The sequence below is a fragment of the Brachyistius frenatus genome, unplaced genomic scaffold (assembly GCF_029030835.1).
Source record: "Brachyistius frenatus isolate BFR_SWC_R1_liver_20210118 unplaced genomic scaffold, ASM2903083v1 Contig_16, whole genome shotgun sequence".
NCBI classification, from domain to species: domain Eukaryota; kingdom Metazoa; phylum Chordata; class Actinopteri; family Embiotocidae; genus Brachyistius; species Brachyistius frenatus.
Window position 1 is genome coordinate 5,591,535 of NW_027210615.1, and position 144,179 is coordinate 5,735,713.

The 144,179-nt window shown below is 41.0% G+C and overlaps 4 protein-coding genes and 1 pseudogene across 6 annotated transcripts; 2 read left to right on the forward strand and 3 right to left on the reverse strand.

The window, feature by feature from the left end:
- Positions 1-1,561: 1,561 nt before the first annotated feature.
- On the reverse strand, positions 1,562-73,115 carry plxnb1a (plexin b1a). Of its 2 annotated transcripts, XM_069694060.1 has the most exons (39): positions 72,876-73,115; positions 39,917-39,993; positions 38,183-39,062; positions 37,244-37,486; positions 35,806-35,988; positions 33,462-33,590; positions 30,876-30,976; positions 30,638-30,770; positions 30,269-30,425; positions 29,381-29,489; positions 28,917-29,025; positions 27,744-28,526; positions 24,937-25,035; positions 24,027-24,149; positions 23,389-23,482; positions 23,110-23,279; positions 21,633-21,778; positions 21,420-21,531; positions 19,604-19,740; positions 18,925-19,098; positions 17,586-17,820; positions 17,217-17,459; positions 15,998-16,177; positions 15,188-15,336; positions 14,919-15,019; positions 14,618-14,835; positions 14,210-14,388; positions 14,039-14,105; positions 12,969-13,115; positions 12,544-12,718; positions 10,652-10,755; positions 10,432-10,516; positions 9,223-9,395; positions 8,037-8,197; positions 7,136-7,283; positions 6,705-6,769; positions 4,687-4,762; positions 4,411-4,485; positions 1,562-3,884 (listed from the first exon to the last, which is right to left on the reverse strand). In XM_069694060.1, the coding sequence occupies exons 3-39, from the start codon at positions 39,050-39,052 to the stop codon at positions 3,780-3,782; spliced, it is 6,558 nt and encodes a 2,185-aa protein (XP_069550161.1). In that variant the 5' UTR covers positions 39,053-39,062; positions 39,917-39,993; positions 72,876-73,115; the 3' UTR covers positions 1,562-3,779. The 2 variants fall into 2 exon arrangements, with proteins under 2 accessions (XP_069550161.1, XP_069550162.1); XM_069694061.1 differs by lacking the exon at positions 27,744-28,526.
- A 2,446-nt stretch (positions 73,116-75,561) lies between these two features.
- On the forward strand, positions 75,562-87,827 carry LOC138618378 (mitogen-activated protein kinase 14A). Its single transcript, XM_069694105.1, has 12 exons — positions 75,562-75,757; positions 77,006-77,135; positions 78,747-78,805; positions 79,128-79,239; positions 83,638-83,667; positions 84,255-84,302; positions 84,519-84,633; positions 84,725-84,796; positions 85,552-85,631; positions 85,810-85,888; positions 86,247-86,420; positions 87,013-87,827. The coding sequence occupies exons 1-12, from the start codon at positions 75,624-75,626 to the stop codon at positions 87,072-87,074; spliced, it is 1,095 nt and encodes a 364-aa protein (XP_069550206.1). The 5' UTR covers positions 75,562-75,623; the 3' UTR covers positions 87,075-87,827.
- An 8,717-nt stretch (positions 87,828-96,544) lies between these two features.
- krt5 (keratin 5) lies at positions 96,545-101,682 on the reverse strand. Of its 2 annotated transcripts, none has more exons than XM_069694108.1 (9): positions 101,010-101,682; positions 99,083-99,291; positions 98,924-98,984; positions 98,725-98,820; positions 98,465-98,629; positions 98,253-98,378; positions 97,910-98,130; positions 97,743-97,795; positions 96,545-97,576 (listed from the first exon to the last, which is right to left on the reverse strand). In XM_069694108.1, the coding sequence occupies exons 1-9, from the start codon at positions 101,559-101,561 to the stop codon at positions 97,320-97,322; spliced, it is 1,740 nt and encodes a 579-aa protein (XP_069550209.1). In that variant the 5' UTR covers positions 101,562-101,682; the 3' UTR covers positions 96,545-97,319. The 2 variants fall into 2 exon arrangements, with proteins under 2 accessions (XP_069550209.1, XP_069550208.1); XM_069694107.1 differs by having other exon boundaries at positions 97,740-97,795.
- A 9,652-nt stretch (positions 101,683-111,334) lies between these two features.
- LOC138618407 (uncharacterized) lies at positions 111,335-123,228 on the forward strand (annotated as a pseudogene).
- A 10,351-nt stretch (positions 123,229-133,579) lies between these two features.
- LOC138618381 (intermediate filament protein ON3-like) lies at positions 133,580-139,168 on the reverse strand. The gene is made up of 8 exons (XM_069694109.1): positions 138,625-139,168; positions 136,595-136,803; positions 135,934-135,994; positions 135,691-135,786; positions 135,195-135,359; positions 134,957-135,082; positions 134,572-134,836; positions 133,580-134,461 (listed from the first exon to the last, which is right to left on the reverse strand). The coding sequence occupies exons 1-8, from the start codon at positions 139,045-139,047 to the stop codon at positions 134,166-134,168; spliced, it is 1,641 nt and encodes a 546-aa protein (XP_069550210.1). The 5' UTR covers positions 139,048-139,168; the 3' UTR covers positions 133,580-134,165.
- Positions 139,169-144,179: the final 5,011 nt, after the last annotated feature.

Genomic DNA, 144,179 nt, shown 5'->3' on the forward strand with positions numbered 1-144,179 from the left:
TTTGATATCTCCAGCGCATTCAACAACATCCAACCGCTGCTGCTGGGGGAGAAGCTGCGGATAACGGGGGTAGACACGTCCACACACAGACACAGACAGCCTCAACACTGATCACCTGCTTCTGAACGTGGCCAAGACCAGAGAGATGGTGGTCGACTTCAGGAGGAAGACGACGGCTCCACAACCACTGAGTGTTTTGGGAGAGGAGGTGGACATGGTTGAGGAGTACAAGTTCCTGGGTGCCTACATCGACAACAGACTGAACTGGAAGACCAACATCAACGCTGTCTACAAGAAGGTGATGAGTCGACTCTTTTTCTTGAGAAAACTTCGATCCTTCAATGTGTGCAGGGAGATGTTGGAGATGTTCTACCAGTCTGTTGTGGCCAGTGCGGTGTTCTTCTCCGTAGTCTGCTGGGAGAGCAGCATTGGAGACGGCGACACCAACAGACTTAACATTCTGGTTAAGAAGGCCGGCTCCATCATCGGCTGCAAACTTGACAGCCTGGAAAATGTGGTGGAGAGGAGGACGCTGAAGAAACTGTTATCCATATTGGATAAACCGGACCACACTCTCCACCACCTGCTGCAGGGACAGAGGAGCACTTTCTCCCACAGACTCCTCCAGCTCCGCTGCAATCAGACTGTACAATAACTCACTTCTGGCCAAATCCATCACACTTCAACAACACCATTGCACTGTTGTTTTTGTTTAATTTGTTGCACTGTTGTTTAGTTTAGTTAAATTTAACATTATTGTTTTTATTTGTATACAAGTTGAATAAAATGTGCATTTAAAATTTTTTTATATGTAATATCTTTTAATATTTTGTATTACCTCTATTTTATATTTCGTAATGTATTGCTTTGCCCTGTACATGCTGCTGTTATGACACAAATTTCCCCTTGCGGGATTAATAAAGTATCTCTATCTAACACAACTGTAACTCCACTCCTCTACTACTTGCCAGATTTGGTCCCCTTCACATACATTTGATCTTTGCTCAATTTTCTGGTTAATGGTGAAATCCTAAATGTGCACATACAAGTGGTCACAAAATTGCATGAAACACTGGTGCTGCTATGGATCAAGTGACATGATGTGGAGTCTCAACTTTTTGGTGCCTTGGCAAAAAGGTTAGGTTTCAGAAAAGATCATTGTTTGGGTTAAATGTGACACAATTTGGTTAGGTTTGGGACCCAAAACTATCCAGTAGGATAAGGTACAAAAACTACTTGGTTAGTTTCAATAAAGTTTTACTGTTTGGGTTCAAATAAGTAATTTTGTGTGTGTTCCGTAAATTATGTAAGTAACTTGTGTTACTTGAAAGAAATCCACTTTGACTTTTGCTTTCTCATCGAGTCGAACATACCGGTCTCCCGGATGAAAGTAACATGTTTGTTCTATCTTATCTATCTGATAAGTGTATTAAACACACTGTCTGAGTCTTAACAGCTTTGGGATTTTAGGAGTATTACCCCCTTTGTCTGGTGGCTCCTATCTTCGTTTAGACAAACCGAAAGAGGGAAAATTATAATGCAAAATAATTTGAGACATGCGTTTTCATCAGGACCACTTTATTGCATCAAATTAAGCTGTTGTTAGGTTCATCCTATCAGTTAGTTAGAGAATGCTAAAAACAGGATTACTTCAGAACAGTATGTATCTACAGCACAAACATCAGAACTGAGCTTTGCATACATAAGTCAGCCACAAGCAGCACTTATGTGCATGGAAACGATCGATCATTTTTTTTTTTTTTTTTTTTTAATGTACACGGAAATTAGTTGCAACTTTACAAAGCATATTTCCCTATTTATTTTAAAAATGATGCAAAATGTAAAAAGACACTGAAATCATTATTGTTTTAAGACTGCTGATTGTGAATTTGATTCTGAGTTGTAGTAACTACTTAGAGAAACACCGTATGGTACAAAAATGAAAAAGGGTCTGGCTTTTCCTTAACAAAACCACATCTGACTAGGAATGCATAACCATTATCATTTTATATGTCTGAAAGGAATAACCTACAACATATGCAATAAAATAAATAAACAATAAATTAAATTGGAAAACAACTACTTAAAGACTTCCACATATGGCATCACAGCAACAGCCACCTTTGTTTAATGGTCGCACCGTCTGATTTAAGTCTTGAGAGACGAGGGATAATTTGTAAAAGATAAAAAGCCACAACACTGCTCAAATCTGGCAACTCATTTGAAACCAGAAAACATGAATGAAAATTAAAGCTTAAAATAAGGGAAGAGCTGTTTTGTTGTTTTGTGTGAAATGTTTGTGTGGAGAACTGCTCCAACTACTATCCAGTGGAGGCAACAGTTCCCTACGTTTCCCTCAGCTTCACAAAAGATGGGATTTACCAGTGGAACTTGAAATCAATTGAAAAATGGAAGTTAGGTAGCAGAGATAATAATTCACTTGCTGCATGAAAAACTTTGAATATTTAGTGTCAAAAATTGACCAACAAAATGGGAAAGTCTGGAAGATCAAACCTGACTCAAAAAGAAAGAAAATAAACTAGGCAGAGCAAAGCAACACTTTTTTCCATGGGCTTAGAAAATAAATCAAAGTAAAGTATTGGGTGGAGGGAAAAAAGAAGCCACATCCTGAGGTGGCAGAGAAACATAAAACAAATAATGTGTCATTCCTTTATGAGATACTTATAGATGTATTTCTCAATGTATTTGTGCATTATTTATTGTATTTGTGCATTTATTTCCTAAAGGTCAGGCTTGATCTTTCATGGATTTTCTCTAAATGTAGTTAAACATGGTTATTTAATGTTCATTCGTTTAAAAAGGACGGATCGCTTTTTTTTTTTTAAAAAGTTATATCTGCCAAATTGTCCTGGGTAGTACATTTAAAAAAATACTTACAAAATTGATATCAACATTTGTGAAACAATATCTAAGAAAAGAACATTCACAATAACAGTAGGTCACCTAGAAAAAGAAAGCAGGTTGAGAGGTTTGACAACAAAAAAACTGGTCTTCAGTTTGAGACGTACGAGGCAGCAGCTCAAATTTACAGTTAAAGGAGATGTGAAGCTTAAAAATGAAAAGCAATCCAGGTAAACGTAGCTCCAAAACAGAGTAAGACTTGGAAGAATGATTTAAGGAGGCTCAAAGCAGAATGAAAACATCCTTCAGAGTCAATAAGTGGTGACTCAGACCACAGACAGTGTCACCATATGTATGTCCTTTCAGTAAGACTTTGACATAACATGGTAGAAAACTCCACAGCTCTTTTTCCCTTTTACCTCCATGTCCATCACACTTAGATGTTTTTGTTCTTCTGCAGAGGACTAACCCTTACCTTTAAATGTGGGGCAGGAATGTTCTGTACAGCTCCTCAAGAAAATGTCCATCAAGAAAGAGCCAAAATAAAATGATCTCTTTTCAGATTGTAAAATAAACAGGAGATGTCAGAGGAAGTTCCTTTGTTTTGATGTGCTTTGTTTCCCCCTCAGAGTGGTGTCCTTTTACTCCCAAAGTTACAACCTGTGGACATTCTCACAGGGAGTGTTACTGCACTTCCTCGATACCGCCCAGGAAACATGACGAGTCAGTGATCCTCTTTAGGAAATCTTTCCTCTCACTAAAAATCAGTCTGCAAAAGTATGTGCCACATTATTCCTTTGTCATCCTTTATCTAAGAAACCATGTTTTTTTATTTTCTCAAGGAGACATCAAGGAAAAGTTTTCCCAACAATGTTTTCTCTTCAAGCATAATGGACAAATCTATCCGGACCTCGGGGTCATAGGTCTGTCACCTTGTTTTCTACAGCAGCAGCGATCTGTTGGAGCCGGTAACCAAGCTGCATCTTCTGAGCTGTAGAGTCCTCCTCCAGGGCTGTGATAATCTGACAGGAGAGGGGAAGCTTTATATATATTTACTGTAGACGTGCAGAGAATATACATTGTTTTATACCATGAGTGAAAAAGCAGCTGAGGGAATTTAAGAGACAATGAGGCCATGGCTCCACCACCCGATCACTACCGCGCACTACACAAATAATGTTACCAGGTAGAGATGGCAGTTATGGTGGCTTCACTTTTGTACAGTTTTTAAGTCTGTGGCTACAGCTGATCAAAACTGCCAGCAACAGCTGTCAGTTCAGCTAAAAACGGACAGATGCCAACTAGAACTGAGAAGCTTTTGTCTATGTGTGTGTAAAAATAAAGGCGCCGTTGTTAAAAAAAAAAAAAATGACAAGGCTTTATGGTAAAAGTGGTAAATCCACAACTGCTATCAACATGAACTGACAGACAGACATGATTTATAAATACATACTTACCTATTATGGTACTGCAGTGTCAGTACTTTAAAAAAAAAAAAATGTTGTGCTTGAAACATACAATACCAACAGTCATATTTGTGATACTCACTTGATCATAGTATTTGTTGATGTACTTGTACAGCTCATGTAAAGCCACAAGGCAGTTGACCTCAGCAGTGTAATTCTGTTTTGAAAGGAGAAAAAAATAGAGATGGAAGCTGTTAAAAACTGCACTGGTTGCCATTCACATTTTATTTCCCCACATCCAGCTTGTTATGCATCCACCCAGAAGGAAACGTTCAGGTCCTGAAATTATTTATGCGTACAACCTTTGCCTTAAGAAGCTATTTTTGCAAAATGGGAGAACAAGAGCGGAGTAACATACACGGGAGAGTTCTGCTAGAGCGGAGTTCATCTCCTGGTCACTGGCAGAGATGGTCTGACGGATGTCTGCATAGTACCTACGGAAGGAAGAAGAAACAAGGAAGCTAAGGGTTGCATATAGAAAACAAACAATATGCTGCATGGATTCACTTTGTAATCGTTTCAACTATATTATAATTTTACAGTAAATACACTACACTTTAAATCTGTCTGAGGTTTAATGCCATTTGATGGAGAACGTACAGAAAATAGTCAATGAAACTATCGTGAAGATTGTATTTGTACAAGGAGCAGAGGATGTGTTCATCAGGAGCCAAACTCAGGTTAGTGTGACGGAAACATCACTGCATCACGATATTGTCAGTGAAAATTGAGACTAAAGCTAAAAGTTCCTTTTCATGTATCAAGTTTGGATTCTATACGTTTTCCTATAGAACAGCAGCATTTAGTCACATCATTATACATGATGATTGATCACCCAGCGTTTGGGTGGGGACAGCACACAGGGACAGTGCAAGAGGATAAGAATACAAAAGCAACATATGATTACATTAATAATGTCAGACATGTTAGCGAGAAGTGGCTTTTTTCCACGTCAAACATTCACAAAAGTTCGCTGACATAAACAGCTCTGACGCTGTTAACTTTCACTTGACCATTAATTTTCATGCAAATAATTGTTAGTAAAAAATGTTATTGTCTCTTTCCATTCCTTACATGGCACTATTAAAGCATAAGCCTAATTATAATCTAATAATACACTTTATGAAGGAAAAGAGACATTGAATGGCACTGAATAATGAAACATATAAAAAAAAAAAAAAATACATGTTTACCTTTTAGGCTTTGTAAACAAAAATTGCACAGGGCAGATATGACATAAGTAACAAATATACAAAGTCTATTAATGAAATATGCAAAGAAATGACCAATAATAGGAGGTACCGACAAAAAAAAACCACTATATTAAGACGGTGCTCATTTTTCACTCAAGTGCCTGTAAACAATAGCAGGAGGCAGGAAACATTGATGGAAACATGACATGTCTGTTAGTGTCATTGAGGTGTTTTTAAACAGATGAATGGAAATGATTGTAACGATTATGCAAAAAGTCTGCTCAAATAATAGGGATCAGTTGATTAGGCAACAATTGTGACAGACCTACTGATGCAAATTGTCCGATTAAACTAAACAGTAAAGTTGTTGACTGTAAAAACGGTGAGCTGAAAGACACTAAAACAGGTACATTTTGACATTAGGAACAATTTTCAGTTGTTGGTAATATACTCTTTAATTTTTTTTTTCACTTTATTAATCCCTGAGGGGAAATTTCTTTGCTACAGCAGGGGGGGCTCTCAGGGTGGAGATGCTGCAGCAGGCTGCCACTAGCGCGGCGCCAGGTAACCTGACCTGAGGTGCATGTTTTTGGATGATGGGAGGAAGCCGGAGAACCCGGAGAGAACCCACGCAAGCACAGGGAGAACATGCAAACTCCGCACAGAAAGGCCCAGGACCGGATTCGAACCCGGAACCTTTTTGCTGTGAGGCGACAGTGCTAACCACTGCACCACCGTGCCGCCCTAATCCAGCAATCATCAGCCAGTGATGTCCAAAATCATACTTACCGTCCCTGACATATCTTTACTCTCTTCTGATTATTTTCATTTAATTTCAGAAGAGAAAATAGGACGAGTCTCTTTGTAGAGAATGTGTAGGAGATACGACAACTAAGTCTTGTAAAACTTGCTACAGAAAATCTTGTCGAGCTAAGCTTTAATATATCACCAGTGTGATCTGCAGGGTTTAATGTGCAGCAGACAGTAGTAAGTGTAGCAGTCTGCTCCCAGACCATCCATGCATGGAAGCCTCGCAGGCAGTCTACCCTCTTTCTGGCACTGACAGATTGTCCTGGGCCTCAGTCTCTTCCTACCCACCTCTCCCTCCACCCACTCCTCTGCCTTCCAGAGAGTTTTTTTTTAAGCCCGGGGTCAGTGGGGCGGCTGGCTGCCATATTCTTACCTTTCCACCATCTGCTTGTAGCGCGGGATGTCTCTGGCATACAGCAACTTGTTGATGGGTGAGTCCTGTGCAAGGAAGACAAATGGAGAAACGTGTCCTGAATATTATATAAAACAGGTACTAATTGTAGGCTCTTTATGGCCACAGTCTCAGAATGAGAAAAAGAAGATTCAATCTTAAAATATTCATCGCTATTAATGTTAGTTACTGTCACTGAATAAATTCACATTCCCATCACTTCCTTTACACAGTACATCCATGCATGGAGATGTAATGTCCAAATACTGTATCGAGTCAGCATGGTTTTACGTTAAAGTTCAGCATTATCATGACTTCCCTGTAGTGTTTACCTAGTGGTTTTGGATTGTTTATTTTAGTGGTGTACAGTAATAGTGTATCCTCTTGGCAGGGCCTTGGTAGGATAAGCTCACCCGTCCCAGTTTGTGGTCAGCGATGGTGCAGGAATCCATAAATGTCTGGGCAATGACGGACAGGACAGCATCCACATGGTCTGAGGTCTGCACGTCAAAGATGAACTGTGGGTTCTTCAGGATATTGATCCAGAAGCGCAGGGGTAAACTGGCAAGGCAATAAAATGGAGGCACATGTAAGTAGTGATCCAGGGATTATAATAGATATCTAGTAAGCATATTTACATATCCAATAAAAACAATATTATAAATCAGAGAAAAGAAGCATCGGTGGGTCTTTCATGGTGATTTCAGACCTTTAGTTGGAATTCAACATACTCTGGAGCATTTGCCCTTTTAGTTAGGTTTATTTGGAATGGCGTGAAAGCTGTCAGCTGAACTCTGGTGTCTAAAAAACAGCTTCATAGATGACCTGGAGGTTTGTTCATGATGTGGAAGAACAAAGATCAACCATAAGATGTTATGATAGAAGCGTGAAACTGCTGTATGAGACATATATAGCCAATTTAGTCATAGATTTATCCAAGATTATTTAGTAACCATGGTGACACGTGTCAGTACATGAGAGTGGACTTTTCCTGTTCAATTGGAAACTGAAAAGGAGTTTAAAACAGTGGGGAACAGCTTATGTGGGCCGGCCTCGGGATCAGCTGACGTGTGCCAGGCTCGGGAACAGTTGTTGAGCTATCAAGAGAGCTGAGCTTGACTTCGTGGCCTGCCTGAACTAATGCTGTGCTCCATATGTTCTGTGTGGGAAGCCTTTACTGACAGAGGAGCATCTCAAACCTTTGGATAAAATTCCTCTTGAAGAATGTTTACAAATTTTCTCACATGGCGGCCCACCAGATGTTGTTCTATCTCCTAACACCCCGACCTTCTTAAGCGGCTGCTGTCCAGTTACCTGTTGGTTTTCCAGATGTGAATGGTCTCGGGATCCGCGATGTTGTGCTGCAGAGCCTGCTCGTCTAACAAGTCGAAAAAGTATTTGACAGCCAGAGGTACGGGACGGCTGGTGCTGAGGATCGCAGTAAATAAATCATCCACAAACTTCTGCAGAGTGCCCTGAGATAGAGCAGAGAAAGTGACGGAGATAAATAAACCATCAAACAAAGATAAGATACTTTCATTCAAGAAGCAATCCACTTATTTTACACATGAAGCTCAGTTTCCAGGCCTGTGGAAGCAGTTGTACAATATCCTCTGTAGCACTAAAATAGCATACGTCTGAGAAAAAAAAAAAACATGATGTTGTCATAGCGATATCATCAGGGTTTTCTCAGCTTGGGCAGTAGGTAGGTAGGTAGGTAGGTAGGTAGGTATGTACTTTATTAATCCCCGAGGGGAATTTTTTTTAAGTGACAGTTATAATAGAAAGCCTATATCATGAGATGTTTGAAAGCCAAAGGCATTTAAAGGGTAATTTAAAGGATCTCATTTAAAAGACAATATTGTTTATTTCAACCTAGTATATTTCCTATTAATACGGCTATTGTGGCTCAATGTGTCACACGAACTTTGCACTCAGCATCTTGAGCTCCCTGCAGATTTCCCCCCAAAAAAGCATGAAACCTTTTCACAAAATTCCAACTGAAAGTAAACACAGCAATTAGCCACTTTAGTATTTTACTAACTGCCTTAAGGATCTCTATGCGTGACCATTTAGGTCAGCCGGCATGCCAGTTGGTTTATATGTATGAAGCTCAGCTCAGTACAGCACAAGAACAGTGCCATAGAGAGAAAACACATCCAAGAAAATACAGCATTAACTGCACTTTTTGCTGGTGTCTTTTTCTGTGTATTATCTCTCGTTTGCAAATTTCATTCGTGTCTTTGTGTATTCCTCTGTGATAATGTCACCACCCAGGGCCCCACTAATGTGCAATTTATCTTGGTATTTGCAATGTCTCAGGGCATCACACATAAATTACATTCTTGTTGTTGGTGCTCACTCCATATTTTGTATAAATACTGTGGATAATCCACAACCAAACAACTAAACACGTGTTAGATTTAAGTATGCAAAACCCTTTAAGATATGACTGAGTGAGCACCACCTTGATGGATCCCGTTCAGATCATGAAGTTTACCTTCATGGAGAGCAGGCGGGTGAGGTAGATCTCGGGGATGGCCTTGGCTCTCTCCCCACCCCTCTCCCTCACACTGCCTCTCCTGTGCTTGGGCAGCTCCGACTCCTCGCTGGCTTTGACCAGATGCCAGAGCCTCACTCCTCCCTCCTCCCCATCATCCAGCATAGGGGTCTCTGGTGGGAGGGGACAAACAGGAGGATGAGTGTGGCTGCAAATGGAGGAAAAGTTAAACAAGGCCTATTCAAAAGCAAAGGTGATGAATGTAACATCACAATGTAAAGTTTATTTTTGTTAAAATCATTTTTTTAATGATTTGGACCCAAAATTGATTCAAAATATACATTTATTAAGTAGTGCTTGTTGTACAGCTGATTGTCTCTCAGCTTTACATTTCATCCTATTCATAGTAAAATAACACAGTAACACAGTTCTGTATATTTATACACAGTCAAACAGCGACCTCCACTGGTCGTTTAGACTGTTAAGCTGCTCATGACTGCACGAAAGTCTGCGCTGATCATCATCAGCTCATATAATAGTTACAGCCAGACATAGTTGCCGATCCACACATACCGACATGTTGATGTGATAATGGTAAATGCTAGAATTTTTTTTTTTTAATATATTTTCTTTAATTTACGACTCATTATCCTGAATAATAAAACAGATTTTATATATTCACCATATTTATTTTCAATTTCCCTTTCTAATTTGAACTGTGTACAGTCATTTTCCATGTTTGGGTGTGTTCAGGTGAAATTTCATCATCATTTGATATTAACAGAATGAGATTGCACATATAGTGTGAAGAGATAAATGCACAATTTGCCTCGTGCATAAAATGCAATTTAATAAAATTAAATGAAAAACGCTCATTGCTCATTTTGCTTGCACTTTCATGACGGTCTCTACCCTCAGCTCATATTCCTGTCTCTTGTTAAGTTGTGCACAGTGCAGGCTTCAATATCAGACCACGGGGTTAAAACAACACTTATATGCAAGAAATCCTCATCCTGCACTTACCAACCAGTTTTGTTTTCAAGATAAACCACTTATTATCTGAGCAGCTGCACACTATTTGGGGTTCGCTTTTGTGTTTGTAACGTCTTTGTCTGCATTATAGAAAGTCATGAAGTTCCTTTTCACATTTGTTTGTATCAAAATAATATATCTGTTGAAAACTGCTGTGTGGCTACAGAAAACACTCACTCTCTCCAGGCATGTAATCGTGGCTGTCGTGGAGGTGATGTTTGGTGTTTCTGGGGACGAGGGCCACTGTTGCCCCATCAGGGACCTGCATCACACAACCGTATCACAACTTTACAACTTTAACATAGTTTATACATTTTACAGACAAATGGTGGTTTAATCTGCAGCTGCTAGGCTGATGTGCGTGTTTTGTGTGTGAATGTTTGTGACTTGCACTAACCTTGTAGTGTTGCAATGTATTGAGGCGCTTCCATGAGCCTTGTACTACTGATGTCAGGTCCTCATCTGATAGGATTAGGTGACCTGCAACACCTGCACGCCACTCTGGGGGGGGAAACAAAATGTTTATGTGATCTGATACTTCTGCTCATGTTGCAGCTTAGGACTTTCAGTAATACAACAAAACAAACGTGTATAGCATGCTGTTACTCTGCCTGTACCACATATTACTTCTTGCTGGGGTATTGCCTCACCCTAAGTCCAAATCCAATAAGAGATAGTTCAGGTTTTTATCTTTTTGTGATTGTCTAAGTGCACAATGGAATGAGCTGAATGTGTGAAGCCCTCCTGATGTCCTCTTCCACAGCAGAAGTTTCCAGACTTAAGTTAATTTCTTATTACAACAAGCATCATTGGGAACTTTGAACTTAGTGAGCTCATGCAAACAATGTAGGGGTGCAAAGTGTTAACAAACCAAAAACAGTTACGCATCTTTCTCACTCAAAAACAAACACAATAAGCAGTGTGTGGCACCCAGGCTCCTTAGAAATACTGTCGTACTGTAGTGGCCATCTGGAGAACAAATTAGTAAAAACAAGGGCAGGGCTCCACATTTACATATTCACTCATTTTAGGGGTGCTGCAAGCTTGGCTCATGCACAATTACTCAAAGCTTCAGTCTTCTCTGTGATTATTTTGTAAACCCTGTTCGCATTAATGTTTGTTCAGGCACTCTGAAGGGTGGACTAATCAGCCACCTATAGATGTTAAAGGTGTGTTAAAGGCTGATCCAGTCGTTTTTAAATTAACCGCAAGGTCTGAATTGATTAGGATGCAACAACTGAAAACAGTCCTTAATGGTGCATGGCCAGGCCTATATATTCAAACATTGAAATTTAGGTGTTAACATTGGGTCTATGAATTCTTTTTAGACTTTTGAAATTAGATGTAGGATTTTTGCATGTTATCCTAAATAAATCCAGGATTGAATTTGTTAAGTTGTTCAGTGTTTAACTTTTGAAAGGTCCTAAAATTATTAGTAACTAGTTTTTGACTGTCACTGGTGATATTCGCAGCCTGTAGCTTCACACTAAAAATATCACAGCGGAAAATGTGTAAATATCAAGTCGCAACCCACCCGTTGGTTTGTGAACTGCTATTTTAAAGCCTTAAGTCTGTTTTGGTCATTGCCATCTTGTTTTTTTGGAGCCACAATGGACCACAATGGAGCGAAGAGGGATCTGACTGGGAACCCAGGGCCAACTTTTCCTGCCAATCTATATTGGAAACCAAACTGCACCCTCAACATGTCAATCAAACCAGGCACGCCCCCAAATGTATGCCTAATATCTAATTATAGAATTATTTTCAGCAGAACCAGAAAACTGATCAGAGGGAGTGGAATTAGCAAATGATACCATAATGATGTGGAAAAAAAATTGATTTAATGAAAGTTGACACTATGAATGGAACTCTATTGGATGCGGTGATTCTTTGGGGCCAGCTTCTACTGGTCCTCAGTCATATTGCACTTTACAGCTCTTCTGCATTGGCTCCACTTTTCAGACCTGGAGACCGTGCCCATTTCTATATACAGTGTAGGTAAATGCGCCCACTCGCAGATGACCTTGTTAAAAAATGTTTTTTTTGAAATTGACATTATTTACATGGATGACCTATTTGGATATAAAAGCGAAAGAAGTTTGAACCCCTTCAAAAAAAAGATTAATGTACACAAGAGCATATCCAAATATGCAATCACTATAATAAATATAAAAGATAAGCTAAAAACAGGATATATTCTTATGTTTGAACATTTACAATAAGATGAAAGTTAATTTGACCAACTGCTCTATCTGACCAACAGTCATTTATAAAATAAACTCAACTTACCAAGATGTAATGAGTCAATGTGTGGCCTCTGGGAAAAGGAAGTTCCTTTCGAGGTTTGTTCCAGAAGTTTTTCCTTCACTTGGGTGATGGTGTCACAGTCCAGGACCTTGGCGGGTACCGTCTGCGTTGTGGTGCCTCCGCTGGCGCCTGCAGCCGCCATCACGACATTTAAAGTCTAGACAGATGGACAGGGTGGCTGGTTATGGATAGAAGTGTTACACATACACTACTTGCCAGGATTTCAGTACTTTTACTTTAATACTTTTACTTAGGATTTTTTTCATGCAGGACTTTTACTTGTAATGAAGTTATTTTTATATTACTGTAATAGTAATTTTATTGAAGTACAGGATCTGCCTCTTAATCAGTGTTAGACATGGACCAGCATTAACAATCTAACAGCATGTGTGTGTGTGTGTTCGGACCAGCGTTCGGTACTCCACGTCCTCTCGTAGCAGCCGGTTGTCATTCAGTGTGTACTTGGCTTTTCCCGTCACAGCGTCCACAGGTCCTTTGTCCACCTGGTGCTTTATTGCTCTGAACAGCATGTAGAAAGACTCCCCCGCTGATTCCTGGCCAAGCATGAAGAATTAATTCATTTAAGAGTTATTTCAGGGCCGAGGGGTTGTCCTTACTTCTGGGCAGCCAAGACCGAGCACCCTTAATGACTGACAACATTTTATTTACACTAACTTGGATGAAGCTTTTCTGGGAACCTTTTTTTAAATGCAGAATATTTCTGACTTAATTAACATTATTGATTCTTATGGAATAACTGATCAGAAAGGCATTCTAATTTTGTAGAAAAAAACAACAACAACATACGAATAAGACAGCCGTACAGGTGTATTAATTTTAGCACATATTATATAAACATATGACATTTCTAAACTGTGTAAAGTAGTGGTACACATTGTGCTTACAATGTATGGGTGATTTGTTGAGTAGCCAATGAAAAACTTTTCTGAACGAAAATGAGGTAAGGCCACTGTAAGGTGTCGATCACAATTTCAACATTTGAAAAAATGTCTTTGGGGCTGATGCAGTTAAAGATATTAAGAAGTAAAAAACAATATATGATATCACTATATTGGCAGAAATTTGGACATCAAACACTTGTGACGAATATGTAATGCGGGCAGGATATTTTACAGTTTAATAATATGCATCGATTTCCAAAATGACATCAGTGCACTGAAACACTGAGGATGTCATTATTACAATTAACTATAACCCTTACAGATTAATAATGCATGATGTACATGATGCCCATAACACAAAACGAAACTAAAATGTAGTTGGTGTACTAGACAATAAAAAATAATCATTATAACATGGTGTGTTGGAGGGTGTGATTGCTGTGTGTGTGTGTGTGTGTGTGTGTGTGTGTGTGTGTGTGTGTGTGTGTGTGTGTGTGTGTGTGTGTGTGTGTGTGTGTGTGTGTGTGTGTATTTCATTTGCTGATCAGTCAGGTGTAATATACTGCACTACATACCCTCAGAAAGGTGAAGAGACAGATGGACATCCAGTTTGTCAAGAGCTTCTCAACCACTGATTCAGTTCTGTAAAAAAAAAAAAGAAAAAAAAAAAAGGTGTACACATAAACAATCTGTGGATGACAAACGTCCTTAACTCGCTATCAGGGATAACTGAAAAAGCTCCTCACCTCCTCAGCATCAGTTTGGGGTTCTTGGCCACATATTGTTCCACGAGGTCGTTGAGCAGCGTCTTCAGGATGTCTGTAAAGTACTCCAGTTTACCGTGGAGGGCCACGGTCAGCAGAGAGGCCACATAGGCCCGGTCCCTGGGGGAGAATGTCCGCTGGACCTCCAGAGTGTGAATAAACTGGAGACAACAGGGATGAGATGTGAAGTAAAGTTGTTTAGTTTACAAGAAAAAGCACATTTATGTCAAAGATAGCAGTCAAGTCAAATCAGTTTTACTGCTTCTGAAAAGGAGAAAATTATATTACTTTTACTTTATCATCTTTAAACAAACATGATGTTAAAACTCCATCCACATACAACTTGCACACAAATAGTTTATTCAATAAAAGACAACTGTGTTGGCTGACCTTTGTGAGAAAGAGTTTACTGTTGAGCAGATTGGACAACTGAACCAGCCCTTGCTCCACCGTCTGCCTTCGACTCTCTGGGATGTCCAGATCTCGTCTCAGTGGTGACTCCTGGTGGCCAGGGAAGAAAATGCGCTCGGCGTATGCCCGGTAATCCAGGAAGGGGATCCCTGAACCCACCAAATCACTGGACATGTCCATCATCTCTGTCATCAGGTCTAAAAGGGATCAAGATCTCAGTTTTATCTTACGTTGAGAGGATGCGTGATCTACAAGTTGGTAACAAAGAGTGGATTTGTACCTGTGAACTCCTTCTTACAGCGGTCTCTCACACTGGTCTCAAGGTTCTCCAGCTGGATCTGCACCTTCTTATAGTCCCTCATGGCCTGTTTGCTCTTTCTCCTGACAAACAGTTATGCATAGACAACATTGAGACCAAGAAATAAAGTGCATCAACAGAAGAAGAATGGGACAGTTACCGAAAGAAATGCCATGTAGGGCTGAACATCAACTGCAGCCTGCTGAGGCCAATAAGTTAAATCAGTGGAACTGTGGTGTTTATATGTTTACCTGTATATAAGCACTATGATGAGCACAATGAGAGCCACAATGGAGGCTCCCACCCCGACTCCCACCTGAGCCTCCAGAGGAAATGTAGACTGAGCCTGGCTGTCGTACTGCACTCTGCCCAGGGAGAAGTTCAGATTCCCCATTCTCACCTGAGAGAACAATTACAGATTAAAGGGGTTCAATGTTTTGGTGTGGCTACCAAGATCACGTGAGACAAAATTAGACAGTTTAAAAGAAGAATCCTAAATCCTTAGTCTTCCTCTGAAGCCCACAACTTGCCAGTACAATTGAAAGGGATTTTTTTTCTTTTTTTTTATTATTGCAAAAATTGCACCATTTAAGAGAAATTGTAAAATTAGAAATTATTGTTGGATCTTTAAGTTTATGATGATCCTTAACCAAATAGTGCTATTTCATCTCACTTATTTTCCACGTCTCATTTAAATGTTTTGCTACAAATAAAGCATTTGCACAATCTAGATTCTGACCAACAGTCAGATGACAAAGACTGAACTGCAGGCTGGAGCACAGAGGCGATAGGACGAAGAGGACAGAGAGAAGTTTGTAGAGGTTGCAAATAGTTCAATACGTGTAACATATGCATGTATTACATACATTTACTTTCACAGAGGTGCAGGAATTTCTGATAAATGAGCCCACAGTATGTAAATATGTGACTGGAGCAAAAAAAATAAAAATAGAAAAAATGCCCAGACACCGCTCGGGCTTCAACGAGGGTGCTGAGCTACAGTCGGGTCACACTGAAAGTAATGTTCACTGCATTTGGATTCCAGGTTCTGTGGTACTCACAGTGAACTCGGGTAGACTGTCCATGCCATCCATGAGCTTCTTGCTCACTGTGACTGAGGGCTGCTGGGCTGGTGGTTCGCAGTACAGGTGGTTGTGTGTCAGGGTCTTCACCGAACACAAGCCCTCTCCTATCTGAGCCTCCACCTCCTGCTTGTAGATGGCTAGATCCAAGTTCTCTCCCTAGAAGTGAGGACATAAAGGATGACTAATCCGAGTTGAACTGTGATACTATAATATCACTTGCATATGTCTGTGTTGATAATTACAGTACTGTTGCAGAAGCTTTCAGTTTGAGGTAAAAGTTGTTCTTAAATCTAGAGGCCTGATTTATAAGAGAGGGGATTTTTTTTTCATAAATATAATCTGGAGTGGAAAGAAGAAAGTCAAGTCGGTTTAATAATAGTTCCCGTTTATATAACGTGCTTCCCGGGTAATACGATCACAAGTGGCCAACTCCAAGTACATCTGTTGTTATTGTGCGTCTACACGTACATCTCGAGTGATCACTTGTGATCGCATCTCACTTGCCCAAACTATATCTAAATGGATACGTATATTAAGGAAGTAAACAAATGCATGAACATGTGAACACATAGAGACCATTTAACAAGATGAGACATCCTTGCTAACTCCAGTGTCATTTTACTGTGGCGTTTAACACTAGAGTTTGTCATTCTCAACCGTCAGGGCAACCGATCACCTTGATTCGTGCTCAGATTAATTCATTGTAAACTGTGCAAGCAGGCAGCGGGTCTTCCACAGCTTTGGGTCTGATGTGTCAGAAATTCCAGAAAAGGTCAATTAAAAGAACACAACAAAACTAAAGCCATGAAGCTTTGGTGAAACCAGCCTCATGTAGACAGCCGTGTGTATTTAGTAAACAGCTGCTTTATTGCCACCACTTCAGTTTGCAGGAACACTGTAATGTTCCGCTGAGCTCGGCAGAATCACACAGCATAGCGTATTTTTTCTTTTGGATATTTCTATTGCTTTTTCAGAGGACATCAGTTCAGTAGGTGGTCCTTTAATGTGGCCCAGGGTGCATTTACGTTCACACTGCTAGAAGAACGTGCGTCCCAGTCCACCTCCGGACGTGGTCTGAGCGGATCAGATCTCAATGCGTCCCGGAAGCGTTCACGCCTGTACTTGCTGTCCACTTGTGATTGGACTCAGGACGTATGAGAAAGTGTGAACAGGCTAAAAGGTTACGACCACCCACCTCCACAGAGATGATGCTGCCAGGTTTGTGGTGGTACGGCTTGCTGGGGTCATTCTGGTTCAGCGGGTAAAGCTTGGGGTTTGGCTCATAGCTAAAGACTTCGTTACCCACAGTGCTGAAGTCAAAGTGGAGGCTGTCCAACAGGAAGTGAACTTTGACCCTGGCCCTCCTGGCCTCTGGACCCACGGCGGGAGTCGGACACAAGATGAGGGAGGAGCTGTTTACTGTGCAGCGAGACTCGTACTGAACAAAAAAAAAAAAAAAAATGTGTAAAGAGAACATAGGAATATTTTTAGCCTTACATATTTTACAGGTAAAACAAATGCCCACAGTAAATGAGTATCTTTCTGTACAGTCACATAAACGCACCTGTTTGACGTGACAGAGGGTACCCTGTGGGCAGTCCACCTCTGGAACTATCCTCCTCCATCTCCTCAGTGGACCCCGGTGATCCTGTCCTCCTGTCAGGCTTCTGTTCTTCTTCCTGTTGACGCTCCTTCTCCTCCGGGGAGGGAGAGTATCAGGAGGGCTGAGGGTGACCCTCATTTTCGGCTCTTGGACCACATCCAGGTTGTGACCGGAAACTCTGATGATTCTGCCTCCGCTGCATGGGACAGAGGTGGGAAAGAAGAAGAAAAATTACATTAGCCTTCACTTTGAGATTATCCCACTCTTCTACTATGATTCAAACATACAATGTAGCTTAAAATTCACTGTAATATAGGAGTATTTGTTGTGTCCATGCGCATCATCTCTCAAGAGATAACTTAACAAAAAGTCGAGCAATGGAACTTCCAGTTTCTATAGAAACGATTACATGGGACATTTTTTAATCGTCTTGTTGTGGATATATTAAACATTGATTCTGGTATTTTTTAACTTGGTGTTTTTATCTTTAACAAGCTTTAGACTAATCAATAAGTAAATAACAGATTCAGTCATTGTGTTATTTTATGCTTAGCTTTGAAACAGCACAAAACCAACGAATTGAAATATGTTTCAGAATACAGTTTAATAAATTAGATAATTGAGTGAAAATATGGTAAAACCAAATGTCTGAATCTTTATCTAAATATATAAAAATTGTAAACTGATGAAACCCCAAAAAAGACAAAAAAAATATGCATATTTGTTGTTTGTTTTCTCTCTAAGAGATGTTACTGCCTGAGATACTGCCATTAATCAAAACTGATTTTAAATGTTAACCCCCTAAATATTCACATTTTGTTTGTTTTTCCTCCAAAAAAAGACTACAAGGAGCATTTATACCATCTCCAACCTTAGAAATGTCCGGAATCTTTCATTGAATAAAGGTGCTGTGTAACAATGTATTCCACTTTTACTACCAAAGTATCTATTAACCACCACTAGCACTAACACAATGTATAACTGCATTCCTATACAAACTCCTGCATTAAAAATGTTAAGAAAAAGTATGCAAGTATTTTATTTTAAGTGTCCAAAATTAAATAACTCATTTAATTAAGGGTGGCTCCTGTAAGACTTTTATCATCAGATATCATATCATTGTGGATTTCTGTGAACAGATTATTTTAACTGATATTTTTACTGTTGGGTAGCTTAATCTAAGAATGTGGAATATTTTTAATATTTGTATATACAATCTTAATGCGAAAAGTAGTGCAATAAAAAATATATATCAAATAGTAGTTGAGTAAAAGTACAAAGTTACATTACACCACCGCACCTGAGAAAGCTCTTGGATGGTGCAGCCTTTGTGATGTTCGGGTTGGGGGTGTAATGGTACACCAGACCCTGCAGGTGCCGCTCTGCTCCACCAAACCGCACAGTGATGCTGTGTTCTCCTGTTCTGTTGCTGCCTCGGGTCAGACAGCTGATCTGATCCTCCTGGATGTGTAGCCTGTGCCGATAAATACATTTTAAACCACTTTATGAACATAAATTCCACACAATTATTATTATAGATGTAAGATGGCGCCGCAGCCTGTTGCGGCAGCTCCCCTCCCCTTGTTATTAGTATTATCAGTATTTTTTCACTGTTGACTGTGTTTCTTGGTTGCTTGTATATTATATGTATATTATATATATATATATATATATATATGTTGACTGTGTTTATTGGTTTGTTGTATATAATATATATCAATATTTAATGTACTGTATATATACTGTATGTACTGTGCATTTTATATTTATATTTTTTATTTTATTGCTTTTCTATTATATTATTCTATTCTATTATTATTTTTATTCTATTGTTTCTATTATTGCTCCTGTATGTCTGCTGCTGTGGCGAAAAAATTTCCCCTCGGGGATTAATAAAGTATATACCTACCTACCTACCTACCTACCTACCTACCTATTCGGTCACACTTTTTATTTGGTCACCCATTAGAGACACTTACACTTTGCAAGGCACTCCTCCGATCAGGACGCTGACTTCACTGGGATGTCCAGTCCTCAATCTACGGCCTCTGATGGTAAGAGACGAGCCCCCCGCCTTTGGCCCTCTTGGGGGGAATATGCTGCTGAGTAAGGGATCCTGGAGACGGAGACGCAGAAATATAAAACACGAGATGCAAAGATACACAAGACAAAGAAAAAAAGTCAAATCAATAATCTGATACTGGGTGGGTGATTTATTCGGGAGATAAAAAGAAACACCGTGGCATTCTGGGAAACACTGCAGGGTTGTCTCGAAACCAGCGAGTACAACAATTAATCTGCTTGTCACATGGGCCAATTAATTAAGGCTGCAGTCAGACCTACAGTCCTTTTACTGCTATGTAAATAAGCAGACGAGTTGTTACTTTATTTTATTACAGCGGTTCACTTAAATTTATCGTGGCACACTTTCAAATGAAGCCTAATTAACAAAAGCCACGTAGGAGCTGCTGTTTCCTTAAACTGGCATGAATCTGATGTGTGAAAAGCATTTCTTTCTTGGATGAACAGCAGCATTTGTGGATGATTCTTCCTCATGTTGCATCTGATTTCTGACAGATTACATTTACATCACATTCTCCAAATGAAGCATTTCAGAATTTGTTGCGAAAAACACCAACAGCCCGCCCCCCTCCCACTCTGAGGGAGGTTTCAGTTCATCTGTTTTGGTCCACACCCGGGAGCGATTAATGGGTTCTCATATATACAAGTGAAACAAACTCAAGGGGAAACACTCCAGAATTCTAAGTAACTGCTGCCTGTGAACTGGCTGTGAAACACACTGGTATCAATCTCTTCTGATTGGCTGACTCTTGTCTTGAGTGAAGCACGCCCAGGCCAACCACGGCTTTTCTTCAGTTTTGTGATTTGGTAGCTCTTCAATAGACCACTGTGTTTTCTTTCTCATTAAAGGTCGGATGATGGGCCACGCTGAGGGCGAACCTGACCATCGGTTTTTGACATCAGCAGCACAATTGTTGAGTACGGGCTGTGTGCATTTATCTGTATAAATTGTTCTGTATTCACCAATGACTGGACTGTGGGTGGTGCAAACAGTGCAGCCCAGGGGCAGTTAAGGGTCCCATGTGGGTTTTATTGCAATCCTGTTCGCATACAATCATACGATTATGAATTTACCATCTCTCTAAGGACATTTCTAAATGCTAAATTTGCTAAATGTCTAAGTGCTAAATTGTGATAGGAATATATATAATCCTTCCACTTTGTACACTAACAAATGCTCATTTATTTGTCCGATGACTTCACTCCCTGTCACTTGTTATATGTTGTGTTTAAAAAAAACACAACAAAAAAATAAATCTGAATTTACACAATAGTGGTCCATAAGTAATGTCATGTATGGAAGTAGTTTTCCCGTTTCTCTAATCAAGGTAGGGGATTAGAGAAAGCTGATTCCAAAACAAGACTTCTGCATAGAAAGAGATATTTTCTGAAGTGTACATATATTGTATTTGAATATACAAAATGGGAAAGATTCTGACAGCAAAAAAAGTATGTAAAGCAGATAAATTGAATTACTACACACAGAGACAAAGTAGCATCAGAACATCACAATACGTTTAATATTTTACTGAAGTTAAAACTGAAACATATGTATGCTGTTAGAACATGTGGTTGAGTGGAGCAGAGAAATCTGATTCCTCAGATCAGCAGCATTTCTGTATGAATTTACATGAATAGGGTTTCCAGATTTCTCAAGAGTAATCTGGGTTCTTCTAGGTTGAGTGAAAACAGACCCGTCGTTGCTGAATTTACCTGGAAGCTGAAGATCTGAGCCGACAGCCCGAGTCCTCCTCCCGTCACTTTGACTGAAGCCTGGCCGCTCTTCTCCCCTCCGCTGCTCGTAGTCTCACACACTATCCTATAAGTTACAGTCACAAAATTGTCACTGCTGGAATAGATGAGGGAAAGCTGTATTGTACATTGTAATTATGGTTATTCTGAGGTGTACCGGTGACTTGCCTTGAGGAGACTTCATATCTGCTGTGGATGACACTGCAGGGGACACCTGCTACTGTCACTGAGCTCTGGATGTCTTCAGCTCTCTGGCCGAGGTTAGAGCCTGAAATGGTGACGACTGTCCCTCCCTCCACAGGACCAGATACCGGGTCCAGCTGAAATACAAGAATGACAAAAGAATGAGATGTACTGTATATCCTGTGTGATCAAACACAGAGTCAGCCAGTGCACCATGCTGATCTAATGCTTCAGATACCATGGCAGTGAGACATAAAAATGATGTAACGACACATTCAGCGAATTTATGAAACCGGGGTTGTGATTCAGAGTGTTGTTAGGATTTAATTGAAAACTCAGGGTAAATTTTCCCTTATTGATTTGCAAAAATCTCCAATTTCTGACTGGCTAAGAGAAGAACGAGATGGGAAATGAAGAGTGAATCTTATTTTGCTGTTTAGCCTTTCATACAACACAAATCACAGTGGCGGAATGTAAGTGAGAACATTTGCTTTGACTGCTTAAGTACAAAATCGAGGTTTCTGTACTTTACTTCAGTATTTTCTATTTAATGGTACTGTATATCTATATTCCATTATTATTCAGAGGGAAATTTACAAGACTTTACACTTAAAACGTGATGAATTTAATAAATAGAACAAATTTAAATCAATACAACATTAAAATAATGAAATGGCTCTCCCCCATGTTTTCCCCATCATCCCTCTGCCTATCCTATAATAAAAGTGAAAAATGCTTTGACATTTAATATTGGAGGCAGCTTGAACATAAACAATGTCGATGCTGGCCTTTCCTTTGTCATAATATGGACAGTAGATACGTTACTTTGCACTGTTTGCGACAGCATTTGCTGAACGAGGAAATTTTCTCTGTGCTCGCCTTAAGTCTGAGTTCAACACATGTATGCGCAAGCATGACTGTGTGACATAACTACTAGTTTGGAAACCAATCCCAGTCCAGTATGCAACTCACATATATTAGGAGGATGTGAAATCTCAAAACCTAAAAGCTCTGTATTTTTCAATAAAGGAAGAGGAAGTGATGTCATTTCACCATATTTTAACAAATTAATTTGCCTAATTTCCAAACTGAGTATTTTGTGTCTTCCAAGGGTAAAGGAGATATTTGAACCTCATTTTAGGATTAAAAAAAAGAAACAAAAGCAGTTTCTGATAAGTTTGAAAATGAGCCAGTCACACACAGCTGGTGCAGATTGTTGAAGCTAATCTCCACGCTGTCAGAGGGGACAACCGCCGAGTGCAAAAGCAGTCCAAAACACGATGAGAATTCACATTTCAAATTGAATGCACACAACTTGCTTTTCTCAGAATGTACATTTTCAACACAAATGGCCACAAACAAAAAAAATTAAATCACTGCAGTTCTTTCTGTTGTTCTCCTTTCTTTCTCTCTTAAAGCAACAACAATGCACAGAAAGTGTTCAAAAGAAGGTACAAACAAATCTTACAAAGTGGATGACCGGTGCCGGGCAGGTGTGTTTGATCTCATCAGTGCAGGAGTCTTGGTAGACACAGCGGGAGCTGGCAGCACCACCACACCAAACACAGCCATACTTGGTGTCGGCAGTACGACATCGGCTGCAGTCTGACCGACCCACCGAACAATTGAACAGAGTCACTGAAGCCAAGAGGGAAAGGACCGGATTTCATGTTAAACAAATACCCAACACGTACACATTTATTACTATATGTAAACAAACTGTCTCATCTCTGACACAAATACCCACCATACAGATCCTCAGCACTGTCAATGAGGAAGTTGTTTTTTCTCCTCACGTTGATCGTGGCTGGGTATTCTTCCATCGAGACAGAATATGCATACTGAAACACGAGCAGCAGTTAGCAGTCAAAACAGCACAAGCAATACACATGCATGACCTGATGTTATGCGAAGCCATGTTGCAGATTGTGTCAAATTATCTGGTTATTAGAGCTAACAAAACGCATTCATGCAAACGGAAAAACCGACAATCAAAAGACGTCGGCTTATTGATTTGTGTTTACATAGTAAGGCGGTGGTGTATTGGTGTAATATGGGGTTGGTTGTGACTGCTGTGTTTCTTGATTAAAAGTGATTTGCAGACATTATAAATAGTATGAAATGAGTAAGGTTTACTCTATTAGATTGAGACAGACAGTCAGTGTAGTTGTCAATCTCTACAGTTGACAAAGAAAGCAGTACAATACAAACAAATCCAGGGAAAGTCAGTGATGTTGCAATATGGGGCACAACTTGTGTTAAAACTAAACAACATTCTACGAAGAACCATAAAACGAACACACCTAAATTAGGCAAGGATAGTGTGTAAATGAATATATTCAACATCCTTGTCATTATTTCCGGGCAACAGTGATAATTTCTGACCTGGTGCAGTTGACAGGTGATAAAGAAGACCGATGGCTGTGTGGCATCCGGCTCCACGAAGGCATCCACCACCACTGACTGATTCTCAATGTCCAACACACATTCGTAGTCCAAGTTGTCATCCTTAAAGAGCACACCACACATAGCACATTATAATAATTCATATTTTGAATCATCTACTGTCACAGTAGCACACTTTCAAAATATAGTTTTGTGCTTTTTCTGCAGGGATCTCTGGCTCCGGAGCTGCATGTTCTGATTAGTGGTCACAGGCCCCACGAAACTACATGATGTTTAGTGTTTTTTGATTGAATGCTGATCATTTCTTTCTCTGCTCTCTCTTTATCCAAACCTTCAAAGCAGATGTTTGCCCACCTCTGAGTCTGGCTCTGTTACAAGATTTCATCAGTTAAAAGGGAGTTTATTCTTTCCAACTGTCAGACATTTTTTTCTTGTTAAAAGAGAGTTAATCCATCAACATGTAGGGATTGTTCAAATTTGGGTTTCTCTCTACAAAGTTGTAAATTTCTGTAGTAAAGACCTTACTATGTTATAAAAGCCTTGAGATGACTTTTGTTGTGATTTGGCACTATATAAATAGAATAGAATTGAAAATGTATAATATTTTCAACATTATGCCATAATGCTTAAAATGTTTTTGGTAGCATGTTTTTTTTTCCCCCCACTATACCACAGTGGTATAAATTCAGAGTAGGATAACATGCTTCAAAAACATGTAATACATATTTTGTGTTAACAATCTTGACGTATTGTTAGAATGTTTTAGAATGTTTTTAGATAACGTTATCCGACCTGAAGAGGAACATTCCTTGAATATCGCATCTTTTTAGGCGAGTAATCTTGCACTGCAGATAAAAAGAGCAGTTAACCCTGTGGTTGGTTACATTACCTGAAACAGGTTGAGGTGCTGTCCCACCAGAGTGATCTTCCTCTCCACATTGACAGGGAGGAGAGAAGAGTCCTGAACTTTCTCCACACATGGGCATTCCTGATGACACATTACAAAAGATGATGAGAAAGATATATTCATGAGAAAACGTAGCCATACTATACAGACCTACATCAGGATCCTGCTCATTTGGCTGGCCTCCAAGGTTCCTCACAGCTTTGCTGGAGTCATATTTGATGAGGATTTGTCCTTTAGCCACCATATAAAGCAAATCTCCAGAACTGCCTTCTTTCATCTACGTAATATTAATAAAATCAGGAAAATCCTTCAACAGCGTGACGCAGAAAAACTAATTCATGCATTTGTTACTTCTAGGATGGATTATTGTAATTCCTTGCTGTTAGGATGTCCAAATTACTCATTAAAAACCCTGCAGCTGATCCAAAATGCTGCAGCAAAAGTACTGACGGGATTTAGCAAGAGAGATCATATTTCTCCAGTTTTAGCTTCTCTTCACTGGCTTCCTGTGAAATCAAGAATAGAATTTAAAATTCTCTTGATGACTTACAAAGCCCTACATGACCAGGCTCCATCATATCTTAGAGATCTTATAGAACCATATAATCCTAGCAGAGCACTTCGCTCTCAGTACGCTGGTCTACTTGTGGTTCCTAGAGTTTACAGAAGTAGAATGGGAGGCAGAGCCTTCAGTTTTCAGGCTCCTCTCCTGTGGAACCAGCTCCCAGTTTGTGTTCGAGGGGCAGAAACCCTCTCTAGCTTTAAGATGAGACTCAAAACGTTCCTTTTTGATAAAGCCTATAGTTAGGGCTGGCTCAGGTAGACCTGAACCAACCCTTAGTTATGCTGTTATAGGCCGAGGCTGCTGGGGGACCTCGTTACACACTGAGCTTCTTTTCTTTCCTCCTACTCTTTAACTGACTCATACCTCACCATATTTTTCTCTCCCATAGTTTTTGCTTATTATCTGTTATCTCCATTCAGTTCCTTCGCTCGCGTAGTTTATCTTCTTTCTTTTGTAGATGTCCCATCATGGAGCTGCATGTCTCGGCCCTGCGCTTGTTGTCTCCACCAACAGTTCTTCTCTTGTATCTTTATGCTGTCCTTTTCTCTCTATGCTCTCCTCTCACACCAAACCGGTCGAGGCAGATGGCAGCCCACCTCTGAGCCTGGTTCTGTTGGAGGTTTCTTCCTGTTAAGAGGGAGTTTTTCCTTCCCTCTGTTGGAGGATTTTCTCCCTTAAAGAAGAGGGTTTTTTTCCCTCCTTGCTTATGTGGGAATTGTTGAATTGTTGGGTTTCTCTGTATGATGCTGTAAAGTTCTGCTGTAAGGACTTTAATGTGTTAAGTGCCATGAAATAACCTGCATTGTGATTTGGCGCTATATAAATAAAGTTTAATTGAATTGAATTAAATGTGATAATAATGACCACTTGTGGTGGACTTCCACTGCACATCTGTTGTTCCGGGTCTTCCCAAAGATGTCTTAAAATGTTCAGGTTCTTTCACATTGATTTTCATAAAACAAATTTGCTAATTTAATTCACAGGGGCACGGTCATGAGTTTCACTGAATGGTTGCTATTTAGTTTAACTAAGGGGTTAAGCAGCTTGAACCAAGAAAATGTATCTCTGACATTAAATTATCCAAACCAAAACATTACACCAGCCAGCATTCCCCTCCCATGAAATCATGCAAACACACCTTATACCTGAAATCCAAACAAAATGCGTGACAGCCGAAACCAAAAAACATCCCAGCAACAAAATATACGACATACAAGTACAACACAAGAAGGGAATTCACTTCTTACAAAACGTCTGATCAGATGTCCCTTAGCTTGCAGAGGAAATGTCCTGGGTTAGTAAATATAAATATCTATAGCTAACACTGAATGAGGTGAACAGATATGATATGGAGAGGGTAGACAAGTCAATAATAACTGCCAGGTTAATGTCTACATTGCTGAATTGCGTCTTCACATCACATAATTTGCTGGTTTTGTAGACAGTCGAGCCTTTAAGAGGAACTGCATTCGAATCAGTTTAAGTTTACGTCATATTTAGAATATGTTCACATTCATCTTGCGTCAGTTAACTGTTTCTGACAGTGAACTGAAGCTTTTATATCCCTGTCTTGCAAACCACCAAACTCCTTTAACAGACAAGTAATTTTACCTGACAGTTACTGGTCTATTGTGGAAAATGTACTAAAGGTAATACACCCAAAACTCCATCACATAATCACACTTAAAAAAAAAGATATATATACTATCCCATATTTAATCTTCACAGATAAAATAAACAGTATTACTTAAAGTAATCCTTTAAAATATTTAGGAAATGCAACTTAAATATTTTTTTTTGTTGGGAGTTAAGTGAGACAACCATTCTCATATCTGTCTGGTAAATATGCAGGAAGAGAAAACTAGGTTAGCTTAGCATAAATACTAGAAATATGGCGAATAGTTGGCCTGGCTCTCTTCAACAGATGAACCGAAATAGATATCACCTGGTAGTTAAAACAGTTTGAGACATGTTGAGGTATTGAATTTTGTTGTTTGGACAGTCACGCCAGCTACATTCCCCACTGCCTGCAGTCTTTATGTAAAGATAAGGTAACTGCCAGCTAAATGTAGCGTCACATTGAACAGATATTGGTATTAAACCTTTCCTTTTGCTCTCATTGCAAAAAAAGCAAATAAGTGAATAAACTGTTGATTAAAGCAGTGTATTGTGGTGTTCTGAGCAATGTTTCTGCACTGATTCCACACACGGGTTCCAAACTCACCATAAAATAAAAGTCAGTTGAAGAATCAGATTGGACGTTTGTTGCAGATTGAGTGTTGAGGTCAATAACTGTTTCAGGTGATTGTGTAGAGATGAGAACAACAGATGACTCTGTTGCAGAATCTGCCTCAGTCTTTCCCTGTCGTTCCTCCCACCCATTCAGCCACGGAGGTGAGTCATTCTCTTCAGAGGTGGCCAGAGAAACGGCTTCTTTGTCGTCGTCGTCGTCGATAGCACGGTGTGTAAAAAGGGCCACTTCACTGGCAGTAGTCGAACTTATCGCAGAGGAAAAGCCCACCGCTTCACCTGATTGCTCTAAAACTCTCAGGTGAGGGTCTATCTGGCCACTAGTGCTGCTGGGTAATGTAGTGTGGGGAGTTTCATCAGTGATATTTAAGGTGCCCTCATCTTTTGAAAAACCTCTTGTTGTTGTTGTTCCCTCCATATCGGAGAGGGAACCGGCTGTGGTGGGGACGTCGGTGTGTATAGTGGTGGCCTGGGCGGAGGTCCTGACAAAGGGGGAAGTTGTGGGGAGGGTAACTGGTGTGGTGGATTCAGCATTACGGGTGGTGGTGGGTGTCACTGTGGTGTTAGTCGATGGGACAGCTGCTGTGGTGGGGGCAGATGTCTCTGTGGGTGGTGGCTGTGTTGTTGTAGTGGTTGTTGTTGTTGCTGCTGCTGCTGTTGTTGTTGTTGTTGTTGTTGTTGTTGTTGCAGTTGCGACAGTAGATGAAGGGGTCGGTTTGCTGGTGGGTGGGGGGATGGTGGGTGTTGGCTGTTTGAACTTGACGATGGAGTAGCACAAGTGAATGAGCAAGGAAAGGAGGGGACAAGAAAAAAAGCGTGGGGAGACAAAATTAGGATAAAACACAAGGGTATGCAGGAACATTAAAAAGTAACTTATGAGTGACATAAAAAAAAGGGTTCATGGTAAAAAAAAATAATTAAAAAAACACAACTAAGGCAAATAGAAAAACATCAAACATGACAAAACAATGCATGCACAGACTAAATACTGCAGTATGATGCACAAAGCAGTATGATAAATGATCAGCAAGACAGACCCAGTGCTTTTCAGTCACAGTGCTTTCTCCAGCCCCTGAGATCAATTGGCATATAAACATTTCTCAATGCAATTGATAAGCCTTCCTTTTTAGACTTAGTGTGCACTCACATTTTGGTTGTAGATGGTGAATCCTTGGCTGCAGGTGTGTGTGTGTGTGCAGACATGCTGATGGATGCACCAGTTACACCCCCAGCGACTGCTAACGCAACCTTGGCATCTAGCAGCACACAGAGCAGGACAACAAAAGAAATCATGATAATAATTTGTGACAGTAAAACCATGTGAAAGCCCAACAACAATAACCACCACTGTATTATCTATACTCTGATGTTCTGTTCACTTGCACCACAGCAAGAATTAACATGTTTGGGAATCTTGAATTTATTCAAACAATCACAGTAGGTTAGGCACAAGATCTAACCATCATTAGTCTGGCCTCTAATGTACAAACAAGTATTCATTCAGAAGCAATAAGCTCAAAACACTTTGATAAACATGCTTACATGTAATGTATTTCACTAAATTAGATTTAATAATGTGTTGAGTGATGAGATGTGTGTGCGTGTACTTACGGCCTGCGTCCAGAGAGCTGCTGGACCAAGCTGCAGTTGTAGAAGGTGAATTCTGTCTCTGCTACCGTCACGTTTATGAAACGCAGCGACAGGGTCACCATTACAAACTCTGCATAAGAGCAAAATCAGATGTCAGCATGCAAGTCAGCCTCAATACATCTGATGAAAAATGTTATGTCAAATGCTTGTCATTCTTAGGACAAGGAATCATTCCAAAAATGTTTGGTTACTGATATTGATACCTTGACTTTGATAGTAAAAGAGAAAACTATTACAGACTACAGGGCAAATCTTCAGTTTTCCTGCAGTTATTAAATTTAACCCAGATTTTCTGTAGCTACAATTACCTATATCTCCTGAACACCTCACATGCCATCAGTAAATGCTAACTAGCCAGCTGCCCAAAGAAGCCTCAGTTACTACAGCTCATGTACCCCAGATGGGTATGTGGCCAAATATTAGTTTGCAAAATGTGAAATCAGCAATTTTTATGTAAAATTTCCCTCAGCTGACTGATTTGTATCTATGTGGGCGAGCCGCCCAATTCGAGGCTACTATGATAAACACAGTGTGGGCTCACTGACGCTGATGATATTTACTCCTACATAAACAGAGAAAAAGTTATGCGTCATAAATTGGCAACGTGTTGGTGTGAATGTATTATATGTGTCAAATTTTGGTACCGAACGGCAAGGCATTTTTTAATAGTAGATATTATTGAAACAATTTAGTCGATGCCATTAAAAGAATACCCAGCCCTGGTTATTCTTATAAGCATTAAAGTACTGTTTTGGTGTGAATTTAAGTTCAAATGACTTGTCCTGAAGTAAAGATTTAAAAAAGAAAATTTACTGAAACATTTTAAGCAGTTCCTAACTGAACACTCACCATCTCCATGGCCAATTGGGGGCAGATTGCTGGCATCAGGGGTGGAGCATACAACACCAGTGGTAGTGAGAAAGGCAGGAGTTTCTGTGTCCTGGAAAAAGCAAGAGTAGGTCTCTCCTTGATTTAGACTGGGGAGGCCCTCAACTGACACTGTGATCTGAAGAGAAAAGGACACGTAAAGAAAAAGAAGGGAAAAAGACAGAAAAGCGAGAAAAAGAGTTTAAGCATTTAAAGTGGTGCTTTTAAAATCTACCCACTGAGGGTTTAACTCGGAAATCTTCGAGGACTAAAACTCGACTGCAAAAGGCACATAGCAAAATATTCTAGTGCATTGCTCCCATTTGCAACCCACTCTTTCCCCTGTCTTACATCAGTTTTCACCCCGCGGCTGATGTTGTAGAGGCTGAGGTGCTGGATACTGAGGCACTGCTGCATCTGGTTGAAACTCCACAACCACTGACCCTGTACAGACCCTCGCTGGCACTCCCACTGCTGGCCACACCTGAAACCCCACAGAAGTGTTACAGGAGAGGAGCAGTGATGATTCATTATTTACTTATCTATGAACTTTTTTTCTTTTTACAAAAACAAGTGCATACTGACTCACCTTCCCTCCAGGACACACCAACCACAATAGGGGTCTTTGGCAGACAGACAAGACTGACAGTCCATGTGATCTCCACATTCTGCCACTGGACGCTTCTCTACCTGGAAATGACAGATAAGTGAGGGTAAGAACAAAGCCTAATTTTGGTTGATTTGGTCGAGCCTACTGTGTAATAGTTTTCTGTATTTAATTAAGCATCAAATATTCCAAATGGCTTTCAGAAAGAGTAAACCGAGACAGGACTGCTGTATTACTATTTTACATTTCAGAAACTCACTAGCTTGACATCACACAACTCATTCAGTCAGTGTGTCAGTGTGGTTAACAATTTAAAGAAATGTGACTCCCTCATGAATACACAAGCCCTTATAAAAGGACTTTTAACTTCCCATGTGCCATGGATTTTCTATGATTCCCAACCACAACTTCATAACTTACGCTTGACACTAACTAAGTATGCTGAATGATCATTGCTTAATTGTTACTTTGCTTAAATGTCATTATTTATCCTTCACGCCTCATGTAAAGCTCACTTTGTTTATTGCTTTGCAAAATCATAATTATTAGTAAAACAATATTAAATTACCTTTAATCATTATTTCATGACAGTTTCTTTCATGTCAATGCGCTAACTAGGACCAATATTACTTTATTGAAACTTTTTTTTTTTAGATTTGAACTTAACTGAAAGTTAACAGTATGAGCATGTTATTGACAGAATCATTGTTTTAAAATCCCGCATCTCCAAAATATTTGCTTTTCTTCCAAGAAAAAAGTAAGCTTCAACTATTGATGCTTAATCCCCAAAATGTTTGCCCTTCTCTTCCTTCATCTTCTGTATCCTTACCGGGGGCAGGTTGGCACAGCTGGACTTGACCTCGTACTCTATGTAGGCCACCTCTCCTCTTCCCTCCACCCGCCCATCTTACGAGATCAGTACGATAAACTGACAAAGCAGTCCATCCACTTCCAGTTATGTTGTTCGACCGAGGTTGCGTGACATTCACGGTTATCATTCACATTTTTTCAGCCACGAATGGCAAGAGAGTCTATTATATATCCTCTTTATGATACTTTCTTTTTCAGTATTTGAGCTTGTCTGTAACTTAGTGCTTGTGTGTGATGATGCTAGTTCACAGCTACATAGCCGTTGCTTCACAAAGTTAATTTGATTTTTTTCTAGAACTTTCAACTCCTAAATTGATCATGGATGTTTAGTTTTTTCTTTTGGTTATAAATGAGAGAGGTTTCATATTAACATATCTTCTTTATGTGCACTCAGCTAAGTATTATTTAGAAAAAAATTAAATGAAAAAAAGCAGAGGCTACTTGGCTTTGCGCACACATGCAAGTTACGGTATGTGTAGTTCTACACACAGCAATGGCTTTAGTCTGCATCTCGACAGGCTCCATTAATTTGGCAATATGTGCTCAAATTCTTAGGCTTGTTTTTGATTGGTTCTTTTGCTTTAATTTGCACTGCCTCTCGTCTGCCAACCACCCCAAGACGGTTGGCCGTGTCGTCGGATAAAACAAAGAGATATTTAAAAAGACTCATTCAGAACCAGTGTCGACAACTGTGAACAGTACCCAGCCCTGCTGCTAGATGTATCATCACTCAGCATGGAGTTGGCCTGAATGCAGACTTGGTTTGAGGTTATGGGAACATTTTTCCTTGACTGGAGTCAGTTGTGAACTACATACTTGTGATTTATTTTTGTGGCAGTGCTTTAAAATCAAAACATTCCAATCTTAATTCAAATTATATTGAAGAAGTCTAATAGTGTTGTGATGTTTACACCGCCTAGTTAGAATTTATTTTCTTAGGACTTTTCAGATTTATGGTCCAATTTAAAACATTTGTTAGGTAAGTAATCGTGAAGTAATCAAATGTAAGAAGTAACATTACTTTATTAAAGAATTCCAAATAGTTACATTAGCCATTATTTTACCGGGGTAACTATTAACCTGTGACTTATTACATTTTTAAGGTAGCCTTCCCAATACTTGTTAAATGAAACTTGAGGCTGCAGTTCTACATGAGATGAAGGTGTTCAGTGGTTCAGGACTGACACAAGCCATTCGGTGTATAGACTTGTGGTTTCCCACATCCATTTATCAGCATCTATAGCTACCCACACACGCTCTGCAGGGAGTGTGCCAACACAATGCAGGCCACTTTCTCTGATCAATACCATTGTTATGTCCGACCTAACACCTCCTGCTCACTGTTGTACTCATCACAGTGGTGTGTGACCTTTGACCTTGACAGCCAGCTGGCCTCTCTGTTTTCTTTTATACTCTTTGATTCTTATTCTTTTATCCTCTTTTTCAGTGAGAGAGACACAGCTTGAGGAAGTATCAAAGCCTGAAAAACTCTGACAAACGATAAATTGTCTGACGATGAATGACAAGCCATGTTCAGTCTCGTGGATGGAGACATCTGGGTGAGAGGTTGAATGGGGAGACTCACCAAAAAGGCTGCGGCCGGTTTTAGATCTGTTCAGTATTTTGAACATTAAAACACATGAAAAATAAAACCTGCAACTATCCAAAACTGTGTAACAGCATTCTTTGTAGACTTACGGTAGATTTGGACATGACGTAGATGTGTGCTCCATTCTGATCCAGTAAAAGGTCACTGTTAATGGGGGAGTTGGGATGGATTGTTGTGTTCGCGTATACATCCACCATGCCATCTTGACCAAGATATACCTGGAATATTACACCGGAAAAAAACAGATGATACTCCAGAAATTGTGGTACTTATAATATGTAAGAAATATCACTAGCATTGGATTTATATTTCCAGGACAAGCATTTTTAACAGGGCTAAATTCCTCACAATGCAAGACCAAAAGGAAAGGCTGGCAAAAAAGAAAAATAACACAAGAAAAAGAAATACCTTCTTCGTTTTACAACTCAAACACAAATCAAATTACACGTGCGCAGGAGTGCAGCAGAAGTGGCCATGAATGAGATTATCGCACAGTCAAATCTAATATGAAGCACAGGAAGACACCTCTGGCTTAAGTGATTCCCAGGCCTTCAAACTCTCATGTTACCTCATGTTAATGAGATCACTGTGAACAAAATGGAGAATTAGTCGTCCCATTAAGAGGATGCACTCAACACATAACGGCATGGGAAGTTGTTCTGTAATGCTCTGTGACTTCTAAACATTTAGGCAGTATTTTGTTTTGCCCGTCATATTTGCCTATATTAACACTGGGAGTGTTACTGTAATCAGTCCTCCTGTCCATACCGGCCTTGATGTGCATTATGTCGGACTTGAAATAAATATGAACCTATCCTTCAAAGATGCCTTCTTGCCTATACACAAAATGTCTTCAAACAACAATACCTGTGCTCCTCATGTGAGAAGTAGGTTGATAAATATACAGGTATTGATTTGCAGTGATTTCATTAAATACAGCAGATTTATCCTAATCTTAAAAGAATAAATCCAGATTTGGGATAATCAATCTTTCAATCTCAATCTCTTTTTTGCCAAGAGCTAGATTAAATATTCAATTCTATTCATGTCTGTGTCCAACTACGACGCTCGAGCCAGAGGGTGATTGGTTAGCCTGGCTCCCTCCAAAATCTAAAAATAAGAGTACAAATCACTCTCACTTAAGAACATTAGTGAATGAAAAATATTAGTTCCAGCATACATCTCTTCATAAACCCAGAATTAAGCATTTTAACATTTTACTTTGTGTATGACTTAAACAAAGTCCTAAAGTGGTGGTTGGTGTGTTTTCCATGCTTATATGTCCAGTCTTCGTGCTCAGCTAAGATTAACAACTCCAAGCTCAATCTCCATAGTGTACCAACGTGAGAGTGTTATCAATCTCCTCATCTAAATCTAGGCAAGAAAACACACGGGCATAGTTCTAAATATTTTTTTACTACTGGAGTATTACATTTATTATGAGTGGCCACCTTTTGTCTTTGACTTAACCACATGTACACACACTCACAGTCCGGTATCTGGATGCTGTGGAATGTTTCCTGCTGTGAAACAATAATCCTGTTACAATAGCTTAATTCAGATAGCTACATGAAGTGCTGCTTTTATCTGCTACCTAAAAGTATTTAGACTGGTAACCCCCCCACCCTCCCACACACACACACACACACACACACCGCAAAACAGGCTTACTATACGAATACCTCTCAGCAGAGTTATGTCTACAATCCTCTTATCTTGATGCCTTCACGTAACTTATCACATCTATGTAGATGTTCAAAAGGTGGTGATACGCTTCCGTTTTTGGACAACAGTGAAAAGACCTCGACAAACAAGGTGAGACCCCCGTCAGACATCCATTCTGGGCAAAACATTCCATCAGTTTTCTTCCCCCCCAAAAAAAACAACTGGCACTGCTTTAAAGTATTAACTAAAAAATGCATTAAAGTCTCCAACAATCACACGCTGCAGTCCGCAGAACAAAAAGCAAATGCATTAAGGATGGGATCATGGTGGTATGCTGGTCTGTGTATGTTGGAACAGGGTGGGTGTCAGAATGATGGGACTTATCCAGGCTGTAGTCACATAGTGATGCAGAAGTATATGGGAACTTGGCTAATAAAAACATGTCTGAAATTGGATTCAAATGTTTTTAGGTGGTGCAAGGTGTGTTTGCTTTGCTAGGATATGATTCATGGGCCAAGCAGAGAGTTAGAGCCACAAGGGCAGGGCTGTATGGACACAGTATTAGTTAAGCCCTGACGCTTGTGTGCCTGCAGTGACTGGAAAATCAGAACACTGCCCTAATAAGAAGTTTCCCAATGGTCTAAACATGTTTATATTACTGGTGATGAGTCAGGGGTGTCTCCCTGCCTTCCGTCCGGTGCATGCTGGGAGAGGCTCTCCAGGGCCCTACAGAAACTAAAAATAAAAGCATGTTAATGTGTGAGCTACCTTGTGAAGAGTCCCTTTGGAGTCTCCCAGGAAGGCGATGCTGTGTCCCTCTCTGACACTGACTGCCACAGCTGTGAGACGGGCAGATGAGGTGTGCCAAGCGGCTTTAGCTTCCAGTGGTGCTCGGCTTGCCATCGGACTTGGGGTGTGATCAGAGCCACAGGGATACGCCTTCAGGGTATTCTACAACATGTGACAGGATAGAAAGGTTTTTTTTTAGCTGCTTTGTCCTTAGGGAAATGCAAACAGTTTTATCGCTGTCATCTTTTGATTTTTTTTATATCCGTCTTATGTTGATCACAATCCATTTGGAAAGATTTGTTGTGTTCTTTTGTAAACACAAGCTTCAGACTAACAAGTTTAGATTCCTACTATTGCCTCAGAGTCTTTGAATCTTCTTAATTAATTTTAAGAGGATTGCAACATAGATTAAAGCAGGCTCTCTCTAAGACGACCAACATCCTCTTATAGTTTGCTTTTCAGTAGGTCTCTGCGCTTTGACTCCAGATAATTGGCCTTGAAGGAGGAGCATCTTTTTTTAGTCTGCTCAGAGTTTGTTTATTAATAAAATAAGATGGCTTATCATTGTTGGAAGGGGAACTGTGATCTAATACTTCCTCTTCCTTTATTCATCTCTTTCCTCCCCATGTCTCATTTTCTTCCTCTAGATTCTTCTCTTCTTTCTTACTGTCGTTCTCTTCGCTAGTCTTTCTTTTCTCATGTTTCCGTTTCCTCCCCCTTTCCCTCACTCTCTCCGTCAGTGGGTTTCAGGAGAACTCCTATCCTTTCTTGTCAGAGCTCATTAGGCAGCAGCACAGATGATCCGGGGTTAGTTTGCTTTATTGATCCCAAACGAACCCATTAAATGGTTGTGAGGGCTGGGAGGACCTGAGCGGCTACAGGGCGGAGGAGGGGGTGCCTCGATAGCTGCAACTCGGCAAAGCTACTCCTGGGTCATCTGCGAGCTCAGGGCTTTAAGACAAGGGCCTCATTACTAGACTTTTATCCATCCATTATCTGAAGCCACTACTTTTTCCTTTTATTTAGCCAGTCCGGTCATTCCTTGTTATTTGGCTGCACATTGTATCTGTTTTATTTTCCTCAGAAAACTTGAGCCAAATGAGTCAATATACTTGAGGTACAGGTAGACATCAGGGAATACATCCTAAATGATACATAGCTTTAATGTAATGACTGTAAAGCCTGTATCCATGCTATAAAAAGCACAGAGCAATACAAAACTGAAAACACAGTCCTCTCTGGGAGGAAGAGTCATTTAAAGAAGCTCATATGAGCATGTTATTGACAGAATCATTGTTTTAAAATCCCACAATTCCAAAATATTTGCTTTTCTTCCAAGAAAAAAGTAAGCTTCAACTACTGATGCTTAATCCCCAAAATGTTTGCCCTTCTCTTCCTTCATCTTCTGTATCCTTACCGGGGGCAGGTTGGCACAGCTGGACTTGACCTCGTACTCTATGTAGGCCACCTCTCCTCTTCCCTCCACCCGCCCATCTTGGGTGTAGCAGAGATCACGGGTGGAGTCGATGTGTCTGTCGAGCTCATCCAGAGGGAAAATGCACAGAGCTGAGGTATCCAAGGGATTGTTGTTTGTGGAGCTGAGGTGGGTGGAGAAGACTCCCAGCAGATCCTCGCCTTGCAGGCCGACACCTTGTCCCACCTGTTGCAACAAAGGCGTGGGAGAAAAACTCAAGAACGTTAAACACAGCTGGCATCAGTGTAGCCTTGATTTAAACCCATTTATAAAAGCAAGGTTTGAGATTCACGCACGCTGAAATTCAACAACATTATGAGCTGTTGCCTCGACAAAGCGAGCATTTCCAGGTACCCTGATATCATTTAGAGAAACATACACTGATGAGCCAAAACATTATGACCACTCAAAGATGAAGCAAATTGATTCATATTGATTGTCTTGTAACAGAGGCACATGTCAAGGTCAGGGACATCTTACACAGTCAATGAAAAGTTGGATCTTATGGTCAACATGTAAATACAGGAGAAATCGATAAGGGCCAAACCCTCAGGGACAAATGGATGGGTTGAAGCATCTCTGAAAAGACTTGTGGACTGCACTTGGTCAGACATGGTGAGTAGCTACCAACAGTCCTCCAAATAGAGGCAAACCATGAACTAGGGATGTGCTGGAACAAGTCTGATCTGTGGTGGATACACATCACAGTTTCAAAACTTAAAGGATCTGCAGCTACTGTCTCGGTGCCAGATACCACAGAGCATGTTCAGACATCTTGTAATGTCTATTCTTTGGCTGGTTTCAGCTGTTTTTGGTGGCATGAGAAGGACAAACAGGTGGACATGGGTGGTCATGATGTTTTGACTCAACAAACAGAAGTACCTGGGCTGCCTGGAGCAGGTTATAAGTCCTGGAGGGAGAGGATGGCAAACGGCACAAGAGAGGAACTTCCACGTATGAATAGTAGGAGGTGTCTTCCAGGCAGACTCGAGCAGCATACGTCCGGTATTCCCTCGATACGGACTTGATGTCACGGCGGTAAAACAAAAAGTACACATACGAGCGTCGTGTAAACGCAGTCACAAAATGATGGTCATATTCCGACAGACGCCCAGCGACGGCTAGCTTAGCTGTCTCCTCGTAGGAAAAGACAGGTTCTGATGAAAGGTGGCGGGTGGAGATGGGTGGGTGGCTGGCGGTGTATCCCCGGCCCACATACATCACCGTCCTTTCCCCACCACGAAGCCCCACCACCAGCCCCACGGTGGACACAGATGGATCATTGGCCGCCACATACTGCGTATCCACAGGCCTCTCAGTGGAGAAGCGAACCTTTCTGATTGATGCCAGGCTGCGTTTCTGGCAGGTGCCCTGGTGGACGCTGCCGCAGGTGATCAGCTCCAATGCCTTTGGGTCCACCAGCAGTAATTTGTTGTGATTACTGGTTCTTCTGGCCTGGGGACAGTTGAATTCAGTGACCGGGGGGAGGCAGTCTTTGCTGTCGCTCACTGGACCGGTGGTCTCCTCTTGCTCAAGCCGAAGTCCATCTGATCCATCCAGCTGGAAGAGGTGGTCCCTGGCCCCCACATACACTGTCCCCACAGAAGGATCTGGGTGGAGCACCAGATGCTGGAATTCCGTATCATTGCGAGAAAACCGGGGGTAGGAGCGACCGCGGGCTGTGGCAAAGGTGATGACGATGAGGATGAGGAGCAAGACCAGGGTGGAGTTTAGAGCCTTCCCATGTAGCATGGCAAATACTCTGAGGAGAAAAAAGCAGGGTTAGAGGTCTGCACTCGCAGATGCTTGAAGTTAAACACCAATCTTTAATAAGTCTAAAAGCTACATGCATATAGTTGAGCATAGTGCATGTTTAAGAGTTTTAGAGCGCTTAGGTTTAAGCTGAGAATAATGATGTGGTGAGAAACTCTTTAGAGTTTAAGCTAGCAAGGAAAGTGTTTTTTTTTCCTCGCTGGCTCTTATTAATATTCACTTCAGTTTGACATAATTTATTAAAGGATAACTCTCTTTCTTATGTCAGCAAATACAATTAAATGATCAAAACCACCAATGAATGGAGGCTGATATACCTTTTTTTCCTGCACTGTTCAAACATGAATCTATTAAAAACATCAGTCAGCCACACTGCTAAACACTGACTCTGCAGTTTATTTTGAGTCAATCATCTTATTTACACCATCCGGGCGGTGTAAATACTTGCTAGTACAACAAACCCATCTCCAAATGTACTGTCTACTCCTACTTGAGTAACATCTACTTAAAGAAGCAGTGCCCAGTTGTTGTAGAAGTGATATATATATCCAAGGGTCTTTTTCAAGATTCACTAGAAAAGTCAGTTGAAGAAACAAATGCATTGGGCCCGAGGGCCACAGAGAGGTTCGGGCAGTTGGGAAGTATTCAGTTGGACTAACACATTCTTGGTTTTGGTCTTTTATTCAAAATTAATTGACAAAACCATAGCATATTCTTGAAGTGCAGTTTGCAAGGTTCAAATAATACACTTCTGGTAGGTAGGTAGGTAGGTATATACTTTATTAATCCCCGAGGGGAATTTTTTTCCATCCAATACAATGGCAATACAATGTAACATCTTACCATTTATGTTCTTTGTTAAGCTGAAGACTTCCTTTGCCTTTTCACCTGGAATCATATCCCAGTCTGTTCCTCTGTGTCTGCAAATGGAAGTAACACAGGATTATTAATTTGTTTACAAACTAGAGAGCAAGCGAGAGTGAGATGAGTCATAGACAGACAAGCAAGAATCAAGATGAATCTCTTATTATATTAATCTTAAAATGTCACGGCACTTAGTATATGAACACTCGCATAGTGTTTATAACTTCACCACTATGCAGAGTGTATTCATCGGAGTGGAAACACCAGCAGCCACGGTATCCCTTACAGCTGGAACATTCAAAAACAACAACTCTCATTTCCCATTTGCACAGCCATCACTCAACACCTCTGAGGAAAGTGGTTGGTGGACACTGAGAGCCTTCGCTTCAGAGATAAAACCTCTTTAATTATTGAACTGGTTCCTCAGACCTTTCACTGACCTCGCTGAGAAAGGTCACATAGAAATGAATACGTAACTCTTGTGCATCATTGTGTGCGGAGCAAACCTTAAACTGGGGATATGAAGGACACTGACTCTAAGCACTCACAAGTATTATTAATGCCCCAACACTTGGTGTAATGATAGAGAAATAAAATCTTTGTCTCGACAAGAGTGTGATATATAGAAGGGGGAAAAAAAGCAATATTTTGCACCATTACCTTGAAGTGCGAATAGATTGCTAAGACATTAGACATGCAGTGCCATCTCACCTAACTGTCTACCCCCTGGGGCTGCAATCAGAACAAAGAAGAGCGGGGTTCAAAGGACGAGACCGGGAATCTCTGAGTGGGTGTGGTGTGTGTGTGCGCGTGTGCATTTGTACATAACCAGGGGCCATCCAGGAGCAGGTGCATGTGTCTGGAAAGTGGGTGAGTGTGTGTCTCAGGCCTCCTCTTTACTTATTCATGAGCAGAATAAGAAGTATAATAAGAAGTAACCTCCACGCCCACTGTCACAGGATTTGAGTCTAGTGTGTGTGTGTGTGTGTGTGTGTGTGTGTGTGTGTGTGTGTGTGTGTGTGTGTGTGTGTGTGTGTGTGTGTGTGTGTGTGTGTGTGTGTGTGTGTGTGTGTGTGTGTCTCAGCGGAGGAGTGGCCAGTATAGTCTGTTAAACAAGGCTGAAAATGCACACAGTCCTCTGAGACAGGAGAAAGAGTCTTTATGAAATATATATATAAAACAAACAAATTCATGGTGCCTCATGTTTTATTGAGTCAAATCTGCTGACCTGTCACATACAAGTTGTTTTTACCCACTTAAACAGCATAGCTAAAAAGAATGGTGGGCAAGAGGCAATGTCGGAAATTTTGGTGATCCAAACTTAGCTCCAATAGGAAGTTGGCATTTTTTTGTTTTTTTTAGCTAAATGTCTTGACAACTGCTGGATGGATTGCAACACAATTTGGGCCAGACATTAATGTCAACCTTAACACGAATATTCCAATATGACAAAATGACTGTCCCATGAGCCACAGCTGAGCTTGGTGTTTGGTGCTAATTAGCAAAAGTAACATGGAACTAGAGGCAACGGAATTGATAGGTGTTTTTGGACCAAACAGTTCTAAGGACTTTCTTGAGAGAAACTATCCTCTAGAGAGTTCCCCCCCTAGAATGAAATAGGTTCTAAGGGTTTTTTCCAGTTTGCATTCACAACCGTCAGTAAGAACTCTGAAATGATTTGGAACCATAGTTCTGCCGTAGCGCACCGGAATGATGCTCAGACACTTTTTTTTCCTCCCAGTGAGGACAAAGTTTTTAGTTTTCTTGATCTGGTTGAAATCCATGTTCGACGTGTTTGAAGAATCAAAGCGTATGTTATTCATGAGAGCCAATGAAAACAAATTGAATGGTCAAATTTATCCTAATTACATTTAAGATGTACTAACTAATTCACGATATCAACTTGAAGCCTTGTTATAATCTGCTACCATTTGCACTGTCAGTTACTGCATTACGTGTTAATACAAACTCAACATGTCCAAAGCCCCAGAGGCGTTTTTTTAGAGAAACACCTCATTTCCCAAAAAGGCTGTTATTGTGAAACACTTGCAGGAACGTGTTGTGACTGAAGTCTGACTGCTTCAGATGAGTAATCCAGAACAACTATTAAAAACCTCTGAATTCTCTTGCTGATTTTATTAAAAAAAATATACATTATTGACACGTCACCGTGGGAACAGGGGTTACACCCTAGAAAAGAGCTGTGCGCTCGCGCACGTCCAAGGGCCTCACATGTGCCCTTTGGCATTTTAACAAATAGCACTGCATGCCCACTTAGCACGACGTAAACAAGCGACATTTGCTACTTGTCTTCTTCGAATCAAAGTCACGCTGTATTTCCTCCAATGCATACAGACTTAATAAAGCCTGAACTTTGTTATCGGTCCATTTTCAGTTTTGTAAGCCTTCATTTGAAACATTTTCCTCTGTTGTTTTAGACGGCTTCATTCCAGTAGCTTACTGTTTACAAGGTGTTTTAACCTTTTAATCGGTTACCTGTGCTACTGTGTTTGACCAAACACTGCACTTCGGTCACCGCAGTTCCTATTGTATATTGTACCCAGCGGTAGAAGCTGAGAAGTACCACACAATTTACTTAAATAGGTTTAAGTTCCACCTGAGAGGACATACAAAAAAAGGGGAACCCCAGCCTAACTGTTCTTAGAACTGTAAAATAGTTCCTGCGGTCCGCAAAATGCCTAATCTCTTTATTCTCTTCTCTCCGTTCAAACGGAAAAGGCTACCAGCTGAATTGAACACGCCAAAGTCAGATGCACACCGTCTACAGACCAATCAATATCAAGCATAGGAATGGAGGGAAGTATGTCGTACAGTTATTTTGTGCACTCGCAAAAATTGCACTGTGTAACCAAACCTATCTGGAACAGATGTATACACTGTAACAAAAACATGAACCTTGGTTCAGACCTTAGTTGGGACTTTCAGGTGTGAAAATACCTGTAGCCTTATGGATCTCATATACTGAAGCAAAACCCTGTGATTTTCTGAACCATCTGAACACGTCATTGCAGTTACAAGCTACTTTATACAGGTTAATGGTAAATGCTTTAATGTACCAGTGCACATAAGTGAAGAGGAGTCATTAAGTCAGCCAACTGATGTTCGCTCTACAACAATGACTGTCTGAGTGTATGAGAATATGGAAGCTCACTGCTAATGATTTCTGCATTTTATGAATTATAAATGAAAATGTTCTCGATATAAGGAAGATTGTGGTATTTCTTGTTTCAAAAGTCTCACTTCAAGATGGCAGAAACATTTATTTTACAGCTGAATGGAATAAGATACCGTGCTGAAGCAAGTCCACTTGTATTCAGTAGATCCAATTCATCTGTAAATAACTAAAAACAGTCAGTGCCTCAACGTAGGGCTAACAACTTGTTAGACTGGATATTTTCATCCTTGTGCCGCCTCTGTAACAGAGAGCCTGGGAACAATTCTAGACTCACTGCTTCTCTGAGCAGGCGTCCTCACCTGCTCTTTGACCGGCCAACATGACGCAGTCTATGTATTTATAAGCATGGGAACTTCCTCCTACCAACCAGCAATGATGGCTTCCTAAGAGCTACCATGAGATCAGACTGGATGACTGTGGTGTGGGACAAAGTGGAAAAGTATGGGGAAGACTGGAGACATGAGAAACACAGCTGTAGTTGATGTACAAGACAAGAAGGGGAGGTCCAATTTGGGATATTTCTCTTGACATGCAAGACCTTTTAAGGATATGCAACATTTTCACTGCATCCATCATGTAAATGACCACTCTTTAACTTGGATTAGTTTTTTTTCTGTCATCATCCATTTGTTTGTGCTTACTTTTAAGCTATTTAACCAAATAATAGCCAAGTAAAAATGCATTATTCTTGTAAAAGTTTCCTGCCCTAGAGCGTCATCTTTATTCACCACACTTAGTTATTGGCTGCAGTCTACTAAAGTGAAACATCGACTTTTACTTGTCCCGTAGAAGTGTTTGGTAGTAACACAGATACCAGCCTTTAGAGGAGTAGAGGGGCAATTTCTCCCATGCTGTTTCACCAACAATCTCCAGAGTTCATCAGTTGTGTCTGGTATGCGGCAAGTTCGGCCATGGAGCACAGTGCAACAAGTTATAAATATCCTCTGGTGGGCCATTAGACTGTCAACTGAATTGGGGAGGGGAAAGGATGGTTGCATAACAATTATGGAGTAAATATTCAGATGCAAGCAAAGTTAAAAACAAGTGATTTCCTCAGAATGTTGGTCCTGTCAGCATGGAAAAGCCACTGAAACAGTTTTTCTAAAACCCTGAATAATGAATTTCTTTTGGTTTGTTTTGGCTGCTGAAGGCGGGATGAACAGCTCGACCCGCTCAACAGCAGGATGAATGTTGATATACTATATATAAGGGTGTGTGTGCCAACAAGTACAGACCTCTATAAACTTCCCAGAATGTGGTCTCATTTGTGAACTTTTGCCCTACCCATTCCTATCTGTCTCGCTTTCTCTCTCTGTCCAAGTTTATTCATCACTGAGAGAGTCGGCTGGGCAAGTTCATTTCTAAAGCTCCTAATGAGCCGTGACAGCCCGCTGAACGCCTAAGACCCCATAAAATATGTGAGGTCAACAGCACAGGGACAGTGAGGGGACACTGGGCCCAGAGCCACGGAGCACTGCCTCGCATTGTTATGTTGTGGTGGGTCGGCTGTCGTCTCGCCCCGGGCTCTGCAATAGTAGCATCTGTGGATCCCATCCAGGGAGGGCAGTGGAGGGAGTAGCAAAAGGGTCTGTTTGAGATCAGCAAAGCTTTCAGTGACCGCACACAGCTGGGCTACCAGTGAGAATATACAGAACAGGCACATCAAATTGACAGTAAATACTTTGAATTGGTTTAAAAGAAGGGAGTGGAAAGAGCTGCCATGCATGTCAGTGTAAAAAAAAACAACTGAAAATACAGTTGCAGTGTTTGTTGTATTTCCTCCTGCAAGTTTCTACTGCTGGGGAAGGTTTTTAATCAGTGAAGACAATGCAAAAGAAGTTGAAGAAAGACTCAGTAATCTGCTACTTTTCAATAACACACAGTGAGCAGTGATAAAACCTACAAATACCACTCTCTCTACGTTGAATAGAGGAAAACAGCAACTGCACAGCATCCTATTTGTACACAGATAGTACCTGGATGTAACTCCAGTTCTATGAGAATGTGCACTGCAGTAAATGAAAGAATGTAAAAACATTATTGCAGAAGAGCAATCAACAAGTAAAATTTGAAGCTTGACTAAAAATGAAAAAACCTATGCTGTGGATATTTATTAGCTTCTTTAAGTTAAACCGAAAACAAATGCGAGGAGAGTTACTATTATGCCTCCCAAAGAGCACTTAAAACTGTGACTGAATTCAAATAAATTGATAACTGTCACCAGCCTGCTGTAATAAAGTATACTATGACTAAGCATGGTAATACCAGACCCAAACATTGTGAGCACAAAAGAGGAGAACAGAGAAGCCCTTAAAGTCAGAACAACTGGAGTCTAACATACGTGGACCCCTTTCTGCCAGTGAAACTTCAACCAAATGGGACAATAAGGGAACAAATCTCCGAGTGTGAACCAAAACACAACAAAATGCATGGAAAGCCTACCTACTTCTGCAAACAACAACATGGAGGTGTGATGACACCCTACATGTCAGTACCAATTGGCATTTACATCCAGCAAGTATGTCGACATGCAGTGTAATTGCTGCTTGGGTGTCTCTACTTTCGAGATCAGTTACCATCAGTATGTTTAGATCACTAATATTATGAGAGGCAGATGTACACATGTTTGGCCATTCTCCATTTCCGTCGCTTTCTTTAGGGTCAATGGCCGTCTCTTTCCCCTCAGTTCTCATGCAGACACAGAGGGTCTCTCTCTCTGTCTCCCCCTCCGGTGTGCTGAAGGGCCTCTCTGTCTGCTGCTGGGGGGAATAGTGTCCCTTTCACAGCTCCCTGACCAAGTGGCTGCGCTGAACGGACACAGGATAAAAGCCACTTCCCTTAAAAAGAGAGTCTACACACACACATCTATCATGTGCACACACATGCACTCACTTAGCCCGTTTTATGACAGGATCCTTTCACCCCGGAGACAGTAGTGCTCTCCCCGGGAAAAGCAGGTGTTAAAGCTAGCTGCTTGGTACAGCGTGTCACGCACGACCTGAGGTCCACTGTAAGAGCTACGGTTTTACGTCTGCTGTAAACTATTACTGATGAGCTTCCATTATCTCTATTATCATTCACCACAGCAGCTTATTAACAAAGTGGACAATCAGTGGAGGCCAAAAAGCCATTCACGATGCTAATGCAAATCATCAGTGTGCCAATGTGAAAGTGATCATTAAACAGGCATTTATAGAGGATATTTTGAGATGTCACAGTAGGAAAAGCTTGGGTATAAATATTAAAACTGATGATGGACTGTAACATCTGAATAGCACCACTATCATTTGTCATTATTAACACCCATGCATGTCTTACTAGTTGTGAAAAAGCTGAACTCATCATTAAGGAATGAAAATGTATTTTTGTTTCTCCATAACAGTTTTTGCTGTCTTTTTTATGGTATATATTTTCCTTTAAAAATGAAATTTTGAAAAGTCTAGTGTTATGAAATAGCAGAATTTTAATTTTATAGCAAGATCAGTGACTGACACCAAGTATATCAAGCGAGCGCCTCTTAGCTCGAGCTACAACAATGCCAAAGTAATTCGGTAACAGCCAGCTAAAAGCAAGTAAGCAATGCACAGCCACCAACAGTGCGTTAATGAGGTTACAGTGGAAATAAACATGTTCATAGCCTGGTACAAAAAACAGTTCTGGTCTTTATGTGTAATGTCCCCTTTCATGACAACTGTAGGGAAGTGTTTCTTTAAAAAAGTTAACCATTTGAAATGTATTCAAATTAAAAGTTATGCTGGGCTGGGGCTGCTTTGAGTGACATGTGTGTGTGGCGAGCTGACAGGTTTCAGCCACAGACTGTCAGCCAAAGCTATACAGACAGCGATTCTACAAGGTGCTGGTTTCAGCAATAAGACCTCATTCGGCCTGCCTCAGCTCCACCCATACACCACCTCTTCACCCAAATTTGGATTAACCAGGATTAAGGCAAGGTCAGACGGTGACGAACTAAGCTTCACAACCGCAAATTAGTTGTGTTAATGTTAAAAACAGCAGGACATCAAAATGTGTGGAAATGCAGTGTATAATTAATATCAACCTCCTAAACTCCATGTCGTTCTGTATTGGTGTATATGGACGGTGACGAGGTTGTTTGTCACTTTTCTGGGTTCTGACCAACCGATAGTGACATCACCTATTGGTTTATGAACAGCTTTTTGAGGCCTAATATCTAATAAAGGACAGGTTTATTTCCAGATGGACCACCAGAAAACTAATAGTTGGAACCGGAACAACACCGAAATAACTAGTGGAATAAATGAACAGACTATTTTAGACTATTATCAAGCTGAATGGAAGTCTGTGGAGCTGGAGGCTTTTTGGAGCCAACCTCTCGCAGCACTCGATGTTATAGCAGCTTAAGGCACTTCTGCAAAGGCCTCATTTTTTCAGACCTGGAAGCTGCGTTGACTTTTGTTTACAGTCTACGATTTTGACAGCACAAATAGACCACATTTTCTTGGTGCTGCCAGATGTTGCTTGTTTGTAAACGCTCTTAACTCGGAAGTGGGACGTTCCCAGATGGGACATTTTCCCAACTCCCAGCTGTATGAATGCACGACAGCCTCTCTTTACTTAGCTACACATGCCTGAGCCAGAGTTTAACCAGCAGCTAGCTGCTTAGTTCAGAGTTACATCATCAGAGTTGTGATTCTAAAGATGCTTCTTAAAAAAAAAAAAAAAAAAAAAAACTCTGAAGTGCATAAACACATGCAGTCTTCCTCTGTGCTTGGTGTAACCAACATGAACAAGCTACCAAGCTGGCAGTTGCTGATGTTGCTGAGAAAAGTCAAAGACAAGTGATACAACTATTTTCACAACCAGACAATTTGTCATGTCATTGACGAAGGCACAGGTGACACCATAATGTTAACCATGGCTCAGCAAGTGCGCTGTTAATGAGGCACCACCCACGACACCAGAACCCTTGAACCAGGTCACCTTCATGGAATATTTTGGGGGGGTCAGTGACATGAAAAATGAAATTTGCCATTAGGAAATATACTTAACTTAATTTATTAAAAAAAAAAATGAAAAATGTAATACCGATGTCCTCTAGAAACATTAACTCGAATGAGGAAATAGCATTTCATAATCATGAACTGAGCTTTGTTTTTGTTCTTATGTATATTTTAGTTGTACCATAGCATCATATATTTTCACTTACCGCTAATTTGGAATCCTTATTATAGTGATTGTGTGCAAAATATTTACATTTAATGTTATATGGATGGCAATCTCAGGGGACATCAGACTGACATTTTCATTGTAAGGTGTAACTGGTTCCTCTCAGCATATGACGACAAAAGCTTTGACCTTCTGACCTGGGCTGCTTTGAAAGGAGGGGAGGCTAGTGCCGTCATGAAAATATGACAGACTGGAACTGATGCTGCTGTAATTCTTCAGTTCAACATTCAACAGGCAAAAGGATCAAAGAGCAGTCAAGAGGAAGCAGGGGGCGGACGGACTTAATGAGACGGAGAGAGAGATTGATTGACAATAGCAGCTGAGGCTCAATTTAACTTTTTAACCAGGGACGGGCAATCGGCTGTGGGACCCAAGCGGCCCCAGAGGGCAGTAAAATATGACCACTTAATAAGTAGGTCTGCTTTAAATCCAAAAGTGCATGTTTGAATATAGTTTGATGGGAATATGTCGTCTCCAGAGCACAGCCTGTCTACATTGCAAACTAAAACTGAGACAGGACATATAGTTAAACTAAGATGATAATAGTGACAAATGCTTTTGTGAGCCGCTGCAGGTTGCGTGCTTCCGTTGTCTTGTGTGTGAGCGTGTGTGAGATGGAGTGTGTTAAGTGTCGGGCGGTCAGATCCTCAGAAGGAACCTCTGCTGACAGGGCTGGACCACAGCAGTGTGGAGAGCAGCCAACAAAATCCTGCCACAATTACAGGCCTCAGCTTTCTGGCCTCCCGTAGGAGAGTCAGCCAGTCGGGAATGACAACGTGAGAAAAAGGGAGGGATGGATGACAAAGCAAAAACATAATTAAACCGATTACTTTTTTTTTTTTTTAAACGTTGTTGCAAGTACAGCCTATGTTTGCTTACAGGACAGAAAGTCTTGTTTGATGTAAACTCCCAGGGATGCAGACTACAATAAAGAGCATAGGTAATAGGGTGTAAGCAATTAATCTATCTGAATTGAGAAAACATGTACTTTCAATATAAATGTTATATATTTTTGTTTCATAATGATAACTCTTTCATTCTTAACTTAATGTTCTTCCTGCTCTGTTACGGTCTGCCAACTCTGTGGATCATTTTCAAACACAGTGAAAGACATTCCTTTTTAGACAGGCGTTTGGGTAACCTGTGTGCACCTGGTCTGCATCTTAAGTATTTTCTGTACTTCATAGTGTATTGTCTTTTCATCTTGTATGGTGTTTTTAGCTTCAGCCTTTTTAATATGTGGCTCCGGTGTTCTCCAAATCTTCCTTCCCTCCTACTTTGTGACTTTGTCTGTGAAAAGTGCTACACAAATAAATGATATTTTCAATTTTTTTGACTTGTACTTATTTCTAATATAGAACAAATAAGCATAGATTCTGTGTGTCATAGTAATATGTCAGCACTGTTTGGGGTCTAAAGCCAGTGTTACATACACAAGATCTATTCCCTTCATTTCCAAAGCGGTAACCATAGTAGAGAGGAAAAAGTTATAACAACAAATGGACAGAAAGATCCATTTGCATTCCGTCTACAAAAAGACAAAGCAAGTGTCTCTGTGCCAGTTTCGGGTTGGAATTCAGACCGACCATATGCTTGGATGAAGCATCACGTCATCGAGGACGCGCTTGTATGGTCATTGTGTGGCAGAATGCTAAGGAGGCTGCAGTGGGACGTGCATGCCGATTCATTTGTTTGTGGATGGTCTGCATACATTACCACCTACGGCTTGTACAGCCACATCTCCACTCCAAGTCTCGCACGCACGCACGCACGCACACACACACACACACACACACACACACACACACACACACACACACACACACACACACACACACACACACACACACACACACACGGCTGCCTCTTCTTTCACAGCATTCAATAGCCTGAGAAAGTCCTTTGTTGTCCTTCGTTGTCGTGACGACATGCCTGGGTCCAGTGAATAGAGAGTGGAGGTCTAGCTCTCCCAGTCTGTGGGCATTTTAATCAGCTTGTCACACCGTCTGTGGACTAGCAAAGCTAAAGCTCTCCCGGACCCCTCTCTTTGGCCACAGATATGCTTTAGTCTGTTTTGTTTTTTTTTGTTTTGCATGGCACATCTTCAGCAAAAACATTTTATGATTTTCTGCTGGATTATTGAAGTGAAAAAAGGGCCACAAGACCAATGATATAGACCCAGAGTATGATTGCTCATATGCCTGGACTGGGGCTAAAAGATTCGATCTGCTTTGTGCCCAACCTCCAGTTTAATAAGTTTTACGGTTATGAAATATGCAGCGCATCTCCTCAAAGAGCCAGAATAAGCCTAAAAAACCCTCCTCTATTCCCTGAGGAACATACTGCTGGATGTTCGAGTTTGAAACAGGGATGTGAGAACACGATTTGTTTTATTCATGCAGCTCATGACCCTTGGCGAACCCTTGACTCATAACATGCTAAGTAGAGCCAGTCCTACGTCCTCCTCCTTTTGTCTCACCCGTCTCAGCGTATCCTCTCGTCTGTCTCTCCCTCTCCGTCCACCATGCCCGCTATCTGAGGCGCCTATCTGGATGCCACGCATTTTCTAAATGTTTAGTCAGGGACTCTTTGCTGCTGTTGTCCTGCAGCATTATAACATTACATCACTGCCTATTAAGACGGGAAATATATTCCATGAGGTTAGACCAGACCATTTACAGCTTTAAAGTTAACTGAAAACTGAATTCTTTCCCATTTTCTGTGAGTAAACAGATGTTTATTTTTTTATTTTTTTGAAAAGAGGGTAAAACAATTTGGACATTAAAAAAGGTATTGAGGTATGGAGCCCAATAGTTTTAAAAGCAATCATCTTTCTCAGAAAGGGACATTTTTCTGGCAGCCATTTAGTTTTTTAAAGTGGCATGTGAATTATATATTTCACAGTTTTTTTTTTTTAAAAAAAACCTAAGCTGCTCTAATTGTACTATACTTCAAAGGAAAATGAGACAAGTTTATTTTCCCGTTAGCGGTCGGCCGTTTGAAGCTTGCTTGCAGTCAGAAGAGTTGGGAGCGGTGACCTGAACTTGCAACTCTATTGGCAGCCTGATGAAAGAGCTGGGTTAGTTCTACTTTCACACTGACTCCTCTGTGTGTCTGGAAAAATCAAACATCAGCATGGCAGTTGTAAGCTTTTTGGTGTGTGTGTGTGTGTGTGTGTGTGTGTGTGTGTGTGTGTGTGTGTGTGTGTGTGTGTGTGTGTGTGTGTGTGTGTGTGTGTGTGTGTGTGTGTGTGTGTGTGTGTGTGTGTGTGTGTGTGTGTGTGTGTGTGTGAGCCCTGAAGTGAATGATTCTAATGCAAAAAAGTTATTTTCAGGAAGGATGACTTTTTGAAGTTGCTGTTGAGTTCTCTTAGTGGCGGTCAGACAACTCTTAACACACTTGCCGTCTGTCATTCGTTTCAATTTCCTTGGTTTTTAGAGGCTAGCTGACTGTTAAATCACAGAAAAAAAAACTATCAAAAAAGCTTGGTCTTAATTTGTGACTGCCTGGTCATTTTGGAGTGTATGCATGCAAAGACTGCCTACTTTCATCCCAGACATGTTTCATCTGCAGCCAGGGCACCCATGCTGACATAATCCCACTCAAGCCCTAAAAAGGGACATGTGACAGGCATTCCTAATTCACATTTCAGTCTGGATCGGGCTCAACAGTCCGAAGGGTCTTTTTGCTCATTGGGTGGCTACTGTTGGGTCCCAGTGTGGTTTCAACATAAGGCAGAAAGGGCCAGTTAAACAGCTTTGAGATCATAACCCCTCCATGAAGACTGACAAAGGACAGTGAGAAACAACCATCAAAGTAAGAAGAAATCTATAGAATTGACTGAGCTGTGTTGACTGAGGAAGATGTTATTAGGTATATGCTTACAAGTGGAGCGAACACCTCATTTAGCAAAGGTAACATTGATAGTCTTCATTGATCTCTTTTAAAGAAGAATTAGATTGTTCCTGAATATTTAAATGAAAAAAAACATGATGTAGCTGTTAGTATAATGATAGAAATCACAAAAAAAGACATCAAACAATAAAGACTAAACTTCATCAGAGCTTTTCACCTCGTCTTTGAGTGAAGCTGTTTGAAACAGCTATGAACACTTTTAATTTGATTTGATGTTGCAAATACTGGCTCTCCCTAAGAGTCAGCAGTGGTGTTTTGACCTAAATCAGTGGTTCGAAGACAAGTAGCAACCTACTATGACGTGCATGTGTGTGAACTGCCATTTTGAAGCTTCGAGTCTGTCATTTTGACCTTCTTTGTTTTTTTAAGTCAGAAGTGACCACAATTGGGTGAGCTGGGGAGGAGCAATGGGTGGATTTGACTGAGAACCTGGCGACACTATGCCCCGCCCACCTATTCTGCAAACCTGACTGGCATGTCAAACAAACTAGGAACGCTCCTAGACATCCCTCTCTTTAAAGGCCTAACATCCAATTAAAAAAGGTATTGTTTTCAGATGGACCACTGATGAGGAGTGAATTTAACAAATGACGTAACAATGACGTGGAAAAAACTGATTGATTTTGTATTATACGAGAGAAGTTGACACTTTATAAATTGGAGACTATTGGAGCCGGAGGTTTTTTGGAGCCAACCCGTAGTGGTTCTCAGTTGTGTTGCACTTTAAGGCACTCTTGCAATGGCAACATTTTTCAGACCCATAGACTACGTCCGACTTCATATACAGTCGATGTACTTTTTCAGTCAGAAGCCAAAACAATTCTGTTTCCTACTAATAAACAAGCCAAGTTGCCTTTCATTGAAATAAAAAAAATGGTTCAAGTTAGCAAGATAACCTTGAAAATATCAGAGCACTTTATTAATGTCACGTCAATCATCTAACGCAACTTTAAGTCTACTCCACATTCTTGCCCCTGATCATCCATGTCCCCCCTCTGACGTGGCTCTACACCCCAGTTTGAGAACCACTCAAGTAGCATGCTCAGTCACAGTGCTAACGTGTTGATGTTCAGCGACTATAATAGTCATAATGAACTTATAGTGTCTTAGTGTGATAATGTTTGTTAAAAATAAACAACTAGAAGTGCAATGATAGCCAAACTGTTACCGTATGTGTGACATTACATTACATTAACGCCATGTTGCTTGTGGGACTAGAGGTAATGTGCCAAGGACAATAATTATGATGAAGCTGAGGTCCAGAAAAGAACAGTATTACTTGAGATTACCAACCGATCTTAAATTTTCAGACCTTTGTGTCAGCGACAAAATTAAGTAATTTTAAATACATAAATACATCCATAAATATATTGTTCAATCATCAAAAAAGACAAGTAACCATGGTTCAGTTCATTTACAGCATGAACCAGTTTAGGATGGTTTGGACTTTTGGACCAAACATAAAGTTGAGCCAGGCTATCGTCACTCATAAAACAATATAGGAAGATAAAAAGACAGAAGATAAGTCAAAAGTAGCCTAATAAAAAAAAAAAAAGATCATCACAGATTTGTAAAATTTTACTGAGACTGTGAATTTTGTGTTCCAGGAAACAACAAAAACCAAAGATAATTATTCAGTTTAAAGCTTGGAGCAAGATTTAGTTGCTCTGCTGTGGAAAATACCCCCCTGGTATTTTGACCAGTGAAACAGTAGATGTAGTGCGGAGGACATGCAGACAACAAAATGCTCCAATTATAATATTTTGTCCAATTCACAGATGACTTCAGCTCATTTAGCCTCCAAACTGGTGGTTGTGGAGTGTGGGCAGGTGGGAGTGGTATCCTGGCCTTCTGTCAACAAGCCGTGTGACGGACAGCTTCATTAGAAAGAAAATGGACCCCCCCCTCCCCCTCCCTCCGGTGACACGCCTTTGTCCTCCCTTAGCTTCCTGGGATTGGGAGTGAGGACAATCTGAGCAGGTCTTTTAGAGTGGGAGGTCTTCAATTGTCAAATGTTTAATAGACTGCTCTCTCCATCTTGCGCAGGAACAGGCACGGGAAAGTCGAACATGTGCGCAGTGAACACACTCTCTCTCTCACACACACACACACACACACACACACACACACACACACACACACACACACACACACACACACACACACACACACACACACACACACACACACACACACACACACACACAGTGTTCATACTTGCAGACATTATCCGACTATCTGAATTGGTGGCAGAAAATCAAAGATGATTGATGAGTGGAGTCTGGCTGAGTTAAAGGTCTGAGGTGTGTGATTGTGATCTGGGGACAAAGAAATCATTGCCAAAGGTTAAGCATACGATAAAACCCTTTTGAAAGGCATGGAAAGGATTTTAGATGTCATTAATCACATCGGCAATGGTGTTTTCAATGAGTTGTCATCTTTTTCAGTCAATGACCGACAACGTCATTGGTCTTTTATCTGTGGAATCAGCTGTAGTAATATACACGGTGGTAATAACCAGATCTGGGAGTTCTGTTTAAAGGCTACTCCACTGTGGTGAAACCTGAATCAAAATGCTCTCTTTAACACACATTAAGGCATAATTTAATGACAGGAGCACCATAGACAATGTCCTACATAATGAGACGGCCATGCTGTTACCGCTGCCGACTGCGTCTCCAAGAGGGTGTGCGCCTACAAATCAGAAAATGGAGACAAATGCCAACCAAACTGCTCCAGGAAGCATTCAGTGGTCTTTGTTCGAAAAGGGGCACGGGCATGGACCCAACACTAATATGGCTAATGGCTTAGGAAACCCCATTGCTTCTTTAATTGAAGCTGGCTCTCGGACGTCCAGTGGGGAGAGAAAGGAGAGAACGAAATAAGAAACAGCAAAGGAGAGAAAGAGAGGTCTGGGAGAGGGTGAGGATAAGGTTTAACTTAGATCTTGAAAAACAAGGAGTGGGTGTGAGGGGCCTGCAGGTGTGTGTGTGTGTGTGTGGGGGGGGGCTCTACACTACGTAGCCAATCAGGATTTCCCCTGAGGTCCCAGGACACCTGGGATCATCAATGATTGATCAAACTGGAGGGTTTAACCAAGGGAGAGGTGAAAAACAGACTGGAGGGGTAAGAAATATAGAGGAGGCTGTGTGTGTGTGTGTGTGTGTGTGTGTGTGTGTGTGTGTGTGTGTGTGTGTGTGTGTGTGTGTGTGTGTGTGTGTGTGTGTGTGTGTGTGTGTGTGTGTGTGTGTGTGTGTGTGTGTGTGTGTGTGTGAAAAAACAATCGGAAACAAACAAAAACAAAACAGAACAAAAGACTGCATAAAAAAAAAAGAAAGCCAGATTGAGTTCACTATGTGAATCTAATAGGGGCCACTGTGGAAGCAAACATCGCCATCAAAGCCAAACCGCTGCAGCTCTGTAGAGACTGCTGCCTGCACACATGGTTTTGGCTGTGCTCAGACCAGCGAAAGACAAACAGAATCTCAAACTGATCCATACAGACTGGCACATAATGCTTAGGTACACACACACCAGTGCGCTCACAGGGACATAACTGTATATGGTACTATCTTTACAGGGAAACTTGACATCACCAACGCATGTTAGTTACAACTATTTTTGAAGAGATTCAAGCTAGCTATGAACTGCAGCATGACAAAACAAAACAACAACAATGACAACAAAAGTATTTTTCAGAGATAAAATGAGTCATATTTCTTTCTCTTCTCAGCTTTGTATTAAAAGGAGTGCTGGAAAGCACCAAAGTACATTTACAAAGGAATATATTTACATTTTAACAGGTGCCACGCATATTCTAATTTGAGAAGATATATAAAAAGAAAAATATCTGGGGGTGTTGAGTTAGCAGCCCAATGGTCTTTGTCAACCATAACATGCCTAAATGTATGACCACTATGCACTATGGGTAATGTAGGCTCCCAGAAGTATGCATGGCAGAAAAAAGAAAGCCCCCTGCTGCATCAATTTTGAATCTTTTAAACTTGATATCATGAGTCTAATAATGTTATAAAGATGGAATGATAAACTGGTGGAGCACACTTTCAAGCTTAATTTCAAGGTACTTGAATATTTGCACTTTTCCTACATAATACGCGATACTTGAGATATATATATATATAGAGAGAGAGATTTATATAGGTATAAATATATATGTACCTACTGAAGATGAAAGTAGTAGAAAAGCAGCGTCCATTTTGGGAACCTAGTCACATTCAGGTATGAGCTGTTTGCAGTTCTACCAAAATATATGATAATTTAGTCTTTGGACAAAAACGTGTATTGAACAGATTTTACTCATTTCTTTTTGATTAGTTTCAGTTAACAATAACATTTCAGGGGGTTTACGTCTACTCTTGCGTTTCACATCTAGAGCATAAGATAACATGACTGCATGTAAAGTGCCTCTTAGGATCTGAGCATTTCTTTCACCACTTCACTTCAAAGGAGTGTTGTCAGTAGCCTAAGATACACCACTTGGTACCATATTCAAAGCAAGAATACAGTTTAGTGCTACATGTGGCTCACATATCATGTCAAATTTAAATTCTGGTAAACTCATTGTAACAGATTACTCGTCAACAATGTTAGAGCATTTAAACCTAAGTACACGAAAAAGTATTTCAAAATGTACCAGTAGCTCTGCAATTTTGCTACTTTATAATATAACAGAAAGCAAAAAAAAAAAAAAAGGTAGTAAAAAACTGAAACTTCTTTAAATTGAATGTTTTGAGTCCGGTGTGTTTTTACTTTGTTTTTAAGAGAGATTATGGACTGGCATGGTTTTAGCTCTAAATGTATTTTAATGGCCATTGTTTGGAAACGTGGGGCATGGCTGAGCGGTGAAACGTGTTTTTTTTCAGTGGCTGGGTTTCGAGTTAAGCAGATTGGCTCCGAGGGTTGCCTGGCATTGTTGCAGAATCTTTGAATAAAGACTTCAATCCTTTCCCTATGTCAGGACTGCTGCTAAGAAATGCATTATTAATGAGAATAGTCTGACTGATGCTTGGGATTAATTACAGTAGCTTTGAAAGCAGCCCCCCTTTTTCCCCTTTTGTGCTCCACACAACCAAGGCAGCAATATTTTTTTATTCTCATTCAAGATCAGAGTTAAACCATGCAAGTGGAGTCTTGATAGTGAAAACACCAACAGACACTACGTGGTTACATTATTTATACTCCACACTCCAGAAAGCCTTTTTTCCCCCACATCTGACAGAGCAACAGTTGCACTGTGCTGTTGTCACCTGCTTGATCACACAGAAAAAAGCCAAAGGGCTGAGAGCTTTTACTTTGTAGTCCACTTGTAACTTCTTTGGTAAACAGGCTCCCTGACAACGCAGCTGGCAGACGCATCACAGAAACACAACTAACGTGTTTAAGTCCTTTTAGTGAAAAGGACTTTTCTTTTATGATTTATGAAAGTGTTTCATGAGTCATAAAGCATAATATGTCATTTAAGGCAATAAACTGTCCAAACCAACTGCATGATGCAATAAATTGTGCTCATGTGAATTTCAGTTCCACTCAGGACTTTGCTTTCTGGGTATTTAAGGTATATTGTATTAGACCTTTCATATGCCATGCCTTTTGTATTTGTTTTTCCATTTCCCATTTAGGATATGGAACGTAGACAATAACAGACAATAAAGGCAAATTAAAACAGAAAAACTGTCAATAAAAAGGGATATCTAATAACTGTTAACCACTCTTTCATTATGTACATCATCAACACAAACTCATGCAATTAATTTACAAATGCCAGGTCCTACCCACTCAAAAACTAAACCCTCGCTGTAATCCAATAACAATACCAAAACAGTCACTGGTTTGCTCCATTTTATTTATTTATTTATATATATATATATATATATATATATATATATATATATATATAAATAAATATTTATATATCAATAAATATTTATATATAAATACATATTTATATATAAATATTTATATATATATATATATATATACTGTATGTATTTCTGTATAAATTAATTAGGGGAGGAACTGAGAACCACAGACAGGTGGTGATTGGAAGTCAGTATTGAAAGGTGGAGTTGCACAATGTTTTTTTTGTCTTTCATTGGATTTTCTGAGAAAAATAAAAAAACAGAATAATGTCAGCCTAACCCTTTAAGTGAGATGCTGATATGAGCTTTTGAATCCATAATACTCAATCCACATTTATCTGGCTGTCATACAGCTGACATGACCGAGCTGCAATTTTTCTCGCTAATCTTGCTAAAATGAAAGTGTGGACAATAGTTGATGATGGGCTGATCACCATGTGAATGTGGCACATCCTCTATCCTCTTCATTCATCATCCCAGCACACACGGAAAAATTCTCATTCTCGCTCACCACGGGTTGTTGTTGGTTTCAATTAGTGGAGCCAACATCTGACACTGGGACACAGGAGTCTCTATTGATTGGCTGGAGCTATAGAAATGCATGTGTCAAGGGCAACTGGGGTCAACTGCAGACCCCAGAATAAGAAAAGACGCAAAGAATGACAGGAGGGAGAGATGGAGGGAGGAGAGGGGACATGGCCCTCTCTGCAAGAAGAGGGGGAGAGGAAGATCCATTTAGATGGGGCCCAAAGCCTGAAGACCATGGTGTGTGTGTGTGTGTGTGTGTGTGTGTGTGTGTGTGTGTGTGTGTGTGTGTGTGTGTGTGTGTGTGTGTGTGTGTGTGTGTGTGTGCGTGCGTGCGTGCGTGCGTGCGTGAGGGAGTGAGAGAGTGAGGGAGTGAGAGAGAGTGAGAGAGAGTGTGAGTGAGTGAGTGAGTGAGCAGCAGGGGGGACGAGTCAGCAGCTGGACAAACAGACTTGATCCAGCTACTGTTCTACTAATGGACACCACTGACGATCCAGAGCGTGAGCACACGCCCATGCATGCACATGCACACACAACACACACACACACACACACACACACACACACACACACACACACACACACACACACACACACACACACACACACACACACACACACACACACACACACACACACACGCACACACACACAGCAACAACAACTTCTGGCCTCTTTCTCATATTGCCAGCAACCACTTTCATGTGAAAGCACGATCCTATAATAATAAGCATGGGGTATAACTTGTGGGCTAAGCTTGGTGGGAGGTTTCACTGGTGTAAACCCAGAACAACAAAGGGGGAGGACCCCACCTGGAGATAGACACAGAGTGAGCAGCTACCATCTGTCTACAAACAAGGACACTACTCAAGTTCAGTAAATTAAATGTCCACAAGGTAACAAAACCTCCCTCCTAGAACTTCTAAACTTCCCACATCACATCTGGTTTATAGAATGTTTAATGACTAAAATGTCTAGAATGGGTGCTGACAAGTGTACTTTGCTACCTTTGGACAGACCTTGGTCAGCGGTTTCCTACTGTTTCCTAGTTTAACGCTTTAATGCTCAGCTAAGATAACAGGCTGCTGGATTTGTGTTTGTATTTAAAAGTGCAGACATTTATGCAAGATGTACGATCTCATGGCCTAACTATTAGTGGGGAAACATATAACTGTATTTCCTAAAACACCAGTGACTCCTCTAAGAGAAAATGACACAATTGAGCCATTTTCTCATATTTAAAATGTTCTCTTGGGTGCAGACTGTAGACTGTATTTTGAAATTGAAGTCAATTTGGAAGTGCCTCAGTGCAATACTACTCAGAGTGGCTCCAAAACACTTTGGTTCCTTAGATTCCAATCAAAACGCGACGACTTGCCAAAGTCCCAATTCAATACGTTCAATCCACAAATCAGTATGGTGTTATTAGTTAAATCCACTCCTTCTGATTAATGTTCTGGTGGTCCTTTAAAAATAAACCCATAAATAATAAGATATTAGGCCTCAAAGTGAGGTTTTGAGGGGTGCCTGGTTGGATTGACATCACTGGGGTACAGTCAGGTTGCCGGAATAGATGACCAGGCATAAAAACATCAAATCAAATACAGTATCAAATGTCCTTATAAAAATTCTAATCTCATCAAATCTCTTATTGAATTTCATTACGTTTAGCTTTCATTATTTGTAAAATGACTACTGAAAGACTCAGTTTAGATTAGTGACCACCTGTTATTGGGTAAGAAGCCAGTTAAGCTAGTTAAACTCTACTTAAATCTAACTTAATTAGTACTACTACTACTACCTGTTGAATCTAACATGGATCACTTGTACCTGCAAGACACATGAACAAGAGAGTGTTTTTTGGAAAGGAAGGACTCCTTCATACACTGACTAGGTATCATTACTCTATTATATGGTATCAGTCATAGAGTTGATTTTAATCTGCTGCTGAATCTGAAACTCCTTTTCTTGAAGAAGTGAAAACAATCTGACAATAGAGTTAATTTGCTGTCAGCTGAGATGCAAAGAAAATATTTCCTGAAATCAGTTTAATTTCCTTCACAGTTGTCAATAGTTGTTTTGCTTTTCATCTGAAACAGGCCACCAAAATGCAGAGGTGTAAATACAATCAAAGTTTTATCCATTTTGGCAAAGTATATGAAAGACTTGATACCAGTACCAGTACCTGACACTGGCCTCTCAACAATACTTGTTTCTATACCAATTTAATAAAATCCATTTTAAGAAAAAGAAAATTCCATGTTGCATAATGGTACAAATCTTTAGTTTTCATGAGGTTGGTTGAAGGAGAGTGTAATCTATCTTGTTTCTGTCACCACAATTAGCAGATGTCTTCTAAGTACCTCACATGGAAGCTACCGCTAGACACTACAATTTACAGATGTTCCAGACTTGCTATTGGTAAATGCTAGCTAGCTGACTGCGCATGGAGGAGTTTCCAGCGGCACACGCAACTCAGAAATATGTGGCCAAGGCATAGTTTAAAAAAGAGTGAAATAACACATTCTAGTGTAACATTTACTGAAACCAAGTTTTTCTTATCTATATGGGTGGACTGTCCAAGTGGCAGCTCTGTAACGGAAACGCAGAAAGATTTACACGTTGTAAATGTAACAAAAGTTATGTTCAATACCCACATATTGTACCAGATGACAAGGCAATTTTCAATAACAAATTGTACAGAAGCAAAGTTGGTGCTATAAAAATATAAAAACCCTAGACTTGAAATGACTGTTATGTGTTCAGAGGTTACCGTTGACCACTGACTCCACTGTGAACATTTGCACTAATAGTGTACATTAGCAGAGTCGCGGATCAAGCTGTCACAAATGAAGGTGTCTATAAAGATCTGGTTACTGTGTTTGGGTCATCACCTCCTGTTCTCTCACTGTGTGGTCAGCTCTGCTGTAACCACTATGAAAGTCTATACTCCCCTCCGACACCCAGGCACACAGGCACTCAGTTTACTTTGCCCCCCCCCCCTGCTCAGACTACTGCGCCACTCCTTCTGTTACATCCAGAAAATCTGCACAAAGCCCAGAGCATTCATTTCTTGATTTCCTTAAACAGGAAATCAGATTTCTGCTGTGTTGTGGTAAAAAAAAAAAAAAAAAATTAACCTGATGCATATTTCATTAGTGGCTGAAGGAATTGTTGTTGATCAGCACTAGTGATTTAACATTACTCAACCCCCTGCTGAGATTTGAGGGTTCCAGAAATGATTAATGGAAACCCATCAGTACTTCACCCATACTGGTCAAATAAAAATAGCAACACACTAAATCAGAAGATTGTTTGCTCACTGTCCTGCTACAAATAGCTGTTCATTCCGTGTGTGGGATACTTTAAGTGCCTCTCACTGATTTATTTACCTCTGCCAAGGAGGTTGTGTTTTCAGTGCGGTTTGTTTGTTTGTCAGCAGGATTACAGAAAAACTACTGGCCAAATGTTCATGAAACTTGGTGGAGGGATGCAGTGAGAAAGAACAGTTTAAATTTTAGAGCGGATGCAAAACATTTGATTTTTTTAGATTTTATTTTATTAATCCCCGAGGTGAAATGTCTTCACTACAGCAGGGGGGCTCTCAGGGGGGAGCTGCTGCAGCAGGCTGCCACTAGCGCGGCGCCAGGTAACCTGACCTGAGGTGCATGTTTTTGGATGATGGGAGGAAGCCGGAGAACCCGGAGAGAACCCACGCAAGCACAGGGAGAACATGCAAACTCCGCACAGAAAGGCCCAGGACCGGATTCGAACCCCGAACCTTTTTTGCTGTGAGGTGACAGTGCTAACCACTGCACCACCGTGCCGCCCCAAAGATGGGGCAAATCCATGTTTGTTTGTTTTTTTATTAACACTGCAGGTAGCAGTGGATGGTGGGGTTCATTTGTGATAAAAACTAATGAGCATTCTACAAATACAATGACTCTATATCACAATCTACATTCATAGGTACCAGTAACCTCTGGGATACACATTAACTTTTCTAAACTGTATAACATTGAGCTGTCGTAATGGCGCACTAGGGTACAGGGATTTCTAGTGAGAGAAACGGGACTGGTAGGACGGCTGGGATGTGAGGCACAAGTGTATTTTGACACCATCTTAATAGTTCTGGAAATATGTCAAGACATATTATATGTTTTTGGTTTGCAGTGGATGATTTGCATACAGTATCATCAAAGCATGGCCTCAGCCAAGGTCTGCACTGTGCCAGCGTCCTCTAGTTAGTAATGTATTACCTGACAATGTACAAGAGGTCGCTCAATGTGTTCGTTTCACCTCAACCCTATTGGGGCATTTTAAGGACCCTCAGCTCATTGTTTTGGTTTGAAAGCGTGCCTCACTCGATTCACTCTCTACTTCCTGTCAGGCACTAGAGAGTTGAAGACTAAGTTGGCTGTTAGATGGTGGCAAATAGTGGAGCATCTACCAGATAGCTCCCTCAGAGGTTGGTGGGGACTACAATTTTTTTTTTTTTTTTTTAAAGAGGTAAGAGCGAGTTTAAATTGGGCTGGCATGTATCATTTAGCAAGAAACATGACCCCAGATGAACATTACTGTAGCTCTGTGACTGCTAAAGTTGCAAATAAGCAACTGTTTGTAGGATGATATAATATCAGATGTTGATAACTGCTTAACATACTGTAATACAATATATACATGGGATGATGATTTTGTTGAGTTGCCAGATTATACTGATGGACCTCCACACAAATCATCAATTTACAATACAAATTAGAGCTTGATTAATCAGTCAGTTGATTGACAGAAAAATTATCAGCAACATCAGACAAACATTATGTTTCATTCATTTCGTCAAGACAAACTGCCAAACATTGTCTGGTTCACATGATAATAAAGCTGTCAGGAAACAGTGACAGGCATGTTTTCACCATGTTGTGACATTTCATTGACAAAATGATTACTCAGTTAATTAGAAAATAAAAGGCAGCACAAATTTAAATTGAACAAATCCAACTGTCTTGACTGTCGACCATTTGCATATGAATTAGCTGACTGATTCTGTGGCTCTAAATAGCTAAGATCGAGCAGAAGATAGGTAAATTGATGAGACGCAATCGATGTAAAAAAAAACAACATAACAAACAAGTGCATGTAAGATACAATGATGTTTCCATTCATTACTTTGAATCCTTCACTTGCCAGAAATCATGTGAAATCATAAACGTATTATATGTCCCTTCAAAACTAAGAAAAAAATTAAAATTCATAATTCCTTTATGCGTTACATTTAGCCACCCAGTTTCAAAAAGGTGTTTAGTATTTTAAGAATAAATTGATAAATCAGCATAAGACATAACATCTCTGAAGAACATGGCTTGTGAAAGTTATTGGCTCATAACTAAGGCACTGACCTTGACATGAACATGCACAAATCCAGCATGAAAACAATTCCACAGGGATTCTGGGTTTCTTATGTCAACAATCTGTGCTTCGTGTTAATAAGCAGGCATGTTTTGATTGTGGCTAACTGCCAAGTGAATGACAAAAACGGGGCAGACTTTTGGAGTGCCGCAGTCGAACCGGTCAAACAAACCATCTAAATGATTTCCTCCTCTTTCTGCTGCAGCTGCAGCATTTAGAGCAAACACACTAAAAAAATTATGCTTTTCACTGCTACACTCTGCCCACAGGCCAAGGTCCTTTACTAAATTATACTGTTCTGCTCCTTTCCTCATCTAATAAAACACTGAGTGAGCAGCCACTCAAAGGCTTGGAATAGTTGGGCAGAAAAGCATCTATCTGTCAGTTCCCATGAGCCAGAGAACAGGGTAATTTAAAGCCACTTTCCAGGTTCAATACCAAGTTTCCGGATAAATCTCAGAAAATGAGATCAGCATTTCCTGTTAAACTACTGTATAAGCAGAATGCCAGCAATTATGACATGTAAATTCAAAGGCAACGATATGAAGATAATTGGTTATGAAACATAGTTTTCAGTGTTTATGTCCCAGACAGACCATGAAATACAACTCTGAGAACACAAATATAGTATTCACAAGCTGCAGTAGAAACAGTTGTGTTATTAGAGGGCTGAAGGAGAAGCTAAATATTCCAAGTTTAAAAAAAAAAAAAGAAACGGTACTATTGGCATATTTTTAGCAAATCAAAATGCTATCTTGATTGTTTTCCATTTGGATATTGACTAGCTGTGACTAATACTATGGCTCTCTCAACAGTCAATATCATTGCTGCCCGCGAGATAAACTAAGTTCTTAATGAAAAGCAATGGCAACCTCATGCATTTAGAATAAACAGATGTTGCCATTCATTAGAAGAGGAGAAATAGGGCCAATCATTTCCAACAGACTCTTTGTGAACAAGAGGCACTGAAAGAATGTCATTACTCATGGTTCAAGTCCTACACTGCACTACACGGGTTGGTTAGAAAATTCAACCAAAGTGGTCGACTATCATAGTCAACAGTGTTGACAAAAAGTCAATAATCCCTGTGGCAAGCCAATCATGTAATGGTGAAATGACCCTCGGTCGCAAAGTCGTGGCTAAAGGCCTGGTCGCATCAGCATTTCAAACAGCAAATTAATTTCAGTGAAATCGACACGACCAGCGGAAAAGTAAATCAGTGCAATTTTCTTTTTGCGTTAAGTTAATCTTTGGAGACCTGCGCCATCGACCAATGTTAGACCAATGTGTTGACAACCTTGACCTTTGAGAGGTGCGATAGAAACTGTTGTAGCTTGTTCGCTGTGTAGCATTACCCACAGTATAAATACATCTATATAGTATAAAGTAAAGCCTTACTGATATTTATTGTATTAAGTGAAACAAAAAACAAACCTAAAACCAAAATACCAGAACGTGACTAGCGTTAGCCAAGCTGGTTGGCGTGATAGTGTTTAGCTCACCAGCTACAATACTTCATCGACAAAATCATGAACACGTGGATCAATTTTAGCGTGACACTTTCTGCCATGAACAGTCCTTAAAAGGTGTTTCAGGTACTTGACTGTGGGTTTAACACTAAAGATATACACTTTAAATGGATGTCAGTACATCACAACAAAATCAGTTTTAGTGGTTAAACCTCACACTTTTGTTCATTGCGATATGTGATAACAATTTGACATTGTCCCCACCTTCTATGTTTTGACAGTGGAGAAATCCAGATATCTGCACCTGCCTTCAAAAGAAGCCGCAGCCAGCTTTTTCTGCCCTGTAGACAGTGAGTGGACTTCATACTGGGTGGCCTGCAAATTCACCCTGGAGCTGTTATGATTTAGTCTTGAACCTTATTACTTTCCCTCAGCTTGTCATTAATTTGCCAGAGACTTAAGAGGATTTTACTTTCACCAACAATATCACTACATTAAAATCTGAAGTACCACGAGTGGATCGTGCTGAATTTAACTGTTAAACACGAGTATCCACTTGAAACACAACTGAACGAAGTTGACTGATGGAAAACAATGTCCTATACTGGAAGCATACTATTCTGATGTTGCCACCTTAGAGGGGCAGAGCACAGAGAATCTTGGTTTACAATTTACATTAAATGTTTTTTTACTCGACACACTTAAAATAACTTTTTTAGTTTTTTTCACTGGAGGCAGGTTTTATTTTCTTTTGTTTAATATGTAAAGTAAAATGTAAAACCAAATTTACTCTGTCAAATCGAAATAGTCACAGCTTAAATAACCGAATTAATATCAGCGCCTGTTTAACAGACCAAGTAAATGCCAGCAACGTGGTTTGCAGATAATCAATGGGCTAATCAAGAGCCATGGACAGATGTGGCCCTGCAGGAAAGGATTCTTCTCATTTCATCCCCTTCTCTTGAGTAGCCTTAGGGTATTTAACCTATCCACTATCTGTCGGGATCTAAACTGACACTCTGAAAATCCCATTCACTGCTGATAAACCTGAGGATCAGATGAACAGCAATATAACAGAGAGCCACTGCAAACAATGAGGAAGGAAAAGCTGACTTAGCAATAGACTGTGGACCTCACTTTCTGTGTGTACAATCAAGTAATACCAAATCCATTAACTCGATTGACAGCAGAGTAAATCAGTTGAGTTGGCTTTGTTTGATCAATCTATTCCCAGAATGTTGTCTTGACAATTGTGCAAATGATATTGATCATCCATTGACTACTGGTGATTCTCTATTCTTGTTCACAGAAGTAATTAATTCAAGCTTGATCCTGACATCTAACAATGAGGCAACCATGACATTTCAGGGCAATAATGACAGTTTCCAAAGACACAACTCAGACAAATGGAGAGATGTTTCTTTAAGAAAGGGAATGCTCCACCTGTGTCAGTCAGATTACTAGCATAGCTCTACTGGGTCCAAAGGCAACTGGCCACGGGGCTGGGGCTGATTGTCAGGGGCAACAGCTCAGGGGGAAGAGGGCTTATGTTTCTGGTTTATCAGCAGCTGGACCCCCATATGTAACTGGCCGGCAGTCTGGGCAGCAAGGGCTCAAATATGGACAGAAATGAAGCAGACAGAATGGAAACTCCTTTTTCAAAGTAACATGGTTGGTGGTGGTTGGTGCTACAGGCTCAGTCTTACCCCTGATTACTTTCAGCCAACGCAAAGATCATCAGTGATGTGCCAAAGACAAGTTAGTGGGAAGAAAAGGAACGTGTGGAAAGAATTTCGCAACCATTGAAGGAATGAAGTCAGGACTTTGATAAAGAAAACAAATGATCACATTATGTCCAAAAAACATCCAGTCTGAACAGGTTATGCATGAATATGGCACAGTTGAGTTTCCACAGCCGTGGCTTTCACTGAACCATCAATGAGGAATCTGCATGGAGCTTCAACTTGTCAGTCATTAGGAAACATCACCTATGACACACCACAGCTTTCAACATTCACAGGATCAAAAATTCCATTCCAGTTATCTTACAATCTGCAATGAATTATCCTGATTACACAAAAGGGACATCTATGTATTCTAATTCTGTAGTGAACAGGGGATGTTGGGGCCTGAGTTAGCAATAGAAAAATGGGCAGCTGGGGGTTTAGGGTTTTGTCTAGAGGCTGGGCTGAGGCTCTCTCGGGAGTTTGGTTAGGGGACAGGGGCTGTGGCTGAGGCAGAGGGCTGAAGGCACGGCACATACACAACTGTCCCGGGGCTGACAGGCTGCTTCAGAACAATAAAAACCACACCCTCTGGGTTTAATAAGGCAGGCTTTCTTCTGACCTGTAAGAAGATTACATTTTCAAAAAGGATTACATCAGTAAGGATTAGTGTTGACCGTATTGTTGAATTTGCTATTTACTTTTAGCATCCAAACAGTGACTAGTTGCCGATGTAATTAAATGGGATTCTTTTATATTGTGTTTTTTCTAGCTGTAAACACTATTCTGAAGTGAAACTGGTTGGCACATCAGGGCAGCAATATTACTGTTACCATTTGGCTGAGGTCAGGCAAAATTACTTTAATAACTTAAATACCAGCTCATCAGTGGAGTATTCCATCTTGCCAGCTTTATGTGCAGAGGTGACGGGCAATTGGAAGGAATGTGGGAGTGGATCGAGTGTATTTGAAAAGTTTTCACAAAAATAATTATACTATGTTTATTAGTAAAACTAAGAATGAAGGGGTAAAAAAAAAAGACCAGCGCAACATCCAAACCACAAACAATTCAATTAAAAATGTTCTGCAAGCAAGGAGGTGCTTAACAACCCCACTGCTAGAGACAAGAGAGATAGCTTTGCAGCATGACATTAGTGCCTTAGATGAGGTCAATATGTTATTCCTTCATAATGGTAGCCAGTCATACATTCACTGCGTGACTCTATGGGTGTGGCCACGCACTATTGTTGCTTCCTGATGGGCGTAGACCCCAAGTCAGTCTTTAACCAATTAACGCTGACCATCAAGTGTGCATCTAAGCTACACCAGGAAAAATTGCAATATTCTGCAAAATTTTAGACAAGCTTCAAAGAGTAAAATCCACTACTTGGTCTTTCAGATAAAAGTGCCAGGGCTGATTTTATTGCCCAACATTTATCTATCAAACACAGTTCTGTATCGGCATATATGCTGTCCAATATATTTTTAAAGAACATAATGCAGAAACAGGTGCTTGGGGTAGTTTAGAAATTGTTCTATTTGTTTTTGTTTTTTATTATTATTTATAGTTTACAATTTATAATAATTACATTCCCAGTACAGTTCACTGCTTCAATTCACTGATGTCATTTTTATTTAATAACCATATTTCCGTTGATATAGTGATGCCGCAATTTTGGAGCGTCCTAATATCGATATTCGCCCCAAAAACCCGGTATTGGTCAGATCTCTACCGATAAAGAATGAAGCCTGATCTGTGCAGTGCTGGCTATCCAGTCGCCCATCTGCTAAGTTAACTGACATTAGTATGTACAGTTCAGGCTGAATTTACATTCAGGAACTACTCTCTACCCTTGTGCTGGATGCAAAAATATGCATCATGGCCCATTATGTGATTGCCATGATGCATCTGTGTGTGTACTTTTCTTGACGAACGTCCTGTACCTCTATTGTAAAGTTTGCATGGTCAATAGGATGAGAGGATGGAAGGGGATTTCCATTTAAGTACAGTGAATAGAAGCTTGCTGCTAATGAAAAGAAGTATTTATTAAGCTGCCAATCTGACCGTCAGCCAACTCCCCCAAGGGCTTACTAAAGCCTGGGATCCAATCTACCAAGCAGATAGCGAGTATATCTGAACCAGAGTCAACCAAATGGGAAATGTTTAAATATACGCTTGTGAAAATGATAAAAGAAGTGTCTTGAAGTTGCAGGGGAGAAGTAAATATGGGTTTAAGGTTTGCACAATGCCTTCCAGTTTCCTTTATCGTCCCGAGGATGCCTGTGGCCACACTGGTGCCCCAGCAAGTGTTCTCTGCAGAATCTCTACTTCCACACCCTATTACAGCACAAACACACGCACAGAGGAATGCACCATGAGGGACCACCAGCTGTTGCAGTGACCGATATGGGGAACGCCCAAAATACTTCAATCACCAAAATCTGGTGTACATATTCTCTCCCTCTTCCATACACCTACATGGACAGGCTGTTTACACGCTGATTTACTTTCATATTCAATCTTTTCCTATTGGTTATTACAGTTAATCAAACCCCAACAACAAAATCATCCAGCAAGTCACCGACGCAGTCACTCATTAACAAGACAAGAGCTCGTCGAGAATCAGGGAGTGATCCCATCCCAGTCATTCCTTTCCTGCTTTCATTATTACACACATCGCAGCTGATGACCGAAGTGCTAAACATGCTGCTAAAAATACATCTCGCATCCTACTACAGTATGTGACACCTGAGATGTACAGATGAGAAACCCTGCTGAGGAAGGCGTCTGATTTCCAAAGCATTAACACTCCTCTCTTTTTTATTGTTCCCACTCATTTCTGGTTCTCACGCTGTTGAAGGACAAACTACTTAACCTACAGTGACACTTATAAATCATAAAAGCCCATCCCTGCCGCACACATGCCCAGCAGCTGTATTTATATGATTCATGGACAGGGTTGGAAAGCGGTGTGTTTGAGCAGCAGAGAATCACTTTTCAATGAGCAGCTGCAGCTGAAGTGGCCTTCGACCCATTCCTCTTCAAGTGTCAGAGGTTTGAGGTCCGGATGGTAACCCAACCACTTCCCGTGTGCCACCTGTAAGGACAATAATCACACCACAACTGGATTTCAAAAGCTCTGCATACAAAAATGGCAATGTTCCTGCAGTAATTGGGGATTTTAAGGGAGACAATCTTGTTTGCTACAGTAAATTATTCAAATGTGGTTCTAAAGTGAGTTTGAATCCATAGGCCAAACAGTAAAACCCCTGTTGTTCCCCTTCATCACCAATAAATTGATAAATGAATTATTTTACTCCTTTTTTAATCTATCATCAGTAAATTTGATGTTTGACCCCTTACTTTTCTTTTTTTTAATCCTGTTTTCTTTGTGACTTTTTGTTTTTTTTATTACTCAGAATTTTTGTATTCTCCAGAATCGTATATGTGCATGTAATGAGCCCTAGTGTGTTACCATTTCTAAAAATCTCCATCACAAAAGGAAACGGCAACCTACACAGTGAAAATGGCAAGTTTTGATCAAGATTTGGATCCAAAAAGATTCCGATCGGTTCAAAGAATTACAAACAAGCCAGAGCATTTTGTTCTTTTTCTTTTCTCCCCTATAACAGAAAGACATGTGGGTCCAGCCAGGCCCTTCAACGCATGGTGGGCTATGCAAGACTAGGGAAGGTGTACCTTAAATGACATACATTAAAGATCCTATACTTTACACCTTTCTGGTGTTTTTTTGCAGTCTTGATATACATGAAAATATTAACAACCCTCTCTCTGATTGGCTGACTCTCTTCTGAGTGACACAGAAGTGACACCTCAGGTTTTCCTTGGTCTTACAGCTCGCTAGCTCCTCAATGCAATGACCGCTCTGTGTCGTCTTAAGTGCTGAGGCTGGACATATGACATGAGCATGTAGTTGTGACATCACAAACGTATGAAAGTCCAAACGGCTTGTCTAAATGGCACAGTTGCTATAACTTTCACCGTTTTTATATACCACCTAGATCTGCTTTGAAATCCCAAAAACATTAGAAATCTGAATTTATAATATAGAGAACCTCAATTCCATGACTCATTTCTATCGGGATATTTGATCAAGATAAAAAAAATATATATATATATATATGCTGGTGAAGATGCAGATATCATGAAGATAGAATCTGTGTCTGATACACACATGAGTATACACAGCGAAGCTTACGCAGGAATTAGTGCAACACATGGATGATTCAAATTGCCAACCCACATTATGAATTGACTGCTAAAGACAAATATGACATGCACTTTGTTTTTTCTACAAACTGCCTGGGGCATAAAAGAAAAGTATAAAGCGTTTAAATAATCCTTTCTGCGATCCATTTGACAAACGTGTGAACAGAATTGTGTGAACAATCAAACTTTTCTACACACTACGGTTTCTGGTAACACGCACACTCCCATTCATCCCCCACAGTCCAAAGTGGGTAATGCGATATTGTGCTTGGGAACAGAACCTCAGCTAGCAGATGGCCAGCTATTGAAAAACGCCTGGATGTTGGGACCTACATGATTGAGGTTGAAGGCTGGACTATACAGCCACAAGAATCTTTACAAAGGTTGGATACGAGATGTGCATTAAAAACATTTGACCCACTTCAAATATACTTGAGAAGAAAGCTTCCTCTCCTCTGTACTGACTGCTTCTCAATGAGACCTGGAAAATAGTTTGTCTTTGATTTTATTCAATTTCTAAACTGTCCCTCTATTCAATCCGACATCCGTTATAGAAAAGGGAACCAGCTGCTGAGTAAAACTCCATCTTCTTTCTTTTTTGTTTTTGTTGCCATTTCGACAAAGCCATGAACACACCCCACAATGCAGAGCATCCCTCTATGACAGAAGCAGTTCGACTGTCCTCTGCAGCAGCCAGGGAGAGGCTTAATCACTGTGGGCGAAGCTGTTTCATTCCGCGTCATGTTTCACCACGTGTGGTACAAACATCATCCACAATCATCAACCATTAATGACAGAAAATAATCACACGTCTAAACAGCGAGTGAACTCCTATCAAGTTTAAGGACCACAGACAAAGTGGATCATTTCTGTTTTCTAAATGAGGCAATAAATGGGCAGCTGTGTGTATCCAGCGGAATGCCAGCAGGTGAACGAGGCATTTGACATTTGGCTCACACACATTCCTGTATCAGCTGACAAAAGAGTGTGTGCATGGTGGTCCTAAGTGTGTATCCATTGTAGGCAGCAGTCGGGGCTGCGTGTGTTAGGTAAACCGGCATGTAGGTTATGCATTACACTGACAAATGTTGTTTTATATATTCAAGATGACTCGTAAAACAGCGGTTTGGATGCAAAAACGATAGCACCTAAAGCACAAGTTGCCCTACGTTTCAAACCATTACTGAATTGCAGTCTAAAATGGTTCAGATATAACATCATGCATCATACCAGCAAAGTGTCTTGATGAGCGGGACAAAGCACAGCACAAGTGAAAAGAAAATGAGGGCTATTGTTAAACAACCCACTACACAGTCCGGCTGTTTTATTTACTTATTTATTTATTTATTTATTTATTTTCATTTGAATGAAGAACTGCGTTGAACTTACCTGTTAGGTGCAAAGCGGGTGAATCAGCCGTCCATGGTGTTCAGTTAAACAGTGACTCACATCCACACTAAGGAGCAGAAAGTATATGATGAACTCCAGCTCTACTTCACGAAACCAAGAAAACAGAGACAAAAAAAAACAACAACCGGCGCAGTTGTGGGAAAGTAACTGCTCTAAAAGTTCAAAGGCTGTTCTCCCAGAACAAGAGGCCGCCGCGAGCGTTCAGTTCGAGCAGCTCTCCTCTTATGAAACGTCTCAACAACAGTTAGTGCGGCGGAGCGGACAGCTGGGGAGAACAAAACACGCAGTCTGGCACGGAGGGGCAGGAAGTGGGATGGTGTTGCCTTCAAAATAAAATCTCTAAACCTAAAAAGGGGGAAAAAGTAGGCCTAAAAGTAGGCCTACATTGGGGCATTTAATGTCTATTTGATCCCACACATCACAGTTGAAGCAAGGAGCCCTCCTGGAATAATTGAAATAATAATATTATCAATATTATTGTTGTTGTTATTCTAATAATTATTATTATTATTTGTATTTGTATTGCTGTTGGTAATAGCAGTAGTAGTAGTGGTAGTAATAGTAATAGTCGTAGTCATAGTAGTATAGTCCTTGCTATAGAAAAAATGTCCAAGACACATACTCCACACGCACTGTGAATGCAGGTTTGAATCCTGTTCAGGACCAATGCCCTGTTTGTTTGTTTTTCTGGTTACTGTTGTGGATAAAACAGTGTACTTATATAAAGGCTACTTGTAACTTTTAACTCTTATGTTTAAAGTATGTGTCTGTAGATCTGTCTGCATTCATTTTCGTCATTACTTCCTTACCCTTACGACCCAAAGTGCGCGCTAACGTCAGTTTTATTTTGAAAATGTTACCCAGAAATGTTGCTCCACGTCTGCTAACTTCACCCTGGGCAGTTGAATGCTGTGTGTAACTCGGCTGCAGTTTTCCAGTGGTACTCTTGTTTCACTGTACAAACATGAACACGGATTTTTCTGTGATCGAGCTTTACAGCTTCACACTGTAGAGTGTCTTCCAGAACATACAGCACATTGGGCCAATGGATTTGTGCTGGCTGACATGTTCACAGTATTACTAATAAGTATGTTTTCCAGTTATGCCCAATTTGAATACTGTTTTGTGACAATGCAAGTTTTGATCAGTAGGTTCAATTGATGATGGTCATTTTTAATCAAACCAAAGAGTGTAGAGCTTCTGTGAAGCACTCTGTGTTTTAGAAACTACAGTCTATTACTGTCATCATTAAAGAATTGTTATTAAAAATGTGAATAACTAACTCCTGAACTGAAATCCTTCAAAAATAATTAAAAAAAAAGAAACAGTAACGCATAGAGGGGACTCTCCTCTTTGTCTGTACTTGTACCTGAATGACGTGTGACTGCCCTCTGTTGGTTTAAAGTCAGCTTTGTTTCCCAAATGTGATGTTGAAAGTGGCATGAGAGAAAGAAAAAAGTTTTGTTTTTAATTACAAACAAACCATAATTAAAAGTCCCAGAAGTAAGTTTCTAGTCACTCTGACTCACATTTACAAATACTTTTGGACTAAGGTCAGTCCTAAAGTCCTAATGTTAAAGGTTGGTGATCTGGATACATTCATTTTGGTTCTTTTAAAGCTGAAGTCAGATGTACAATATTTTCATTTTATGTATTTGATTGAGACCATATTCCACCTAAGAGCTCATCATAAATTGGAATGTGCACATTATAGGCTACCTGAAGTATCCAAAGAGCACCAGTACCGCATAGCCTACCTGTAGCGCTTCTACTTCATTGTCTTCTGACTAACGTTTGAGGGGAAATCGTTAGTTTAGGTGGATTGCCTTGGACCTGCAATATATTGTTCAACTACCTGTTTCTTTAGGTTTTCTTACGACTTCTGGCCCTCTCAAAAATCTCAAAAAACACTTGATTGTTTTTGTTGTTGTTTGTTTGTTTGTTTGTTTGTTTGTTTGTTTAATAATTGCATTGCAATGGTGTATGATCATTGTTGTGTGTAAGCATGGTGAAATACAATGGATTTCCATATGGTGGGTAGAGTAATGATATAATTTGGCATTGGTTTATCACTAGTTTACAGGACATATAAAGTATTGAAAAAAAAGTAATTATTAGAATAAAATTTAAAAAAATATTTCATAAAAATAGTATATATTCTATATAATTGCTACATATTTTTAGCATTATTTTAATTTATATAGGCAGCTTTGATTACTAGCCTATTTTAGCAGACATGCCATGCTATCTTCAGGTGTGAAATAATTCCAAGTCACGATTTGCACACTGCATTGAGGGATCACCTAAAACAAAAACTCAACATAGTTGAATTAATTGAATTAAGTTTCAACTATTACAAAATGATTATCTATGTATCTGTGACATGGTTTAACTTTGTATTCTCAAAACCTAAACACATTTTCTTTTCAAGTTTAAGGATCTTTACAGAGGAAAATGGCAGTGATAATGCCACAGAACGACCATTTTCTTTTCTTTTTAACACAATACAGATCAGATGTGCGTCAACATGTTTCTGACAGCTGATAACGTGGCTCTCTGTGTGGAATGAGGGAGGCCGCAGAGAAACGGGGGCGTCTCCTTGCTCCAATCTTACCTTTACCGCTAGATCTCATTTCACCTCACCTGTCAGGTTGGAGCACCAAGGCTGCCTGTAATCTCTTTGTATGGTTAAAAACCCGACTGAAAACTGAAACAGAACAGCGCCGTATGGCGTCTCAAGTAAAAGAATCCCCTGTCAGACCAGGCTTTCACAGACTGGAGGTCCAGAAAACGACATGGGACGTCCCGGAGAGGTATACCACGCTGCGGCCTATCGGCTCCGGAGCTTACGGGACTGTCTGGTGAGTGTCAATGGTGTCATTCCTTTACTATTGTGTATTGCAAAATAAAAAAAGGCACTTGCACTTTTCCCCTTTAATAATAATGTAGGCCTAATAGCTGCAAACCATAGAACTGATGAAAAGTAGACAACCTCATTTTGTTCTGCCTTTTACTGACAATTCTATTTTACGTGATAAAGTTATTACGCCTTATTTTACATAACAAATAAAGGCAGTTAAATTACAATTACTCACCTCCAACACAGACTACATTAATGTTTATTGTATAGCTGTTGAAATAAAAGTTTTTGAAATGTTAAAATGTAATAGTGATTCTCCGTTAGGCTATCCTCTGTTTTACAAATGGTGAAGGGAGCTCAAAAGCCCACATTTTTTAAACTGAATATTAAAATGCTTTGCATCTCAAATTATTTTCTATAGGCTGTCGTGATTTTTGTAGCCCTTAAGTCTGCATTCCACTCCCAGACTTATGTTGCAGGCTATCCAAGAGGCCTTACCTCTGCTAACAGAAGCACTATTGTCCGCCTGAGGCAGGTCAGCAAGTTGATGCAGGTCCTCCGATATGACAAGAATCTCCACCACCAACCTAGAACAACCCAGCATACAGGAATCCAAGATATCCCAGACATAGTACGATCTAATGAAGCCCCTGACAGACAAAGATTTCATAGCTGATGTTTCTATAGCACAAGGGACAACAGGTCTGAATACTTAACAACTAATTTGTTGGGTTTAATTTCAGATATGTTATTTTTCAATTATAACTACAGGGATATATCTATATGTATTTTAAAGTTTTATTTCACAAGTCAGAGCAGGCTCTTTTTTCATGTTTTCTTTGTAAACTTCCAACAGAAACTCCTACACAAATGATTTTTTTATTTACTGTAAAGTAATTTCTACAATTACTGTAGAGTTATTAATAATTAGTCAATTAATTGAATAGTCAGCCACAGTACGGCCAAAAAATAGCCAAACATTCTCTGTCTCCAGCTACTCGAAAATGAGGATTATTTTTCTGTTGTATGTGACTCTAAATTGAAGATCTTTGAGTTTTGAAATGTTGGTCTATACATAACCAGCAATTTTAAATGGTTTTAAATTATTTCAGACTAAACAGGGAATCAGTTATTGCCTTTTGAAACAAGTATTGCTTAAGTACTGGGAGTAATAAATGTCAGTTGTTGCCACACATTACAGTAACAATAACAATCATGTGAATCACTGAGTCCTGTTGATCCCATTTAGCTCTGCCCTTGACCAAAAGACCAAGGAAAAGGTGGCCATCAAGAAGCTGTATCGGCCTTTCCAGTCCCTCATCCACACCAAGCGGGCCTACAGGGAACTCAGGCTGCTACGCCACATACAGCACGAAAATGTAGGAACTGGGTAAAAAGTGAAAATAAATAAATAAACAACTGTACCATCATAGTGCCTATCATACAAACGATAATTATTTAAGTCTATTGGTTCAAGCATGCAGATCAGTCAAAGGCAAAACGCAAAAATCGTAATTCCTTTTCCCTGTAAACATGTTATGATCACTGCAATAATGAAGCGCTGTTAAATAAAGGCACCACTGTCAAAGTGACTCTGAGAGCCAAGAGAAAAGCTGTTGAGAGGTTTTAGTCTTACAATCTTAGTCCCATTTAGTCCTCTCACTTTCACGAAAAGTCGATTTTGAGGATAAGCAAACTTTGTTGATAATTCCACAAACACCCATAATCTCGCCCGTGTGCCCTGACTAGCTGTTAGTGTTATGTATTTTTAGAACCCTCATGGCTCAGTATTTTCACTGAACACCTGTGAATGAGTGTGTCTCTTGTCAAAGGAAAAGGCATCAAGAAAAGACTTGTGATCCATTTTTTTTAAATCTTGGGCCGGGTTGTTTTTTTTCTTCGTATTGTATCAAATTAAAATGTAACTGGCTGTTCCAGCTTGAGCTCAAACTTCGGAATGGTTCCCACCTCGTCTCTGTTATGAAGACACAACCCACTGGCATTATTGGACACCCAGTATCACGTCAAAGTGTGTAGTACACCCATCAGACCACTAGAGGTGACTTGACTTTTACCTGGGATACCAGTGCCCAAGTCTGTGAGAAAACTATAGTCAACAGTGATTTCTTTTAAGTAACTTAACTAATGTACTTACTTAATACTTACATAATAAGTGCATAGCTATTTAACTTGCATGATGTAATTTGCATAATGTATGCAATCTTACTTACTTTGCGTAAAATTACTAAATGTAATCCAAAACATGATATTCTAAACTAACCCTAATTTAGGGTTGGTTTAGGCAACCATGTCACATTTAACCCAAACCATTATATTTTCTTAAAACTAACCATGTGGTTTTTGGTGCCTAACTTTAACATTGACATGGTATCCTGTAGTGGAAAGTGTGGCAACCTTAACATCATTGTCAAGAACTCACTTTTATGAGGCTGTCATTTGATTTGTAATTCACACTTTTATACATTTTTGCTCTTGTTTTTCAAGAGTCCAAATTTTTCCTGGTGATGGGAACAGAGAGAGCTATTGTATTTCAATATTCTCCCCCAATTGTCTCTGATCCATAAAGCCCACAGTTGATCATTTTGGCCCTGCAATCGTGGAGCTCTTACTGACTGAATTTAGGGATTTTTGTTTGTTTTTGTTTTTGTTTTTTTTGCAAAGATAACTGAGGGTTTACAGGGTTAAAGAGAAAATCCAAGCACAATGAAGTCAGTAATGGATGCACAAATTGTTTAGAGGTGATCTCGGAGAAATGCAGTGCAGATACATGACAGCAATGACTGTGAATGACTGTAAAGACGAAGAATGTGATCTTATGAGCACAGGAGCCACAGATACTTCAGAGCTAAAAGATGTTACTAACTTTCCAAACTCTGCACCGCATGTGGACTGTGTGCAAGACTTTAATATACATTAAGTCTATTATAAGTATTGGTATTTAAATATGTTGGCTATGTTTTCCCTTAAAGGTGATCTGCCTCCTTGACGTCTTCACACCTGACTCCACACTGGAGAAATTCCAAACCTTGTAAGTTAGAATGGCATTCTCCTACTAGTTGTCGCAGCTTGTTGTGATCTTGTGTGTGTGCGTGTGTGCATGTTTGAAAGTTCAAGTCAGGCAGTAGGAGAGCAGGCTTATTCTTGTTTGTTTTGGTTGGTTTATGCAGTTGTATTTCCTCACCAGAGCAATAAGCTCTTGCCCTTGACAGTATTTGGTGTTTACAGTACAGTAATACAGCATGTATACAGTAGTTTGACTTTGTGCCTTTTGATGGACTTATTGATCAATTTTTGTTTATCAATTTGTTCTTTCCCTCATTGCTCACCTCTCACTATTCTTCTGTCTCTAGTTATATGGTAATGCCCCTTGTAGCCCAGGATCTGGGCCACATTATGAAGAAGAGAAGATTAACTAATCGCATCACCACATACCTGTTCTACCAGCTTCTAAGAGGCCTTAAGGTGAGTGTTTATGTATTTGTTCTATCACAGCATGTTTTATATGACGCTCATAGGGCCAATTGCATATAGACACATTTTAAAACCAATGCAGTTAAACCGATGCAGTAAAAAGCCATTTTTTTTTTTTAAAGGACATATACTTACAGTTGTAAAATTGCAGATGAATGATGCTGAAATATAATTAGTGAAAGATAATAATAAAAAATAAAAAAAAAGGCAGTGGAAGTCCTGAAGCTGAAGTCTCAATTCAAGTGAAATTATGTTGACCATATTGGTGCAAAATTCAAGTGAATTTCATGCACCAAGAGAAAATAAAGCTACGATGTGCAGAATTAAACTGAAGGTGTCAGCTGAACTAATCACTGAAAGCAGACAAACTCTCGATGAGAGATGAAAGCAGTGAAACTGTCAGTTTATGTGTAAGCACTGTAAGCAGGTAAACAAATGCCCCTTTTGAAATGCTCAACTTCCCATTAATCTGACGGCAGTTTAATGTCTTTGTCTCAAGTCTGAAGCAGCACTCTGGTCACTTCTTCGTAAAAGTCATGACAGCAATCTTACGAGTTTGAAAATAGCTATATTTCCATATCACGTTCAGCATGTAACAAGTCTGAACTGAATGCTGTCGGATTAATACAAGACTGCACAAGGTGAAACATGCAGACACCATCTTAAGATCACTGTAATAAGTATATTTTCCCAGTCATCAACTCTCATGCACAAAATCCATCAAATGAGCTGTGAAAGAGATAATTTTAAGGTGTTTAGACAAGGTTGCTGTATTTGTAGAGCACATTTCAAAGAGTGTGTGAATTAAATAAAATATTTCTTGAGTGTAAAATCCCAATGTAACATGGTCAGAAAACTTTCCATCCTAAAATAACACACAAAGAAACAAATAACACAAACCATGTTAAGAATATCAATATTAAAGAAATAATGTTAAAAGAATAGCAACCCAGGCCTAAGTCAGCATGACTAGGGTGGACTTGAACCATCCCTAACAATACGATTTGTCAAATAAGTAAGGTTCTGTCTTCCATTCTACTTTTGGAAACTCTTGGAATCATAAGTCTGCATTCTGAAGTCAAATACTGTGATACTATGAAATTTCAAGATAGGACAGAGCTTGGTCGGAAAGTATTCACAGCGCTTCTCTTTTTACACATTTTGTTACGTTACAGCCTTATTCCAAAATGGATTAAATTCATTTTTTTCCTCAAAATTCTACACGCAATATCTCATAATGACAAAGTGAAAATAGTTTGTTTAAAATTTTTGCAAATCTATTAAAAATAAAGAACGAAAATATAACACGTACATAAGTATTCACAGCCTTTGCTCAATATTTTGTTGAAGCACCCTACGGTAGAAATTACAGCCTCAAGTCTTTTTGAGTATGATGCTATAAGCTTGGCACCTATTCTTGGGCAGTTTCTCCCATTCTTCTTTGCAGGACCTCTCAAGCTCCATCAGGTTGGATGGGGAGTGTCGGTGCACAGCCATTTTCAGATCTCTCCAGAGATGTTCAATCGGGTTCAAGTCTGGGCTCTGGCTCAGCCACTCAAGGACATTCACAGAGTTGTCCCGAAGCCACTCCTTTATTATCTTGGCTGTGTGCTTCGGGTCGTTGTCCTGTTGGAAGATGAACCTTCGCCCCAGTCTGAGGTCCAGAGCGCTCTGGAGAAGGTTTTCATCAAGGATGTCTCTGTACATTGCTGCATTCATCTTTCCCTCCATCCTGACTAGTCTCCCAGTTCCTGCCACTGAAAAACATCCCCACAGCATGATGCTGCCACCACCATGCTTCACCGTAGAGATGGTATTGGCCAGGTGATGAGCAGTGCCTGGTTTCCTCCAAACATGACACTTGGCATTCAGGCCAAAGAGTTCAATCTTTGTTTCATCAGACCAGAGAATTTAGTTTCTCATGGTCTGAGAGTCCTTCAGGTGCCTTTTGGTAAACTCCAGGTGGGCTGTCATGTGCCTTTTACTGAGGAGTGTCTTCCGTCTGGCCACTCTACCATACAGGCCTGCTTGGTGGAGTGCTGCAGAGATGGTTGTCCTTCTGGAAGGTTCTCCTCTCTTCACAGACCAACACTGGAGCTGTCAGAGTGACCATCGGGTTCTTGGTCACCTCCCTGACTAAGGCCCTTCTCCCCCGATCGCTCAGTTTGGCCGGGCGGCCGACTCTAGGAAGAGTCCTGGTGGTTCCAAACTTCTTCCATTTACAGATGATGGAGGCCACTGTGCTCATTGGGACCTTCAATGCTGCAGAAATTTTTCTGTACACTTCCCCAGATCTGTGCCTCGATACAATCCTGTCTCGGAGGTCTACAGACAATTCTTTGGACTTCATGACTTGGTTTGTGCTCTGACATGCACTGTCAACTGTGGGACCTTATATAGATGGTGTGTGTCTTTCCAAATCATGTCCAATCAACTGAATTTACCACAGGTGAACTCCAATCAAGTTGTAGAAACATCTCAAGGATGATCAGTGGAAACAGGATGCACCTGAGCTCAATTTTGAGTGTCATGGCAAAGGCTGTGAATACTTATGTTCATGTGATTTTTTTTTTTTTTCGGTTTTGATTTTTAATAGATTTACAAAAATTTCAACAAAAAAAAATCATTTCACGTTGTCATTTTGGGGTATTGTGTGTAGAATTTTGAGGGAAAAAATGAATTTAATCCATTTTGGAATAAGGCTGTAATATAAGAAAATGTGGAAAAAGTGAAGCGCTGTGAATACTTTCCAGATGCACTGTACATAGATTAATATGAAAGGAGAAGGACTTTCAATTCTATTCTTGATTTTTAGTTTTGAGCCAATAAAGAGAAGCTAATATGGGAAGCATATGATTTATCTTGCTAAATCCTGTCAGTATTCTTGCTGCAGCATTTTGAATGAATCTAGCCATGTGTTTCCAATGATCATCCATGGCAGCTCTGTGGTTAAATAAATGACCATCCAGCAAAACAACTTTCACTGCATCCAGCATTTGAGTTAATACGAATGAACATCCTTTCATTTGATGCTTGAAAATATACTGAATGGGATTTTAAACTCCACAAAATAACAGTATGATAAACTTTGATAAACTTTATACACGTATTGCACTAGACTACAATACCCTATATGAAATGAATTACAGCAGTAGGTAATGCTTAATTACTTTACATTTTTTGGGGTTAGCTCATTTTCTGTTTAATGGGAGTTTGATTAAAATCAATTTAAAGACAAACTAGTCTGGGACATGTTAGCTTGGTGCATGAGCTAGAAGGTTAGTGTGTGGCAACTCACTGTGACGTCAGCCAGTATTTCATGAACAACCATTTTGAAGCCATGACTCTGGCGTTTTGGCTGCTGCCATCAAAGTTTCAAATTTTGGGGAAACAGTAAAATGTCACAGAAAGCCAAATCCAGCGAGTAGGAGAGGTTAGGAGCGACGATTGCATTGTTGAGGGCGAGCATTTTGTGAGTTTTAAATGGTGCTATGAGTGGGCGTCTTGTCATATTGGAGAACCCAAGAGCCATTGCATCACAGTTCAGGTCATGTTTTCCCTCAGTCGCCTCAGAACATCAGAGTGGAACTCACGATTGAGAGTCTGACCCCGTAGGATTAATTCATAGTGTACAACCCCAGGAATATTAGAATTGACTAATTCAGAATACTTATTTAACAAAGTTATTGCCTCCCTGTGCTCTGTGTAGAGTTTACTATGCAATAGGAACAGACTTGATTGCACGTCATATATTATCTAAATTTAAACTGTATTTTAAAAACATGGTGACAAACAACAGGACTCCAAATGTTAGATACATATGAATTTATAATGAAAGGAAGCAAAATAAAAGAGTTTGGAAGAGCAATGTGTTAACCTTTATTTCTGACACCTTACCAGCACGTAAGGTGATGCTTTCAGTTTAGGAATTAAAATGTCATTCACAGTCAAAATGTGGACGTTGAAATGGATGTTTGACTGCTTCCCCTTTGTTTATGCTAGTTGATGTGTAACCAAGGGTGCTCAGTTGAAACAATCCAGAAAGCACGTTTTAAACTGGAAAGCTTCACCAACCTCTTTGGCTCTTTTTATTTGAATTTAGATGCAAATGTCTTTGATCCCAAAATGTTTTCTCGATCTCATCAGTGCTTCTGCTCTGTGAGAGCAGTCTGGGTTTGGTCTGACGGCTGGAAAATGTACAAAACATAGCCCCCACAATCACCTGTAGGAGGAGACTTTGTGGTGTGTAAGGATTTACACTATGTCATTTAGAGAGCCATAAGTCTGTGGACCTGCTTACTCTGCTAAACAAACACTAGTGTGTAATTACAGCATGTCTACGTCTACTGTTTCACATTGTCTCTAAATATATGTTATTCCTCTTTGCAGTACATTCATTCTGCAGGAATCATTCACCGGGTAGGTATATGAACATTTTATAATACACCACTTAGCTGAACCGATTTTGTCCTTACGTCTGAAGTGCAGTTATGGGAATAGTTCAATATTTTGCGAAATAGATTTTCTTGCTGCTGGAGCAGTTATCTTAGATTGGCATAAAGATTTGAAAAACGCTGTGATGCGTTGATGATATTGTGTACGAACAGTTTACACATGTTGAACGCCAATTTATGAGCACTGATGACACTGGTTTACATCTGTTCCAGGGATTCAAGGCTGCAATCCTGTAGTGTGAACTTGGTATAACTACTAAATCCCCAAAACTAGCAAATGTATTGATAACCGGTTGCAGATGCACCCAGGCCTGATTACCAAATGGCCCCATTCAATCCAGACATCGCTTAGATAAACCATTTTAAAAAGCAGGAAGTTTGCTGAAAAGTTTCACCAGGAGAGGGTTGACAATCTTCTCATCTAATTCTCAGCAAAGAAACAAATAAGAGGATTTCCCAAAGTATGGAACTATTGCTTTGAGTATTTCATAGTGTATATTTGCTAAAGGTCATAAAACGCTTCATGATAGAGCAAAACTTTGTGTCCTTTAGGATCTGAAGCCTGGTAATCTTGCTGTGAGTGAGAACTGTGATTTAAAGGTAAGTTCTAAAAAAAAAAAAAAAAAAAGTATCAAAACAAAGAGCTGCTCTATACAGTCACGATGATGATTAGTTTCAGCATAATGTGTGAAAAAATATTGTAATTTTTCTTTTTTAACATTTAACACACTTGTATCCATGGTTTAATGTGCAATGCAGTGCAAATTAAAAGTGAGTACAGAAGATGCAACAATAATCCACCGTAACTATTCTCAGATCCTGGACTTTGGCCTGGCAAGACAGACAGAGAGTGAGATGACAGGTTATGTAGTGACACGCTGGTACAGAGCACCAGAGGTCATATTCAACTGGATGCACTACAGTCAGACAGGTAATCCCTTTCTGTTTGTTTAAAATAGAACAGAATATTGCAGTATGCCTTTTTATTATTAAAATTGTCTCTCTGCCACCCTCCCTCACAGTGGACGTCTGGTCAGCCGCCTGCATCCTGGCTGAAATGATTACCGGCCAGGTGCTTTTCCCAGGACATGACAGTATCCACACACATGTTCTAATAAAATTGTGGAGACTCAATTACAGGACCCAGAAACTCATGCTGCTATTTTAATTTTTAAAATACAGAATTTTGTGAGAACAGGTGCAGCATGGTCCACCCATGTTACACATGTAGGTCAGTTTGATCGTCAATCATGTCGTAAAGTCCTCTCTGAGAGCTTTCTAACTGACAGCTGAGAGGAAATGAGTGAAAATCAACCCACATGTGGTCATTGTGTAATCTTGGTTTGGAGATAAATGTAAACCTGTGTTTCAGACTGAAGCTGTGGCATTTGAAAGATGTTGCGTTTACCACAAATGGAAGGTCAAATGCAACTATGCTATTGTTTGCGTCATGGGAAAAGTACCATCCAGCGTTTTTGCAACATTTCTGACCTTTTGGAGAAAAAAAAAATTGTCTATCGTGACTCCCCCAACTTAATGAAAGTGCGATACTAAACTGCTAAAATACCCATCTAACTGTTTTTTTTTTTTTTTTTTTTAATTTTTACACAAATTGAAATTGAAATTAAAAGATTTTTCTGCATGTGGGTGATGAAAATGAAATTAAAATACACAACTCAAAGGAGAAAATCTTAGCAAGCATGACAAGCAGTTACGTTTTGTAACACTGTGCTGCTACATCATGTGTCGAACTTTAGACTTGCAGAAACGCAGGCTGTGTCAGTTCATGTGACTGCTCTGATGATTGATCTACCTGGTGAATGCTGAGTCCTCCTTAACCAGTGATCAGGTATTGATCAGCTGAAGAAGATCCTCCGTCTGACGGGAACACCAGACTCCTCCCTGGTGCGGAAGATGCAGAGTGAGGATGTGAGTTTTGTCTGTTTTGCATGCCAAATTTTTTTGGGCTGTCATCAACACATTGCATTGATGAGTGCATTTCCAAATATCAGTAAAAAATTATACAGGTTTTACATCAGCTTTTTTGTTGTTGTCACGTTCTTCTCTGTATTAGAATAAACTGTAACAATTATTTCCTGTTTTCCAGGCACAATCGTATGTTCAAGGTCTCCCTCCTCAAAAGAAGAAAAATTTCAAGGAAGTGTTCTCATCCATGGATGGGAATGGTGTGCTTCACCTTGTTGATTTAAATATATCACATTGTTTAAATGGAAGAACTGGTGTACCATCTTGCTCCACTGTTAAAGAAAAAAAAACTTTCAAGGATTTATTATGAACATAATTGATTGAAGTTTATCTTCTTGATAACACTATAGATAAAATAGCACTTCAATGATCCACGAGTTAAAGATAAAGTGCTTCAAATGCAATAAAAGCATCTGATTTATTGCACAATTATTTAAACAACAGGCTGAGTTAAGAAAGTGATGAAGGTGGACAGTTTCAGGATACGTGCTCTTCTAAAACCTGGATTTCTTTAAAAGTAAAAAGATTCTAAAGTGTTTTCTGTCTTGGTGCCTCAAGCTGTAGATCTGCTGGAGGGGATGCTGCTGCTGGATCCAGAGAACCGGTTGACAGCCAAGCAGGGACTATCCCACCCCTTCCTGGCTGAATATCACGACCCCGAGAGTGAAACAGACTCTCATCTGTATGATGACTCCTTCGAGAGCTTGGAGCTCGCCATTGGCGAGTGGAAGAGTAAGTACAGCTGCATAAAACAGAGGTTGCGACTTTTTTTTACAGTGTACATGTGAAGCCTAAACCATGATGGAGAAATATTGCAGTATATTAAAGATTAATCAATACTTTGTGGTAAAGTAACAGAATTCCCTCTGTGCCCAGCACAGTATCACGGCAAAGCATGTAATACACTGTCAGTCCACTAGAGACGTGTCAGTGTCACGTTTTGTCTCAGCTAAGTGTGAGAAGTACAAGCATATATGAAGAGGGTCAAAGAAGGAGGTCATGTGACAGAGGTCATGTGACCAAGTAGAAAAACACTGAAGGAGGTGACAGTGATTCACCGAAGTCAACGTGGATTTTTAGCTACGTACATAACCAAACAGATTTAACAAAAATAACCTCTGTGAAGTAGCTACAAAATGTTACTTGCGCAGAATTACTTTTTAAATCCAAACCAAGTGTGACATGGTATAATTTAGTGGACTGATAGGTGTATCACACGTTTAGCGTGATATTGGTTTGCACTGACATATTCTCAAAAGACAAATCTACACTTTAGTGATATCAGTTTTTAACACTGCTTTCCATTTTATTTTTATCCAATCAGGTCTTATCCATATGGAGATCATGACCTTCGACCCTGACAATCCCAGTAAGACAGCCATGTAGGAAGCTCTGTGTACTGGTGCCCCCCATTGTTTCGGTATAATACATGCACATAGGTCAATAACACTGGCATACACTGCAGCATCAACTATCTTGAAAGTATATTTTTTTCTGGTGCGTCTGACGTGTTACAATTCAAGTGTATTTTACCAAATAGCAGCTTTACTTGGTACAGTGGCCTGTTCTGCTAGCAGTAATGCTGCTTTGGTCGTGTAAGTGTTGGCCTGTACCTTGGATATGATCAAAACCACTGGATTCTAAAGTGCTGTCTTTTCATTTTAATAAGAGCTAAATATTTGAACAAAATACCTAATTAATTAAGGCCCACTTTTTTTGATGCCTTTCATCCTAATGTTTTCATCAGCAGATCATCTCACTGTTCTGACTGAAGTGTATGAATTTAAGCGCCAAGAAAAAATAAATAATTTGACCTCGAGTTAAGATGATTTCAATTCCAGAGTCGAGGATACATGTTTAGGCTCAACATAAAATATATTATATTATACACTGCACAAACTATCAGTATCAGGTTCATAAATTCAGGAAGATGACCCTAGTTTAGAATAAGTACATGTGTCTCATTTTGTATGTTTTTGTGTGACGTACCATAATTTGTAAAGGGTGTATCATGTAGTTTTACTGTAGGACTCTTTTCATTTTCTGGAGCTTTATATTTCTTCAGTTATTTTTACTGTTCCATTCTCAGTCATTTGTGTTAAAACATTTCAATAAAAAAAGACAGGACTTTGAATGACTTCCAGTGTCATGGAAGAATCTGTCCGTGTAGGAATACTGGGTAGGATTTAATGGCATTCAAGGAGTTCAAATCTTATTGCAATGCTTTGCAAATAACCGAGTGTCCAATTTGGTGACATGTAGGGATTGGAAATAATTCTTGTTTGCAGTCACTAGAGGGCAGCATTAGTTCACAGCAAAGATTCTTAGAGAAGGCTGGAGATGAGGTGATGGTGTTTTCAGACATAAAATCCAAATACACAAGTACTTTAAGGATAAATAGGAAAAAGGTTGTAAGATTTTTCAGAATTTTTTTTATATATTATACACTCCTAAATTTAGAATATGACTGTTGTATTGCCATGAATTATTTTCATGAATTGTAATAGCACTAATGCGGTTTGCTCTGCTGCTCTAGTTAGCAATATGTTTTTATGCACAAGCAGCATGACTATGATTTCACCAGTCGCGACTTTGGTCTGGACTGAATATCTAATTCATTGTTAGCTGGATTGCCTGCTTTAGTGTCATCATGGCAGTCACATTTGAGCTTTTGAAACTGTTGGATGAAATGCCATAAACGTTGGTTCAGACATTCATCTACCTCTCAGAACGAACTGCTGTGTTTATGTGGATTTCTCGGACAGCTGAACAACATAACAAATGTTACTGAAGGTACTGTGGTAACACTACCTGTCACAGTCACCGTGGTCAGTCCAAACTGCAGTCCATCTCATTTCTCTCATTCCCTGAATCCAGAACAATTGCCGTGTCTCAGTTTGCGTCCTTCTGTTAGTACACATACAGGTAGTACACCGCATGTTAGCGCACTGGTGTGGTGTGTGAATTTTGACAGGGAAGTATTTTCTCAAATTGCACACAGACATTGTGCACTAAAATTTGAATTCATCACCTGCCTAAAAATAAAAGGGTCTCAAGCCTCCTGTTTCAGGCACACAATAACAAACTGGTGGCTTCTACCCAATGACAGCGGGGACACTTATTGTTATATTGTTTACATCATCAGCTGCTGCCTCCTCCGCCTCCTTCTGCGACGTAGAATATATATCAAGGGCCAAACCACGTTATCTACATTTTGCAGCTAGTGCTTCTGTACTTTTACTTCAGTGGGATTTTTAATGCAGGACGTTTACTTGTAATGTAATATTGTTACATTGGTACTGAATTTAAGACAAGATAAGATAAGATAATCCTTTATTAGTCCCGCAGTGGGGACATTTACGTAGTAGATAGTGCAAACCTTACAAACAAGAGTAAAAACAACATAATACAAAAAACAACGTACCAAAATAAGTAAATAAGAAATAAGTGATACAGTAATAAGTAAGTACAGTGCAAATCCACAATAACTAAATATGACCAGACAAAAATGGTATATACAGGCAGCATAATTTTTGAATTGCACAATACAGACAGAGTAATTCAATAATTAAATATATTGCACAGATTTTTGTGTTTGGTGGTTTACTGGGAGCACAGCTGGTTGTACAGCCTGACAGCAGCAGGAAGGACCTGCGGTATCTCTCCTTCACACACCGGGGGTGAATCAGCCGGTGGCTGAAGGAGCTGCTCAGAGCTGCCAGGGCGTCCTGCATGGGGTGGGAGGTGTCTTACCAGACTGTGCTAGTTGTCATTATTTGCCTTTACACACTTAGTCATTATTTCTACATTGTATGGGTGTTTATCATGTGTGCACATCTATGCGTGTCTGAGTGGTCCTCATGCAGTCAGTGATGGGGCCGCTCCATCACACCGTCCCTCCCCTCCCGGAGGTTGGCGATGTACGGCAACCTTGAGAGGTAGTCTGCTGCCAGGTTAGTTTTGCCCGATCGGTGTCGAATGACAAATTTGAATGTTGCAGGGAGAGGTACCAACAGGTGAGATGGCTGTTGTGGTCTTTCATGGAGTTTATCCAGGTTAGAGCACGGTGGTCAGTTTCCAGATCAAACTCTCTGCCAAATAGGTTGTACCGCAGACTTTTCAGAGACCATTTGATGGCCAGGCTTTCTTTCTCAACCACCAAGTACCTCTCCCGGGAAAGCAACTTGCGACTCAGGTACAGGACAGACTGTTCCTCTCCTTGGTCTCCTTGTGCGAGGACAGCACCAAGGCTGTACAGCAGACGCATCGACCTGCACCAGGAACCGTTTGCTGAAGTCAGGACATTTAAGAACCGGCGGTGAACACAGGATGGCTTTTAACCTGCGGAAGGCCTCCTCACATTCTTCCGTCCAGATGATGGGATTCTTCTGGTCCGTCTTTGTCAGTGCTGTGAGTGGGGCAGCAATGGTTGCAAACTGTGGCACAAACCGCTGGTACCACCCAGCCAATCCAAGGAACGATCGTACATCCTTCTTGCTTCGAGGTTGAGGGCAGCTAAGGATAGCCTCCACATTATCCACTTGTGGCCGCACGTCTCCTCTTCCCAGCTGGTAGCCCAGGTACCGTGTCTCCTGTCTGGCCCACTCACACTTTGAAAAAATTAGTCAGTCCAGCATCCTTTAATCTTTCCCAAGACTTTCCTCAGGTGTCGGATGTGTTCCTCCCAGGTGCTGCTGAAAATTACCACATCGTCAAGGTAAGATGCACTGCAGTCTTCACAACCCTGGAGAACCTTATCCATCAGTCTTTGGAAAGAGTCTGGAGGTCCATGCAATCCAAACAGCATCACTGTGAACTGAAAAAGTCCAGCCAGTGTGCAGAATGCTGTGTAGGGTCTGCTTGAGGACTCCAGAGGCACTTGCTAGTACCCCTTGCACAGGTCGAGGGTGGTGATGTACGCAGCAGACCCAATTTTCTCCAGTAGGTCATCAATCCTTGGAATTGGATAGGCATCAAACTCTGAGATGGAGTTAAGCTTAGCATAGTCACACACGACCAAGATGTACCGGTGGCCCTGGTTACTCTTCACCAAAGGACCAACAATATCCATGGCAATCTTTCGGAACGGTGTGGAGATGATGGGGAGTGGTAGCAGGAGGGCCCGATTAGACTTACGAGGAGCACAGGTTTTTTGACATGTGGGGCATGTAGTGCAATATGTTTAGATGTCTGTGTACATGCAAGGCCAATAAAAACGTGAACTAACCCGCATGTAAGTTTTGTGTCGGCCAAGGTGGCCAGCCCAGGGGACTGTGAGCCAGGTACATAATCAACTGTCTACCGTTAGCTGGAACCACCAGACTTTTATGGCCATCATGCAGTGTATACAAAACACCATCTTCAAAAACAAAACAATTACATCCCCACATCATTCACATTTGCTTTATCTACTAGTAAACAGAGATTTCAGCGTTTCATCATGTTTTTGTAAATCGGCAATATTTCCAGGCACTTCCCACTCTTTAGCTGCAGTCAAACTATTAATATCATGTCCAGTTAGCCTTAGCTGCTTTTCAAAGTGGCGATGGCGCCTTGAGTTCCTAGGCCCTCACACAAACTGCCATCCATGTCAGGGAGTGGTTGAACACCAGTTTTCGCCTGGGCTCGAGTAATCACAGGAGAGGAAATACATTGATTAGCATTGTCCCCTCTGTTAGACTCTTCCCCGTGCAGCAAGTGCATGAGTACAGGAAAGTCCGTTCCCAGAAGAACATCTACTGGCAGATGTTCTACCACCCCAACAGTCAACAGATACGGTTGATCATCAATAAAAACAGTCACTTCAGCTTTAGGGTTGGCATGAATGTCTCCATGTACACAGATAATGTCTGTTTTGTTATTAAAGCCTATGTTACCAACTGGTATGCAACATTTCTTTGCCAGCGATGTGAAGCTGCCAGTATCTAATAGCTGTCAGCTGCTGGCCATTTACTGTTAATGTTTTGTATATTTTTGTTGTAATTTCCCTGTGCTCAGCAGTTTCTACCTCATCTCGAGGTGCATAACAGGAGCCTGTGATCTTTGCTTTGCGTATAGGACATACAGAAGATTTGTGGCCTGGCTGCTGGCAGTAGAAACAAATCAAGTTCTTATCAGTGGCTTGTTGAGCTGTAGCAGTGTTGGCAGTACCTGCAGGTTCCTGGCTGCCTCTCCTCATTACGATTCTGGTGTGCAGAGGCAGGAATGCAGGTTGATGTCCACTGCTGGTCGGGCGAGGAGCTCTTTAACCCAGATTCTCACCTCTGGAGGAAGGACATGAAAAAGCTGCTCCAGGATGAGACTCTCACCGATCTCCTCCTTGGAGCGTTGTTTCTCCTATTGTCACTGAGCTGGAACGAAACTGCTGCCAGTACGTTCCAGGGGAAATGTCAGGATGACATGAGGATGACGATGAATTTACTGTCTTCCGTGCTGTCTGTCTGACTCTGACTCAAACTCTTCCTCTTCCTGACGTACCACCTGCTGGGAGCACAGCCCAGTTCATCTGCCTGGTCTTGGAAGGCGAACTGTCATCTTCCGACTTAGCCATCCCACTTCTGACACCATATGTGACGGGGTTCAACCTCAGTCCTTCGATAAAACAACAACAAAAATGACGTAGCCGTAGGTAGCGATGATGCAATTTATTGTGCGTCTCCCAAAAGTGCAGATTTGTGGCAAAAATATATTTACATGTAAACACCCAGTACCAAACAACAAAAATGTTTGCAAACCAATAAAAAAACAACCAAACAAATTCTAGACTGAAAAGTTTGTGCAAGTCAACTGTTTCTTCATCAAAATGGCTGTTACCTTCTCCATAACTGTGGCCATGACGTCATACAATCGCATATCGTTAAAGGAGTATTTAAACACCTGGTTGGCCTCTGCCTTCAGTTTGAACCGAATGCCGGGACCAGTCTGAGAGGAGAATCGACCCATAGTAAGGTGGCCAGCGGTGTTCTACTAAATGTATCAAGTGTGCACCCTTGATCATTTTCTGACAGCCAAATAATCGTGAAGGTTCCCGGATCCTGACATAGTAATCGGCATGGAGTGTGAATGAACCTCTGGTGTGTGTTTGCGTTTATGTGTACGCATCTATGTGTGTCTGAGTGCTCCTCAGTGACGGGGCTGCTCCGTCACACGATATTTTATTTTCCCTCCTCCAAGCAGTGACACCATTTTAGATTTTTTTTTTTTTGCTGCAGTTTATAACATGAATAAATAAAATGTGACAGTCTTTGCACCATGATATATTTCGGCAGTGACGCAAAAACTGTAATGCCACATCTCTGATATGAACAAGAGTAAACCGAGTTAAACCGACCAGTCTGATGCGTATTTCAGTGTAAGGGGTGACTTTGTAGCAGCCTATCCCAGCTTACTTTTGGGCGAAGGCAGGGTACACCCTGGACAGGTCACCAGTCTATCACAGGGCCAACACATAGAGACAGAAACAAAACATTCACCCCTAAAGGCAAATTTGTAGAATCACCAATTAACCTGACATGCATGTCTGTGGATGGTGGGAGGAAGCCAGAGTACCCAGAGAGAACCCACGCAGGCCATGTGAACATGCATAGAACATGCAAACTCCAAACAGAAAGGCCCCAGGCCAGGATCAAACCCAGAACTTCCTCACTGTGAGGTGACAGTGCTAACCACTGCACCACTGTGCCAAACCAATTTGGAGCATTCACTAAAGGTAAACACATTGGATGTTCATGTGTAACCAGTGGGTGCAGATTTATTAGCAGTAATCCTCCTGTCTTTAGATTTAATATATTTAATACATGTTAGGAGAAGCTTTTCATACAAAACACAAATCCACAACAGGTACTGTAATAATCACTGGCAGACTGTTTAACTATCCCTGCTTTAGATACAATTTAAATGCCTCCACTGCAGACACAGGCGTTTCTCGGGTCATTCTGTCACCACTCTTACTCAAACCTTCGGCAGAGCTACTGACACATAATTACTGGTGGGTGCGCCACATCTACAACATTCACACACTGTTCATTCACCAGCCAAAATTAGCTGAATTGCAAAATAGACAGCTGCCGCAGCCATGTTCATTCTCTGTGACTACCTGTCTATATATTTCTGCTGCAACATATTGTTAATTATTTGTATCATTATTATTTAATTATATATGATTCATTTTGATATTAAATATGATATGAGATCAATTATGACTATGATATATTCCACCAGTTTGAACAAATACACTTTTTTTTATACAGTGTTGTATAGTTTTTTAGCTTTTAGTAAATAAATGGTATAACACTTGGCTTCCACTGCAGTTTGTATATTCAGTGTCACTTTTATGGATTTTTCCAGTTGTATCATTTAACATGATGTGATTCACATGCCAATAAAGATTTCATCACTCCTCTTTGGAATCCTCTTTAGAAATGATCCAATTTCCCCATGAACACATGACTGGTTACTCAGTGCTAAATATTGTTTGTCCACATTATTGTTGCTTTGTCAAAGTAGCTGCGTCATACACTGTCTATAAAAATGGACAAAGCCTTTGGCTCTGAAAAGTGAAGCAAATGTTTAAAGGCCTTAACGTGCAATACCACCGATGGCCACTCGGGACTGGTTCCAAAAACCTCTGCCTTAAATAGACTCCCATTCAAAAAGTGTCATCTTTTGTCATTTCTACAGGTCATGATGGTGTCATATGCTAAATTCAGTCATTCTGATCAGGGTTCTGGTGGTTAATCTGAAAATAATTTCATAATTAATCAGATATCAGGGCTTAAAGAATGGACATGTTGGGGCGTGTGTAACCTAGGGGTATCTGGACTGATAACATGTGATACACAGGCTGAACAGCACTGTGGATCTGTGGTTCACTGTGGATCAATGAAGAAACATACGATGAGGTAACGTCTTCATCAAGCCAGCACCATTTTATTCTTACTCTACGTCAAAATATTTTCCTATACTACACTCGTACATTAGTATTCAAAACAATAGGAAAATACAGAAAAGTGCAAATAAAATATCAGTCATTAGAAAAATGAATAATATTCTTCCTGTTACTCAAATAAAATGTATGATTATCAAAAATACCAGATTCACAACAACTCACTCCGTTGGCAAAAAGCACAACATGGCGGTTGGTGGCGGCAACGGCTGAACAGCAATACTGTATAAAAGTAACTCTAAACAACATTTTATGGTGAAACTCATTTCTAAACACTGAAAGCTGTAACATTTTAAATAACATGAAAATACGTATATATGCATATAAAATCATTTCTCAAAAGTTACACAAAATTACATTCACAACCCAGCTTTACTATATGTAACAGCTAACTGGCATCTTAACCGTGGCCGTTACTCTCGGCAAATTCACTTGGTTTAACTACACACTCCGACTTCACATATCTATCACAGTCATTTCAAAACACAGCAAAGTTGTTCCTGAAATATTCACCGTAGACAGTAAACTTAAAGAGTTGTAAACATATTTTACAGTGCCTGGGGATCAATGAAGAAACATATGATGAGGTAACGTCTTCATCAAGACAGCACCATTTTATTCTGACTCGCCAATGTAGGCTTGAAGGGAAACGTCACGATGCGTTCAAACACTCGGTTAGTGTAGTTTCTTCAGTGGTATCTCCAAAAAACAAGAGGGGTGTCTGTTTCATAATAAAAAAAACTTTGCTACAGCGTTTTCATCCTATTACACGTGCCTGGTTTGATTGCCATGCTTTGGGTGCAGTCAGATTTCCAGTGTAGGTGGGCCGCCATAGTGTTGGGCTGTCAGTATAATTGTGTTAGATCCACCCCTCGCTCCTCCCCAGCTCATCCAAATACACTTCTGAGTCAAAAAAAACCTCCGCTCTGCTTCCACCAATCAGCTTGTTGCTCCCTCACTGCGAGCTAAACACTCTACAAAATCACGACTGTTTGCTGTCCTGGCTCCTAAATGGTGGAATGAGTTCCCCACCGACATCAGGACAGTGGAAACTCTGTACATCTTCCGCCGCAAACTAAAAACACACCTCTTCCGACTTTACCTTGAACAGTAGAACTTTAGTAGCACTTAAAATGGCACTTACTGATAGCACTTTGTAGTTTGGCTTCCTTGAAGAAATTGTATTTCCTTGATTCCTGTTGTTCTGGGTTTTGTACCCTCATGGTTGAAATGCACTTATTGTAAGTCGCTTTGGATAAAAGCGTCAGCTAAATTAAATGTAACGTAAAAAAAAAAAAAAAAAGATGGCGACAGCTGAAATGCCACACCTGAGGCTTTAAAATGGCGGTTCAGAAACCAGTGGGTGAGGTCATGGTGGGCTACCGCTTGAGTTTCATATTGGACCACAATTGGCTTCCAAACAAAGCAGATTTTTGATTTTAGGTAAGTCATTTCATTACTTTGTTGTGATTACAGGATTAGTGCAACTTCCTTCAAAGAAACACTTTTGTTTCCTCGGAAGACTGCAGTGTTTTACCCTGATTTTACATTGGAGAGGCAGCAGGATGTTTTACAAATATAAACTGAGGAGCAATTAATCACTCAGAACCACTCCTTCCCAAATTTGAAGTGAATGTTAATTTGAGCAGCACATTGAATTAACATACACGAAACCCTTCCCAAATCCTTGCTCAGAAATCACAATTAGGCGCAACAAGCCTGACATTTTACACATGCGGAAATACTGTAAGTGCAGCTCTTTGAGCCATCTGTACTTTACTCATACTCACTTTTCTCATTGTAAAGTTAATTTATGTGTCATGCTCGAGTATCATTTTAACAGCCAAGGCTGATTTCTTTAGTTATTCACAATTTCCAGAGCAAAAACAATAAGACCAAACAGATACCAAGATGGATATGAACACAGATTTATTCCAGATGCTTTGGTGGTACATATTCACAATAAATCTGGTAGTCCCAGTCAGCATTATCTGTTGTTTGTTTCTTTTTTTATGCAGAGTGAAAATGGAAGTAAAGGATGACCAAAACACCATTTATATACTGTAGTGGAGAGCTCCTTTTCTCTCAAAGCAGGAGAAGAAAAACAGGATCCCAAACATCAAATGTGATAGTGTTACATGTGATTGCTTTTGATGATATCAAACTGCACAACAAGATGACAGATGTGAGACAACAGAAGAAACACCAAACAAAGAGGAGGTGTGACAACAGATGGGTGCCTGTCATGTAGGCTTTATGAATTCAAGGCTAAGGACAACATCTGCTCTTGGTTTGGTGCAAACCTAAAGACTTGTTGTCACTATGTGCAGTTGTTGTTGCTTTATAAGGATTATCTGTTGTGGCACTACAAGTATATTGTCTACACAAACAGAACATCCAGCAACCAAAAGACAACCAGGCTGACTGCTCAAAGGAAGACAGGACTGACTCAAATCTCTGCTCACAACAATCTCTCTGCCTTTACTCGCATTTGGATGTCATCTCTCTGTAGGTATGCAGTGCCAAAGAAAACTCTAGCGTTACATGGCTCTGCCATATGTTTCTGATACTGCTCTGTGTCAGCGGGGAGAGGTGGTGGGGTTTAAGGAAGCTTTTCTGAGTGGAGCCAAGAGGAATAGAACAAAATGAGGGAAGAGGAAGAATGGTGAGAGAAATGGCTGTGGCTTTTAATAGCGGCGGGATGAGACCGACATGCTGCTTCTTGAGGTTATGCCGCCGCCGCTGCTCATGCCGCTGCTGAAGCCGCTGCCGCCGCCGCCGCCGCTGCTCATGCCGTAGCCGACACTGCTGCTGTAGCCGCCGCCGCCGCCGCCGCCGCCCATGCTCAAGCTGCTGCTGTAGCCGCCGCCGCCGCCACCGCCGCCCATTCCCATACCGCCGCCATATCCCATACCGCCGCCGAAGCCGCCACCGCCGCCGCCACCTGGTGATCAGAACAACATATTTTCAGAAGAGATGAAGGAAATTTCAACTTTCTTACATTGTATTCTCTTTTCATTAAAACTTAACCAAAGCTTTGCTGATGAACCACTCATTTCATTTTTTACTTGAATCGTAAAGATACAGTAAAAGTTGATACATACCACCACCGCTGCTTGATGACTGTATGTGGATGGTTGCATTTCCACCACCAGCACCAATTCTACAGGGAGGGACACAAATTCATAATTTTAGCTGTTGATAAGGTAGACCACATTGTGTTAACTGCAATGCTCTTGGTCTGTCTCTCAGAAGATTAAATTAGCTAATCTATTACCTGGACTCCTCTCCTTCCAGAAGCTTCCTGTAGGTGGCGATCTCAATGTCGAGGGCCAGCTTGACATTCATGAGTTCTTGGTACTCGCGGACCTGGCGTGCCATGTCCTGTTTGGCTCTCTGCAGAGCTTCTTCCAGGTCCCTGATGCGGGCCTTGGCGTCCTTCACGGCCAGCTCACCGCGCTCCTCAGCCTCAGCAATCTGGGCCTCCAGGTTGGCTCTCTGGCAGGTTGGAAAGTTAGCAAAAGTTTAGAACGTTTATTTTTCATTAAAAATGCTGTCTACATGCTAAGCATTTATTTTCAACATAAGCTCAACATTGGCTATGAACATGATTTATTTACCTGTCCCTTAACTGCCTCAATTTCATTCTGAAGGCGGCTAATCATACGGTTGAGCTCAGCAATCTCGCTCTTGGTGCTACGAAGGTCATCTCCGGCCGCACTTGCAGAGGTCTGCATCTCTTGGAACTGAAGGAAGAAGATTAAAGCTAATTATTATTCCAAATTCCAAAGACCATTCCAGTTTTTTTACATTGCAGACTCTCTCCACATACCTTCTGCTGATACCATTTCTCGGCCTCAGCTCGGCTGTTGTTGGCGATGTCCTCATACTGAGCCCTGACCTCAGCCACAATGGAGTCCATGTCCAGGTTGCGGCTGTTGTCCATCTCCACAACGACTGAGGTGTCCTTGATCTGTCCTTGAAGCTCAGACAGTTCCTGCACACAAGATGTATGAGGTTTTTAAAAACTGAATTAAAGATACAGCATCTATTTCTGTTCTTGATTTGTGGCATTCAGTGGCGATTACTTACTGCATCATATATAGCTCTGAGGAAGTTAATCTCATCCTGAAGGGCGTCAACCTTGGCCTCCAGCTCAATTTTGTTCATGTAGGCACCATCTACATCCTGTAAGAGGAGAAGAAAGATGTGGTTTGTATTGGTGATGGGTCACACGAAAAGCAATTATTCATGCATCAACTGTGCTTAATGATGGCAGATCCACTCTCACCTTCTTGAGAAGCACAAACTCATTCTCCACAGAAGCACGCTTGTTGATTTCATCTTCATATCTGACAAAAACAGTGGACAAATTATGGAAAATGACTGAAGGCATCATCTACTGTCGGTCAGCTTTTGTATCCCATGACGAGTGCATCCTTAAACTCACTTGTTCTTGAAGTCCTCCACCAGTCCCTGCATGTTCCTCAGTTCTCCCTCCAGCTTCATCTTCTCATTGCCAAGCCCGTCCAGTTGTCTGCGCAGGTTGGCGATGTAGGCCTCGAACATGGCGTCGATGTTGGAGCGGGTTGTGGTCTGGTCCTGGAGCAAGCTCCACTTGGTCTCAAGCATTTTGTTCTGCTGCTCCAGGAAGCGGACCTAAAACGATAAAATCATTTGCAGTTTAGATCTGCTTTGGATGGATGTATTACTTTGAACAGGACTGCAAAACCATAGCACTCAGATGATCTAACGTTGCATCATTAGAACGACATTGACACTAATCTACCAATGTGTTTACTTACTCTGTTCTCATTATCTTTTACTTTTGGGAAACGAAAAAAAACAAAAAACAAACACGATAATCTTTTCCTGCTGGATTGGGCATGCTCACTCAGAGGCAAGCAAAGATGTTTGTCTTCTTCGTTTTACTTTCCTCAGGTGATCCATCGGGCCACACCTGTGTGTGACTTTCCCACACAAAAATCTCTTGTATGCAAAGTATTATACAGCTGCTGGATTTAAATACCCCTTAGGGCAGGGATGTTCTAGAAACACTCCACTGTGGAGACTCTCTGAACTGTTCTTTCTCTACTGAGATCATTTTGAGAAAATGTGAAAAACCTGAGGAACATGTTTCGATGCTGGTTTCTGATAGACAGACGGCAGCTCTTTAGGGGTGTGTCTGAAAGCGTTTTTTTTTTTTTTTTTTTTTTTTTTTTTTTTTTAAGGCCAGGCAAGATGAACAGTGCCACACCTCAGCCTCACCCCTCCTCTAAACACCTGACATTGGCACTCCCTAGCCTCCAGTATGCATACTTTCACTGAGTGAACTTGCCTGCCTCAGCACTCAGTAATTATTGCAACATGCCTGAAGATATTACCTGTCATGTCAAATGAGTTCTGATGCTTTAAAGATATAATATTTGTCCAATAATTCTGTAAAACTGATATATTACACTAAAACGTTCAATAAAAATCTGATCTATTCCTAATGTGAATCCCCTTTGAATCATTTAATATTAAGAGGTCTGAACAGAATGAGAACAGGTCACCTGTGTGAAGACAGTGAGGTGTGGTTTTTACACACAGCAGACAAAGCTAACTATCAATTTCTCATGCAGGGTGTGGTTCATTTTTTTCTGATAAAAACGGTCTTCCCTCTCTACTTCTTGAATGAAGACTGCATTATCGTATCGCCCATCATCCCATGGAATAAATGACAAAAGTTAATGCACACCCTTTATACATCAACCCAACCTTGAATTATAAGTGTAATTATTTTGCACTTTGTTGGTTAAGGTAAAACTCCACTTTTTGCAGCACCACTGAAAGCTTATGAGTCCTTGCTGCTATGGGAACAAGTGATAACTTGATCCCTGCTTCCCCTCACACTGAAAACTATCGGTAACTGGATACGACCGCTCTAGTGTTTCCTGCTTCTCTACAGACAGAGAGACAGCTGGCAGGGGGCCACTTATGGTCAGATGAAGTTAAATGAGCAGTGCTCTTGGGCTTTGAAAACCCTGTTTCAGATGAAAAATGCCGACACTGCAGTTTTGGACAAATGACCAACTTATGCTCGTATTAATGGTGCTCAGTGGCATTCATCTTATGAGCTAGCTGCTGTAGGCACTGAGTATGCATGATATTCAGGTCTGGATTGGTTGCTGTGTAATATTTTATGAGCTCAGGTGGCCCCTTAGAGAAAGTCTGTTGCAGCATCTACCTTCTTTAGTACACTCATTTCAACATCTATTGTTATTTGAAAGAATTTTAGAGTACAACACGTTAAAGTCACTTAAAAATGTAAATGGTGCGGAACATGAAGATAAGACATACATTGTTTGGGTATCCGACAGAAAAGGGCCACTCACCTTGTCGATGAAGCTGGCGAAGCGGTTGTTGAGAGTCTTGATCTGCTCTTTCTCGTGGGTACGGACAGTCTGGATGTTGGGGTCGATCTCAAGGTTCAGAGGGGCCAGCAGGCTCTGGTTGACTTGGACGTTTGAGATCGGAGGTATTCCCATTCCTCCGCCACCAGATCCGAAACCCATACCACCAAAACCACCACCACCACCACCACCAGCACCAAAACCACCACCACCAGCACCAAAACCACCACCAAAACCACCACCACCACCACCAAAACTGCTTCCAGCACCACCACCATAACCCATACCAAAACCAGAACCACCGCCCATGCTTGCTCTGAGCATTGAGCCACCTGATGAGGATGAAATTGAATATGATGGCCTCATGGCACTAGAGAGAGATCTTGAGGAAAATCCTCCTCCTCCTCCACCTCCCATACGGCTGCCACTGCTGTAGCCACTGCTGAAACCACTGCTGAAACCACCACCACCACCACCACCACTTCCTCCAATGCTGGTCCTGGTAGTTTTCACGGACATAGATCTCGATGACATGGCTGGTTTCTTCTAAAAAGGAAGATTTCACAGAGAAAAGGGGGAGCAGAGACAGAGAGAGGTTTGGCAGAGCAGTGGAGCACACTAAGAGGAGAGTCAAGTCCCTCGAAGTGTCTTGTCCTCGCTCGGGATGGATTTTTATTTGCCTCCAACTGTGGAGGAGGTCCCAGTAAGCTCAACCTCCTCTGCACCTCCCCCTCCACCCTCCTCCAATTACCTGGTTCCTGGAGGGTGCACTTGCAGGCAGGTAGATTAGCTTGGAGCAACTCAGCCTGTCAGACAGGTAACAGTGCCACCCTTGTAAAGTGATCCGGGCTAGACACACCCAGATGCTCGCAGAGGAATGGCATCAGAGCCAGGGGTGAGAGCCGAGGAAAGACATTTTGGCAAAGGCATTTTATTTGATTAGCTGGGAGCTTTTTGAGATGAGTGTGTATGTCACACTGCTCTACGTTGCTTTTTATTTTAAGACAAAAGATATAAACTGACCGTGATATGTCTGATGGTAATACACTAGCATACTCGTGTGTAACTCTTTACAGTCTCTGATCGTTTGTGATCAAATAATCACAGAAAAAAATGATAATAAAACATAACCAGCCAACTAAATAGTCATGATTGCAAAGTTTAATACTCCTGATTTTTGGAACATTCACTATTTAAATCAGTGGTGCAAATTATGCAGTCACTGCACTATTAAGAAACATTTCTTTTATAAAAATGTATCATTTCTTTTCAATGATTTCTATGAGAACATCTGTTGTATCTTGGTGGAACTCTCAGAGGCATATATATTAAAACCTGGAAAAAACAAACCAAAATGATATGCATGACAAATAACAACGATGAGTGACAAATATCATTTTGTGTCAGTTGGTTGAATGAACACTTTAACTATATTTGTGGGAATGGAGAGGCATTACACCATAAAATGGACACATATTTTGATACCTGAAATGAATTAAATTAAATTACATCACATCTTGTAGATATGTACTAAAATCATTTTAAAATTATTAAATTAACAAAATACAAAAAAGGAATTTCGATTAACAGAACAGAAGCCTGGTAGGTGAATGTAATATGGGACTGGTTGTGGACATCATGTAGTAGGGGAAGAGAGGGGGGATGAGAAGAAGAGTATGTGACTTAAAAAAAAAACATAGAAAGAAATAAAACTCCCTTTAAGAGAAAAAGTGGTGGTGTTGATTTTGTTAGTGACTGAAATGTAAAAGTAATGTTACATAGAGTAGCCACATAGAGATAATACTTTAGGAGAGGAAACTGGTTTTACAGGAGGTTCCCTGCAGGTAGCAAGGTACTTACTGCTGCACACAATTAGACGCATAGTGAAGCTCATACAGCGATTACAGTTATACAATGATGGTTATTTAAAGGAAAACACAAATTTCATTTCAATAAATTTAAATGGAATTAATTTGAAATTTTTACTTCCTTTAAGTGGGGGAGAAAATATAGTTGTTTTTAAGGATAAATAGATGCAGAAGTACACAAAGAAATCAAATCAGAATTCCACTTTTATTATTTAAAAACTCACCACCCTGTTTTTTATGTGTTCAGGCCTGCAGATAGTGATTGCTCGAGGGCACTGTACATTTCTTCAAAAGTTATCCTACTCTGTGTTTTTTTTATGATTTGCGATGATGATCAAGGTTGTCCTCTGTGTCACACATCTTTTTTTTTGTAGTTGCACATAATGAATATCTCTTGCACCGGCGTAAACGTTTCAACTTTAAAATGTCACTATGACCAAAAGAACACAAAGAGTTAAAAGTAAGACCAGATTTCGTGTTGTCACAGAACTGGAACTGTCGATGCTTGTTGAAAGCCATCTTAATAACTCTAGGTGTTGGCTTCCAGGACTCTGAACTATGGTAGCATTGAGCTGTAGGGCATAACTGAGTCACACCCTGAATTAAAATACCTAAGCTTTACTCTCACTTCCAACATTCTCTTGTCTAAGAATTATGTTTATGTGCAACATACTGCACATGTATGCATTTTTATCTTAGTAGAACATGTTGGAAAAACATATCAGATACAATGTCTGCAAAATGTTTACTGTTAACACCATTTGAAGGCAGTTGTTTTCAGTGCAGTATGCATCAACTTCACTACAGTTTATATATAGTTAAGTCTGAGCAGCTAAATCCACTTGAAGACAGATTGTCACATTGCCCACGTCGATCAGTGATGAAGGGGGCCGACCAGCTGAACACCCAATCAGTCAGCACTGTAGACACAAGCATCAGCAATACACTAACAGATCCCTTCAGACATTTTTTTACTGTCATGACCTTTAAGAGAGAGTTACCACCAGACATCATCTGCAGCCACAAACTGTCCACCGTTAGGGGTTTTATTTTATCAAATCGCACAATATATGCAAACCATACATTGATTTTGCAAAGCACATCTGTAATAATACACCAGCATCTATAATGTAAATGAAATGCATTATCTTTAAAACTATTGAGCACTTAGTAGACTTTGCTCCCAATATTACCCAATAGCAATAAAAAAAAAAGTTTTCAGGCCCCATTCATACCTGAATGTGTCACTTGTTCTAATAAGCACATTTCCCCAAACTCAAGACAAAATACAGTGCTTGGAATCACAGTGACTCATGACTGATCTGTTTTATCTGTGCCTTCCAAAACAGTTACAGTTTCATAATGTGACACTGCTATGGTTAAGGTATGGTGCACTTTAGCCACAAACTTGACTTGATTATGTTTAGAGAAAGAGGATCGGCTTAAAATGTCTCACGCATTGAGTTTGGTAGAACTTTTATCACTGTGTGGTCAAGATTACAGTTGTGGTCATGCTTTCAAAAAACAGTGTTGGTTGGAGACATGAAACAAACAGCGGTCTCAAATATTCTAGTCCAATGTTTTGTTGAATCATCCACCCACATCATCCTCCTCTGTATACAGACTGGATTGCTCTGTGTAGGACTGCATATTGATGAAAAAGTTTTGATACCAGTACTTCAAGACTAGTTCCTGAATAATACCTTTCTCTATACCAATTTTATGAAAATGACGATACTTTGTAACAAAAATCCAAAGTTTTCATGCATTTAGATGGGGAGAGTGAAACACATTTACAAATGTTCCCTAAATGCCTCACATGCTAGTTATCGCTAATAGCTACAATTTATCTATGTTACCTGCACTCCTCGCACGCTATTCATTAGTAGTTGAGTAGAGGCTATTTATGGTTCACTGTTGCTCATGAGATGTACTACTATGTAAATGTAGCAAAAGTAATGCGTATTAACCGTATTTGTGTGAATGTAGCCTCAAAATAAATATTTGGTTCCAAATGACAAGATGTTTTTGATAGTAGATAGTAATTTAGGCAGTCTGAGCAATGAGTTGCTCTATGATACCATCTCCTGACTTTCACATTTGCTGCTTCAAAATAAGCAGATGTTGTTTTAGGGCATTGGCTGAAAAGGGGTTGGTGGTGCTTCCACGTATTAATCCAACATTGTAAATTCAGTTATCCAGCTTTTAGTTTGGGAACTGGTTGCTTTTCCTGTTTGATGCAGATTCTCAGTCATTTCGCTACCATGTGCAAGAAGTAAACCACAGACAAGATTTCATCTATCCATCCACCTGTTCGGCTGCTTATCCAGAGTTGGCTCATTGTGGCAGCAGACTTAACCAGTCTTATGGACCAGTTGGGGTCCATAAGACATCCAGGAGGCATCCCAATTAGATATTAGATATTTGGACCATCCAAGAGTTCCCTATCTTTAAGGATGAGCTCAGACACTCCACAGGGGAAAGTTATTGAATTGAGACAAGCTTTCAACAAATGTAGTGAAAATTACCGCAGGCCATTTGGCCATAGTGTGTGATGGATCAGGTAAAGAAAAGCTGTAGGGAAAGTATGACAAACCGGAAATCTACTCCCCAACCACACATCTACCAATGGCTACTTTTTTGCAAGACAACACTAGTGATTTTGTGTCCTCAATCAGTAGCACATTTGACTGCATATGTCCAGACATTAACTTAAAACCTACAGAACATCTATATGCACATTTTAATGAATATACAGTAACTTCATAAGGACCACAATCCTGCAAATGCTGCAAAAATAATAATTAAAGTGTCAAATAATGAATGTGTTAAACATGAGGACCTCACTGTTACATTTTAACCTTTACAGAAAAACTATAAAAAGTGCTACTTTTCACTGGAAGACACATGATTATGAAATGAAAGCTTCGCTCTACTTTAAAGGTCCTGACACCCACAAGTTGGCTAGATTGTATTTGATCTCACATGATGTGATGGGTGGCATTTCAGGCTTTCGAGTCAGCACATGCAGAGGAATGTTCACAAGTTAATTTTCTATGTGAGAACCAACCTTCATATGGGAGTTTACTCTAGTGAAACTTGGCAGGAAGAACTGCTGAGAGAAGCGAGAGTAGTTAAAAGAGGATGAATTGACTCTGACTATACTGGCAATACTTGCAGTTTTCAAATGCCAATTATAGGACAGCATTTGAACTATATAAAGTTGTAATTTGATACTTAACTGTATCTCAGATCTCACTTGACAGAAACTTGCAGTATTGAACTGTAGTAAAAAGGTCAAGTCATTTTGTCTTGGTTGTAACATGAATATCTTTTTAGTCATTTACTGTGTGTCAAATCTTCAGGTGAGTCAAAGCTGTTGGGAATCAGCGGAGAACGTCATCTCTTAGACACACATAATCACCAGATTTTTCTGTATTACAATCATATTCCTTTAGAAAAATTACAAAAAATAAAGGTGTGTGGAGAGATATTATTAGAGTTGGAGGTTGAAGTCCCAAAAAACAGATAAATAATCTGAGGCCTGACGAAGGGATATGAATACAGAAATTGATCATTTGTAGATATTGTGTTCACAGCTTGAATTTAAACAATCCATGCAAAATGGTTAATCTTTTTGGAAAAGGTATTTGGAAAACACAAATTATTTGGTGATAGTCATTTCATATCAATATTGCATTGCTGATTATACGGTGTTAGCGCAGGAATCTTTGATGTGCATTGATGATACAGTATAATTGTGTGAATGTGACCAGGGTCAATTTACATCTGAAAGATCAGCTGACTTATTAAACAAAACCTATGTAAGGCATGTTGGGAAATGTGGTTTTTTCAATGACCTCCCTCCCTGTCATTTGTGATAATTTGCATTCACCTAATGACAATTTTTCTCAAGTGTTCAACTTTCTGATAAGAAGCTCTTAATGGAAATGGACAAAATGTTTGCTGTATGTGCTGAATGTGTGTATATGTATGTGCACGACAGTGTGTTTGTGTTTACGACATTTGAGGCGAAGGGAACCAATAATATTTGCACCGGGGCCAATCATAATAATGTTACGCTGCAGAACATATGCCCGATGTGTACACTAAAAACGTGTCAATGTATTATTTATGTGTTATTACAGCACTGAATGACACATTGGACTGCACTGACTACGTTTCATTGCAAGAATTTCAACAAGCCAAAGTCTGCCACTTAGCAGCTGTCACCAAACAATTTTACAGTTTAGGAAAGACAGAAATCATAAACACATAATAATGCCGTCAGCCTTAAATTGAGTAGAACAGCTTCTCTTTACCAGCTTCAAGAGAAATCATCCACAAATAAAATAAGATCTCTGACAGCATCTATAGATGCAAGTTAATTGCATACAGAAAGGGTTTCACTCTTGGGAACTCTAACATTTTCCATCCATCATACAACAACATATACCCGGAGTCAGATGCATGTGGTTATAAATTGTATTTAAATTTGATCAAGTGTAAAAGCAAAGGGATCTGCTGTCAATCAGATGTATTTTTGTCATGCTGCTATAGCAACTACAGCATGTGTTTTGAGTTGTCAGCTCTCCTTAAATAAACCAAGGGAATGACTCTGTACAAGTATCCTTGAGATGACGCGCTAAAGGTTAAACCAAAACATAGCTGTTAAGAGACATTGTGCCAAACTGCATACTAAAAAGGTCATTTAATCCCAAAACTGGTAACATAAGGCTGAAGCATACAGAACACATAACAACATACAGTAAATACTCATTTCTATGGTCAATTTCACTTTCTTTCCAATACATTGTTTTAGTCCAGCCAAGCTGCAATGCAAAAAAAAAAGTGAAATGAAATGATTATTGAGGTGTTTTCACATCTCAAAATCTAGACCGAGGCCTGAACCAAGGTTCATGTTTTTTTTTTAATTCTATCAATTTGATCCAGGTAGTTAGGGTTCCACACTAAATAACTTTGCATGACATAACTGCGTCCTATCATCATGAACTAAATGGGCTGTGTCTCCCTGTACTTAAATGGTTGGTTTGTAGGCGTCGTGCATCTGATGACAATCGGCATGTGTCTCTTTACCGTGTCATCAAATAGGCTGTTAGCTACTTTTTTCTTTGATTAGATGGAAATAGTTGAGGAGATTAATTTCAATGTCACTATATTATTATGGTATAACTACCGCCAAATCAAATTACAATTAAATACGTTGTCTCTTTCTCTTTTCATGAGCTGCCATGGCTCATTTGTACTTCTCTTCCAGTTCTTTTTCTTATTTTATTGTTTAATAGGTAATGACAGTCTGGCTTAATTTCCTACAATTGGTCTGAAGGTCCGAACCATCTAAGTGGTGTTTTCACACTGCAAACAACCTGGACGATGGCTCATTTTGATCCACATCAGAGACATTTTGGTCCTCTTGTTCTTGAACACCTGCTATTTTGGTTTGGACTAAACCGAAAAGTCTGAAGCTCTGGACCAAACGAGCAACAAAAAACAAATAAATAAATCGTAACTTTAATGAGTCATCTAGATTTTGTCTTTGGAAAGTGTCATTCTATTCCTCTGCATCATGCTATATTTTTTTTTTTAAGAGTTGTGTTCCTCCACTTTTTAAAGTTGTTGTGTCCTTCAAAACCTTTGATAGTCAGTGCAGTAAGTTGCTGTGATTAAGGTGTGGCAATTATTACATCTGTGCACAGATTTACTACTCCCAGTCCCTCTTTCTCATACCTTCTTCTACAAAAGCCACTACAAGGGAGTGTTAATGGACCGAGTCCATCAAGCCAGAGGGGAATTCTCCTCGATTGTATAATGGAAAGATTAAGATAGCTAACTGGCACACCTCTATGAATAAGAAGGATGCAGTATGACATTAAAAACCAAGGCATCAACATTCTCACCGTGAAGACACATGGCCCCGAACCAACTTAAATTTTGCACTGCCCAAAAAAACATGTTCTTGTCCTGCTACTTACTGCGTGCACCAATACCGCAAAAAACCCATGAATGTGGCACCATTCTGCATACCGAAAAAGTGACATTCACTGGGCTACGCCTCTAGAATTCGAATCTTCTGCAACCACTCCCAGTACTACAATAGCCAAAGGGCAAACTGGCACATTTAAGGCAAAGCTGAACTTGACAGTGGCAGCACAGAACACAAGCCTTTCATACTTCCTTGCAGACTTCAGTAATATAGAGAAAATAGATTGGATGACTTAGACTTTAGCTACTTTTTTATTGAGTACATTTTTTCATTCTGGGGCAAAGCTCCAAACGGCCACTAGTGGGTTAAAACCTGGTCTTTGAGTACAGGTTTGAACCAAGTTTTTGTAAGATTATGGATTAATGATTGTGGTTTTAGGCAGTTAGTTGGGGGTTTAAAGTTAGAGGATAAGGAATGCATTATGTTATTGAGGCACAAAGACAAACATACAAACGCAGGCATGTTTAAGTGGTTAATACATGAGAAAAGCATCAAAGTAATGACAGCTAATGACAAAGGTGAACTACCCTGGCAATGGCGTACCTGCATTCTGATTATACTTGGGTAGACGGAGCTGTAATCTACAGTTGGTGCAGCCACGCTAGCTGGTCTGTTCCTTTTTTCAGCAATTACACAACTGACAGTACACTGCACAACAGTGGTTTTAAATGGACAAGAGGAGCTAATTTGATTGGCCATGAGTGAAGTTGGCTGACACACCTTCCAACTATCTATCTAAAATAAATTAAGAACTTTGGAAGATGTGGCCACTTAATTTATGCCGTGTCAAAACAAAAAGTGATCCATAGTTTTAGTCCATGCTGACTTCTGTGACGTTTGGAAAAGTGAACTGCGCATCAATAAATGTGTCTGAACATTTTTAAAAGAAAAAAGTAAATTACCTGCAGATAGAGAATAAAAAGTCAGCAACAAATATAGAAATACCAGATTTTAAAGACATATTGATGAGTTACTTACACACTCACTGTCAGAAGAGGTAGGACAGTTGTGCAAACATGTTGGACCACACCACCTCGGGCATCCTTATGAGCAAACTGTTCCCTGTCATAAATCATACAGAATATGTCCCGACACTGCATACAATTTTAAATGAATTTGAACACTACAGATGGAGACGATTTATTGAACTATTCTGTAGCACTGGGATCCATCACACGTTAAACCTTCCTGTTCCACATATGGTCTGGTTGCAACCCCAAAGGAAAGACTCACTGAGACTAAGCAGCACACTGTGCTACTCTAAATGATCTAAATGATCAGAGCCCATTCTGCTTCAGGCTGTTATCAATACTGTACATCCAGTTATTTGACGTTAGTGTCTCTGACTGAAATAGGTGGCTTAGGAGTGCTCCACCTGAGCCTGAGAGGAAGTAACTACTGCTAGCTGCTAACAAGCTAACAAGAGGCTACTCCCCTCTTGTCCACTGCCCGGCGAATCGGTTGCCCCTTCTGGCTGCCTCCCTTTGCCCAGTTGCAGTTGGGCTAAACTAAAGTCTGGGTGCCGACTGCGGGGAGGCGATTTAACCGTCGTCTCGCCCCAACAGGCTGTGTAGTGTAGCTCCGGGGGGGGCTAACCGCTAACCACTCTAGCCGTGTGTGTGTGTGTGTGTGTGTGTGTGTGTGTGTGTGTGTGTGTGTGTGTGTGTGTGTGTGTTTTGGGGAGGGGGGGGGGGGCTAAGTGTGTCCTGCCGGCCACATCCCACCTGTTTCAGCTATGTTTTTACCTGTTGTTCTTATCCCTTTATCCGTCCTTTTATCTTTATCCGGCCTTTTTCACATTTTTCAAAAAGTTTAACCACTTTTTTAACCATGACGCCGCACAGCTCTCCGGCTGGTCCGGAGAGCGATAACCCGAAGGTTATGAAATGTGATCTGTGCGACATGTTTATCATCGTTCCTGAAGAAGATTTTACCACTAGTGCTTTTATCTGCTCCAAATGTACCAAGATCAACCACTTACAAGACCTCCTTATCGAACTGAAAGGCCACATCAAGCTGCTAACCTCAGCGAAATGCCATTTTAAAGGACCAATCCAAATTGCAGGACAATTTTAACAGCACTGTTCTAGTTGGTTCTCCTGGGCTCAGACCTCTTCATTCTGCTCTGTTTGCTGCTACCTTGCCACTTCTGGACCCTCCTGCCATCGCTACCACACACACCGTTCCTCATGACCCTCCTGCTGCCATCCCCACCAGCACCACCTCTCACGCTGCTCTACATGGTCCTCCTGCCATCACCGCTGCTCCCCCACATCTCCCTTGTTCACCTACCCTGACTGGTCCCACAAATTTCACCCCCCGGTCCCCCTCCTGGAAGATGGTACCATGGCGCCACGGAAGAAGTTCACAAGGACAACATTCGTCACATCACCCTTCTCTCCAGCTCTCAAACCGGTTCAAAGTACTGACCTCAGATGAGGACCGGTGCTCTCTGTCCCACTCGCCTCACCCTGCTCCTGGCCCCCGTGCATCCAGACAGCCTGGACCCTCCAGACCCCACCCCACCCCCTCTCAGTCCCCTCAGCCCAGACTGTCTGACCCAGATGGCCCTCTTCCACCCTATGTGGATTCTACCACCTCCACCCTGGTCATTGGCAGCTCCATGTTTTGCGACACTTGCCTTCACCCCTCATCCGGCCCCTCTAAGACATCCTACCTAAATATCCCAACATCAGCACCATAATCACCCACATCGGAGCTAATGACATGAGAGCTGGACAGTCGGAGGTTTTAAAACGAGACTTTCAGGCACTCCTCAATTCACTGCTGGACTCCACTCTCCAAAACAGGACTGGTGCACCTTCTTTTATTACCACCATCATTCCCTACCACAGATCCACTGCAGCACGCCCAGTATCACACCCAGCTGCTGCTAATTATAATAATTTGATTAGAGTTCCTCTGTAACATCCCTTACTATCTGCAAATAATAGTAATCTGGCAAACTTTGGTCTTTTAAACATCAGCTCTCTCAATAATAAGTATTTTTTTATGCCATGATTTTATTACCTATAACAAACTGGACTTTTTTATTATCACTGAGACATGGTTATCTGAGAGAGACTGCAGTCCTCTGATAGAGGAAACCCCCCCTGATTTAACACACCTTCATCAACCCCGGCTGTCAGGCAGGGGGGGGGGGTGTTGCTGTTATTCACAGAAAATATTTTAAATGCACTTCCATCTTACATAGTAACTTTACATCTTTTGAACATCTTGGTTTTATGGTCAACTCGAAAGCACCTGTCATCATTTTAATAATCTACAGACCGCCAAAGCCGAACAGTATTTTTATCCACAAGTTTGCTGAACTCTTAACTTATTTTATGTCACAGTATGACAAAATTCTTATTCTAGGTGATTTTAACATACATGTCTGCTGCCCGTTTCAGACTCTTGTCAAAGATTTTATGGATACTTTGGAATCTTTTAACCTCACTCAGGCAAAACAACAACCCAAACATTCAAAGGGTCACATCCTTGACCTCGTCCTATATAATGGTCTCAGCCCTGAAAACTTTAAAATTAAGGATATCTGTGTGTCTGATCACAAAGCAGTTTTATTCAATGTGGTTTTGTCCCAACCTCCCACAAATCTCAGTTCACCTGCCCGTTGCCGGGTTTTTAACTCCATGTCTGCTAGCAAATTCTCAGAGCGTTTTATTGCTGCTTCTTTAACTGCTTTTAATCCACATTCTGATACAGAGGAGCTGGTCTCCCTTTTTAATCACACCTGTCAGACTGTCCTGGACTCTGTTGACCCCTACAAGGTCAAAAAGTCAATAGAACACCACAGCCCTGGCTAAATGAATCCACCCAAGAACTCAAGAGAGACTGTAGGAGAAAGGAAAGAAAATGGAAAAAAAACTAGCCTACATGTATTTTATGAGATCTGGAAAGATGCAATGAGGAATTATCAAAAGGCAGTTAAAGAAGCAAGAGCTTCCTTCTTCTCCAGTTTAATCTTAGATAATCACTCAAACCTCAGAGATTTATTCAAGGTCATAGACTTGGTCATAAACCCCTCCCCCTGTCATTTTACTGATGCCACAGAGAGATGTGTGAGAAGTTGTTAAATTATTTTACAAATAAGGTAAAGGAAATAAGAAAACAAATTGCCCCCACCCCCAACCCGTGTTTTACATGCCAGTAGGGACATTCAAAGCTATTTTAGTAATTTTGAACCTGTATCGCTGTCCTTCTTATCCCAAATCATATCTCACATGAAATCAACCACATTGCAGCCTTGATTTTATTCCCACTAAATTTCTCAAAGAGGTTATTGGCACTGTAGGGCCCAGTATTTTATTGATTATAAATAGCTCCTTAGCAAATGGCAGCTACCCATCGATTTTTAAACATGCTATGGTCCAACCTCTTTTAAAGAAACCCAAGCTTGATCCTTCTGTTTTCTCCAATTTTAGGCCAATTTCTAAACTTCCATTTTTATCAAAGGTTTTAGAAAAAGTGGTTTCAACACAACTCTTAGCTTTTACGAAACATAACAATATCTTTGAGAAATTTCAGTCTGGTTTTAGAGCACTACATAGCATAGAAACTGCCCTCCTCAAGGTAACTAATGACCTCCTTTTAGCAGCAGACGGGGGAGAGTGCAGTTTTAATTCTTTTAGACCTAAGTGCAGCTTTTGACACCGTAGATCACACCATTTTAATCGATCGCCTCAAAACCTGGGTTGGCATCAAGGACGCTGCAGTTAGCTGGTTTTATTCTTACCTTTTAGAAAGAACCTACTCGGTCACCATAGGTAATTACTTTTCTTCCACGACACACATTACCTGTGGTGTACCACAAGGTTCAATTTTAGGTCCAGTTTTATTTTCTATCTACATGCTTCCGCTCGGCCAAATCCTCCAACGACACGATGTATCTTTTCATTGCTACGCATATATACTCTCTCTTTCTGCCAACATCACTGCAACGACGCGTTCCTGTAGATACATGCTGCACAACATCAGGAGAATCCGTCCTCTTCTCACTCAGAAGGCGACGCAGGTTCTGGTCCAGGCTCTGGTCATCTCACGTCTGGACTACTGTAACTCCTTCCTGGCAGGTCTACCTGTTAGTGCCATCCGACCTCTGCAGCTCATCCAGAATGCCGCAGCTCGACTGGTCTTTAACCTCCTAAATTCACTCACACTACTCCACTCCTCCGCTCCCTTCACTGGTTACCAGTAGCTGCCCGCATCTGCTTCAAAACATTGGTACTTGCGTACCGTGCTGTGAACAGATCGGGTCCAGTCTACATCCAGGACATGGTCAACCCCTACATCCCAGCCCGCTCCCTCCGCTCTGCTTCTACCAATCGGCTTGTTGCTCCCTCGCTACAGCAAAATAAAAAACACTATAATATTTTATTTTACTTACATACTGAATATAATTTTTTATCATTGTTATCAAAGTAAATGTCCTCCTTTATGGCAAATGGTCTGCACTTGTATAGCGCTTTTTCCCCTTTGCGGTCTCAAAGCATTTCCCATTCAACAATTTACACAAACATCCACACACTAATGAAGCTGAGCTGCCATACAAGGTGCTTGCCATCAGTGTTACATTCACACACATTCGCACACCTATGGTACGCCATCGGGAGCCACTTTGGGTTCAGTGTCTTGCCCTTGGGCATGAGGACAGGAGGAGCCAGGGATTTAACCGCCAACCTTCCGATTTATGGGCAACCCACTCTACCATCTGAGCCACTGCCACCCACTATCTTATATAATTTATCGTAATATTTCAAACCTTTCAATTAGCATTGCAATAAAATAAATTGGCCAGGCTAATCTGTCCGTTTACATCAGGTATCTCAGCATTGAAGTTTATATTGACCAGTAAATAATAAGAAAATGCAATGCAGAAATGCCCAAAATGTTTTGAGATCGTTTTAAAAGTGTCATTATTGAATAGTAAAATGTAAAATAAAATAACCCCTCAGTGCATATCTTGATCAGTTTAAACAAAAAAATAAATCTCCAGATATGTTATGTGTTAAAAATTCATTCAGTATCAGTTTCACAATTTCAATATTGCTTGGGCTATAATTTCAAGTTATATCACCCAGCCATTATAAATGGGTAAATTCATAGTTGAACCCTGACCCCAACCAGTATCAGGAAACCTAAACGACTTTTAAAATGAATTGTAAACATTTGGACATTTAAAAAATGCATGTTAAATGTATTGCCTTACATAGCAAAAAAAGGAAGTGTGTTACAATTTGCTAAAACAATAGATATACAGTCCACAATTAAGACAATAAAAACATTTAGACAACTTGCTTGACAACTTCTGGGCATTGAATTAACCCCAGGTCATGTAACAGCTGTGGTGGATGTTTCAGCCAGCAAAGCTTTCAATTATTTCACACTAGAGCATCGACAGACCAGCATTTTTCTCCCTCTGTGCATACTTTTTTCAGGTTGTCCATTCAACTTTTGGTCCCACTTTCTGAAACATAATATCTCAAAAACAACTTGAAGGAATTTCTCCAAACATGACAAAAAAAATTCACTCTGTACAAACAATGAACTGAAAGGATTTTCTTGGTCAAAGGTCATTAAAGCTAATGAAAACCATATCTGGGAAGCGCCTAAAGGGGATTTATTCACATTTGTCACAAATGTTTATTGCACTTCTGGTTTCTTTAGCGCACCTTTAGGTTAAGGCTTGGTTTCCCGGTGGCATCTCATAGACCAGCTTTATCAGAAAAGAACATGTCAGGATTCCTGTCTGCTCCTACTGTTTGCTCCTCTGTTTTGTCCCCAATCACCTCTCTTCATGTTTTCTGTCATTCCCCTGTCTGTTTGTTATTGTTTTCCCATGTGTTCTGTGTCCTCCCCTCCCTGCCTTCTGTCACCTCCCACGGCCACACCCCTCACCAGTCTCAGCAGCTGCCACCAATCTCCCCAACTATATGTACTCCTGCAGTCATCTAGTGCCAGTCCATACTGCTAGATACTGCCAGTCACCCACCCACCCATCTCAATGAATGAAATATTCCAGTTGAAAATCTTTATTCATTACATAGTGGAATGTGTTAAGAACAAAATAACATAAGAATGATCAATGGAAATCAAAATCATTATCCCATGGAGGTCTGGATTCAGAATCATACTCAAAATGAAAGTGGAAAAATCAGATCACGGGCTGATCCAACTTCTGTGGAAATTCCTCAAGACAAGTCCAAATGTGTTTGGCCTCCACGTGCCTGTATGCACTCCCTACAATGCCTGGGAATTCTCCTGATGAGACGACGGATGTTCTCCTGAGGGATATCCTCCCAGACCTGGATCAAAGCATCAGTCCACTCCTGTACAGTCTGTGGTGGACGTGGCGTCGGTGGATGGAACGAGACATGATGTCCCAGATGTGCTGGATTGGATTCAGGTCTGGGGAACGGGCAGGCCTGTCCATAGCATCAATGCCTTCATCATGCAGGAACTGCTGACACACTCCAGCCACATGAGGCCGACCATTGTCCTGCATCAGAAGGAACCCAGGGCCCACTGCACCAGCATATGGTCTTCCAATGGGTCTGAGGATCTCATCCCGATACCTAATGACAGTCAGGGTACCTCTGGCTAGCACATGGAGGGCTGTGCGGCCCTCCGAAGAAATGCCTCCCCAGACCATCGCTGACCCACCACCAAACCGGTCACGCTGGAAGATGTTGCAGGCAGCAGAACGTTCTCCACGGCATCTCCAGACTCTGTCACGTCTGTCACATGTGCTCAGTGTGAACCTGCTCTCATCCGTGAAGACCGCAGGGCGCCAATGGCGAAGCTGCCAATCTTGGTATTCTCTGGCAAATGCCAATTGCCCTGCACGGTGTTGGGCTGTAAGCACAGGTCCCACTTGTGGACGTCGGGTCCTCATACCACCCTCATGGAGTCTGTTTCTGACAGTTTGAGCAGAAACATGCACATTAGTGGCCTGCTGGAGGTCATTTTGTAGGGCTCTGGCAGCGCTCCTCCTGTTCCTCCTTGCACAGAGGAGCAGATAGCGGTCCCGCTGCTGGGTTGTTGTCCTCCTACGGCCCCCTCCACGTCTCCTGGTGGACCGGCCTGTCTCCTGGTATCTCCTCTGTGCTCTTGACACTGTGCTGACAGACACAGCAAACCTTCTTGCCACAGCGTGCATTGATGTGCCATCCTGGATGAGCTGCACTACCCGAGCAACTTCTGTAGGTTGTAGACACCGCCTCATGCTACCTCTAGTGGTGAGGACACTGGCAAAATGCAAAAGCGACCAAAAATCATCCAGAAAGGACGAGGACAGAGAAATGGTCTGTGGTCACCACCTGCAGAACCGTTCCTTTATAGGGGTTGTCTTGATAATTGCCTCATTTCCACCTGTTGTCTGTTCTATTTGCACAACAGCAGGTGAAATTGATTCACAATCAGTGTTGCTTCCTAACTGGACAGGTTGATTTCCCATAAGTGTGATTGACTTGGAGTTACATTGTGTTGTTTAAGTGTTCCCTTTATTTTTTTGAGCAGTGCTCAAAGTGTATATCCTGCCTTTCACCTGAGTCTGTGTGGCTGCATTTAGGTCCAGAAACACCTCACCTCATAACAGAACATCAATCACCTCGAGGTAAAAACACACCTAGCATATCTGAAGCAGAGTGGAGTTTTTACTCTCTACCTTTCTCCACCAATCATGACTCACCCCAGTCATTCCACCTCTTTCACATTTGAAAAGGTCAGTAGGATTTAACAACAGGTAGTGAGCAATTAACTGCATGCCACTGGAGTCACATTCACAGAGTGTGCAGCCCTTTCCTGCTGGCAATCCGAATAGTGATGTCTATTTGTAAAATTGCAATACTGACGCTAGGTTTATTAAATGAAATACCAAAGGTCTAAAACATCCCAAGATTCCCTAATCTTTATACTTAAATTAATCGATCAGTCCTACATGCATTATAAATGTGCAGATAAGCAGACACAGTTTACTGCTGATTCGGGTTTATCAACTGGTGACGATGAACTTTTACAGCCCATAGAAATGTCCACATCTTTAAAGAACTGCTTGTCGATTTTATAAAAGATGCAAAGCAATGTCTTCATCCCTCTTTAAGTGTGTATCATCGGAACTAAACACAACTAATGCTTTGTTTTCTACAAATGTAATGAACCACTCATGTCTAAAGCAGTTGACAAAGTTTTAGTCATCGGACTGATTGTCTTTTACAGAGCTACGACTTAGAATGTGACAGACAAATCCCAGATCAAATGGTACACACCAACAAAGGTGATCACTGCTGCTGTTTTTGTTTTCATCCAGTGTACTCTATAAATGTCTAAAGCATGCATGGGCAAAATACAACCCAAGGGCCAGAACTGCCCTGTGGACCATTTCAGTTTAGCCCAGGATGTCCACAAAGCAAAACAAAACAATCCATAACATCAATAAATGGCAGCAAGATGATGATTAATTTTGAGGCAAATAACTGAGTCTATACTTTTATTTAACTTGATTGAAGAAAAAAGAAGTGTGCATTGATGCAGGCAGTGCAGTTTAAACCAAAGAAACTAGACGAGACAGTGTTAACAACTTCACTGCAGTAAATTTCTGTAATTCTGTTTTAACTGCTGGCTGCATTTAATTTGTAGCATCTTAAAAGCTTAAAAGAGGATACTGATAGAGAGTAAATTGCAACAGTTCTGTCACACAGACATGGTTTTTCCTCAAATAAATTGATGAGGTAATCTTCTCTTTCTTCCATCCAAAATTTTGCCATTTCAATCAGGTGACAGTTTGTAACTGTGATCAGTTGACTTAACTATGAGCTGAATGGCTGCTGAAAGAGGTGATGTTCCTTACGTTTTAAAACTGTCTGCCTTGAATCCATATTTATTAAATAATGCATTATTTAATAAGTACTATAATCCCATACCATGGTTAGGTAAACACATTGAACAAATCAATAACTGGATGTGCCAGAATTTCTTCAATTAAACAAAGATTAAATAGAAGTAATTGTTTTTGGGGCCAAGGAAGAACGATTGAAAGTCAGTGCTCAACTTCAATCACTGATGTTAAAAACCAGAAACCGAGCCAGAAATCTAGGTGTAGTTATGGATTCAGATCTCAATCTGAACAGCCATATCAAGACAATTACAAAATTAGCCTACTGTCACCTGAAGCATATATCAAGGATTATAGGATTTATGTCTCAACTTGTCCATGCATTCATCTTCAGTAGACTCAACTATTGTAACGGTGTGTTTACAGGTCTCTGTAAAAAGTCAATCAGAAAACTGCAGCTGATTCAGAACGCTGCTGCTAAAGTCCTCACTAAGACCAAGAAAGTGGATCACATCACTCCAGTTCTGATATCTTTACACTGGCTTCCTGTCCAACAAAGAATTTACTTTAAAATACTGCTGTTGGTTTATGAAGCACTGAATGGTTTAGGGCCAAAATACATTTGTGATCTGCTGCAACCTTATGAATCATCCAGACCCTTCAGGTTGTCTGGGACGGGTCTCCTTTCTGTCACCAGAGTCAGAACTAAACATGGAGAAGCAGCGTTCAGTTTTTCTGCTCCACATATCTGGAACAAATTCCCAGAAACCTGCAGGTCTGCTGAGACTCTCAGCTGCTTCAAATCAACATTGAAGACTTTTCTGTTTGCTGCTGCCTTTAATTGAATCAGATTCAAGGATGATGATCAATTTCCTGTATTTCTGCATTTTACTACTGTATTTTATTTCTTAAACTGCTCTGCAACTTTTATTCTATTTTTAGCTTGTTTAATGTTTTAATGGCTGTTTTTAATGTTTCTTAATTGTTTTGAAATTTCCTTTTCTTTTGCCTTAAATTTTTATGCTTTTAATGTTTTTTATGTGAAGCACTTTGAATTACACGATTAAAAAAAAGTTTTTCTCTTTATGGCCACTCCTTGGCTACGTACATCTGGGCTGGCAAATAACCTGTTGTAAAGCCTATCTGTAATGTCTACCAGATTCATGTAGTTTAATATAATTCAAAACTTCGATCCTTCAATGTGTGCAGCAAGATGTTGGAGATGTTCTACCAGTCTGTTGTGGCCAGTGCATTGTACTTCACTGTGGTCTGCTGCATTGGAGCCGGTGACACCAACAGACTTAACAAACTGGTTAAGAAGGTCGGCTCCATCATCGGCTACAATCTGGATAGTCTGGAAAAGGTGGTGGAGAGGAGGACGCTGAACAAACTATTATCCATATTGGATAATCCTGACCACCCTCTCCACCACCTGCTGCAGGGACAGCGGAGCACTTTCTCCAAAAGATTCCTCCAGCTCCGCTGTCACAAAGACAGATACAGGAGATCATTCCTGCCCACTGCCATAAGACTTTACAATAACTCACCTCTGGCAAAATCCATCACAGTACAATAACACTGTTGACTGTGTTTCTTGGTTGTTTGTATATAATATATATAGATATATACTGTACTGTATATAATGTATATACTGTGCATTTTATATTTATATTTTATAGTTTTTACTGCTATTTTACTGCTATTTTATTGCTTTTCTATTGTTCTAAAAAAAATTCCCCTCGGGGATTAATAAAGTAACTACCTAACCTAACCTAACCTAACTTGGAGATAAAGTTTTAGCTGAATTTCAGGAGCAGGACCACGCCTCAACCACTCCCCCACTTCCGGCCAAACTCCTATAAATATCCACCCACTCTAAACCTCGGCCTGTTCGCGTTTTCCGCATCCGGAACCAGACGCCACGCAGAAGGAAAAAAACAAAAACCATCTTACCTTGGATCAAACATGGATCTGCTGTTCCTCAGCCCATCTGACGATGACGACGATTGTTTTGCCTTCACATAGGCCACCCATACACCCAAGGGAAGCCCTCGATCTGCTGCCCTCTCCAAACAACCCCAGGAATACCCACGAGACGCCGCCACCGGGAACACCCAGACCGCACGGCGGAGCCAAACCGCCGATCTCCAACAAGCCGACCAGCTGCATCCACCAGGATCCCTCTCTCCGTTCAATCCTTCTGTACGAAGGTTCCGATCCACAGCCGTCCTCCAATAACTCACTCACCGGTGACAGAGGGAGACCTGCCACTCCCAGACGTAGTCAACGGAAACGTAAGTCCCCTCTCTCTTCCTCCGCTCGCTCCAGACCCAGCGCTCGGGAACGAGTCTCCGACGACTCCGGCTCCCCAGCACGCCGCGCCCAAGGCCACCGCCACCGCTCCCGTGCTCCAGCCAGGTCCCCCGTCGAAGACGCACCAGCCAAGATCTCCGATTGGACCGTAGTCCGTCTGCTAAAAGCGTTAAAAGAGAAGGGGATACTTCACCACCGCTCTGACAACAAAGCAAAACTGTTCCAACTCCTCACAACTTTCCAAAAGTCACGTCAGGCAAAAAACACAGACGTACATCCATCCAAAACACACCGGCGTAACGTCAACAACAGTGATGTCACCACGCACCTCCTAGCCCCGCCCTCCCAACCACAAAGTTCCGGGTTGCCAGGTTTGCAGCGCGCCACCTCTCATCCCCCTCCACTTCCTCAGGCAAACTCATGTTTGCACAGCGGCACCGGGATGCCGACTCTCTTTTCCTCTCTTCAATTTCCACAGCACTCCATCCCACCTTCTGGCTTGGATTCATCAGTCTGTACTACTGCTGTTCTTCCACACACACCCTTTTCTGCCCTCTACTCTGGCACCGGGTTGCCAGGTCTTCTTTCCTCTTTCCCCCTCTCTCATCCATCCACAGCACCCATCATCACCACTGGGCTGCCAACTTACAACCCTTCTGCCCCCTTTCCTCAGGCGCCTCCAACGATCTTCCCCAGCACAACGAGGGCTGCAGTTTACCTCCTACCATGCAGATTCCTGGCACCGGGATGCCAGTCCCTACTTCTTCTTTCCCTACCCTCCAACCATCCCATGCTCTCTTTTCTGGCTCTGCTCCCCCCCCCTCCTCCCCATTCCTCCAACCCAGCAGTCCCACGGCCACACTACCAGCACCGAGATGCCAGCCCCCCTCCTCCCGTTTCCCCCGCTCCAACCACACACCCAGCACTTCTCCTTGGCGTCAGCGATTCCTCCACCCAACATACCGATACCAAAGTCCTCTCCATCCATCCGGACTTCTGGTGCCTCTTCAGCGTCCACTGGAAGGACGCCTACTACTTTGCCGTGAGACTCACTTTCGGCTGCAAGAGCAGCCCTAAATTATTTGACACACTATCAGAGGCTTTGTGTTGGATTCTCTCCAACAACCACAAAAATTCCTCACCTGGTCCACCTCCTTGACGACTTCCTAGTTATATATAACTCCTCCTTCATCACCTCCAGCCCACGGTCTCTTGACCATGAAATCAGTCTTCGCTCAGCTTGGCATCCCTCTCTCTGAAGAGAAAACAGAAGGCCCTTCACACATCTTTGAGTTTCTCGGGATTACTCTCGACACTATCCGGTTCCAAGCTTCTTTGCCCGCGGAGAAACTCCACCGCATCATTCTCCTCCTACAAAACTTTCATCTTACTCCCTCTTTCACTAAACGACAACTACACTCCCTCTCGGGACATCTGAACTTTGCCTTGTGCATCATCCCCCAGGGCCGCTCCTTTATTTCGCACTTGCTCTCCCTCGCATCATCCACACCCTCACTTATCGATCCAGTCTCCATGGATACCCCCTCCAGAACCGAGGTGCAGATGTGGCTGCATGTCCTCTCCAACTGGAACGGTATCACCTTCTTTTACGACGACCGACTTTCCAACCCAGAAGACATTCAGCTCTATACTGACGCTGCTCCTTCCGCCGGTTTTGGGGGCCACTACGGCAGACGATGGTTTTCAGCTGAATGGCCCATCGAATTCCGCAACTTCCTCCAAGGCCCCTCCAATCATCTTCAGCAGTCCACGAAATATATCCGATCGTTATCACCGCTCTCCTCTGGGGGGCACGAGTGGCCAAAAAGGTCTATACTCATCCATTCTGATAATATCGCTGTAGTCGACATCATTAACAAAGGCAGAACAAACTCTCCCACGATCATGCCCTTCATACGCCGTCTCATGTGGCTGTCGGTCACTCATCAGTTTATCCGCCGAGCTAAACATGTTCCTGGCCACCATAACTCCATCGCTGACTCTTTGTCTCGCTTCTCCTTCCAGATCTTCAGAACCTTAGCTCCAGACGCGGAGGAGAATCCAACCCCTGTCCCACCATTTTCAGACACGACATTCCTCATCCGAAACCAACCATCGCAGAACTCATCTCTTTTTCCCAACAAGCCATCATCAGCAGCTTAGCCCCCAGCACTCTTTCTACTTACTAGACGGCCCGGAACTCGTTCCGCTCCTTCCACGCCACGTTTAACCTTCCGTTCCCTTCCTTCGACGTGGCCTCCGTATGCAGCTCATCTCCTATGTTCACTCAATTCTTCACATCAAGATACCCACCATTAAGGTTGACCTTAGCGGTATCAACTTCTTTGCAAAATGACTCACTGGCTCCCCTGCAACGCTCTCCCAGTTGTCTTTACTTATTAAAGGCCTTCAGCGCCAAACACCTACATCGACTCCTCGCCGATCTTATTTCTCACTGCATTGCCACCCTTCGCTCTAACCACGTTTCCGCCCACCTGGCGCGCACTCTGGAATCCATGTTTCTACTTGCTTTCGTTGGTTTCTTGCGATGCTCAGAATTCGCTTCTTCTTCAGCCAAGTTTAACCCCAATCTACACCCTTGCGCATCAGACCTTTATCCCATCTCTGAAGATTGCTTAGGCTATTCGCTCAAACGGAGCAAAACAAACCAGGCAAGCAACCCAGTTCCCATATTTTACTTTAAACGAAATTCATATCTGAGCCCCTACGAACCCCTCATACACTATCTGCAGCTCAGGAAAATGCAGCAAACTTCTTCCCATGAACCGCTGTTCATCACCGAAACAGGCCAAGTCGCCAATCGATCCTGGTTCCTTTTACACTTCAGATCAGTTCTAATCACCTCCGGGATTAATCCCAACTCCTTCTCCAGCCATTCCTTCCGCATAGGGGCAGCCACCACCACGTCAAGCAGAGGAGTCCCAGACCACCTCATCAAGGTCATGGGCCGCTGGTCTTCCCAAGCCTACCAACTTTACACCCGCCACAGCTTCGACGACCTGTGCAAAGGGCAGGCAGCCTTGCTTTCTTAGGATGACTTATTTTGGGGATCTGCATGGCCTGGGAGCCGCAGTGGATTCTCAACTACCGTACTTTCCGGACTATAAGCCGCTACTTTTTTTTCCCACGCTTTGAACCTCGCGGCTTAAACAATGACGCGGCTAATTTATGGATTCAACGGGTTTCAAAAGGCTGGACTGCTGCATGTTGAAGAGGGCAGCATGAGCTCAGCGGGGAATTTGCCTCCGGATGAAAGTAACGAGAGCGACAATGAAAACGATCCAACATCGGATGAAGCAATTCTGAGGCTATTCAACTCCGACACCGAAGGAGATGACTTCAGTGGTTTCAGTGCACAGGAGGAGGAAGATAGTGACCAATGACTTTCTTGATAGGCTACTGTTTACCACAATTTTTTTTTATTTTTGTTACAAGCCGTGTTTTGTTAAAGCCTATTTATTTTTGTTACAAGCCGTGTTTTGTTAAAGCCTGTGTAAAGTTCATTTGTTTCAATGTACCGGTAGGCACGTACGGCTTATAGACATGTGCAGCTTATTTATGTTCAAAATCATTATTTTTTTAAAATTCAGTGGGTGCAGTTTATATTCAGGTGCGCTCAATAGTCCGGAAATTACGGTAAGCCTTCCCCAAACTGCGAAACTCTCACCCTGGCTTAATCTCCTTCAATCAATGAAGGTTCGCCCTCGGCCGAGGCGGGGTCCTAGCTAGTGAATTGGAGATAAAGTTTTAGCTGAATTTCAGGAGCAGGACCACGCCTCAGCCACTCCCCCACTTCCGGCCACACTCCTATAAATATCCACCCACTCTAAACCTCGGCCTGTTTGCGTTTTCCGCACCCCACCCTCCCTCCCTCTTGTTAAACCATTTCACTTATGGTTATCATGTTTCATAGCTTTTATCCTTCCGTCCCACATGGAGATCTCGGGGATCTGCAAGGCCCGGGAGCCGCAGTGAATCCTCAACTAAGCCTTCCCCAAAACGTGAAACTCTCTCTTAATCTCCCTCAATCAATGATGGTTCGCCCTCAGCCGAGGCGGGGTCCTAGCTAGTGAATATAATTTTAATATTACAATTCAACGGCCCAATGTGTGGCACTTTCTTTAAATAAAAGTCAGTATGGCCCTCTAGAAAGATGTTCACCCCTGGTGAACTCCCTTCAAACAGGAAGTACAGTTGCATGAATGGCAAACCTTGTCACTTCCTCACTTTCGCACTGTACTTCTCTTAAGACTGTCAGGCACTTTGACACCAAGTAGATTTTCTCTTTCAGAGCGCCCCATTGATTAATTCGGTTCAACTCAATATTTGTATAGCGGCAAATGACAACACAAGTTATTTATGATACATAGTGCATGTTTTCACGAGGTGGAAATCTGCCTGAAACTGGAAGTTTCTCCAGTTTAAATACCCCCAGTTTGTCCTCAGTAGTTGTAACAAATATTGAACGTAAGGTGATTTTTCTTGCTGCTGAGTGGATGCGTTCGTGTTGGTTTGGATTCGTGTTTGCTCACTCTATAGCAACAAGAGCCTATGAAGACAAGCTCCAACAAGAACTAAATCTACGGGTAACGTCTCTAAGAGGCAGCTTCTTTTTTTCTAGGTGAGTCAAATCTGATTTGTTTTATACGTGGTGAGTTATGCTGCTGCCTTGCCCGAACTTGCTTTCTCCTGGCAATGGTAAAAACAAGCCTTACCTAAAAGGCACCAGTCAGAAAAGACAGCGAGCTATAATTACTGTGTTGGGCGAGCCTTCATAAAATTGACAGTGAAAGACTGTGAATAAGCATTGTGCCCCTACTTGAGAAGCCCCTCAGTTCTTAGGTGAAGCCATTATTCTTTGCACCTGTTTATTTGTAATGATTCTGAGTCATAGTGGAGCTGGAGCCGAACAAACTATAACATGTCCTGGGGAAGAGGCGATGAAATACTCCCGGACAGATTAAGACGTAACACACCTCATGAAGTACGTAAATTGCTCATACGTCCACTGATGAACATTCCAGGTTAAAACCTAAAACTACGTGTTAATGATAATTGACTTTTTCCAGCCTCACTACAAATAAGTATAGGCGAGTAGTGTAAAATAACTAATTTAATTTACTCAAGTACTGCACTGAAGGACAACTGAGATTTTTGTAAAATGTACTTTACCTGAGAACATTGCATTTGATAATACGTACATTGTACTACATTTCAAGAGGAATATTGTAAATTTTACAGCTAGGTACTTTGCTTCATATCAATATTTGATTTTGAAACACTAAATAAACAAATAAATAACATTAATGAACAGTTTATGTTGAAATAGTCCACAGCGTGGTTTGATTTGACTGTTAGGCTCCAAACACAGTCCAAGCAAGGAGTAAATGCAGATGTTTCTAGCTGTGCAAGGGCTCACATCCGCTCCAAACAACTGCTAATCGCTTTGCCTACGCTTTAGCTAAAGTGTGCACAGGCACGTTTGTGACTGAAACTGAAAATGTATTTACTGTGGTCATGGAAACGCCCTTTGAGGACCGAGATTGTTTTACCCCTAGTGGTGAGTAAGAACAATTGTTCAATTTTTAAACCAGGCTTACATGTTCATGCAGACTGGGTTCATGTACTTACAGTGCATCCGGAAAGTATTCACAGCGCTTCACTTTTTCCACATTTTGTTATGTTACAGCCTTATTCCAAAATGGCTTAATGGGTCATTGTTTTTCCCTCAAAATTCTACACACAATACCCCATAATGACAAAGTGAAAAAAGTTTGTTTAAAATTTGTGTAAATCTATTAAAAATAAAGAACAAAAATATAACACACACACAAGTATTCACAGCCTTTGCTCAATACTTTGTTGAAGCACTTTTGGCAGAAATTACAGCCTCAAGTCTTTTTGAGTATGATGCTATAAGCTTGGCACACCTATTATTGGGCAGTTTCTCCCATTCTTCTTTGCAGGACCTCTCAAGCTCCATCAGGTTGGATGGGGAGCGTCGGTGCGCAGCCATTTTCAGATCTCTCCAGAGATGTTCAATCGGGTTCAAGTCTGGGCTCTGCCTGGGCCTCTCAAAGACATTCACAGAGTTGTCCTGAAGCCATTCCTTTGTTATGTTGGCTGTGTGCTTCGGGTCGTTGTCCTGTTGGAAGATGAACCTTCGCCCCAGTCTGAGGTCCAGAGCGCTCTGGAGAAGGTTTTCATCAAGGATGTCTCTGTACATTGCTGCATTCATCTTTCCCTCCTTCCTGACTAGTCTCCCAGTTCCTGCCGCTGAAAAACATCCCCACAGCATGATGCTGCCACCACCATGCTTCACCGTAGAGATGGTATTGGCCAGGTGATGAGCGGTGCCTGGTTTCCTCCAAACATGACGCTTGGCATTAAGGCCAAAGAGTTCAATCTTTGTTTCATCAGACCAGAGAATTTAGTTTCTCATGGTCTGAGAGTCCTTCAGGTGCCTTTTGGTAAACTCCAGGTGGGCTGTCATGAGCCTTTTACTGAGGAGTGGCTTCCGTCTGGCCACTCTACCATACAGGCCTGCTTGGTGGAGTGCTGCAGAGATGGTTGTCCTTCTGGAAGGTTCTCCTCTCTTCCCAGAGCAACGCTGGAGCTGTCAGAGTGACCATCGGGTTCTTGGTCACCTCCCTGACTAAGGCCCTTCTCCCCAGATCTGTGCCTCCATACAATCCTGTCTTGGAGGTCTACAGACAATTCCTTGGACTTCATGGCTTGGTTTGTGCTCTGACATGCACTGTCAACTGTGGGACCTTATATAGACAGGTGTGTGTCTTTTGAAATCATGTCCAATCAACTGAATTTACCACAGGTGAATTCCAATCAAGTTGTAGAAACATCTCAAGGATGATCAGTGGAAACATGATGCACCTGAGCTCAATTTTGAGTGTAATGGCAAAGGCTGTGAATACTTATGTCCATGTGATTTCTTTGTTTTCTTTTTTTAATAGATTTGCAAAAATTTCAAAAAAACTTTTTTTCACGTTATAATTATGGGGTATTGTGTGTAGAATTTTGAGGAAAAAAATAAATTTAACATAAAATGTGGAAAAAGTGAAGCGCTGTGAATACTTTCCGGATGCACTGTACATCTACCATGTTTGGTGCCCAAGGCAAGAAAAACTGTCTGGGCCCATCTCCTAAATGCCTAAAACCTGAAGATCAATCAGTTCTTACATGGCTGGGCTCTGGCTCAACGTCAGCACAGAAAATGAAAAGTTAAAGCTTAAGCTTTAAAAATAACATTTTGACGTCAGTAAACCTGGGCATGTAGCCACGATGGACACTTGGGCCCCAGGACAGTTGTTCTTTTTGCCTATTTGAAAATCCAGCCTCGTCCAAATAGAAAGTAATTCAAAGTAGTCTCAACTAACTACAACATTAAAATCCTCCATACATGTTAATGCATAAATAATAATAATACAATACTATCATCCTTCTCAAAAACTACTCCAGTACACTTTTCATATCTTTAGTACATTTTGCTGGTAGTACTTTTAGAACTAAGATTTTGAATGCAGGACTTTTACTTGCAATGGAATGATTTTTTTTTTTGACTGTGCTATCACTCCTTATTCTCGTGTACTGTAAATCCTTTCACCACATTGTGCCAAGCCAATGCCTGAAAAAGTCAATGAGTGTAATTACAGGCTGTTGTTGTTGGAACATTCAGCTGATGTATGAAATAACACCTGTCATTTACTACCCCAACAATAGAGGTGAATGCTACTTTTTTTTTTTTTCATATTTGCGTTGCATACATACTTGAGCATTAACATCTAGCGTCTTGGCTGTTATCCCAGTATCAGAGTGAATATGCAAATAGCACTGTTAAAATGCGTGTGAAATACTTGAACTTTAACATTTGTAAGAACAAAGAAAGTTCTAACACAACATTCAAGAAGAGGAACGTTTATTCTTAAATATACAGGTGATTTACACATGACACGTCAAACAAAAGACATTAACGGTTGATAATCTGGTATGCTTTTTATTTGTGTTTACTAGGCCTACACCCCCAACCACATTGAGGTTAACAGAATCAAACATTTACTGCCTGTTAGAAGTTGAGTAGGTGCTCTTATTTAGTGCGAGAAGCCAACTTGGCCCCTGGAGCCTCCAGATAAAGTGTTGGGCTACACCCATGTGGACTCTTCAGGGCTGATAGATGGCTCTGAAATATGAAGAACAAGAAATGCAGATGCAAATAAATTCCATCACTGATGTTAGCAATTACTCAATACCTGCAACATGTAGTAAAATCTGGCATCCCACAGGTCTTAGGCTAACTATTATTCAACACCTCAATTTGATACCCTCAACTGAACTGTTGTAGTAGAGAAGTTATAGAAATAATAGGAGGTGGTTATTATGGTTGTCATTTTCACTCATCCTTTGAAAATTAGATTACCCAAAAGATAAGCTAATAATAATTGTTACGACTGTTATAGGTTCTGGTTAATTAACCATACAGGCTAATGCTCATCTGTGATCACTGGGCAGGTTGATGGTCCATTAAACGTAAAAATAAATACATATTACAGGCATGCACAAATGACTGAAAACGATGCAAACACTGACAAGAAGCATTACGAGCAGCATCATCGGTCGCCACAAGCACATAGACACAAGGGGCCTGGCACCCATGTCCCTAAAACTACCCGCATTGTCACCTCCCAATTCCACCATACGTGTTTGTGTGAATGCTTTCATTGACAAGTGCACTCTGAAGAGGAGCAGCAGGTGAAGCAATATGTATGACAACACGGTAAGGAGCTTGGAGGGAAACAGAGGCTAGCGGAGGAACTGACATGCACAGCAGACAGACAACATGATTCAATGTTGAAACACAAAAGAAAGAGAGAAGACAAACACTTTTTTTCCTCCCTTCCCCGGCCTCGCCCACTCTGTCTGCCCGTCAAGGATTATGAATCAGACTTTAATGATATCAAATGATGACACTTTAGGTGTAACTGCTGCATCTGGAAGTGTAGCACACACACTAAATGCTCTAAAGACGGTCGCCTCTTTCAATTATTTTGACAATTTCTGATGCACATCTTGAAAAAGCAATGACTGGGAATATGATTTATTACTTAAAACTTAAAATCATATATTAGAAGCATTTATACGATTTCCTGATAAATACTTAATGAAACAACACATCAAAACTGCAAAAGGATTGAACGTGTGCAGCGTGTTGGTGAGCCTCATAACACAACACTGCCTCTTTGTGGTGAAGTGTAAAATGGATGCCAGCTCAGGTTGTTGCATGCTGAAATGCTGGACTTTGCTGCTCCGCCTTCCCAATTATTATTCATTAATGGGTAGTCATTTTGACTGAAACTATATCATATAATATATCAAACGTGTAGACTACAGGGATACTAATGCAAGCTGAGGTTCAGTTTATTTTCATTTGTACATTGCTTCAACTGTGGATAAGGACTGCAGGAATCACTGAGTGACAGCATCTCTGTTGTGAGCCAGTATATGCCAAGTAGGCAAACACACAGGCACACACGCACACACACTTTGTAGGCATTATGTATCACTGCAGTGGCATGTTGTGAGTGTGATGGATAGCAAGAGAAAAACTTTCTAAAAGAGCTGTTTCTGCCTGATGCAAACAGCATCAACACACACACTCTGGAATCTCTGTTGCTTCGCCTCTTGTGTGTCTAATTTTATCATAAACTACTGCAATTGTAATTTTCTAATACTGTGCTAGTGTTACTTATTACTATTCAAATTATGAGTTAGCTTTGCTGATATTTGCAACATAGATGTTGTTTTTCCTAAAATGTCAGAAGTAGTACTTGACTTCAGATAAACTTCCTCATTTTTAGAATAAAACCAGAATAAGAACTACTTTACAATTATGAAGTTTAAGCATGCTTTGTGTTGTATTGTATTTTGGTGCGAAATTACTCTTGCTCTGTGGAAGACTGTACACCACCAACACACACACACAATTATTGAAGTATACATAAAAGATGAGCCTTGTGTTGACTCAATTACAGGTCAGTATGGGTCCAGCAGGGTAAGTAACTCAGCTAGAGTTTATGAGACATCGCTGCCCCCTGGTGGTAAATTGTAGAAAAGGGGGGAAAGGATGTTACGTGTTTTCTTCATTAGTGTTTTTGTGTGCACTCTTTGTGAAGTGTTTATACAAATCTGAATGGTGTTCATATGGAGCTGCTCACCACAGCCAACTGCTCTATAGAACAACCATAACCTATCTTTAGCAGAATGACAGTTGTTAATACATATTGACGGACCAACATTTCAAGCTTTCTAGCTGCACAAACGTCATACAAAATATTCATATTTCTGTAGCGCAGCATATTGTCAGTTTCGTAGTAGCTGAAAAAGAAATTGACCAGTATTGACATCCAAACTCTACGCAGGAGGATGCTGGCATGCTTGTACGGGAGGTTTAGGCTTTTAATCACCAAATGTATGGTCCTCGGAGTCAGCCAGCCTTAAAGTGATTTGGGAAGAGGTAATTGATATTACAAACAATTGTTTTCCTGGTATTATTAGAGCCATTGCCCAGTGTAGGAAGAGCTTCAATGATAAAAGACAAAAACCTGTGACTTATAGACGCCAAACACTGGCATTAATTAAATGTAAAAGGGAACAAAGGACACTCATCCAATATAGTGAAATCAGGTGCTGGACCGGGAGCTTTAAGTGTACCTAATGTAGCGGCCTAGGCTGCCATGCTCTAACCTTTTGTGCATGGCTGGCTAGATTACTAAACCAAATGAGAAGGTGAAAAGGCTTTTGCATTGTTACCCCTATGTCTTATTTAATTGCAGTTAATTTGTAGTTAACCGGAGTGCCTTTTATATTTAATAGGTAAGATTGGTTATTGTGTCATGATGTACACAAACTGCCTGATTCAGACAGCCAATCAAACAGACATGAATAATCTACATTTTGTATTTCAAAAATCGTGTTTTAATTACCGTATTTTTCGGACTACAAAACGCACCGGATTATAAAGCGCACTGTGAATTAACGTGTCTATGTTCACACATAAAACGCACCGGATTATAAAGCGCAGTGAATTAACGTGTCTATGTTCACACATAAAACGCACCGGATTATAAGGCGCATTAAGCAAAACAACACAGTCCGGTAAATCAAACTTTCCACTTCCGTACCATTGATTCATTGATGTTGAATTCTTTGGCGACTGCTCTATTCCCATGTTCTGCTGCGTAGCTAATTGCTTGGAGTTTGATACCCGCTTCGTAAGCATGCCTCTTAACAGGTGCCATTTTTGGAGTCCTTTTACGTACACACAAATGTACCGTAATATAATGTTGAAGCACAGTAAGTATTACGTATAAAAAGTGGAGGGGGTAAGCGTACTAAATACTGCCCTCGGATTGGTAACGTATGCTCCGGGCGCGGGCTGCCTGACATGAATGCACTTTTAGTTTAGACATTTACATTCATGTTACGGGGCCGATCAGGTCGTGACACCGCGTACCGTAATAATCCGAATATCCATTGAGCGGAGCGGCTTCGTTGCCTTACCAAAGTCGTACTTACACATTTCGACCGATTTTTGAGCGCATTGTACCACATAAAATCGATCAATAAGCACAACAAGTAACCATACATAAGGCGCGCTGGATTATAAGGCGCACTGTCAATTTTTGAGAAAATTTAAGGATTTTAAGTGCGCCTTATAGTCCGAAAAATACGGTATTTATGTATTTGGCATTAAATACGTAGGACCTCCACTAAATCTGTCTGTGGGATTTTGGATAGGTCTGTTTATGTGCGCTCTGGCCCACTGAAGCCACGGAAATAGCCCTCCGCTGGCTGCGTTGTACTTAGACCTGTTTTGAGCTGACACAAAATTGCACTGCAGGGGCGCATCTTTACTGATACACCCCGTGTTATACTGTTCTGCCCATCTCAGCGCCTGGATCCGCGCTGCGCCATCACTGTGCAGGGTAGGAAAAATAGGAACGTCGATGTCTAAAGCTACTTAAGTTACTTACAAAGTTATTACTTTCTTTCTTTCATTATTTGACTTAAAGACAATCACCAAACTCTCTTTTTAGTGCTTTAAATGAAGTATGTGTGACCATATACAGTGAGGGTGTTTTGCTCTTTTTAAACTAAATTAAATGATATGTAAAGCCCCATGGGCCTGCCAAATGTTTAGAAAGTAATGGATTATTGCTTTCCAAATATGTCCAGTGTAGTGAGTTTGTTTTATTTATTTAAAAATGTGTATCATGTTGATACACCGTATCACACATCCAAACAGAAAAGATCCTGAGGGACTGGGTAAAAGTAATGTATCATTATTCATGTGTTCTAAATCAATGACCAGGAACTATCTTTGATTCCAGACTGCTTAAGTAGCTACTTAAATGTAGTCCTTAACTGTGAATTTACTACTTTTTTTTTTGGAGTCAGCATTTTAAATGAAAACAAACACACCTTTTCTTTTAGTAAACACATTTTTATTTGTTTTGGTAGCAAAAACAACACCTCAGGACAACAGTCTGACGTGGGCAGTCTAATGGTCTAACGGTTTCAGTTACAGGAGACGCACAGGGAAGACATGCACTACCTAATGTAGCAGGCAATTTTGAGACATTAGTTGACCGACAACACTGAAGCACTGTTTCAGAACATTCACATTCCTTTGACAAGACCACTGTCCATTTGATGCAACACAACAGCCCTTCGTGTATGGAATAGCAGTTGCATAGATTTCAAGGGAGTGTGATATAGTTTTTGTTTTTCCTAGGACATTTGCCCAGTTCTTAACTCACTTTCTTCTTTTTTTTTAGAACAAACATTCACACATATAAAATAAACTCTTTGGTCCCTTTCAGATCTTTGGTAGTGTTAGGATCATATGTTGCTTCATTTAAAAATAATCTGTTAAGGCTCTATTGAAGAGAGGCTTCAGACTTGTTTGTTACAATTTTTGGGGTGGATGAACTGTGAGTGTATAAAACTACTGGAGAGGCAGAAGAGATCGTAGCAGACAGAAAGCTACACCTGCAGACTTAGAAAACTCAATCTTCAATGACCTCAGAGGACTCAGACACCACTCTGCCATCCTTGGTCTCAATCATCTTGATAACGACGTTCTTCTTGCTCTGAGTAGTGCTGTAGCCACCTGCGCTGCCGCTGCTGAAGCCACCGCCGCCGCTGCTGAAACCACCGCCGCTGCTGTATCCGCCGCCGCTGCTGTAGCCGCCGCCGCTGCTGTAGCCGCCGCCGCTGCTGCTGTAACCGCCGCCGTAACCACTGGAGTAGCCGCTTGAGTAGCTGCTCTTCAAGGAGTCCATGGGGAAACCGCTGTAGCTTGCTGTCAAGAGATATTGGCATACACTTTAGAATGTGGCAAATCTGTTAAACTCAAAAAATGTGACAGAATCCAAACTACAAGAGATGCAGTTTGTCAATGAAGTGACTTACTGCTCTGTTGGGAGATGTTAATTGCCTTGATGCCGTTTGCCAGTCTGTCCTCCTCTCCCTCCAGCAGCTTCCTGTATGTGGCGATCTCAATGTCCAAAGCCAGCTTGACATTCATCAGGTCCTGGTATTCTCTGATCTGGCGTGCCATGTCCTGTTTGGCTCTCTGCAGAGCATCTTCCAGGTCCCTGATGCGGGACTTGGCGTCCTTCACAGCCAGCTCGCCGCGCTCCTCAGCCTCAGCGATCTGAGCCTCCAGGTTGGCTCGCTAAAAGATGAAAAAAAAAAAATAGACTTCGTCATCTTAAATGCTTTTGGAATAACAGTAGAAAACAATATATGATGCTGACAATGCTGCAACCTGTTGCCAGAAGCTTTTTTTCCATACCTGTCCCTTGACGGAATCAATCTCTGATGTCAATCTCTGGATCATGCGGTTGAGGTCTGCGATCTCTGTCTTGGTACTTCTCAGGTCATCTCCATATCTGTTAGCGGATGTCTGCATCTCTTCATACTAAATTAAATTTAGCATAGAAAAATATTACAGGCAGGAAAGCCTCTAAATGAGCATGATATATGTAGTGAACCAAGAGACTGATGAAAGTTTCAAAAGAGTTGTCCATCACCTTGGTCTTGTACCATGACTCTGCCTCGGCACGCGTGCGGTTGGCGATGTCCTCATACTGAGCCCTGACCTCAGCCACAATGGAGTCCATGTCCAGGTTGCGGCTGTTGTCCATCTCCACAACGACTGAAGTGTCCTTGATCTGGCTCTGGAGCTCACGCAGTTCCTAAGGAAGTACATAATAAAGACAAGGAAAAGAAAAGAAAAGAAAAGAGTTTAGTTGGCATCCACTCCTTAAGAAACCCACTCGAATGCACTTTCAAGGTTGGTGCAAGAGTGGAGTGAAGATGCTAAACAGATGTTGCGGTTAACAATGAATGCAGGAAAGCAGAAAGCTATTCCAAAATGACACCGCAAGCATCATAAGCATGCCATTACTTGATAGATAAATCACAAATAATGCTGATTAAGGCAGCAAGTGGGTTTGGAGGTTTGAGGTTTTAAAGCCAGGAAGGGTTGAGAAAACAAATGCCATCAAGCAAATTCTTCAGCTGTACCTCTTCATAGATCGACCTGAGGAAGTTGATCTCATCTGTCAGACTCTCCAGCTTGGCCTCCAGCTCAACCTTATTCATGTAGGCCTCGTCAACATCCTGAAAGAAAAGCATTTGTTAGAACAGGTGGTCTCAAAAAACATGTATATCTTCAGTGGAAGAGAAGTATAAAAATGTTGAGAGAAAATGCAGACAATGTGTCAAAGATGTGGCTCAAAGAAAAGATCAGTAAGTAACAGTGCTGACCTTCTTGATGAGGACAAAGTCATTCTCACACTCTGTGCGCCTGTTGATCTCATCTTCATACCTGAAAAGAAAAAAAAAAGTTTCACAATCGGACGTTGATATTTCAGAACTATCTCCTGTTTTGTTTATACAGGAATGTAACACTAGGAGGTGCAAGTAGTCCATCCTAAGTCTTGAGCTGCTCTTAGACATCTGCCTGGCACAGTGCCTGTTGACTCAGGGCCAAGCACAGGAGGTGTTTCTCCCTCAGGAACCCCTCAGATGAAACACTCCATTTGTCTGTGGACTAGGAAACGTGAGGCACTATTGTACCTTGTTCCTGTGGGAGACCTGCGCATCAGCATGTGCACATTTGTGCTTGTTTCCTCTCTCATGTAAAGCTAAACACAGCCAACTTAGTAAAATTAGGTTTACTAGCAGTCATATGTAATGTAATGGGTGTTCGGAACATGCTTCCTCAGTGTTGTAATTCCCTTGAGTTTGTATGACGCAAGACAATGGACAGATGTAGGGAGTAGTCCACACAGAGATGAACTCAATGTACTGCAAGGCTCATACTAAGGCACAAATCTACTTGAACTCAGTCATATCCTGACTGAAGCAGATAAATCCTACATAAACCATTCATAGAGGAGTCCTGGTCCCTTTTCCCAACACTCACTTGTTTTTGAAGTCCTCCACAAGGCCCTGCATATTGTGCAGGTCAGCCTCCAGCTTCATCTTGTCATTGCCCAGGCTGTCCAGCTGCCTTCGCAGGTTGCCGATGTAGGCCTCGAACATGGCGTCGATGTTGGAGCGGGTGGTGGTCTGCCCCTGCAGCAGGTTCCACTTGGTCTCCAGCATCTTGTTCTGCTGCTCCAGGAAGCGGACCTAATGTTCGGAAAAAGACAAAGAAACAAAAAATGGTTGTCACTGATTGAACACAGGATGTGTGAATAACTGCAGACTAAGTAAGTAACCAGTCAAATACCGCTTAAAAAGAATCAGTGACATTGATTCTTCTCATTGTCACACATGCGAATTATTAAAGTTGTGAATCATCGTGACATTCCCTCCAAAGGCATCATGTAACTGCCGTCTGTAGTGCCATGACATAACAGCATAGCATCAGGGTTAACATACTAATTATCAACCATCAGGATCAAATTGCCTCCTGTTCACAGTCTACACTCGTTGTTCTTATCTATCTTTGGTGCTTCGTAAGCGGGTGTTGGCTATGTTTCCATACTGCCCTTGCTTTTTCCAGAGGAAGGCCTGTGTGATTCATGCATCCTGACAGGAGGTAGAGGGTTGGAAAAAAAGGCAGTGATGGAGAAGCAGATCTAGTTGACCCTCCTCCTGTGCGTCTTCCTGTTTTTATACAGCGAGGGAGAAGCAGGTGAGGCAGCTTCATCCGCAGGCAGATGCGGAAGGGCAAATATTTAACTGTGTAATATAGGTGTGATGAGGGAAGAGAAGAGTGTAGAAAGTAGGGGGAGGTGGAGGGGGACAGTGATGGGCAAGTTATTAGTTGGGGTGGAGGGTGTGTGATAAAGAGGTGGGGAATGTGCATATTTGTGAACAGTGAAAGAAAGATGTGAAAAAGTGAAAACACATGACTCAATGGACCTTGAACTGGACAGATGAGATCTAACCACCTCCTGGTCTTTATTAGAACCAGAGAGTAAAAAATAAAGGGACTCCAGATGCACTGCCACCACCAGATACCAGATATTAGGGTGCAAGTTCATCTGCTCAGTGTTGAAGCATGCAAAACACACTTTATATTATTTTAATCATTGCACAGGGAAAGGACAGTTGATATGTAGCCAGTCAGCTGACATTGACCAGAACATGAAACCAACTAACCTTTTTAAATATTAACCCACTGAGACATCAGAGGACTGATACTCTCCTGAGTGTTACACAAATGTTGGGCCTGAATGCTGATTGGAATGATTAAAAGGCAATCTATTCACACACCCCCAATGGGCACTCCTTACATTGTGTGTCACTGTGCCCTAGATATTGTCATTAAATTAACAATAGCACTCAGTACTGACCGTATATAGAGGTGTGTGTGTGTGTGTGTGTGTGTGTGTGTGTGTGTGTGTGTGTGTGTGTGTGTGTGTGTGTGTGTGTGTGTGTGTGTGTGTGTGTGTGTGTGTGTGTGTGTGTTGGGGAGGGGAGGCGTGGGGGACACAAGAGCAGCAGAAAGAGCCACACCCAGCTATGGGAGGGACCATTCCCAAGGTAACTCATATCACAAGCCCAGAGCTCTGCCCTGACACACCCTTAACTTTTCTCTCTCTCTCCCTCTCCCTCCGTCTCCTCTCTCTTTGTCTTTCTCCTTCCTGCATGTCTGTTTTTCATCACTATAAAAGGGCAGCCAGAGCCAAAAGATAATGTGCCTAACCCCAAGTTGCCTTTGCTGTATTTGTGGGAGGTGAGGAATGCAAAGAGGGGAATGAATCAACTTGGTCCGCACAGCAAAGAGTAAAGGAATCAGCATTATGGGACATGAGGCAAACATATGTGTCCTTCTATCAAGTATTGCAAAACAATGTCACAGCACTGGAACACTTTTTGACGACCCTGTGACTGAGCTTTCAACCCAACTAAAGCAATTTCGGTCTTTTTGAAGAAAAGAATAAACTGATTGTTTGACCCACACATGTATCTACCCACTATTACAAGATTATAAGCACTTACCTTGTCAATGAAGGAGGCGAAGCGGTTGTTGAGGGTCTTGATCTGCTCCTTCTCCTGGGTGCGGACGATTTGGATGGCTGGGTCAATCTCGAGGTTAAGGGGGGCCAGCAGGCTCTTGTTCACAGTCACAGCGGTGATAGGGGCCTGAGAAACCATGCCACCACCAAGGCCCATACCCATACCCATACCCATGCCCATACCCATGCCTCCTGAGCCGCCCATGCTCGAGCTCACACTGTAGGCATTGCTCCTGGAGATGCCAGCTCCTCCATAGCCCATGTTGCCTGCACCTCCATAGGAACTCCTCACACTGTAGCTCTTGCGGGAAGTGATGCCTCCTGGTCCAGCATAGGAACTGCTGCTGAAGTTCCTTGGGGCAGAAGAACTCTTGGCGTAAGATGTGGTCGTGGTCCTAAAAGACATTCTGAAATATTTTTTTCTTTTGGATGAAGTGAGTCTGGGAAGGTCAGACCAAGTGGCTTGGTTGTCGAGGCAGGCAGACAGGCAGACAGGCAGAGGGGAGAGACCAGAGTGGATAGAAAGAGGAGAATCAACTGTGGAGTTTTAAAGCCTGCCCCTGCTGTGGGAGGGGACTGAAGTGAGCTGCCATTGGTTGCCGATCTGGGTGAGAGGCAGGGCAGGGCTGTAATATTACACTTCTATGACACATTGTCCAGTTAGTCAAAACCATTACCTGGTCTTTCTACAGGCTTCTCTATGTTGTTAGAGAAAACCTAGTCTTTGAGGAATGTCGGGTGGTGATATTTGCTTTAATCTGCTCTCTCTGTGTCTGTCCTGTGTAAAAGTATTCAGTTGATTCAACATGTAAGATCTATAGGTCTGGTCAAACTTTAAAACATCGAAATTCATTTCAGCAGCAGATATGTAGGAGTAAAAGGGCAGTGTTTGTACCCATAGGTGGGTAGGTCGGTGTGTGGATGATAAGAGTTCTCACATTTATGCTGGTTTCCATAAATGAAGGTGTTAATAACTCAGTGGTGAGGTAGTGTATGTGTGTCTGTGTGTATAAGGAGGAAGGTGCTGCTGATTTCTTTTTGGAACACAGAACAATGATTGTGGAATGTCGGCTGTGAGTCATTACAGTGAAGTTGGTAACACTTTTAGTCTCCTCTTCTGCCACTTTTTTTTTCTGGACACCATCCTTTCTATCAGTTCAACACAAAATGATTTTGTCTGGTTGCACAGAAACATCACAGATTATTTTCAGCTCCACCGAATATGTGTACGTCTTTCAGTCTATATACAGTATGGCATGTACTCTACCTCAGGAGTTTTACATTGGACAGGACAGGTTTGACTGGAGGTCGTACTGGATGTTTTTCCAAACTCTTCCCAAGGAATAAAAATGTTCACGACCAGCCCCCAGTTTTGCCGTTTGTTTTCATCAACATTTTTGGGAGTAGTAGACTTTCTTTCTTGCTGAATTGACGTTAATCTCATGTCTCAAGTTGGCAAACTCCTCTAGCACCTGGTTAGCTTCACTTCGCATAATGGCTGGAGTCAGATGAAGGGTTGGTAGCCAAGCGCTGTTTGAACGTAGCAAAATGTATCAATTTAACATATGTAGTGAAAACTATTGATGAATTAAAAAGCTAAAATTGTAGCACCTTTAAAAATAATTAATTAACACTAATAAACCCTTTATAAATAGTCTTACCAGTAATAAATAGTTAAATAAGTATAACAGAAAGTGGTAGTTACATTTCTACAAATATCAAAGAAAATAACAACCAAGTTTTAGATGTGCTAGCATTTGGATTCTAGATTTTAGACAGTCATGGTAGCTGTTCCCCCATGCTTTCAGTGTTTATGCTATACTATGTTAACTGGCTTCTCTCTGCAGTCTTACATTAAATGTCATCAGCCCATTCTCAATTAAGATTGGCACAAAAACTTAACATAGTTTGAAACAAAATAAATCACAATTTAAACTGTGCAAACTATTTGAAGAAACTGATAGCTCCTTTCTTTGTAATGAGAGTGCTTTTATACCAGCTCATGAATCATTGCTTGCTGCACATGATTTTCACCATTAATTTATAGTTAAACATTTAGTCCTTTTTAGGAAAAAGTGGATGAATGTTAAAACCCCTTCTACCTCAGAGGGCCCTGCACAGTTTTAAGAGGTCATACATATAACACAGCACTACAGATCTGTGAATGTTAGCAGGGAGCATCAGGCTCAGTAAGTGATGTCAGACGGGACAATTTCTGGCCTGAACTAAAAGCTATAGTTCAACATTCAAGCATCTTCAAAGCCAGGGCACAAATGTTGCTACAGGGGTGTCTTTTGTGTTGGTACCCTTGAATGCTTTGGGGCTCAAAATTCCTCAGTTGCTACAGGCAACCTTTGCACAACCCCTCATCTTTTTCCAAATATAACACACACCACATGTACTGCTCTGTTTGCTTTTATCTGCAAACCAGGTGAACTGCACGAACCAGCTGGCTTTGCTTACCTTCGAGAAAGAGGTACGTTAGGTTAACGCCACTTAGGCTGAGACTTTTAAAAACAATAAACACAAGTGTTTGACTTTATTTATGCTTATATACAACTGTGCTCTTACACTTTGTGTCTGTCTGCATGACAGGGACAGGGACTCAGGTAACAGTTGTGATGTTGTGATGATAATTATAACCATCTTCCATAATTCATAACCGATGCTCATTCCTGAGAGAGCGACTCACTGTGTAAACATCAGTAAGGAATTCTTACACTGCACTGCAAACAGAGCCGCTATTGCAAGTCCACCCTGTACAGTAGCTTCACCATGTTTCTCACCAGGCTGCAGGACAAAGATGGTGGCTCAACTTTCAACTGTCCCTCTACCAATCCCCGCCCTGTGTTCTTCTCCTCCTTCATTTATTTCCTCCTCCAGTCCCTCACCACGATGAGTCATGTGTCTTGGCATTACCAATCCATTCCCCTCCACCATACTCTCTCCCCTTCGTCTTCTCTAACCTTCTTTTTTCCCGCCAGTGCCTCTTGGCCTCATTATTGTCATGGAAACACGGAATAAAAGACAATCCCATCTTCTTTCAAATGCCAAAATGGATGCCAGCTCAAGACTGAGTCATTTGCGGCTGCACTGAGTTGCAAAGTGTAAAGTGACTGACTCAGTCAGCCTAAAAAAAGAGCATGTGGCAATATTAACAAGATATTGTGAATCTGTTAAGTAACGAAAATAAAGAGGGGAATTCCTGTTTTGCTTTGTGAAATTCACATGACTGCAGTAAAATCATAGGGATCATATATCATCAGCAGGTTTTGAATCATGTGGGAGGTTGATTTATACCCACACGCACAGTCACGCTTTTCTCTTGGAAGTTAATTCAATTTCAGTAATTCCAAAGTGAAATATGGACCATGTTTTGGATGGTCTCATGACTCTCATTACTTGAGCTTGACAGGCACTTAACTGGGTTCTGAAATATCACACCGCTTAAAGTTAAATTGTCATCTTGAACAAAAGATTTTTGTTTCATAAACCAATGGAAATAAACAAAGTTTCAAATGTTCTTAGAAAGACTTTAAAATTGAAGAAAGCTCCAGAGGTCTCGATTGATTAAATTAGAGGACTATTGTATAGAAACAGAGGTGAGCCTCAGAAACATGTTGAGAGTCACTGGTCCATACGTGGACCAGTGACTGTAATTTCAGAATTGGTTGTTTTAGCCCGTTGCACCACATTTTTGTATCGTTCATGGTTGCAAACAACAAAACTAAAGCTCATAAAGATTTTGTTTGGAATGATTTTTAAATGGACCTTCATTATCTTTGAGTATCCAAATACTAAATGTTATTCAAATGAATTGTTAATTATTCAAATGAATTGTTCATTCAATCAATGGCATTATTTTAAATGGTGGGTTGAAAACTTGTTTATAATTGGCAATTGCTGCTGAGACCAGGTTAGGTCTTAACGTGTTGTTAGGTCTTAACGTGCATACGAATCCAGTTGTCAGTCAATACTGTACGAACAGTTTAAGTAAACTCAAGTCAGTTTATATAGCACAGCTTCACACAACATTGACCAAACTTTAAAATGAGACTGCTCACACAGGGTTCATTCTCTTGTTAAAGTGGTAAAACAGGCCACCAGTCCTGTTTGGACATTTAACCTGAGTGTATTGTCAAGCTTCAGTCAATTACTTTGCAGGGGCTGGTATCAGACTACGCCTGCCATTCATACCGTTTGCCTCAGTCAGTTGTAATTCTGCGAGGCTTTCATCAGGAACAGTCACATGCTTGAAGTGATTGTCAGCCTCAGTCATCACAACCTTAACAACCTGAGGTTGATTCTGTGTTTACTGGCTAATCACAAGCTAAGCAGGCGGCTGATATGTTTTGTTTGCCTGGGCTGGCTGAGCAGCATTGATCAATACTTTACAGCAGGATAAATGAGTGTACACAGAGATAGACCTTTACACTACGTTTGCTGCAACTCTCTATAAACATCTCAGAGGCTGGCAACCCTGCACAAAGCTTCCACAAGGCGTGTCTTTAGTGCGTCGCTAATATGTTGCGTGTGAGTGAGTGTGGTAAAGATATGTAACTCTCTCACCCCTGTGCTTCATTTGAACATAAAGGGCATAGGGTGGAGGAATATTTGTTGCATTATTCATCCTACAACATATGTAAAATATTCAAGAATGGCTGGATTCACTTGTTGTGGCTCATGTATGTATCATGCATGACTAATAAGTCATGTCTTTCTCATAGTACAAGCGTTACTAATTGTCATCAGCAGGCTGGATGTTTTGTTAACTGGGTCATTTGACTGTGTACTTTCAGGTTGTGCCGCAGCCCTTCCTGACAGGATGTGCCACAATCACCCTGCTTTTTGAACAACTGTGTTTCAATTTAACCTTCTATACCGTTACGTGATCAACGAGAACCTTCCCTTTCAGACTATACAAACCTGTTTAACTGCATTTTCCTCTGAAGCAGCACGTTGTGATGGGTTTTCTGAGTAAGTCCTAAGTAAGAAAAGTAGCTTCAAACATTAATCAATCAGTCCTTTTAAATACTGTAATGCTATCTTTACAATCTATATTTTTATGGAACACAGCTTAAAATGATCCTTACTAGAATTTTCTCATTAGTATATTTCTGTCATGCAGCATTTCTAAAATACTCAGAAGTTCTTAAACACAGAAAGAACGTAACAAATGTCATCATAATGTAATTCTAATGTAGTAAGTGATACGTAAAAAAAATATACTCTTTTGTTGTGTGTAAAAATAACTTCTATGTAATAGCGTAAATTTATGAGATTTAATTCAGATTATCTTAATATGTATTTAGCATTTTTGTATATTAAATACTAATGATAATATTAAGACACTGTAAATCACACTTTAAAAGGATTCCTTCTCAGTCCATATGGACAGGAGAGCAACCAAAACAGATTCAAATGGGCATTTTTAAAAAGAATTAAGAATATGCAAACCCACTGTTGATAGTAGATTACAAGGTCAAAATGAAAAGGGTGTGTTGTACCAACTGCTGACTATGTACTGCAGGTAAGGCA

What these genes read in the sequence shown, in the direction of transcription:
- plxnb1a (XM_069694060.1), bottom strand. Translation starts at nt 39,052, where the DNA reads ATGCTACATGGGAAGGCTCTAAACTCCACCCTGGTCTTGCTCCTCATC. An exon ending in CCCAAACTGATGCTGAGGAG is followed by an intron (nt 14,106 to 14,209) that starts GTGAGGAGCTTT and finishes TTTTTTTTACAG; the next exon opens with AACTGAATCAGTGGTTGAGA. An exon ending in TCAACAAATACTATGATCAA is followed by an intron (nt 3,885 to 4,410) that starts GTGAGTATCACA and finishes CTCTCCTGTCAG; the next exon opens with ATTATCACAGCCCTGGAGGA.
- LOC138618378 (XM_069694105.1), top strand. Translation starts at nt 75,624, where the DNA reads ATGGCGTCTCAAGTAAAAGAATCCCCTGTCAGACCAGGCTTTCACAGA. An exon ending in CTGGAGAAATTCCAAACCTT is followed by an intron (nt 78,806 to 79,127) that starts GTAAGTTAGAAT and finishes TTCTGTCTCTAG; the next exon opens with TTATATGGTAATGCCCCTTG. An exon ending in CTCATCCATGGATGGGAATG is followed by an intron (nt 85,889 to 86,246) that starts GTGTGCTTCACC and finishes TGGTGCCTCAAG; the next exon opens with CTGTAGATCTGCTGGAGGGG.
- krt5 (XM_069694107.1), bottom strand. Translation starts at nt 101,561, where the DNA reads ATGTCATCGAGATCTATGTCCGTGAAAACTACCAGGACCAGCATTGGA. An exon ending in AGAAATGGTATCAGCAGAAG is followed by an intron (nt 98,379 to 98,464) that starts GTATGTGGAGAG and finishes TTCTTCCTTCAG; the next exon opens with TTCCAAGAGATGCAGACCTC. An exon ending in TTGAGGCAGTTAAGGGACAG is followed by an intron (nt 98,131 to 98,252) that starts GTAAATAAATCA and finishes CCAACCTGCCAG; the next exon opens with AGAGCCAACCTGGAGGCCCA.
- LOC138618381 (XM_069694109.1), bottom strand. Translation starts at nt 139,047, where the DNA reads ATGTCTTTTAGGACCACGACCACATCTTACGCCAAGAGTTCTTCTGCC. An exon ending in GTGGAGGACTTCAAAAACAA is followed by an intron (nt 135,995 to 136,594) that starts GTGAGTGTTGGG and finishes TTTTCTTTTCAG; the next exon opens with GTATGAAGATGAGATCAACA. An exon ending in TCAGGTCGATCTATGAAGAG is followed by an intron (nt 135,360 to 135,690) that starts GTACAGCTGAAG and finishes GTACTTCCTTAG; the next exon opens with GAACTGCGTGAGCTCCAGAG.